General features: G+C 39.0%; 1 protein-coding gene, 2 long non-coding RNA genes and 2 pseudogenes across 6 annotated transcripts; 3 read left to right on the forward strand and 2 right to left on the reverse strand.

Annotated features, from left to right (window-relative positions):
• Positions 1-17,457: 17,457 nt before the first annotated feature.
• On the forward strand, positions 17,458-32,550 carry LOC112816242 (uncharacterized). Its single transcript, XR_003206156.2, has 7 exons — positions 17,458-17,555; positions 18,279-18,411; positions 20,135-20,305; positions 20,411-20,598; positions 21,629-21,711; positions 23,367-26,788; positions 29,789-32,550. It is a non-coding gene; the product is annotated as an uncharacterized lncRNA (long non-coding RNA).
• On the reverse strand, positions 26,512-81,472 carry VSIG4 (V-set and immunoglobulin domain containing 4). 4 transcript variants are annotated; one of them, XM_025862598.2, is made up of 8 exons: positions 81,284-81,471; positions 75,981-76,337; positions 74,919-75,200; positions 34,956-35,018; positions 34,345-34,422; positions 29,806-29,910; positions 27,599-27,620; positions 26,512-27,258 (listed from the first exon to the last, which is right to left on the reverse strand). In XM_025862598.2, the coding sequence occupies exons 1-8, from the start codon at positions 81,336-81,338 to the stop codon at positions 27,021-27,023; spliced, it is 1,200 nt and encodes a 399-aa protein (XP_025718383.1). In that variant the 5' UTR covers positions 81,339-81,471; the 3' UTR covers positions 26,512-27,020. The 4 variants fall into 4 exon arrangements, with proteins under 4 accessions (XP_025718383.1, XP_073741973.1, XP_073741971.1 ...); XM_073885872.1 differs by having other exon boundaries at positions 26,512-26,783; positions 81,284-81,469; XM_073885870.1 differs by lacking the exon at positions 34,345-34,422 and having other exon boundaries at positions 81,284-81,472.
• Positions 40,578-111,263, forward strand: LOC141371301 (uncharacterized). Its single transcript, XR_012376133.1, has 3 exons — positions 40,578-40,790; positions 77,072-77,173; positions 110,928-111,263. It is a non-coding gene; the product is annotated as an uncharacterized lncRNA (long non-coding RNA).
• On the forward strand, positions 96,195-97,235 carry LOC112816960 (large ribosomal subunit protein mL52 pseudogene; annotated as a pseudogene).
• Positions 97,371-97,725, reverse strand: LOC112816903 (signal peptidase complex subunit 1-like; annotated as a pseudogene).
• Positions 111,264-144,179: the final 32,916 nt, after the last annotated feature.

Below are 144,179 nucleotides of genomic sequence, written 5' to 3' on the forward strand. Positions count from 1 at the left end.
GTTGTGTATTTGAGACCTTTCTTGTTTCTTGAGAAAGGCTTGTATTGGTATATACTTTCCTCTCAGGGCTGCCTTTGCTGCATCCCAAAGATTTTGAACAGTTGTGTTTTCATTTTCATTGGTTTCCATGAATTTTTTTAATTCTTCTTTAATTTCCTGGTTGACCCATTCATTCTTTAGTAGGATGCTCTTTAGCCTCCATGTATTTGAGTTTTTTCCGACTTTCCTCTTGTGACTGAGTTCTAGTTTCAAAGCATTGTGGCCTGAAAATATGCAGGGAATAATCCCAGTCTTTTGGTACCGGTTGAGACCTGTTTTGTGACCTAGGATGTGATCAATTCTGGAGAATGTTCCATGGGCACTAGAGAAGAATGTGTATTCCATTGCTTTGGGATGGAATGTTCTGAATATGTCTGTGAAGTCCATTTGGTCCAGTGTGTCATCTAAAGTCTTTATTTCCTTGTTGATCTTTTGCTTAGATGATCTGTCCGTTTCAGTGAGGGGGGTGTTAAAGTCCCCCACTATTATTGTATTGTTGTCAATGTGTTTCGTTGCTTTTGTTATTAATTGCCTTATATAATTGACTGCTCCCATGTTAGGGGCATAGATATTTACAATTGTTAGATCTTCTTGTTGGATAGACTCTTTAAGTAGGATATAGTGTCCTTCCTCATCTCTTATTACAGTCTTTGGTTTAAAAATCTAATTTGTCTGATATAAGGATTGCCACCCCAGCCTTCTTTTGGTGTCCAATAGCATGGTAAATGGTTTTCCACCCCCTCACTTTCAATCTGGGGGTGTCTTTGGGTCTAAAATGAGTCTCTTGCAGACAGCATATTGATGGGTCTTGTTTTTTAATCCAATCTGATAGCCTGTGTCTTTTGATTGGGGCATTGAGCCCATTTACATTCAGGGTAACTATTGAAAGGTATGAATTTAGTGCCATTGTATTACCTGTAAGGTGACTGTTACTGTATATTGTCTGTATTCCTTTCTGATCTATGCTGCTTTTAGGCTCTCTCTTTCCTTAGAGGACCCCCTTTAATATTTCTTGGAGGGCTGGTTTCGTGTTTGCAAATTCCTTTAGTTTTTGTTTGTTCTGGAAGCTTTTTATCTCTCCTATTTTCAATGACAGCCTAGCTGGATATAGTATTCTTGGCTGCATATTTTTCTCGTTTAGTGCTCTCAAGATACCTTGCCAGTCCTTTCTGGCCTGCCAGGTCTCTGTGGATAGGTCTGTTGCCAATCTAATATTTCTACCATTGTAGGTTACATATCTCTTCTCCCGAGCTGCTTTCAGGCTTTTCTGTTTGTCTCTGAGACTCATAAGTTTTAATATTAGATGTCGGGGTGTTGACCTATTTTTATTGATTTTGAGAGGGGTTCTCTGTGCCTCCTGTATTTTGATGTCTGTTTCCTTCCTCACATTAGGGAAGTTCTCTGCTATTATTTGCTCCAATATACCTTCTGCCCCTCTCTCTCTTTCTTCTTCTTCTGGGATCCCAATTATTCTAATGTTGTTTTGTCTTATCATATCACTTATCTCTCAAATTCTATCCTCGTGATCCTGTAGTTGTTTCTCTCTCTTTTTCTCAACCTCTTTATTTTCCATCATTTGGTCTTCTATATCTCTGATTCTCTCTTTTGCCTCATTTATCCTAGCAGTTAGTGCCCCCATTTTTTATTGCACCTCATCAATAGCCTTTTTGATTTTGACTTGGTTAGATTTTAGTTCTTTTATTTCTCCAGAAAGGGTTTCTCTAATAACTTCCACGCTTTTTTCAAGCCCAGCTAGTATCTTAAAATCATGATTCTGAACTCTATGTCCAACATCGTACTAATGTCCATATTGAGTAAGTCCCTGGCTGACGGTACTCTCTCTTGTTCTTTTTGCTGAGGTGATATTTTTCGTCTTGTCATTTTGTCCAGAGGAGAATAGATGAATGAGAGAACAAAATGCTAACAGGTTAACAATGTCCCCAGCAAATATACTGTATACAAATCAGAAAAGACCTGAAACTAGGGGAAAAGAAAGGGAAAGAAAGAAAAAAGAAAGAGAAAAAAAAGATAAAAACAAAAACAGAACAATACAAAAAAAGCAGAATATGATCAAATATGATCAGGCTAGTGTATAGATCAGTGCCATACACTAGATTTTGGGCGTATTTTGGTTTGTTAGGAAAAAGTGCCTCCTAAAATTTTAAAGGAAGAAAGACATATATGTACAAATTAGGGTTGATGCAATGAAGGGATGGAAGATGACTGTAAAGATGAAAATTAGAAAAGATTTTATAAAAGGAATTGATAAAAGTTGTTTGAAAAAAGAAAGAAGAAGATTTAAAAAAAAAAGAAAGAAAAAAGGGAGAGAATGTGATCAGGCAGGCGACTAGAACAAAGCCATACACTAGTGATTTAGGGTATATTTTGATCTGTTAGAGGAAACTGTATCTCAAAATTTTAAAGAGAGAACAGCTTATATATATATATGCCAAAAATAAGGGTAACTACTATGAAGGGATAAAATATGACTCTAAAAATGAAAAATAAAAGATGTTTTTTTTTAAAAAAGGGATTGATAAGATGTTGGTTGAAAAAGGGAAAAAGAAACATTAAAAAAAAACAGTTAAAAAAATTAACTTTGATGAACTAATGAATCATGGTAAAAAAAAAAGCCATGAATTCTATGTGCAGTATTCCCCTAGCGCTGGAGTTCTCCCGTTCTCCTTTATCGGTAAACTTGGTCTTGGCATGCTGGCTGTTCGTGCTGATCTTCTGGGGGAGGGGCCTGTTGCCGTGGTTTCCAAATGTCTTTGCCGGAGGCTCAATTGCCCCGCCCTTGTCGGTCCGGGCTAAGCAAGCTGCTCGGGTTTGCTCTCAGGGGCTTTTGTTCCCTGCAAGCTCTCGGTACAGCTTTGGAGGACCAGGGCGAAAATGGTGGCCTCCCAAACTCCACCCGGAGGAGCTGAGAACTCGGGGCCCCACTCCTCAGTGCGTCCCCAGAGAAAAGCAGTCACTCCTGTCTCCCTGGTCTCTGGCCGCACTCCGCGCTCACCAGGCCTGTGACCGAGCATTTCTATTTCTGGCACCCGACCCCGTGTGGAGTCTCCAAACCCAGCAGATCCCTGTGGTGCGCTCCCGCACCGCTCCTCCCGGGGGAGGGAGGGGAGTCTCCCCGGATCTGCCGTTTGTTGGGTCCCTGCTGGAGGAGCAGTGGCCCGCCTGGGCCGCGGATCACAGTTTATGGCCACTCCGAGCTGAGAGCCCGCGCCTCGGCTCCGTCTCTGTAGCCGGCTTCCCTGCTCTGATACCTGGGAGCTCTGCCGCACTCAGGCACCCCCAGTCTTTCTGTGACCCCGAGGGTCCTGAGACCACACTGTCCCGGGAGGATTCCACCCCCTGCTTAGCCACTGCAGCGACGTCCCTCAGCGGAGCCGACTTCTAAAAGTTCTGATTTTGTGCTCTGCGGCTCTATTACTTGCCAGAAACGGCCAACGGAGGCCCCCTCCCCCACTGTCTATCCTCCCGAATATCGCCTCGGATTCACTTCTCTGCACGTCCTACTTTCCAGAAAGTGGTCACTTCTCTGTTCAGAGAGTTGTTGTTACTCTCCTCTTCGATCTCCTGTTGAGTTCGTAGGTGTTCAGAAAGGTTTGATCCCTATTCAGCTGAATTCCTGAGACCAGATGAAATCTAGGTCTCCTACTCCTTCGCCATCTTGCTCCGCCCCCGGAAATGTTGAGTTCTTGAGTAGCCCCTCTCATGTCTTTTTAGGGGCATAGCTACTAAAAGTCTGAATCTCAGCTCTGCCACTTACTAAATATGTGACTTTGAGGGAAATTGTTTAATGTCTTTGAGTTTCAGTGTCCCAATTTTTGATATGGGAATGATCCTTATTCTATAAGTTTGTTGAGAAGAATAAGTGATGTAATAGATATGATAATACTTAGTATAATAAGCACTAATAAACTTTTTCCCCTCCAATTTTCCATTTCTTATTCTTCCTAAAACTGAGAATAGAGGAGCAGTACCCCTTATTGTGACAACATGTAGGGGTTTTTTTCTTTAGTCTTTTTTTTTTTTTCCTTCTTACCTTGTATTATCTAGTTTTGACAAAAAGTTCTTAGGTTTATCACTTCCCTGAAATCTCATGAGGTACCTATTTCTTTGCTCAATTTGAAATGGGGAAATGGATAGTCAGAAATATTAGTAATTTACCCAAGCCTCTACAGCTGGGAAGTGGTAAATTGGAATTCAAATCCAGGTCTTTGAACTGCACACTCAATGCTTTTGTCACTATAGCACAAGGCCTCACATGACAACCTGAAATAATTGTCACCAGGCAAGAGCCCACTTTAGTATCTTTGATATTTTTTTATGTTATGTTAATCACCATACATTACATCATTAGTTTTTAATGTAGTGTTCCATGATTCATTGTTTGCATATAACACCCAGTGCTCCATGCAGAATGTACCCTCTTTAATACCCATCACCAGGCTAACCCATCCTCCCACCCCTCTCCCCTCTAGAACCCACAGTTTGTTTCTCAGAGTCCATAGTCTCTCATGGTTTGTCTTCCCCTCTGATTTCCCCCCTTCATTCTTCCCCTCCTGCTATCTTCTTCTTCTTCTTCTTAACATATAATGTATTATTTGCTTCAGAGGTACAGATCTGTGATTCAACAGTCTTGCACAATTCCCAGCGCTCACCATAGCACATACCTTCCCCAATGTCTATCACCCAGCCACCCGGTCCCTCCTACCACCCACCACTCCAGCAACCCTCAATTTGTCTCCTGAGATTAAGAATTCCTCATATCAATGAGGTCATATGATACATGTCTTTCTCTGACTTATTTCGCTCAGCAAAATACCCTACAGTTCCATCCACATCAATGCAAATGGCAAGATTTCATTCTTTTGATGGCTGCATAATATTCCATTGTATATATTACCACTTCTTCTTTATCCATTCGTCTCTCAATGGACATCTTGGCTCTTTCCATAGTTTGGCTATTGTGGACATTGCTGCTATAAACATCAGGGTGGACATATCCCTTTGGATCCCTGCATTTGTATCTTTGGGGTAAATAGCCAGTAGTGCAATTCTGGGTCATATGGTAGCTCTATTTTCAACTTTTTGAGGAACCTCCATACTGTTTTCCAGAGTGGTTGCACCAGCTTGCATTCCCACCAAAAGTGTAGGAGGGTTCCCCTTTCTCCACATCCCCACCAACATCTGTTGGTCATTTCCTGGCTTGTTAATTTTAACTATTCTGACTGGTGTGAGGTAGTATCTCATTGAGGTTTTGATTTGGATTTCCCTGATGCCAAGCGATGTTGAACACTTTTTCATGTGTCTGTTGGCCATTTGGATGTCTTCTTTGGAAAAATGTCTGTTCATGTCTTCTGCCCATTTCTTGATTGGATTATTTGTTCTTTGGGTGTTGAGTTTAAGAAGCTCTTTATAGATTTTGGACACTAGCCCTTTATCTGATATGTCATTTGCAAATACCTTCTCTCATTCTGTTGGTTGTCTTTTGGTTTTGTTGACTGTTTCTTTTGCTGTGCAAAAGCTTTTTATCTTAATGAAGTCCCAATAGTTCATTTTTTCCCTTGCTTCCCTTGCCTTTGGCGATGTTTCTAGGAAGAAGTTGCTGCAGCTGTGGTCGAAGAGGTTGCTGTCTGTGTTCTTCATTAGGATGTTGATGGACTCCTGTCTCACATTGAGGTCTTTCAACCATTTTGAGTCTATTTTGGTGTGTGGTGTAAGGAAATGGTCCAGTTTCATTCTTCTGCATGTGGCTGTCCCATTTTCCCAACACCATTTGTTGAAGAGACTGTCTTTTTTCCATTGGACATTCTTTCCTGCTTTGTCAAAGATTGGTTGACCATAGAGTTGAGGGTCCATTTCTGGGCTCTCTATTCTGTTCCATTGATCTATGTGTCTGTTTTTGTGCCAATAGCATACTGTCCTGATTATGAGAGCTTTGTAATAGAGCTTGAAGTCCGGAATTGTGATGCCGCCAGCTTTGCTTTTCTTTTTCAAGCTTCCTCCGGCTATTCAAGGTCTTTTCTGGTTCCATACAAATTTTAGGATTATTTGTTCCATTTCTTTGAAAAAAAGTGGATAGTATTTTGATGGGGATTGCATTGAATGTGTAGATTGCTCTAGGTAGCATTGAGATCTTCACAATATTCGTTCTTCCAATCCATGAGCATGGAATGTTTTTCCATTTCTTTGTGTCTTCCTCAATTTCTTTCATGAGTATTTTATAGTTTTCTGAGTACTGATTCTTTGCCTCTTTGGTTAGATTTATTCCTAGGTATCTTATGGTTTTGGGTGCACTTGTAAAAGGGATCAAATCCTTAATTTATCTTTCTTCTGTCTTGTTGGTGTATAGGAATGCCACTGCTTTCTGTGCATTGATTTCATATCCTGCCACTTTACTGAATTCCTGTATGAGTTCTAGCAGTTTTGGGGTGGAGTCTTTTGGGCTTTCCACATAAAGTATCATATCATCTGCAAAGAGTGAGAGTTTGACTTCTTTGCCGATTTGGATGCCTTTTATTTCTTTTTGTTGTCTGATTGCTGTGGCTAGGACTTCTAATACTATGTTGAATAGCAGTGGTGATAGTAGACATCCCTGCCGTGTTTCTGACCTCAGGGGGAACGCTCTCAGTTTTTCCCCATTGAGAATGATATTTGCTGTGGGTTTTTCATAGATGGCTTTTATGATAATGAGGTTTGTACCCTCTATCCCTATACTCTGAAGAGTTTTGATCAAAAAAGGATGCTGTACTTTGTCAAATGCTTTTTCTGCACTATTGAGAGGATCATATGGGTGTTTTTCTTTCTTTTATTAATGTATTGTATCACATTGATTGATTCACGGATGTTGAACCAACCTTGCAGCCCAGGGATAAATCCCACAAGGTCGTGGTGAATAATCCTTTTAATGTAATGTTGGATCCTAATTGGCTAGTATTTTGGTGAGAATTTTTGCATCCGTGTTCATCAAGGATATTGGTCTGTAATTCTCCTTTTTGATGGGGTCTTTTTTATTTTTAAAGATTTTATTTATTTATTTGACACAGAGAGAGATAGCGAGAGAAGGAACACAAGCAGGGTGAGTGGGAGAGGTAGAGGGAGAAATAGGCTTCCCGCGGAGCAGGGAGCCCGATGCGGGGCTCGATCCAAGGACCCTGGGATCATGACCTGAGCTGAAGGCAGATGCTTAATGACTGAGCCACCCAGGCGCCCCTTTGATGGGATCTTTGTATGGTTTTGGGATCAAGGTAACGGTAGCCTCATAAAATGAGTTCAGAAGTTTCCCTTCCATTTCTATTTTTTGGAACAGTTTCAGAAGAATAGGTATTAATTCTTCTTGAAATGTTTGGTAGAATTCCCTTGGAAAGCCATCTGGCCCTGGGCTTTTTTTTTTTTTGGGGAGATTTTTGATGACTGCTTCAATTTCCTTAGTGGTTATAAGTCTGTTCAGCTTTTCTATTTCTTCCTGGTTCAGTTTTGGTAGTTGATACATCTCTAGGAATGCATCCATTTCTTCCAGATTATCTAATTTGCTGGCATATACTTGCCCATAATATGTTGTTATAATTATATTTCTTTGGTCTCTATAAGTCTCGCCAGGGGTTTATCAATCTTGTTAATTCTTTCAAAGAACCAGCTCCTACTTTCGTTGATCTGTTTTACTGTTCTTTTGGTTTCTATTTCATTGATTTCTGCTCTGATCTTTATTATTTCTCTTCTCTTGCTGGGTTTAGGCTTTATTTGCTGTTCTTTCTCCACCTCCTTTAAGTGTAGGGTTAGGTTGTGTATTTGAGACCTTTCTTGTTTCTTGAGAAAGGCTTGTATTGCTATATACTTTCCTCTTAGTACTGCCTTTGCTGCATCCCAAAGATTTTGAACAGTTGTGTTTTCATTTTCATTGGTTTACATGAAATTTTTAAATTCTTCTTTAATTTCCTGGTTGACTCATTCATTCTTTAGTGGGATGCTATTTAGCCTCCATGTATTTGAGTTCTTTCCGACTTTCCTCTTGTGACCAAGTTCTATTTTGAAAGCACTGTGGTCTGAAAATATGCAGGAAATGATCCCAATCCTTTGGTACCAGTTGAGACCTGATTTGTGACCTAGGATGTGATCTATTCTGGAGAATGTTCCATGGGCACTAGAGAAGAATGTGTATTCTGTTGCTTTGGGATGGAATGTTCTGAATATATCTGTGAAGTCCATTTGGTCCAGTGTGTCATCTAAAGTCTTTATTTCCTTGTTGATCTTTTGCTTAGATGATCTGTCCGTTTCAGTGAGGGGGGTGTTAAAGTCCCCCACTATTATTGTATTGTTGTTGATATGTCTTTTTGCTTTTGTTATTAATTGCCTTATATAATTGGCTGCTCCCATGTTAGAAGCATAGATATTTACAATTGTTAGATCTTCTTGTTGGACAGACCCTTTAAGTAGGAATATAGTGTCCTTCCTCATCTCTTATTATAGTCTTTGGTTTAAAATCTAATTTTTCTGATATAAATATCGCCACCCCAGCTTTCTTTTGGTGTCTGTTAGCATGGTAAATATTTTTTCACCCCTTCTCTTTCAATGTGGGGGTGTCTTTGGGTCTAAAATGAGTCTCTTGCAGACTGCATATCAATGGGTCTTGCTTTTTTATCAAATCTGATAGCCTGTGTCTTTTCATTGGGGCATTTAGCCCATTTACATTCAGGGTAACTATTGAAAGATATGAATTTAGTGCCATTGTATTGCCTGTAAGGTGACTGTTACTGTATATTGTCTGTGTTCCTTTCTGATTTATGCTGCTTTTAGGCTCTCTCTTTGCTTAGAGGACCCCTTTCAAGATTTCTTGTAGGGCCGGTTTCGTGTTTGCAAATTCCTTTAGTTTTTGTTTATCCTGGAAGTTTTTATCTCTCCTTCTATTTTCAATGACAGCCTACCTGGATATAGTATTCTTGGCTGCATATTTTTCTCATTTAGTGCTCTGAATATATCATGCCAGTCCTTTCTGGCCTGCCAGGTCTCTGTGTATAGGTCTGTTGCCAATCTAATGTTTCTATGATTGTAGGTTACAGATATCTTCTCCCGAGCTGCTTTCAGGATTTTCTCTTTGTCTCTGAGACTCATAAGTTTTATTATTAGATGTCGGGGTGTTGACCTATTTTTATTGATTTTTGAGAGGGATTCTCCTGGATTTTGATGCCTGTTTCCCTCCCCAGTTTAGGGAAGTTCTCTGCTATAATTTGCTCCAACATACCTTCTGCCCCCCTCTCTTTCTTCTTTTTCTGGGATCCCAGTTATTCTAATGTTGTTTCTTCTTATGGTATCCCTTATCTCTCAAATTCTGCACTCGTGATCCAGTAGTTGTTTAACTCTCTTTTCCTCAGCTTCTTTGTTTTTCATGTTGTAGTCTTCTATGTCACTAATTCTCTTTTCTGCCTCATTTATCCTAGCAGTTAGAGCACCCATTTTTTATTGCACCTCATTAATAGCTTTTTTGATTTCGACTTGGTTAGATTTTAGTTCTTTTATTTCTCCATCAAGGGTTTCTCTAATAACTTCCATGCTTTTTTTCAAGCCCAGCCAGTGTCTTTAAAATCATCATTCTGAACTCTAGTTTCGACATTGTACTAATGTCCATATTGAGTAGGTCCCTGGCAGTCGGTACTACCTTTTGTTCTTTTTGTTGAGGTGATTTTTTCCATTTTGTCATTTTGTCCAGAGGAGAATAGATGAATGAGAAAACAAAATGCTAACAAGGTAACAACGTCCCTAGAAAATATACTCTAAACAAATCAGAAAATACCTGAAACTGGCGATAAAGAACGGGAAAGAAAAAAAGAAAGAAAAAGAAAAAAAACAGAAAAAGATAAAAACAAACAAAAACAGAACAAAACAAAAATAAACAGAATATGGTCAAATAAGATCAGGCTGGTGCATAGATCAGTGCCACACACTAGAATATGAGTGTATTTTGGTCTGTTAGAATAGAGTGCCTCTCAAAATTTTAATGAAAAAAACTTATATATGTACAAAAATAAGGGTTAATACGATGAAGGGATGGAATATGGCTGTAAAGATGAAAATTATAAAGGATTTTATAAAAGGAATTGATAAGAAGTTGTTGAAAAAAGAAAGAAGAGGATTAAAAAAAAGAAAAGAAGAAATAAAAGGGAGAAAATGTGATCAGGCAGGAGACTAGAACAAAGCCATACACTAGAGATTTAGGGTATATTTTGATCTGTTTAGAAGAAACTGTATCTCAAAATTTTAAAGAGAGAACAAGTTATATATATATGCCAGAAATAAGGGTAACTACTCTGAAGGGATAGAATATTACTCTAAAAATGAAAAATAAAAATGTTTTTTAAAAAAGGGATTGATAAGACGTTGGTTGCAAAAGGGAAAAAGAAAAATTTAAAAAAGAATAAAAAGCTAAAAAAAAACCCAGTAACTTTGAAAGACTAAAGAATCATGGTAAAAAAGCCATGAATTCTATGTGCAGTATGCCCCTAGCACTGGAGTTCTGCAGTTCTCATTGATTGGTAAACTTTGTCTTAGCTGGTTGTTCTTGTTGATCTTCTGGGGGGAGGGGCCTGTTGCCATGGTTCCCAAATGTCTTTGCCGGAGGCGGAATTGCCCCGCCCTTGCTGGGTCTGGGCTAAGTAATCTGCTCGGGTTTGCTCTCAGGAGATTCTGTTCCCTGCAAGCTTTTCCTTTGGCTTCGGAGGACGAGAGTGAAAACAGCGGCCTCCCAATCTCCACCCCAGAAGAGCCAAGAACTTGGGGCCCCACTCCTCAGTGAGCCCCCAGAGAAAAGCAGTCAATCACTCCCGTCTCCCCAGTCTCTGGCCGCACTCTGTGCTCACCTGGTCTGTGACCAAGCGTTCCTTTCTCTGGCACACGACCCTGTGTGGAGTCTCCAAACCCAGCAGATCCCTGCGGTGTGCTCCTGCACCACTCCTCCCGGGGTAGTAAGGGGAGTCTCCCCGGATCTGCCGCTTGTTGGGTCCCTGCTGGAAGAGCAGTGGCCTGACTGTGCCGTGGATCATGGTTTATGGCAACCCTGAGTGAGAGCCCGCTCCTTGGCTCTGTCTCTGCAGCCGGCTTCCCCGCTCTGATACCTGGGAGCTCTGCTGCACTCAGGCACCCCTGGTCTTTTTTTTTTTTAAGATTTTATTTATCTATTTTCTGAGAGAGAGAGAGCACAAGCAGGGGGAGCACAGGCAGAGGGAGAAGCAGGCTCCCCACTGAGCAGGGAGCCCGATGTGAGACTCAATCCCAGACCCCAGGATCACGACCTGAGCCGAAGGCAGACACTTAACTGACTGAGCCACCCAGGCATCCCAGGCACCCCTGGTCTTTCTGTGACCCGGAGGGTACTGAGACCACACTGTCCCTCAAGGGTTCCACCCCCCGCTTAGCCACTGGAGAAACATCCCTCAGCAGAGCCGACTTCTAAAAGTTCTGATTTTGTGCTCCATGGCTCTATCACTTGCCAGAAGCAGTGGACAGAAGCCTCCTCCCCCACCGTCTATCCTCCCAAATATCACCTCAGATTCACTTCTCGGCACGTCCTACCTTCCAGAAAGTGGTCGCTTTTCTGTTCAGAGGGTTGTTGCTATTCTTTTCTTCGATCTTCTGTTGAGTTTGTAGGTGTTCAGAATGGTTTGATCCCTATCCAGTTGAATTCCTAGGACCAGACGAAATCCAGGTCTCCTACTCCTCCGCCATCTTGCTCCGCCCCTCTCTTTGATATTTTTTTCCCACTTAACACAGTTGTGGCACTCCTCAACAGTGAGACATTTGACCATCTACATCATAACATCTGCTTTTAGGTTAGAAAAGCTCAGTTTATACATTGGAGATTCTGAACTACCTATTGTCATACAAATTATGATGGTTGACACTCTTTAGATGAGCCTACAGAAACTGACGTATGCAAATATAGGATGAGAACATTAAGGAAAAGTGTTACGGTAACTAACCCTAGAGAGAAGTATGTAGGAATTAACTGCCCCCTAAATCAGTGCTAAACCAAGTTCTAGCATCCTAGTTCTAGAAGATGTTTAGTTGTAGAGTAAGCTCAAGGGTTTGGCCCTTTATCCTCCCCAAATGCACTATTTTTGCCCTTCCTTTTACCAGAGGATATACTAGGAAGATGGAAACAGTCTGTGTGTGTAATATCAAAGACAATAGGGGAACCCACCCCATTCTTAATCAAAGAACATATATTTTAAAGAAATGCAGCTTTGTTCCTTCCAAATATATGTGATAGTTTATCACAAGTTAATTCGTCCTTCCTCCCTTCCTTCCTTCCCCATCCATTCAAAACTGTTGCCTAAAAGTTCATTTTTGCTTTTGTTTCCCTTGCCTCTAGAGATGTGTCTTGAAAGAAGTTTCTGTGACCAATGTTGAAGAGGTTACTGCCTATGTTCTTCTTTAGGATTTTGATGGATTCTTGTCTCACATTGAGATCTTTCATACATTTTGAGTTTATCTTTGTGTATGGTGTGATAGAATGGTCTAGTTTCATTCTTCTGCATGTGACTGTCCAGTTTCCCCAGCACCATTTATTGAAGAGACTGTCTTTTTTCCACTGGATATTTTTTCCTGATTTGTTGAAGATTAATTGACCATAGAGTTGAGGGTCCATTTTTGGGGTCTCTATTGTGTTCCATTGATCTATGTGTCTGTTTCTGACTTCATCAAGATAAAAAGCTTCTGCACAGCAAAGGAAGCAGTCAACAAAACTAAAAGGCAAACCACAGAATGGGAGAAGATATTTGCAAGTGACATTTCAGATAAAGGGCTGGTATCCAAGTTGTATAAAGAACTTATCAAACTCAACACCCAAAAAACAAATAATCCAGTCAAGAAATGGGCAGAAGACATGAACAGACACTTGCCCAAAGAAGACATACAAATGGCTAACAGACTCATGAAAAAATGCTCAACATGGGCACTTTGGTGGCTCTGTCATTAAGCTTCTGCCTTTGGCTCAGGTCATGGTCCCAGGGTCCCGGGGTCCCAGGATCGAGTCCCACATCAGGATCCCTGCTCAGCGGGAAGCCTACTTTTCCCTCTCTCACTCCACCTGCTTGTGTTCCCTCTCTCGCTGTGTCTCTCTCTGTCAAATAAATAAAATCCTTTTTAAAAAGGCTCAACATCACTAGCCATCAAGGAAATACAAATCAAAACCACAATGAGATACCACCTTACACCAGTTAGAATGACTAAAATTAACAAGACAGGGAACAACAAATGTTGGCAAGGATGTGGAGAAAGGGGAACCCTCTTACATTGTTGGTGGGAACGCAAGCTGGTATAGCCACTCTGGAAAACAGTATGGAGTTTCCTCAAGATGTTAAAAATACAGCTACTCTCTGACCCAGCAATTGCACTACTAGGCATTTACCCCAAAGATACAGATGTAGTGAAAAGAAGGGGCACATGCACCCCAATGTCCATAGCAACAATATCCACAATATAGGCTAATATTTCACAAAACTGTGGAAGGAGCCAAGATGTCCTTCAACAGATGAATGGATAAAGAAGATTTGGTTCATATATACAAAGGAATATTACTCAGCCATGACAAAGAATGGATACCTACCATTTGCATCGACATGGATGGAACTGGAGGGGATTATAAGTGAAATAAGTCAAGCAGAGAAAGACAATTATCATATGGTTTCACTCCTATGTGGAACATAAGGAATAGTGCAGAGGACCATAGGGGAAGGGAGGGAAAACTGAATGGGAAGAAATCAGAGAGGGAGACAAACCATGAAAGACTCTGGACTCTGGGAAACAAACTGAGAGTTACAGAAGGGAAGGGCTGGGGGAATGGGGTAACTGAGTGATGGATATTAAGGGGGTCATGTGTTGTGATGAGCACTGGGTGTTATACACAACTAATGAATCGTTGATCACTACACCAAATACTAACGATGTACTAGTTGGCTAACTGAACATAAAAAAACAAAACAAAACTGTTGCCTATGGATTTTTCCCTTAGATGGACCATTCTAGAAAATAGATGGGGATGGTTGGCAAGGGCTCTCCAATTATTTCTGTCATAGATGGAAACTTCTGAAGGACTCTGGGAGTAAGGTACAGGGAGTTAAGAGTGGAACCAGTTTGTTTTTCTAAGTCTTTAAACAACTTTCTGGGACTCCTATCTTATTTATTTCATTTATTTTTATTTCTAAGAAGTTAAGCAAAGATCAGCTTCAGCTCAGCCTGCCTAATGATCATTTATTGGAAATTGAGTTCTTTTCTGGATAAAACTGCCCTTGTAGATTATGATGATAGCTGGTCTGAATTTCATATTTGTTAGCCAGAACCATATAATATATTTTTGTAGACCGCTTCAAAACCCCTACCCTTCATAAATTGTTGCATGGTATTTCAATCCTGCCTCTGCCATTTACTAGCTGTTTAACTTAGGCAAGTTACCACTCCTCATCTGTTAAAGGGAGATAATTATAGTATCTTCCTCATAAAGTAATTGTGATGAAATTCCATAAACTAATACATGTAAAGGCCTTGAGATAATGCCTGTTACTTAGTAAGTTCATGCAATGTGATGATGATGATGATCATACAAAATTAACCTCTTTGTAGGTCCAAGATCTTTGTCTGGTTTCTCCCAGAACACATTTAGCATGTTGGATAGGACTTTGGGCTTCTATTACTCTAGGACATCTGTAGAAACTAAAAGATATCCTTAGGCTAATATTTACTTTGTTACATAAGTCGTCCCTCCGTTCACACAAGCTCACCATGTTATTTCCCATCTCTGCATGTTTACACTTATGTTCTCTCCTCTGCCTGGAAGACTTCTCTGACTACTGATCTTATTATCCCTTATGTTGGCTAACTGAACATAATGAAAAAATTTTTAAAAAGAGTCTTATTTTTTTTACTTTGCATTTAAAATTTTATTCTTAAACATTTTTAAAAATTGAAAGTACCAAAGTCAAAGAATAGCCTGATGTTCTTGTAACCCATCCAATCATTTTATTCTTAAAAACTATTTTTCTTCCCTTACAAACTATACTGGAATTAAAACAAAAAACTTAATGAAACAATAATATGAAATCATAATGAAATAGAAAATGATGTTTAGATTGTAATATTTCTTTTGTGTGTGTGTGTTTTATTTTTTGATTTTTTAATTTTTTAATTTTATTATGTTAGGTTAGTCACCATACAATACATCATTAGTTTTTGATGTGGTGATCCACGATCCATTGTTTTCATATAACACCCAGTGCTCCATGCAGTATGTGCCCTCCTTAATACCTATCACCAGGCTAACCAATCCGCCCTCCCCCCTCCCCTCTAAAACCCTGTTTGTCTCTCTGAGTCCATAGTCTCTCATGGTTCATCTCTCCCTCCAAATCTCCCCCCTCATTTTTCCCTTCCTTCTCCTAATGTCCTCCATGCTATTCCTTATGTTCCACAAATAGGTGAAACCATATGATAATTGATTTTCTCTGCTTGACTTATTTCACTTAGCATAATCTCCTCCAGTCCCATCCATGTTGATGTAAAAGTTGGGTATTCATCCTTTCTGATGGCTGAGTAATATTCCATTGTATATATGGACCACATCTTCTTTATCCATTCATCTGTTGAAGGGCATCTGGGCTCTTTCCACAGTTTGGCTATTGCGGACATTGCTGCTATGAACATTGGGGTGCATATGGCTCTTCTTTTCACTACATCTGTGTCTTTGGGATAAATACCCAGTAGTGCAATTGCTGGGTCATAGGGTCACTCTATTTTTAAATTTTTGAGGAACGTCCACACTGTTTTCCAAAGAGGCTGTATCAACTTGCATTCCCACCAACAGTGTAAGAGGGTTCCCCTAAAAGAGTCTTTTAAAACATTGCCTCTTCTGTGAAGTTTCTTGTCCAGCTTGTTGGAATAAACTTTTCTTTTCATGGCCTAACTTTCAAAATTCCTTGTCTTGGAGATGAGAAGTCATGGCATCACCTGTACCTTCTCTGGCTATTCATGACTCATTGGATAAATTTCAAACCCTCAACATAGTATATAAGACCTTTCCCACTTTGGTCCCCTCTTACCTATCCTACTACCATTTTTTTAGTTATTCTTTCCTTTGCTCACTCAGTTCTAGGCCACATGAATCTCCTTATGTTCCTGGAATATAACACATTCTTTGCCATCATGGAGCCTTTTAAACATGCTGTTTCTTCCGCTTGGAATGGCCTTTCACCAGTTATTCATTTGGTTCACATCTTCTCATTCTGCAGATAGTCTTCAAAAGTTACTTCTTTTGAGAGGCTTCCTTGACCTATCCAAGCCTGGTGGATTATATTTCTCTTCTTATGTGTTCTCCCAGCCTTCTTTGCTTCCACCTTTTTTGTCATATTTACCCACAACTGTTTGTTTAATAACTACTTTCCACCACACTGCAAGTTTCAAGAAGGCAAGCATTGTTATGTGTCTTGTTCATCTCTGTATCCTGAGTGCCTTGCACCATGCCTGATACTTACAAAACATTCAACATATGTTTGTTGAATGAAAAAATCTAGTCCAGCCTCATTGTAAAGATGAAAATATGGAGGCCCATAGAGGGAGAGGGATTTACTCAAGGTCACACAGAGAACCAGTGGCAGAGAAAAGACTGTATCCCAGGATTTCTAACTTCTGGTGAAATTCTCTTTTCTATACATGCACCTCCACTACAGTACTTGTTACTTGTACATACTTATGTGAATTCGTTGAGGGAAGGGACCACATCTTAAACATGTGCTATCTAATTAGCTGCTAGCTACATGTGGCAATTGAACTGGAAACATGGCTAGTCCAAATTGCAATGTACTATAAGTGTAAAATGCACACTACATTTCAAAAAATGTAGAATATCTCATTAATAAATTTTTACATTGTTTATAGGTTAAGATAACATTTTGGATGCGTTGGGTTAAATAAAATATATTATGAAAATTACTTGCACCTACTTATTTTTCAAAATTTAATGTAGCTATTAGAAAATTTAGAGCTCACATTATATTCTATTGGATATATATTACTGGTCTTTTGTATAGTTTTCCCTCTTTGTACCAAACATAGAGCTTTGCAGCCAGTAAGGCTCAACACAGCCTGTTGAATAAAGTTGAGCTGTAGTTGGTAGGTTAATTGCTGCCACCTCTCTTGTCAATGTCACTGGGCTTGTGGGGAACATCACAGTAAATCTTCTATGCCCAGGCCCAGGTATACATGAAGTTTTTCCATCCTGGCCTGGAGGTGCCCTATAAATTGCATCAGCCTTTGGTTTCTTTACAGAGGAAGCCCCAGTGCAATCATATGCACAGCAATCACTGGGGTTAAGGTGGAGTGTGTAGACACTGGCCTCTTACACAGGAAGTGGCCTCAGCTTTGCGATTGTTCTTGGAGCCTTTTCTTGACAGGTTTCCAATAGAAGATGGGATTAAATGAGCAGGGAAATAAACTTGACATTAAAAGAAAGATTTCATGGAGATGAGGTAAGCCAAGGAATGTGGGGATTCCTATGAGGATTCCTTCTTTTGCTAGTGCACTGATACATTAGTTTATTCAACTTGCAGTTCTGGGGTAACTATTTCATGTATGGCCCTGTGAAGAAAAGAAGGGATCAGACATGAGTCTGACTTTGGGTAGCTCTTGGGAGAGACAAGCACATAAGTGTAGTATGAACAGGTTTTGGACACTAGAGACAAGCACAGCAGGGAGCAATTATTTTCAGTGGGAGGAGGGTGATCAGAGAAAGCTTTTCAGAGACCATGAACATCATTATTTTGTCTCTCCATCTTTTAAGATATAGCTAAAATCCTACCTTCCCAAGAACCACCTCCTTGTCCCCTGCCCTAGAACAGTCACACTCTTCTGACAGCACTTTGTATTTTTTGTCAAATTATCTTATACTGAAGAAAGACATAGTTCCTTGGGTGCATGCCTTCCCAAGAATCCTTCAATATGATGTGGTGGCTGAGGCTCAAATAGGCTGTACATGATTTTTCAAGGGCATATAGTTAATGAGTTACAGAGGTGGGTCTATAACTCAGGGGCTAAATCCTACAATGTAAGACACAATGACTCTGACTCAAAATTCAGTTGTTCTTTCCATTCCAGCACTGAGTGAATAAATGAATGTGTCTACAGTGTGGGACTCCAGCACTGCCTAACAGCTCTGTCCATCCAACTCTCTTCTCCCTCATCCCCCTTAATAGGTTTAACCAAGTCAAAAAGCATCCAAAATGAGAGAACTGTGAGTCTTTTGGTTGGACAACAGACCTAGAGGAAAGTTCCCTTTGTGCTATTGCTGCAAAGTTGGCCCTTCTCAACATGCTTTGTGCTTATGAGGTAAAGAGGAACTTCAAGGATCCCAATATCTTTGTTCTAATTCAGGTCTTCTGCATAGATGGCATGATTTTCAGGTCCTTCTGGCTCCCAAGGCTCTCTTTCATGGACATACTGTGTGGTTCAAGGTGATCACTATTAATTACTATTTTAGGTAAAAACATTGTCTCTGAAAGGCCCCTGTTAAAAAGCTAGTAGATTAACTGATAGGTGAAAAAAAAAAAGGAGTGGGCAGCTGAAATTACTCAATCTCTGTGAAGTAAGTAGAAAGGAGGGAGTCCCTCCCTAAGAAAGTGCCCACAGGACAATCCTGACTCCACCCCAAGCTTTTAGTCAGAAACGAAAAATAAAAAGGAACTGAATCTTTCTAGAAGCCATATCTGGGGAAACTGGTCTCAAGGACAAAGCCAATAAATTATATTCTGGTAGAAGGAAGTTTCTGCAGAGTAGTGTAACTGCAAGTGAATCTCTATCCCAAGCTGTCCCTAGTCTCTAGACCCTGCAACCACAAGGAAGCCCACAGTGCGGGAGGGGCAGGGATAGAGCAATTTATAAAGAAACCAAGGAATATTTGAGTTGGAGAGGCCACTAAGATCATCTAGTTGAGCTTCTGTTGATTAAATGGAAAACCAAAGCTAAGGGAGGAAACAGACCTAACAGGTCTAGGACTGGGGCACCAGACTCCTGGCTCCCAGCATATAGTCTTTTCTCTTGAACCTTAATTTATAAGACTGTATGTAGCTTGGATAGATTGATTATTCACCAGGGTTTGAGCACTGCATAGGGTCCTACTTCTGTTATGTAGATTAAGGACTGGGACTTGAGCACTGCAATCATTGAAAGCAATCACAAGTATACCCTAAAATCATTGAAAAATTGCCTCTCCCTTCTGCCATGTTATCAGGATTCATGATGTAGAGCACTGCCTAATGGGAATCCAATGTCTTCCAGACTGTGAATGGGGACTGCCCAAGGATTGCAAACATGTGGCACTAGGAAGTCACTCTCTTTCTTCTCACACTTTTCATGAAGGCTGAATCTCACAGTTGAACTTAAAATGGTCTGGCACCATATTTTCCTTCTCAAGGTCAACTATTTCTTCTCTCCTTGTAGCCATTGTGGGAGAGTAGAAAACACTTAACATTTGGAGTCAAAAAGACCTGAATGCAAATTCTGTCTTCTCCATTTATTCTTAGTTTTGTGTTTATAGGCAAGTCATTTTACTTCTATGTGCCTCAGTTTCTTCATCCTCTCATAGGGATGGTAATACCATAACAGAGTTGATGATTAAATGAGATAATACATGTAAAGCACATAATCTTATTATTGATGTGAATTTCCTTCTTTCCTTCTTTCTGTAAGTGGCTGGATGCCAAAATGTGATCTGTGGCCAGAGCTGTGCCAGCAAGGGCCCGCTTCATAGGCATGTGACCTGTAAAGTTTCCCAAGTCTCCATGCTTAGGAAGACCTCACACAATATGGGTTAATGTTCTGCTGTCACCATCTTGAAATTCTTATTTTTTTTTAATAAGAGGCCCCTCATTTACGTTTTGCACTAGGTCCTGCAAATTATGCAGCTGTGCCAGATGAGAAGCCATGTCAAAGGGAAGTAAAAAGGGTATTTCAGGACCAGGAGGCATTCTGACAATGAAAGAACCCATGCTTTGGAGTTGATAGAAGTGGATTTATATTCCAGCTATGCCACTAATTTGTTTTTTGATATCAGGAATTTTCTTTCGTCTCTCAGAAGGTCTGTTTCTCAATTTTGACAATGTGGATTTTCAATTGATAATGTCTCAGCTGTGACATCCCAGGATTCCCTCATTAACATTGGGAAAAGTGTTAATGCAGCATGGAGCTCCCTCATTGCAGCCTGGAGAACCAGTATCTGTTGGAGGTCAGCTATGAGTGGGCAGGGGGTGGGGTGGTGCATGGCAGTGGGAACTGTTGCTGCAGTAGCGAACCCTTTCACAACAGCACTGTTTTGTCATTTTGCACCCAGATTTCCGTTGGCTAACCTCAGCCTTATCTTCCTCATTTCTGTTTCCTCTTGAAGACACCAAAGGCCCTTCAAAACACACGACCTTCCTGCTCCAGGCAAAAAGCCCAGTTACCTCTGGCCCCTGCAGTTTGGCTCATCACCAGGAAACTTTTGCCTCCTTTGAGACCAAGAGACCACTCCAGTAACAGGTATAATATCTATTTGTCCTCTCTGCTTGGATTCCCAAGCTGGGGCAGTGTCCATGGCTACCAAACATGGCTTGGACCTGCCTTTCCCATTCTCCTTATACTCTCCTCAGGGATCCTGGGTCAAGGGTGGGTGAGAAGAATGTTCCCAGTGGTCTTCTATCCTGAAACTTCTAATAGTGAGAAAGGAGGATGACATTTCTTCTTCAAACAGGCTTTTTAAGAGATAGCCACATGGAAGTGGAATGTTCTCTGGACTCAGGGGTCAGGAAATTTGAGTAGCAGCCCTGATTTTGCCATTTACCTAAAGACTCTTTTTGTTTTTATATCCCTTATTTTGATGGTTGTCAACTCTCAGTTGAGAAAGGACATAAGAGTGATGCTGAGTAAATATCTCTGGGTGGGGCTGAATGGGGGGATGAACCATGCCTAAAAAATTTCCATACTGCCTCCAGTATGTATGAGGAGGCCCAACTGGATCAGGTGCAGGGCAACTCCTGCTTTTTGTTGTGTTAACCCTGCAAGGGTAGGTCAGGAGACAAATGATGTTGTTTTGTCTAGTATGACAGAACCAAGAGAAGAGCTTTCAGAGTTCCTTAATATCTCTATGTAGCTATTCACATCTTCTTCCTATGGGTCTGACCAGCCTTTCTCAACTGAACTTACTTTTCTTATATATACTTTTTTGGAGAGGCATGGACTAGAACATCAAGAGTGGAAATAAAACCTATTTGGTCTCAGCTTAGCCACTGACTCTTTCCATTAATACTGGGGTGACATGGTCTCTAAGGCTCTTCAACTTTGAGTGTATTAAGAAGAAATCTTTAGCCATTTTATATTTCTATCTCTTTTTTTATGAAGTTAGCAAGGGCTTTCAGGAGGCTGCAGACATCTTCAGTTTATCCAGGTCCTCACTGGAGCTGGTAGCCAATAAGGGTAATGATAGAAAAAGGCATCAGTCCAGTTCTCTCTGTCTTGCCATCCTGAACTCAAACTCTATTAATCAGCTTTCTTGGCTGGCCTCCACCCACAGCTCCAGGGACTGAGCCAAGGTGCCTGTGACCACCTATATGGGAAACTCTGGAAAACTCACCACTTTCCTAACAATTCTGCCAGGTAAGTCTTGTCCCCATTTCCAGAGAAGACAACTAAAGCTCAAAGAAAGACTTGCCCAATGCCATGATTGGTTAGTTGGTACCTAAGGCAGTGTTAGAATCCAAGTTTGTATGATTCTTTGCACTATACCATATATGGTGACCAAGATTGTTGCTTTGGCTGAAAGAACCACAATTCTGGGTGTCTTGAGGTGGATTGAATAGATAAGGGAAGTGAGGGGATGGGAAAAACTCTTTATAGACTTATATTTGAAGTCACTCCTAGATCTCAAACTGGAGAAGCATGTCACCCTCTCACTAACATACGTTAAACTAAAAGAATTGAGGTTTTGTTTTGTTTTTAAAAACTACTTTTTGTTGTTGTTGTTCCTGAAAGACAAGTCCCTCTGCCTTGTCTTAGCTGGGACAGGGCATTCTGACCTCATGGGGCAGTTTTCTATTCCTGAAAATCTTGCAATGTTTGCCACTTTACGAAAAGTGGCCAGTATTTAATATAGGCCAGCTACTTTCTCACAGATCAATTGCCACAGTAGGGAGGGTGAGACATTTGACACAGACAACCTGGAATTTTTATCAACAGAATCTGGGTGTTACCAAGGGAATTTCCCTAGAAGTTCCAGACCTGACCATGCTGCTGGCCGCTTCCTCATTTCCCTAATGGCTGTGGGTGGAAAGATCCCAGTGCCTAACTGCCAAGCCTACTGCTTGTCTTTTGCCATCCTTGTGGATGTGTCTCCCTTTTCTCAGAGAGATATTCATAACAAGGTGGTAAAAGAACCAATGAGGAAACCTGAAAGGCACAATGGGGTGATAGAGCACAGCCCAAACTGTACTGCTTGTATAAATTTTAGCAACTCTCTTCCTCAGTATGAACCTTTGTTTCCTCATTTATAATATGAGTGGGTAAGACTAGATGCTGATCATTTTATAGCTGCCATTCTTGAGTCCTGATGGGACAAGGGAGACCATGTTAGGAAAGGCTGAGGCCATAAAGCATTCCTGTTTCATCTGTCCTGACCCTGTTAAATCAATTGTCAATGGCTCTTGCTTTCCTTCTGGTAGCACAAACACCATTTTTTGAACATTTTTTTATGTATCAAATACTGAACTAAAAGCTTTATATACATTACCTCATGCCATTTTCAGAATAACTGATTAGGTAGGTACTCATACCCATTTTGTGGATGTGGAAAACAAGCTCAGAGAGATGAATAATTTATCTGAGGTTTCTTAGCTACTTAGTGACAGAGCCAAAATTCAAGCCTATGTTTAACCTCAAAGTCTATGTTCATAACCACAAGACTGTGGGAGGGTAAGGAAGGGCGGGCATGGACACTGACTCTGGGACCTAGTCCTTTCCTGAGGTCAGAGAGGTAGGACAATAACCAAATTCTTTCCCTACTGCATATAGGAGTCCACTGAAGCTTGGAACCCTAAGAAATGCCAGAGCTATAGTACTCAGGCCTGAGGACCCCAACTTGAACACTGGGACCTCATCTGTGATCTCAACTGGGCCTTCCCTTAGGATCCATCTTCTGGTTGGGAGCCTTATCCTTATTTTGTTCACTTCCCTATTCTGGTGTTTCAGCTAGTCCTTGTCCTCAGCAGTTTCTCTGGGGTTCAGGGTGTGACTCATTTTTCTTTCTTTCCCTCCAGGGCCACATCTCCCAGGAAGATCTTGCCTCCCCACTGAAGCCCCTGGCCTGGCCTCCTGCAGTGCCACGCTCCGTGTATTTGACAAGCTGAGTTGGACACTCCATGTGGTAGAGTGTCAGTTTGTCAAATACCCCAAGTGCGGCACATGCCTAACAGCTCCAGGCCAGGGCAGTTGGGATACAACAAATAAACTGCCAGCTGGATACACAATCACTTGCCAAACATGAACTAATCTGTCACAAGTTATTTTCAGTGACTCTGAGGGAGCTGAAGCATTGTATCTGAAGTTGCCAGGGGAAAAGTGAGGCAACTCCTGAAGCTATAGCCCTGTATTGTTTCTATATTGGCAGAGCCTGAGGGGGGCAAATGGTCTACCCTGAAAAGTATATAGGGCCCAGGGATGGAAGTGCTCTTTGATTCATATTTCCTTTCTTCACATTCCGCTACAGAGTCTACCAGTAAGGACACCAGAATTTTCACACAAGCTTCATGACAGGGCTTAGAAACCCACTTTCCTGATACTCAGCCTTGACATCGAAATGCATTTTGACCTTATCTATATTTTTTCTTCTTCATGTCTTTTTTCCTCTGGTTATACTTTCTCCATTTTTTTTCCTGCCTATTCAATTATTTCTCATACTTCTGGTCCAGCCAAAATCTAGTGTCTCCAAAGACTTGTGAAAGTTAACTTACACTTTTTTTCTTCTTCATTTGAACACTCCTTGCCTTGGTCCTTATATGTACCCCTTTCTTCTCCTATCGCCTAATAGCACCTCTTGAACTGTTAGTAAACTTTTCTAGGGGATATTTTTGAATTCCCCACTAAATTGTGAGGACAACACTATGTTTCCTTGATTGCTGTCTCTCCTTTCCATCCCTACCCAAGCAGGCAGATCAGTACTCTAGTTACAGAAAATAATAAATGTTTACTGATTGATTGACTTTGTACTAGACCATTATCCTTGGTTTTGGATCAAAATGCCATCCAGGAATTTTGTGAAAAAAATTAAACTGTGGTCATCATAATGCTATAGGATATGTGAGGGGTTTTCCTCCTGAGAAATAGAGTCAGGGCTGGAGGAGGAAGGCAAAAAAAGTAGACTCAGAGGACAAATATGTTTTGGAATTATTTGGTAACTCAAAGTTGTATAGGTGCTTTATTTCAGAACTTTCAGAGTCTTTAATATTCTAATGTTGCATTGGAAATCTCCAATAGGGAGCTATAGAATGAAACATTTCTCATGCCTATCTAATCATGGAATTTTTTTTCTGTAGGCCATCTCTTGGACAAAACTTGGAAAACTGTCCTAGAGGGACTTCGTATCTTCTCTCTCTTTTGGGAATCTTTTTCAGTCTTCCAGCTTTCCCTGACTAGCCATCTGCTTAAAACAATTATATATTATCATCCCATGTTTATTTAGCTTACCTTGCAGGTTTGGGCTAGCCCTATACCCAGGACTCTCTTACTGGCTTGTCTTGTATGGAAAAAAAAAGTATTAGTTTTTGGGCAAAGGTGATATCCAGAAGCTTTCTACTGCAATGAATATGCTCCTAGGAGTTCACAGACCTGTTTTCTGATCTCTGTTGTGTCATTGACTTGATGTGTGTGACTTTAGACTGTTACTGTTCCTCTCTAGGCTTTATTTCCTCACCTGTAATAAGGGAGAATTAAAATCAATGATCTCTAAGCTTTTTAAGGCAAGAGACTCTGAAATATCCCTGGGAGTCCATAGCTTCTATGGGGGTAACAGGGGAGTGTCCCTGGGTTTGGGGCTCCTTTTATTAATGGACATATGGTTAGGAGTCTCTTCTTTTTTTTTTTTTAAATTAGGTTGTCTTTTTACTAGGATTGCAAATAGCTTCTATGTTTTTTTTTTAAAGATTTTATTAATTTATTTGAGAGAGAGAGAATGAGAGCCAGAGAGCACGAGAGGGAAGAGGGTCAGAGGGAGAAGCAGACTCCCTGCTGAGCAGGGAGCCCGATGTGGGACTCGATCCCGGGACTCCAGGATCATGACCTGAGCCGAAGGCAGTTGCTTAACCAACTGAGCCACCCAGGCGCCCTTGGATTCTCTTCTTAACCCCAGTCATTCCTTTCTCCAAGGGTAGTAGGAAGAGATAATTGTTTTTCCTGAGGCTGTGGCGTCTGGACACAGCTGTTTTGTGAAGGCAGCTGAGGTTTCCCCTGGGTGGGTCCTTGTTTCAGAGGCTTGTAAGCATGATGGGGAAGAATAAGTTGCTCCTTTCACCAGCTACGTGAATCTAGCATATTGGGGAAAACACTGAGGTTTTGATCATGGACTTGGTGGGTAGATGGTGGTGAAGCAGAGGATTCTTTCTTGTTCATTTCTTTGTAGTATTTTGACTTCTGTAATCATCCAAAGAGAAGCTCTTGGTGAAACCTGAGCTGACCTTAGGACTGCACTGGAATCAAAAGCAGCAAAAACAGGTTCCATGAAGAGCAAGAGGTTGATTTGACATGAATTATATGCGGGAAAGGAAGTAGTGTTGAGCCAGCCTAGAACAGGTCCTCACAGAGGAGACTGAAATAAAGCTGTATGCATGTGTGCATACACACAAATGGACAAACACACACACACACACACACACACACACACACACACACACACACACCTACACTCTTATTTCCCATTTATGCTTGATGAAAAAGACTTCCTTGCTTTGACCCTCACTCTACATTGTAAGAAGATGCCAGGGGATAGAGATAACTTATGATGAATACAACTACTGCAAAGATTTTAGGATTCTAGGAGGTAGAAATCTTTGAGGGTGGTATATCCATACTTTGGAAAGAAAGGAGCCCTTTATCTCTGCATCCACAGTCCCCTGAAACAGAAGAAGGGATCCTTCATTTTCAGGTTTCCAACTGACTTAAGAGAGTCATCCAGGTGGAGTTGGCAGGGTTACAGAGAAAGGGATGGAAGACAGTTGGGTACTAACTTGCCAAACATTCATTGTATCCCAGATGGGTCCACCTCTGAAGTAAGGTAAAGATGGCATGGGTGGGAAAGAGAAAGACCAAAAAAGAAAAGGTGCTATTTTTAATTCCAAGTCCCCAAACACCTCAACTAGTCTCACTTTAATCACTTGGTAGGTACTTGAGAGAAGACCAATACAACCAAGGTTGCTATCATGATTAGATATTTATTGAGCATCAAAAGAATACCAGAGCACTAGACTCACAGTTCAGGAGCAAAACTGAATCCTAACCTGTTAGTTACAAATCTTATTTAAAAGCTATCTGGCCCTTAAAGAAAAGGGAAGTGATCCTGGAAACAACTGGTCCCCTGAGCTGGCAAAGCTGAGTTTCCCTCCGGTCTTCTGGTGGCAAGAGGCCAAAGTTGCGTGGTATCTGGAGGCATGATGACCAAGTCTTAATGCTATGGGAACTTCCCTCTGGTGTTCGAAGAGAAGCAGTAGAAGAAAGGAAAACAGAAGGGTCTAAGACCTTACCCAGTAGCAGTGCATATGGTAACTTCTTAGGTAAAACCAATCACTCTTAGGAACCTCAGTGTTGGACAGGGAAGACATGTTGGGTCATCCAGGAAGAGAGGTAGCAGGGAAGGTGGCTATGCAGAAAACAGGGGCTTAATAGGCAATTATATCAGCAGGCCCTGGCTTAGCAGGGCATTTTTAGCAGACGTCCTTGTCCTTGGTGTCCAAAAGCTCATAGTCTGGAGGAACTGTATGCAGCAGGTGAGCATAGTCATTGTTAATCTGGGCGATGATCTGGTACTCCTGGCCCAGGCAGGGATCCTCGGAGTAGTCATTGCCTGGGGTCTGGGAAGATGGCTCTTCGCTGGAGCAGCCACTTGTGAAAATGGCCACTCTCCAGGTTTCACCAGAATTGCTGGCCTCCCTGGCATGTGCCCTGTGGCCCAAGATCCCACCATCCGTAAAGAAGGAATTGAGGCTGGGATTCTAGTTTCCCACACTTCTGTCCCAATTCTTGCCAACTGACCCTTAGGTTCTTGCTTTATCAAGGGATTCTCGGAATAGTAGGTTGATGGACCTGGATTATCCTGTGTGATCAGTGAGCCAAGAAAAAACCTCAGGAGGTGCTTCAGAGAGGGAAGAAAGCAGTGTCCTGACCCTGAAGGTCTCTGAGCTTAGAACTGGGTTTGTGCCAACCTCTTTTTCCTCCATGCCAGTGACTAACAGAATGAGGGCAGGGAAGGGTTCAGAAGATGGAAGAGAAGAGGCAGTCTTACCTGGCCACTTCGTAGGCATGCTCTAGAAAAGAAGGAAGAATCAAATCAGAAGTCTCCATAGGGAGGGGACAAGGGTTAAAAGTGGACACTGGTTACCAGTCAAAGGGTAAGGGAAGCGGAGAGAGAAGGGGGGATTGGGAGGTATTGGGAAGGTAAACTGAAGCACAAGGATACAGATTTCTCAGAGAAAGGAAGAGGAAGCACACTTGGTTACTATCCTCTTTGGCATACTCTTGACTCAGGACATTGGGCTGGAACAGTTGTTTGGTGTGGTGGGGGAGGGACATTGGAACTGGACCCACTCCCCACCCAGGAATCTTGCCAAAGATTCCAGGGAGTTTTTGTGGCAACTTGGTGGCCAGGCCAGAGCCCAGGCAGAAGGGTCTGAATTAATCTGTCAGGGACCATGACCAAAGCCAAAATGCATTCACCTCCACGGTGCACCCAGGATAGGTCTTTAAATAGAACACCACTGCTCCCTAGTGTCTGTGGAGGAGAACTATCTACATTCCGTGAAGGCTTAAAGGCTCTAATAACCTGGTACAAAGATAGATGTCTCTTGGTACTGCCCTCTAGGAGTTTATAATCTTACAGGAATACAACTGGGAATGCATGCATTAAACCACAACAAAGCAAACAGAGCATGTCATACACCCTCTACTTTGTGATACAGCCATGTGTTTCCATGTCTTACCTCCCCCATTGGCCTGGTAGTTCCCATAACAGAGGGATTGTCTTTTTCATTATTATATACCCACTGCCTGGCACATAGTAGGCAATCAGTAACTACATATTACATTGAACTGATGGCCCAAGGCTATCTCTCTCTTATAGAGAGGTAAATAATAGAAATTTTGGGAAGGCAATCTAGATGGGAAAAAAACATAAGACCATGAGGTGTATGGCCTATCCTCCTTTGACTCCAGTGATTGGAAATGAAAATAAGGAGTGGTGGGGGTCAAGAGGATAGGCTACATCAGAGAGGACCTTAAATGGAATACAACATTTTGACTTCTATCCCCTGGGCCCTGAGAAGCCCTGGAAGGTTTTTGAGAGGGAAACAATCAAATATGGTTACAGTTTATACCTAGTCTCATTGAGACCATGATGACTATTTTTCCTTTAGTATTCCTGGGATTTGTGGCTACTTGAGATATCTCTACTTTCAAGTTCAGCCTCATGAGTCATAGCTATGCTAACTGGCCAAGACCAGAGTTTATACTTAAGACCCAGGAGAAGGAAATACTCAAGGCTCCTTTCTCCCCTTTGGCTGGAGAAAATCATGGTGGAGACCAGGCTACTTGGGAATAGGAGCTACTACAGAGAAAAAGACACTAATGTTAGGCAAAATGGCCAATGCAGCATGTATTGAGGTGTAGCTAGGTTTTACTTAGAAATCAACATCCAAACTCTCTTTTTCCTCTTCTGTTGGCTCACAGTTGTTAAATGGTCCTGACAACTGCACCTTCATAATGTCACTCCTTTGCTTAAAAAAAAACATTGTTGACTTTGAGTTCCTTTGCAAGGCCTAGAGAAAAATTTCCAAGTTCCTTAGGCTCTTATGTAAGACACTCCATAATCAGGAGTAAACTTTTCTTTTCCCCTGCATTTACCCATGTATTTTCTACATTGATGACCCCACTCACAGTCATCTTTTAAACATTTGCACCTTTACTCTTATAGTTCCTCCTTTCTGGAATGCTGCCTTCTAATTTGTTTTCATCCTCCAAGGCCTGGTTAATCACTTCTAATTTGTTTTCATCCTCCAAGCCCTTGTTAATCACTTCAGCCCTGACTCTCTTCTCTGAAAACCTTTAGCATTGATTGTTTTCTCCAGGTTTTGAGTCTATAGCCTATATTGCTATGTATGGATATTGATAAATTCCATGTTTCTACTTTGAATCTTCTAAATAAATTCTAAGCAGCCAAAGATTGTGACTTCTCTTTCTCTTACATCCTCGTTAGACAATCCATTACAGAGATGGCTTGTACTAGGCTTGGTACTAAGGATTTGTGAATTAACTTCAATAAATCATATTGCCATTGTTGGCTTGCATGTCTGCCTCCATGCACCCCTACCCTCAATCCCAAACTGTGCTAAGAGCACTTTGAAGTGCCCAGCACAGTGGCTGACACAGAATTTATGCTTAACTATACTCTCAGAATGAATTAATGAGCAAAGTCACTCAGTCATACTCATCACTCACCTTGCTGGGATGTCTTCCGGCAGAGCATAATATAAGCCATGATGAAGACCACCATACAGCACAGGGAAATTATGAGAACAATGGAAAAGACAGGCAGGCCCTTTCCTAGGAGGCAAAACAAGACAAAGAGATATATGGTTGAAAATGAGTTCAGAAACAGAGATTCCAAGGATCAGCCCAGACTAGCCCATAACTCTTTTTTTTTCCATTTTTAATTTTCTCCTAGTTTTATTAGCTAATCAGAGAGACAAACAAGACCCCAGACCTATGAAAAAGACTGGAAAGAGGCTAGAGACTCCATGTATAAACACATTCTTCCAAACCCACTAATTGATGGCTGATTGGCCTGGGTATTTGAATTAGTACTCCACGTTTTCCATGGGGCCAAGACTAGAGATTTTCACCTACTCCTTTTTTTTTTTTTTTTCACCTACTCTTAAGAGAAAATAGTACCTTGACTTCCCACTTCACAAAAATGCTGCCTTATTGATATTCTGGTCAATTACTTCTAGCCAAAACTTTTTTTTTCTTTCCCTTGGGAAACCATCTTACACTGTGGGAATGCAAACTGGTGCAACCACTCTGGAAAATATCATGGAGGTTCCTCAAAAAGTTAAAGATAGAACTACCCTACAACCCAGCAACTGCACTTCTAGGTATTTATCCAAAGGTTACAAACATAGTGATTCGAAGGGGCACATGCACCCTAATGTTTATAGCAGCAATGTCCACAATAGCCAAAATGTGGAAAGAGCTCAGATGTCCATTGACAGATGAATGGAAAAAGAAGATGTAGTATATGTATATATACAATGGAATATTACCCAGCCATCAAAAAGAATGAAATCTTGCCATCTGCAATGATGTGGGTGGAACTAGCAGGTATTATGCCAAGTGAAATAAGTCACTCAGAGAAAAACAAATACCATATGATTTCATTCATATGTGTAATTTAAGAAACAAAAAAGATGAGCATAAGGACACCTGGGTGACTCAGTTGATTAAGCGTCTGCCTTTGGCACAGGTCATGATCCCAGGATCCCGGGATTGAGTCCCACATCAGGCTCCATGCTCAGCGGAGAGCCCACTTCTCCCTCTGCTTGTTCTGCCTGCTCTGCCTGCCACTCCCCCTGTTTGTGCTCTCTCTCTCTCTGACAAATAACTAATAAAATCTTTTTAAAAAAGATGAGCATAGGGGAAGATAAAGAAAAATAAAATAAGATAAAAACAGAGAGGGAAGCAAACCATAAGAGACTCTTAACTTAGGAAACAAACTGAGGGTTGCTGGAGGGGATATGGGTGGAGGGATGACATAATTGGGTGACGGGCATTAAGGAGGACACATTCTGTAATGAGCACTGAGCATTATATGCAACTGATAAATCACTAAATCCTACCCCTGAAACTAATAATACACTATATGTTAACTAAATTGAAATTAAATTTTTAAAAAATTAAGAAAGTAATTCTTTATTCACACTCTCTGAGCAAGTGCTCAGGTTTCTTTTTCTTCAAAAATGTGTCCACTGAGTCTCCTGAGTTAGCTATCCCAATTGTGCCTACAAACTCAAGGAAACCACTGGACTGGGCTTCTAGTCCTGGATCTGTTATTTACTTGTATGACTGTGGCAGACAGAATAATGGTTATCCAAAGATGTTCACATCCAAATCCCCGGGATCTGTGAGTATTTTAGTTTAAATTATAAGGAGGAATTAAGGTTGCAGATATATTTAAGTTTGCTAATTAACTGACCATGAGATGGGGAGATTATCTTGATTACCTGGGCAGGCTCAATGTAATCAAAAGAGTGATTTAAAAGTGGAAGAGGGAAACAAAGGAGATCAGAGTTAGAGAGAGACTTGAGGATGCTACATTGCTAGTTTTGAAAATGGTGGAAGGGGGCCAAGAACCAAGGAACGTGAGTAGCTTCTAGAAGCTGGAAAAAAACAAAGAACCTGATTCTTCCTCAGAGCCTCCAGAAAAAACAGCCCTGCTAATACCTTGATCTTAGCTCAAAGTGTCAGATGTCTGATCTCTAGGAATGTATGATAATACATTTGTGTTATTTTAAGGCACTAAGTTTAAGGCACTAATTTTTATAGCCCTCAGAGAAAAATAAATAGTGACTACTCAAATTATTGAGTAGGATTTAGTTTTCCCATAAGTTCAATGAAAAGATTGTATAATGTCTAATGCACTTGTAGCTACAGTATTCTGAATCTAGGGGGTGAGATCAGGGGATAGAGAGGGGTAGGAATCCCACTGCCCTTAGGATTTGTTGCTGCAACTGGCTTTATTTTTACCATACCCTAAAATACTTTGTCTTAGAAATCTGGAATATTACTCAGTCATACAAAATAATGCGATTTTTGTCATTTGCAAAAACATGGATGAATCTAGAAGGTATCATGCTAAGTGAAAGAAGTCAGAGAGAGACAAATACCATATGACCTTACTCATATGTGAAATTTAAGAACCAAAGCAAATGAACAAAGAAAACATGAAAACAACAACAACAACAACAACAACAAAACAGACTCTTAAATATAGAGAACTGGTGATTGCCATCAGGGAGGTGGATGGGGGGATGGGTGAAATAGGTGAAGGGGATTAAGAGTACACTTATCATGATGAGTGCTAAGCAATGTATAGAATTGTTGAATCATTACATTATATACCTGAAACTAATATAGCACTGTGTGTTAATTATACTTGAATTAAAAAAATAAATTAAAAAAATCTGATATTTGTGATCCTCAGAACTATGGTTGGAGCTGAGAGAACCCAAGCTACATTTCTTCTTTGATTTCCTGATTGACCTATTCATTGTTTAGTAGCATGTTGTTTCACATCCATGTATTTGTGGTTTTTCCAAATTTTTTTTTCATGTGGTTGACTTCAAGTTTCATAGTGTTGTGGTCAGAAAATATGCCTGGGGCGCCTGAGTGGCTCAGTTGGTTAAGCGACTGCCCTCGGCTCAGGTCATGATCCTGGAGTCCCGGGATCGGGTCCCGCATCAGGCTCCCTGCTCGGCGGGGAGTCTGCTTCTCCCTCTGACCCTCTCCCCTCTCATGCTCTCTCTCTATCTCATTCTCTCTCTCAAATAAATAAATAAAATCTTTAAAAAAAAACAAAACAGAAAATATGCCTGGTATGATCTCAATCTTTTTGTACATTCTGAGGCCTTATTTCTGACCTAGGTTGTAATCTATTCTGGAGAATGACCCATGTGCACTTGGAAAAGAATGTGTATTCTGCTGCTTTGGATGGAATGAGAGAACCCAAGCTATAAACTGATGGAGATTAAAGGAAGGATCCCCCTTAGAGGGAGCCAAGTAGTGAACAAAACAAAACAAAACAAAACAAAACAAAACAAAAACGGTTGGAGGATGCTGGGCACACACAAAATATCTGAGAATTTCCATTCCCCTTGGGTTATCTTCTCATTTTCTCAAACCAACTCTCCAAAAATTATCTTCTAATCTCCCTTGTTTCATTGGATGTTGCTCTGCAAGAGGCATGGAATTATAGAAGCCTTTAAGTCAAAGGTGGCAACCCAAAAGTAGCCCACAAAACAGGTTTGAACTATACCTAAAGATAGACAAAAAGCTGTGCAACCAGCAGGGGAGAAGTACATGGGCATTAAGAAATCCACAATTATTGAACATAATAAAACAAACAAATAAATAAAGGTCTTATCTCTTCCCCCAAAATAAAATAAAATAAAATAGTTAAGAAATCCACCATTAATGATACACAATTAAAGGATGAAACCGGTCATGATAGCCATCACTATTTAGCATCAACTAATTGAAACAGATGCTTACTGTAAACCTGGAGTCTCAGAAGCCCCCTGCTATACTAGGCATCGACACTTTTGTTGCAGGACCATGTGTTGTCTGGAGAGCTCTAAGGGATAAGGCAGACCAGCTCAGGTGATGATAGGTTGTTCAGTGACTAAGGAAAGCATCTAATTATCAACTACTATAACATTTTTTTCACTATTTTAACCATCAATGCAGTCATATCAGGGTATACAAGCTGACTATAAGCTCCAGGTAAAACACAAAAAAGCTTCTCTTTGGGGTTTGGATCTTTGAGATCATGACTTAGGGATCCTTGAAACTTTGGAGAAATCAGAAATCAGCTGCAAGCTGCTTGGTGAGCCCTGGTTAAGAGCTCAAGTAATGAGGCCCTGAAAATACCCTTATGTAGTCCAATGCCCATCTCCCTAGGAGAGTTGGCTGAGGTCATGATCCCATTCTTCTTGCTTAGAGTATCTGGGAGGTGTATTACTATGACAACAGAGAACTAGCTAAGAACACATCTACCACTTAACCCCATTTTGACTTTGCTCATTACTGAATTTGTATCTCTCCCTCTCCATACCACCAACCCTGCTCATCTCCAGGGCCTTTGAGCTTTGTGTGGCAAAGTTTTGAAGAATTAAATTCCACAGAACAGTGTGTATTGTGGAAAGTTTCAGTTGCAAAGTTCAGAGCCAAGAAGGAAGGATAGAAATCCTGACTTTTCCTTACCTGGCTCAGCACTGGTCTTCCCAAGGTAGCCATCCACTTCAGTGGTCCAGTTCCAAATCGGGTTCACTGTAGAGGTTGCTATGAGAACAAAGTACTAGGCTCAGAGGCCTCTCTTCCAGCCAAGAACTATGAGGTAGAGCATGACTGCAAAGTTTGGGTACCTTCATCGGACATCAATGCTGAGCTTTCCAGAATTCCTGGCCATGTATTGATCATTAGTACTATGAGATGAGGTATCTTAATTCCTTATTGTTAGTGGTGGGAAGAGGCCCTTGGAGGGGGTGGTGCAACATATCCAAAATCCCACAGAAAGTCAAATTAGGAGCAAAACAAAAGTCAGAGCTTTCTCTTTTCTCACATGAGTATTCCAACTCTCTCTTACTTTTGCCTCAGAAGTTTTCACAAAGAAGAGTATACATATTTATGTTTCCACTTTTTTGCAACTGTTTAATCATTGCTACCTTTCTTTTATTTCCATTCTGTTATTGTCATGTTTTCTCTGAGGAACCCAGTGACCTCTTGTTACCCATAAAATGGCATGGAGTCTCCTCCTTTGGCTGCCATGGCATCATTTCAGGACTCTATTGCACCCGAACCATAGTGAAACTCACCTTCTAAGGGAGATTTCATGGTTGTAGGTGCTTCAGTCTTAGGCTTGAGTGGCTTTGAGGAATCTGCAAGGAAAAGAGAGCCCAGTCAAGGGCCCTGGCACCCTTGAGTGAACAGTTGAATGCCCTGGAGAAATTAGTAAATGAGTAAGAAAGCTAACTAAGAGGAAGTAAGTAAAGCCAGTCAGGTCTATACCTGAATCTCTCTCAACACTTTTCTCATGATGCTGGAAAGTTGGGTATTACCTGTTCATCCTTCACATCATTTCAAGGTAGGATTAAACTAGGGTTCATAGACCCCCAAGGAATGTGTAACTAGAGTCTAAAGGGTCTTTCAACATGAATTGGAAAGACATTTTGTTTTTACTACCTTCTGAAATTTAGCTACTAATTTTCTTGAGAGGGACTTAGAAAATAATACAAAGAAGTTGGCTGTGGGTGATGTCAATGGGAATAGTAGAGTTATGACTTCTGGATATTTGTTTCTTCATAGAAGCAATACAATAACTGACAAAATTTTTCAAAATCAACATTTTTTTCCCAAAATTATAAAGAAAATAGCCAAAGGTTTGCATCATCAATCCAGGGAACATTTTTTAGAAAACAAAACAAAACAAAACAAAACACTTCACTGTTGTTAATAACAGCAATTTGGTGCCATTTGAATTTCCATAACCCTATTACTCCTCCCCAGGCCAATAGTAGCTTTGACTGAGCAGAACAGATCAATTCCCAAATAACTGTCATTATTGACCTGTGCAGTGGATTTCCTGACTCAAAAGGCTTGTTTTTATTAGTTATCCAGTGCTACAACTCTCCCTTGAGAGAGGGGTATATGTGTCACATAGCTGCCTGAGACAATGGATAACAGTTGAGGGAAACAAGAGACTGACCAAAAAACTTAAAAAGAAAAACTGAAGAATGAAATAAAAGCTTTGAAAATCTCTGACACATTCCTAAGAATCTAGAAGGTCACTGCCAAGTATAGTGCTGTGTGCATGTTCAGGAAAGACATGAGAAGATCATAAGGTTTTCCCTCTGGCTAGCCTTGAGACTCCATGTAAGCAAGGAGTAAAGGTTATGACACAGTTATAAGCTGCCTGGGTGAGTGCTCAAGACATATTTCAACAGGCAACAGAGACCTTTAAAAAAGATTTATTAGTTTTAGGTATTTAAGGAAATCTCTATTCAATCATTAGCTGACCACTAAGCTAATATAGTAGAGACTTCACTGGCCATCTATGACAAAGAATACAAAAAACTATACTGGATTAATTCAGAAAAGTCAATAAACAAACAAACAGCAAATAACACAACAAACAATGTCAACAAGAAGCCCTGGAGAAAGTGAAAATCAGACTTCAATAATTGTCACATTATGTTATTTAAAAACTTGTTTTCAACAAAAATATGAGATACTCCAAAAAACTAGAAAGCTCATAAACAGGTAAAAAAATCAATAAATGGAAACTGTTTCTGAGGAAGCACAGGTATTAGACTTGCTAAACAAAGATTTTGAATAAAATATTTTAAATATGTTATAAAAATCTAAAGGAAACCATGCCTAAAGAACTGAAAAAAATGAAACTGATTCAAACCATATAGAGAATATTAATAAAGAGACATACATTATAAGAGAAGAACCATCTAGAAATACTGGAGTTAAAAAGTAAAATCACCAAAAAGAAAAAAAAATCACGAGGGGGAGAAAAATTTACTAGAGTTGATTAAAATGGCAAAAGAAAGAATCCATAAACTTGAAAAGATGACAATTGAAATTAGCCACAAAGACAGAGAAGAAAAAGAATGAGGAAAAATGAGCAGTACCTCAGAGACTTGTGGGACACCATCAAGTGTACCAATGTACACATAATAAAAGTCCTAGAAATACAGGATAGAAAAGGACAGAATATTATTTTTAAATAATGTCAAAAAAAGTCCCAATTTGATGAAAAGCATTATTCTGCAAATATGAGAAGCTCAGTGAACTCTAAGTAGGAAAATTAAAAAAAATCTATACCTAGACACATAATTAAAAGCCAAAGCCATGAAACAATATTGAAAGCAGCAAGAGAGAAGCATATCATCATGTATAAGAGATTCTCAATAAGATTTATGACTGATTTCTCACTATGTAAAACAGGAAGGAGGTTCCTCAAAAAGTTAAAAATAGAACTACCTTATGACCCAGCATTTGCACAACTAGGCAGTAATCTAAGGGAAAAGAAAATAGTGATTTTAAGAGGCACATGGACCCCAATGTTTATAGCAGCACTATCTATAATAGCTAAAACATGGAAAGAGCCCAAATGTTCATCAACTGATGAATGGATAAATAAGATGTAATTTTATTTTTATTTTATTTTATTCCATTATATATATATATATATATAATGGGATATTAGTCATCAAAAAGAATCAAATTTTGCATTTGTGATGATGTGGATGGAACTGGAGTGTATTATGCTAAGCAAAAGTAGTCAGTCAGAGAAAGACAAATACCATATGATTTCACTCATATGTGGAATTTAAGAAACAAAACAAAACAAAACAAAACAAAACAGATGAACATGGGGGAAAGGGAGGAAAAACAAAATAAGATAAAGCTAGTGAGTGAGGCAAACCATAAGAGACTCTTAACTATAGGGAACAAACTGAGGGTTGCTGGAAGGGAGGTGGGGGAAGATGGGGTAATTGGGTATTAGGGAGGGCACTTGATGTAATGAACACTGGGTGTTACATGCAACTGATGAGTGACTAAACTCTACCCCTGAAACTAATATTACACTATGTGTGAGCTAACTTGAATTTAAATAAAATCTTTAAAGAAAAAAAAAAGATTTACAGCTGATTTCTTACTGGAAGCAATGGAAGTTTTGACACACTGAGATGACATTCAAAGCTCTAAAACAAACATCCCATCAATCAAGAATTCTATATTTAGCAAAACTGTCCTTCAAAAACAAAGGAGAAATTGAAGCATTCCAAGATAAACAATAACTGGGAGAGTTTGTCACCAACCAAATTGTCCTATGAAGAATCCTAAAAAGAGTTCCTCAAACTCAAATAAAAGGACACTAGGTAGTAACTTGAATCAACATGAAGAAATAAAGCATCGGTGAAGATAACTACATAAGTAAATATAAAGAAGGTATAAATGTTTTTTGTTAGTAACTCTTTTTTCTTCTATCTGATTTAAAGACAACTACATAGTCTCCAGATAGCTGAGTAGTAGGGGGACCCTATGGTTGCTTTGTCCCTCAAACACAGCCATATAAATTTCAAATCATTCTGAACACCCAAGAAATTGATCTGAAGACTGAGAGAACAAACTGCACATCTAGAACCAGAAAAATGGCTACACTGTGGAAGGTACTGCAGAGACTTGATTTGGAGGAGGAAAAAATTGTGGGTGCTGCAGAGGTGAGGGACCCCTGATCAGAGAGAGGAGTGAGATAGAAAGAGAGAGTGAAAGAATGAAAACAGTGTGCAGGGGACTGAACAAAAACAACAAAAACTCTTCCCCAAACCATTGTTTGGGAAAAGGAGTGGGGTTGACTATCACAAGTTTTTATAAGCAGGGGAGCTCAAAGTCTGAAGTTTTAGAAGTCCGTACCATCAACAGTGTTGTGCCTGGTGTGTTTAGCAGTGCTTCTGTGGGGAAGGAGGGCAGAGGTCCAAGAGCAGATAGTGTGGGCTTAGGATCCCCTGGGTTGCATGTGGAGAAACAGTTCCCCTTCTTGGAGTACATTTGGGAGAGGTGGTACTGCCTCTCAGGGAACAAAAGAGAAGGTGGGAGCTATTGGTGGTCCCATTAATTAGCAGAGCAGCAGAGGCAACTGTTGAAGGCAACTAACCTGGAAGCCAGTTTTTGGCTGTTCTTTACTGTAAACTCCTAGCCCCACATGGTCATGGGACTGTGTTTCTAGGACAAAACAGCAGTAGCCACAGCATGGTGAGCCCCCCCCCCCAGAGGATCAGTGCAGGTCTGGTCTATGCCAGGTCCCCCAAATTTGGAGCTTTGAAACTCAGCCACATGCCTGAGATAGACACAGTAGTACAGTGCCACCAGGTAGGCAGATGGCTCAACGAGAGGGAACAGAAGAGGGGAGATTGTTCACTCTTCTGTGAGGGCTTCCTAAACAGCAACAGGTGCAAACTCCCCTTTCTGGGGTTGAGAGAGTGGAGTGACACCATTTTCCCCCTGCCCACCAGAAGGGACAGACTTCAGTGAGCAACACAGTACTCCCAATGGAGGCTGGAACAACTTACACCAAGCCCCACCCTACTGCACACTGCAGGTACATCTATACAAGGACAAGTAGCCTGAGAACCAGTGCAGCAGACCCCTGCCCCAGAAGACCAGCCCAACACCCTTGCATGTGCCAAGTCTACTGATCATAGAGTGCTGCAAAGCTTCAGTTCTAGGGGAAATAGGACCTAGCCTTTTCTAACAGGCACACTGAAACACACCTCGTTAAAAGTTGCCACACACTGGACCAGGTCCAAACACTCCACACTGCAAGCAAGAAGAAACTCTGCAAAGGACTGATCAGAAGGAAAGAGCAGTCAAAGCACAAGAGTGGAGTGCACACAGCATACACCAAAAAACCTTCCTAAAGCACCATGCTCTGGACAGTATATGACCTCTTCTTAATATAGCCATTACTCTCAAGAGCAGGAAACATAACAGCTTTTCCTAACACACAGTAAACAAAGGTCTAGGCCAAATGCCAAGATGGAGGAATTCATTCCAAAAGAAAGAACTGGAAGACATCATGTCCAGGGATCTAATCAAAACAAATATAAGTAGGGAGTGGGGGATGAAGCGTTAAGATGGTGGAGGAGTGGGGACCCTAAGTTTGTCTGGACCATGGAATTCAGTTAAATAGTTATCACATCATTCCAAACACCTAAAAAATCAGAGATCCGACATAAGAAATGTTGCAATTCTACTAATAGGAAAGTGATGACTCTTTGGAAGGTAGGATGTCCAGAGACTTGAATCCAGGGTGATATATCTGAGGATATGGTGGAGGGGAGGGAGCCGGCTTAAGGAGGTTACCACAAAGGATGATAAACAGCCGAGCACAAAATAAGAACTTTTAGAAGTCTGCTTCAGTGGGGGACATTCCTGGCTTACAGGTGCTCAAGTGGCAAATCAGAGCAGAATCCCAGGTGGAACAGTATGGTCTCAGGATTCCTGGGGTCACAAGAAGAACAGGGGTGCCTGAGTATGGCAGAGTTCCCAGGCATAAAAGTGAAGAAGCCAGATGAAAAGAGTGAGTCTAGGTGCCGACTTTCTGTGCTGTGTTGCCATAAACTGCAAACCGCTGCATGGTCATGCCACCATTCTTCTGTCAGGGGCCCAGCAAAACGCAGAGGTGTGGCAAGATACCCCCCCCACCCTTCTACTGGGAGGAAGAACATGATCTGTGCTTCAGGAGTCTCTAAAAATTGTAGTCTTGAAACTCAGTTGCGTGCTTCAGATAAAAACACTCAATCACAGGCTGGGTGAACACGGAGTTCAGACAGAAAACAGGGAGACAACGGTGATTGACTGCTTCTCTGTGAGGGATCACTGAAGAGTGGGAGGTGTGAACCTTCGCTCCAGGGCTAGAGAGTGGAGTGCTGCCATTTTCATCCCTCCCATAGGTCCTGAAAGCCTTCAGGGAGCAAAACAGCGCCATATAGTGGAATCTGAAGCCACTTACACTGACCCCGGCTCCCTGGCAAGGAAGGCACATTTCCACAACTTCAAGGGCACCTGAGAATCAGCTCAACAGGCGCCTCCTGCAGAAGACCACCAGGAACAACTGACTAGCACAAAGTTTACAGGTAATAGAGAACTGCAAAACTTCAGCTCCTGGGGAAAAGAGAATATGGCATTTGTGGGTTTCTTTAAACTCTTTAGTCCTTCAGTATTATTTTCAGCTATTTTCTTATTTCAATTCTTTTTTACATTTTTATTTTATATAAATGTTTTATATATATACATATTATTTTTATTTTCTTTCATTGTAATTTATATATGTGTATATATATATATATGTTTTTCTTTTCTTCCTTTCCTATTTTGGGATCTAGTTTATTTTAACAAGCAGACTGAAACACACTGAGGATCTAGTTTTCTGTATTCTGTTTTGTTTCTTGTTTGATTCTTTTTTTGTTGTTTGGTTTCTGTTTTTTTCCTCTGTTGTTCTTGTTATTACTGTCTTTTCTTTTTCTTCTACTTTTTTCTAGGTAAAATGACAAGATGAAGAAATTCACCCCAAAAGAAAGAACAGGAGGTAGTACTGACTGCCAGGGATTTAATCAATATATATACAAGGGAGATGTCTGAACTAGAATTTAAAACAATGATTATAAAGATACTAGCTGGGCTTGAGAAAAGCATAGAGGACACTAGAGAATCCCTTACAGTAGAAATAAAAGAACTAAAATCTTGGGGCACCTGGGTGGCTCAGTCAGTTAAGCATCTGTCTTCGGCTCAGGTCATGATTTCAGGGTCCTGGGTTGAGCCCTGCATTGGGCTCCTTGTTCAGCAGGAAGCCTGCTTCTCCCTCCCCCACTCCCTCTGTTTGTGTTCCCTCTCTCGCTGTGTCTCTCTCTGTCAAATAAATAAATAAATAAATAAATAAATAAATAAATAAAATCTTTAATAAAAAAGAACTGAAATCTATTCAGGCCAAAATTAAAAATATTATTAACGAGATGCAGTCACAAATGGAGGCTTTAATAGCAAGGATAAATGAGGCAGAAGAGAGAGTCAGTGATATAGCAGATAAAATGATGAGGAATAAGGAAGCTGAAAAGAAGAGAGAAAGAGAAATTCTGGATCACAAAGGGAGACTTTCTAGAGAACTCAGTGATTCCATAAAGCAAACTACTATCCAGATAATAGGGGTCCCAGAAGATGAAGAGAGAGACAGAGGGGCAGAAGGCTTATTTGAACAAATTATAGCTGTGAACTTAGCTAATTTGGGAAAGGAAACAAGCATTCAAATCCAGGAGGCACAGAGAACCCCCCTCAAAATTAAAAAAAAATAGGTCAACACCTTGACATAAGATAGAGAAGCTTGCAAATTTCAAAGATAAAGAGAAAATTCTGAAATCAGCTTGGGACAAGAGGTCCTTAACCTACAAGGGAGGGTAGAAGCATAAAGCTGGCAACAGACCCATCCACAGAGACCTGGCAGGCCAGAAAGGACTGGCATGATATATTCAAGGTGCTAAATGGGAAAAATATGCAGCCAAGAATACTTTATCCAGCAAGGCTGTCATTCAGAATAGAAGGAGAGATAAAGAATTTCCAGGAAAAAACAGAAACTAAAGGAATTTCTGAACACTTAATCAGCCTTGCAACAAATATTAAAGGGGATCCTTTGAGTGAAGAGAGAGTCAAAAAGTAACAAAAAACAGAAAGGAACAGACAGAATCTACAGGAACGGCAACTTCACAGGTAATACAATGACACTAAATTCGTATTTTTCAATAATTACTCTGAAAGTAAATGGACTCAATACTCCAACCAAAAGACATATGGTATCAGATTGGATTTAAAAAATAAATAAGGAAGGCCCACCAATATGCTGGCTACAAGAGACTCATTTTAGACCCAAATAAATCTCTAGATTGAAAGTGAGGGGGTGGAGAACAATTTACATGCTAATGGACATAAAAAAACTAGAGTAGCAATCCTTATGTCAGTAGAACTAGATTTTAAACCAAAGGCAGTAATAAGAGATGAAGAAGGACACCATATCATAAGGAAAGGGCCTAGCCAACAAGATCTAACAATTGTAAATATTTATGACCCCAAATTGGAAGCAGCCAAATATATAAATCAATTAAGAACAAAATTAAAGAAACTCATTGATAATAATACAATAAGAGTAAGGGATGTTAACACCTCATTCACAGCAATGGACCGATCATCCAAGCAGATCATCAAGGAAACAAGAGCTTTGAATGACATACTAGACCAGATGGACTTAACAGATATTTTCAGAGCATTTCATCCTAAAGCAGCAGAATACACATTCTTTTCAAGTGCACATAGAGCATTCTCCAAAAAAATCACATATAGGGTCACAAATCAGGTCCCAACGAGTACCAAAAGACTGAGATTATACCATGCATATTTTCAGACCACAATGCTTTGAAACTTGAAGTCAATCACAAGATGTATTTGGAAGGAACACAAATAAAAAGAGGTTAAAGAGCATCCTAATAAAGAATGAATGGGTAAACCAAGAAATTAAAGAAGAACAAAAAAAAAAATGGAAGCAAATGAAACTGAAAACACGACATTTCAAACCTTTGGGAAGAAGAAAAGGTGGTCCTACAAGGGAAGTATATAGCAATACAGGCCTTTCTCAAGAAACAAGAAAAGTCTCAAATACACAGCCTAACCTTACACTTAAAGGAACAGTAAATAAAGCATAAATCCAGGCAGGAGAAGAGAAATAATAAGAACTCAATGATATAGAAATTAAAAAATAGAACAGATCAACAAAACTAGGAGCTGGGCCTTGAAAGAATTATTTAGATCAATTAACGCCTAGCCAGACTTAACAACAAGAAAAGAGAAAGGAATAAATAAATAAATAATAAATAAGATCAAATAAATAAAACCATGAATGAAAGAGAAGAGATCACAACCAACACTGAAGAAATACAAACAAATAAAAAAGAATAGTATGAGCAATAGTATGAGCAAATTAGGCTATCTGGAAGATATGGATGCATTCCTAGAAGCATATAAACTACCAAAACTGAAAGAGGAAGAAAGAGAAAACCTAAACAGACCCATAACCAGCAAAACATTTGAATCAGTAATGAATAATCTCCCCAAAACAGGAGTCCAGTGTTTTATGGCCTCCCAGAGGAATTTGGCCAAACCTTTAAAGAAGAATTAATAACTATTCTTATGAAACTGCTTCAAAAAAATAGAAAAGGAAGGAAAACTTCCAAACTCCAATGAGGCTAGCATTACTTTGATCCCCACACCAGACAAATACCCCACCAAAAAGAAGAATTACAGACCAATATCCCTGATGGGCATGGATGCAAGAATTCTCAACATGATACTAACTGATAGGATTCAAAAGTACATTAAAAAGATTTTTCACCATGACCAAATGAGATTTATTCCTGGGCTTCAACGGTGATTCACCATCAACAAATCAATGTGGTACACCACATTAATAAAAGAAATGACAAAAAACATATGATCCTCTCAATAGATGCAGAAAAAGCATTTGACACAATACAGTATCCTATCTTGATGAAAACTCTCCACAGTGTAGGGATAGAAGGAATATACCTCATATCATAAAAGCCATATGGGAAAAACCCACAGCAAATATCATTCTGAATAGAAAAAACTGAGAGCTTTTCCCCGAAGGTCAGGAACATGACTGAGCTGTCAACTGTTGTTCAACATAGTACTGGAAGCCCTAGCCTCAGCAGACAACTAAAAGAAATAAAAAGCATCCATATTGGCAAGGAAGAATTCAAACTTTCACTCTTCACAGATGACATGATACTCTATGTTGAAAAACCAAAAGACTACCAAAACTTGCTAAAACTGACACAGGAATTCAGCAAAGTTGTGGGACATAAAATAAATGCACAGGAGTCACTTGTATTTCTGTACACTAAAAATGAGGTGGAAAAAAGAAAAATCAAGGAATTGGTCCATTTACAATTACACCAAAACCATAAGATTAGCAGGAATAAACCTAACTAAAGAGGTAATACATCTGTACTCTGAAAAATGTAGAACACTTATGAATGACATTGAGAGACACAAAAAATGGGAAAACATTCAATGTTCATGGATTGGAAGAACAAATATTGTTAAATTGTCTATGCTACCTAAAGCAATCTACACATTCAATGATATTGCTATCACAATACTATCATTTTTCACAGAGGTGGAACAATCTAAAATTTGTATGGGACAAGTAAAGACCCCAAATAGCCAAAGAATGTTAAAAAAGAAAACCAAAGCTGGAGGTATTACAATTCCAGACTTCAAACTGTATTACAAAGCTGTAATCATCAAGACAGTATGGTAATTGCACAAAACCAGATACATGGATCAAGGGACAGAATACAGGACCCAGAAGTGGACCCTTCGCTCTATGTTCAACTAATCTTTGACAAAGCAGGAAAGAATATCTAATGGAAAAAAGACAGTCTCTTCAACAAATTGTGCTGGGAAAACTGGACAGCCACATGCAGAACAAAACTGGATCACTTTCTTACACCATACACAAAAATAAACTCAACATGGATGAAAGACCTAAACATGAGACAGGAAAACATCAAAATCATACAAGAGAACACAGGCAGCAACCTCTTTGTCTGTAGCAACTTCTTGCTAGAGACGTCTCCAAAGGCAAGAGAGGAAAAAAAAAAAAAGCAAAAATGAACTATTGGGACTCATCAAGATAAAATCTTTTGGACAGTGAAGGAAACAGTCAACAAAAAATAAAAGGCAACTTACGGAATGGGCGAAGATATTTACAAATGTCTTATCAGATAAAAGACTAGTATCCAAAATCTATAAAGAACGTATCAAACTCAATATCCCAGAAACAAAATATCCAGTCAAGAAATGGGCAGAAGACATGAACAGACATTTATCCAAAGAAGATAGACAAATGGCAGACACATGAAAAAATGTTCAACATCCCTGGGCATCAGGGAAATACAAAAGAAAACCAAAATGAGATTCCACTTCACACTGATGAGAATGGCAAAAATCAACAATTCAGGAAAAAATAGATGTTGGTGAGTGCACAGAGAAAGGAGCCCTCTTATGCTCTTGGTCAGAATGCAAACTGGTATAGCCACTGTGGTAAACAATATGGAGGTCCCTCAGAAAGTTAAAAATAGAGCTACCCTATGACCCAGCAATTGTACTTCTTGATATTCATCCAAAAGATACAATTGTAGTGATTCAAAGGGGCACATGCACACCAATATTTATAGCAGCAATGTTCACAATAGCCAAACTGTAGAAAAAACTCAGACGTCCATTGACAGATGAATGGATAAAGAAGAGGTGATATATCTCTATCTATCTATCTATCTATCTATCTATCTATCTATCTATCTATCTATTATCTATCTATCTATCTATCTATCTATCTGTCATCTATCTATATCTATATATAGTGTAATATTACTCAGCCATCAAAAAGAATCACATCTTGCCATTTGCAATGACATGGAGCTAGAAGGTATTATGAAAAGTGAAATAAGTCAGTCAGAGAAAGACAAATACATATGACTTCACTCATGTGTGGAATTTATAAACAAAACAGATGAACATAAGGGAAGGGAAGGAAAAATAAAATAAGATGAAAATTGAGAGGGAAGCAAATTATAAGAGAAGCTGAACTCTAGGAAACAAACTGAGGGTTGCTGTAGGGGAGGTGGTTGGGGAAAAGGGATAACTGGGTGATGGGCATTAAGGAGGGCACTTGATGTAATGAGCACTGGTGTTGTATGCAATTGATGGATCACTAAATTCTACTCTGAAACTAATATAAAAGACATAAATAAGTAATATGTTTGAAGCAGAATTTTAAAAAAATCATAAACATGCTAACTGGGCTTGAAAAAAGTATACAAGAAACCAGAGATATCCTTACCCAGAGATAAAAGACTTATAAACTAATCAGGCTGAAATAAAAAAAAAATGCTATACCCACAGTGCAAACCGACTGGACGTTTTGACAACAAGGATGGATAAAGGAAAGGAACAAGTCAGTGAAATAGAAGATAAAATTATGGAAAATAATGAAACTGAAAAGAAGAGGGAAAAATAATGGATCACAAATGTAGACTTGGGGAACTCAGTGACTCCACAAAGCATAATAACATTTGAATCATTGGAGTCCCAGAAGAAGAAAGGGGAAAAGGGACAGATGGTTTATTTGTGCAAATTATAGCTGAAAACTTCCCTAAACTGGGGAAGGAAGCAGACATCAAAATCCAAGACACATAAAGACCTCCCATCAAAATCAATAAAAAGCCAGCCAACACCAACACATATCATAGACAAGTACACAAAATACACAGACAAGGAAAAAATCCTGAGAGCTGTAAGGAGAAAAATCTCTTAACCTAAGGCAAATCAGGTTCACAACAAATCTCTCCACAGAAAATTGGCAGAGTAGAAAAAAAGTGGCATGATATATTCAGTGTGCTGAATTGGAAAAAAAAATATGCAGCCAAAAATACTTTATCCAGAAAGGCTGTCATTCAAAATACAAGGAGAGATAAAGAGTTTCCCACACAAACAAAAAGTAAAAGAGTTCATAGCTACTAAACCAGCCATCCAAGAAATATTAAACAGGACTCTGTGAGTGGAAAAGATAGACCAAAAGCAACAAAGACTAGAAAGGAACAGAGAACATCAACAGAAACACCAATTTTACTAACATAATTGAACTAAATTCATATTTATCTATAATCACTCTGAATATAAATGGACTAAATTCTCCAATCAAAAGACATATCAGAATGGAAAAACAACCAACCAACCAAACAAACAAGACCTATCTATATGGTGACCACAAGAGACTCATTTTAGACCTAAGACACCTGCAGATTGAAAGGGAGGGGATGAAGAACCATCTACCATCTATCACTCTAATGGATATCAAAGGAAAGCTGGCGTAGCCATACTTATATCAGACAAGCTAGACTTTAAACAAAAGACTGTAGCAATAGATGAAGAAAGGCACTATATCATAATTAAGGAGTCTATCAATCAAGAAGATCTAACAATTGCAAATATTTATGTCCCCAACTTGGGGAGCATTCAAATATATAAATCAATTAATAACAAACATAAAGAAACTCATTGATAATAATACAATGAGAGTAGGGAACTTTAACACCCCATTTACAGCAATGGACAGATCATCTAAGCAGAAAATCAACAAGGGAACAATGAGATTGAATGACACTGAACTAGATAGACATAACAGATAAATTCAGAATATTTCATCCTTAAACAGCAGAATACACATTCTTTTGAAGTGCACATGGAACATTCTCCAAAATAGATCACATACTGGGTCATAAATCAAGCCTCAGCAAGTACAAATCGACTGAGATCATACCATGCATATTTTCAGACCATAGTGTTATGAAACTTGAAATCAACTACAAGAAAAAATTTGTAAAGATCACAAATACATGGAGGTTAAAAAACATTCTAAGAGGGTGCCTGGGTGGCTCAGTCGGTTAAGCGACTGCCTTCGGCTCAGGTCATGATCCTGGAGTCCCGGGATCGAGTCCCACATCGGGCTCCCTGCTCGGCGGGGAGTCTGCTTCTCCCTCTGACCCTCTTCCCTCTCGTGCTATCTCTCATTCTCTCTCTCTCAAATAAATAAATAAAAAATCTTTAAAAAAAAAAAGAACATTCTAAGAGGGAAGTATATAGCAGTACATGTCTATCTCAAAAGGCAAGACAAATATCAGATACACAATCTAACCTTACACCTAAAGGAGCAAGAAAAGGAACAGAAAATAAAGCCTAAAGCCAACAGAAGATGGGAAATAATAAGGATTAGAACAGAAAGAAACGTTACAGAAACAAAAAACAGTAGAATAGATCAATGAAACCAGGAACTACTTCCTTGAAGAAAATGATAAAATTGATAAACCTCTAGCCAGACTTATCAAAAAGAAAAGAGAAAGGACACAAATAAATAAAATCATGAATGAGAGAGGAGAGATCACAACCAACACCACAGAAAAAACTATCATAAGAGAATATTATGAAAAATCACATTTCAACAAACTGAGCAATCTGGAAGAAATGAAAAATTCCTAGAAACATAGAAACTACCAAAACTGAAACAGGAAGAAATAGAAAATTTGAACAGACACATAACCAGCAAAGAAATTGAATCAGTAATCAGGTTTGATTCCAAAACCAGACAAAGACTCTACTAAAAACAAGAATTACAGGCCAATATCCCGGATGCAAAAAATGTATGCAAAAATTGATGCAAAAATTTGCAACAAGATACTAGCATATGGATCCAAAAGTACATTAAAAGAATTATTCACCACGATCAAGTGGGATTTATTCCTTGAGCTACAGGGTGGTTCAATAGTCACAAATCAATTAATGTGATATACCACATTAATAAAAGAAAGGGTACAAACTATAGTATCCCCTCAATAGATGCAGAAAAAGCATTTCGCAAAATACGACATCCATTTTTGATAAAAACCCTCAACAAAGTAAGGATAGAGGGAATATACTGCAACATCATAAAGGCTATATACAAAAGACCCACAACTAATATCAACCTGAATGGGGAAAAACTGAAAGCTTTTCCTCTATGATCAGGAACAAGACAGGTATGTCCACCCTCACCATTATTATTTAACATAGTACTAGAAAACCTAGCCTCACCAATCAGACAAAAAAAAGAAATAAGAGGCATCCAAAATGGCAAAGAAGAAGTCAAACTTTCACTGTTTGTAGATGACATGATATTCTATGTAGAAAACCTGAAAAACACCAAAAAATTGCTAGAATTAATACATGAATTGAACAAAGTCACAGGATATAAAATCAACATACAGAAATCTGTTGCATTTCTATACACCAATAATGAAACAGCAGAAAGAAAAATCAAGGAATTGATGCCATTTACCATTGCACCAAAACCCGTAAAATACTTAGGAATAAACCTAACCAAAGAAGTAAAAGATCTGCACTCTGAAGCCTACAAAACACTTATGAATGAAATTGAATAGGACACAAAGAAATAGAAAAACATTCCATGCTTATGGATTGAAAGAACAAACATTTTAAAAATGCCTGTATTACCAAAGGCAATCTACACATTTAATGCAATCCTTATCAAAATACCAACAGCATTTTTTCACAGAGCTAGAATTTCCCTAAAATTTGTATGGAACCACAAAAGACTCTGAATAGCCAAAGCAATCCCGAAACAAAACAAAGCTGGAGAAACCACGATTCCAGACTTCAAGCTATCTTACAAAGCTGTAGTCATCAAAACAATATGGTAGTGACACACAAACAGACACATAGATCAATGGAATAGAATAGAAACCCCAGAAAATGACCCAGAATAATATGGTCAATTAATCTCTGAGAAAGCAGGAAAGAATATCCAATGGCAAAAAGACAGTCTTTTCAACAAATGGTGTTGGGAAAACTGGACAGCAACATGCAGAAAAATGAACCTGGACCACTTCCTTACACTATACACAAAAATAAATCCAAATGGATGAAAGACCTAAATCTGAGACAAGAAACTATCAAAATCCTAAAAGAGAACACAGGCAGCAACCTCTTTGACCTCAGCCATAGCAACTTCTTAGTAGACATGTCTCTGGAGGCAACACTGAGATACCACCTTACACCAGTTAGAATGGCAAAAAATTGACATGGCAAGAAACAACAAATGTTGGAGAGGTTGTGGAGAAAGGGGAACTCTCTTACACTGTGGTGGGAATGCAAGTTGGTACAGCCACTTTGGAAAACAGTGTGGAAGTTCCTCAAAAAATTAAAAATAGAGCTACCCTATGACCCAGCAATTGCACTACTGGGTATTTACCTCAAAGAGACAGATGTAGTGAAAAGAAGGGCCACATGCACCCCAACGTTCATAGCAGCAATGTCCACAATAGCCAAACTGTGGAAAGAGCCGAGATGCCTTTCAACAGATGAATGGATAAAGAAGATGTGGTCCATATATACAATGGAATATTAGCCATCAGAAAGAATGAATACCCAACTTTTACATCAACATGGATGGGACTGGAGGAGATTATGCTAAGTGAAATAAGTCAAGCAGAGAAAGTCGATTATCATATGGTTTCACTTATTTGTGGAACATAAGGAATAGCATGGAGGACATTAGGAGAAGGAAGGGAAAAATGAAGGGGCGGAAATCAGAGCAGGAGATGAACCATGAGAGACTATGGACTCTGAGAAACAAACTGAAGGTTTTAGAGGGGAGGGGGTTGGGGCGATAGGTTAGCCTGGTGATGGTTATTAAGGAGGGCACGTACTGCATGGAGCACTGGGTGTCATATGAAAACAGTGAATCATGGATCACCACATTAAAAACTACTGATGTATTGTATGGTGACTAACATAACATAATAAAATAAAATTTAAAAAAAAGATAAAACGCTTCTGCACAGCAAAAGAAACAATCCACAGAACTAAAATATAGCCTATGGAATAAGAGAAGATATTTGACAATGACGTATCAGATAAAGAGTTACTATCCAAAATCATAAATAACATATTTCACTCAACACCTGAAAAACAAATAGTCCAGTTAAGAAATGGACAGAAGATATTAATAGACGTTTTTCCAAAGAAGACATCCATATACCTAACACACATGAAAAGATGCTCAACATCACTCATCATGAAGGAAATACAAATTAAAACCACGTTGAGATACCGCCTCACACCTGTCAGAACAGCTTAAAAAATAACGCACGAGAAACAGCAGATGTTAGCAAGGATGAGGAAAAAGGGGAAACCTGTTACACTGGTGATGGGAATGCAAATGGTGAAGACACTCTGGAAAGTAGTATGGAGCTTCTTGTATGAGTTAAAAATATAAGTACCTTATGATCCAGCAATTGCAGTACTAGGTATCTACTCAAAAGATACTAAAATACAGATTTAAAAGGGTATATACATCCCAATGTTCATAGCAGCATTATCAACTACAGCCAAACCATGGAAAGAGCCCAAGTGTCCACTGACTGATGAATGGATAAAGAATATATATATATATATATATATATATATATATATATATTACAGAACTATCAAGACATCAAAAGAATGAAATATTGCCATTTTCAATGATGTGGATGGGGCAATAGTGTATTGTGCTAAATGAAATGTCAGTCATAGAAAGACAAATAATCTATGATTTCACTCATATCTGGAATTTAAGAAAGAAAACGGATGAACATATAGGAAGGCCAAAATAAGAGAGAGGGAAGCAAACCATAAGAGAGTCTTAACTATCAAGAACAAACTGAGGATTGATGGAGGGAGTTTCGAGGGGGCTTGGCTAAATGGGTAATGGGTATTAAGGAGGGTACTTTTTGTGCTGAGCACTGAGTGTTAGATGGATGTGATGAATCATTAAATTCTACACCTGAAACCAAACCAATTTTACCATATACGTTAACTAACTTTAATTTAAATAAAAAATGAAAAGAAAAAAATAAATGACAACTACATAAAACAGTAATGTTGATGTGATTATTATATATAAAGATGTGATTTATTACAATAATAGCATAAAGGATGGGAAATGGAGTTATATAGAAACAAAGTTTTTATATATTATTGAAATTAAAGTGGTATGAATCCAAACTAGATTGTAGCAAATTAAGGATTAATGATATTCCCCAGGCAACTATCTAGAAAATAACTAAAAATATATATTGGTACAAACAACATGGGAATTACATGGTACACTAGATAATATCTATTTAATGCCAAAGTCAGCAATAATAAAGCAATAGAGGAATAAGAAAAATATATATATAAAACAAACTCTTAACCATAGAGAACTAACTGATGGTTACCAGAAGGGAGGTGGGTGGGGGCATGGATTAAATAGGTGTTGGGGATTAATGAGTGCACTTGTCATGAGCACCAGGTGTTTTATGGAAGTGTCGAATCACTATTTTGTATACCTGAACCTAATATTATACTGTATGTTCACTGACTGGAATTTAAATTAAAATTTTTAAAAATAAAATAAAAAAGAAGATATATATAAAAGAAATAACAAAATGGCAGACATAAATCTATTTTGTCAGCAATTACATTAAATATGAATAGATTAAATGATCAAATTTAAAGGCAGAGATTAACAAAGTGAATAAGAAAACATAATTATGTGGAATCTAAAAACCAACACAAATGAACAAATAAACAAAAAACAGAAGCAGACGTATACATACAGAGAACAAACTGATGGTTGCCAAAGGGAAGGGGAGTTGGGGGAAGGGCAAAATGGGTGAAAGGCAGTGGGAGATATAGGCTTCCAATTATGGAATGAATGTCATGGGAATAAAAGATACAATATAGGGAATATAGTCAATGATATTTCAGTGGCATTGTATGTTGGCAGATGATAGGTACACTTGAGGTGAGCATAGCATAACATACAGAGATGTTAGATCATATCGCTGTACACCTGAAGCTAATGTAATATTATGTGTCAATGGTAACCAAATTAAAAAACAAAGTTTAAAAAGACAACTTGAATAAAAAAGAAAACAATCTAACTGCATGCTATGTATATTTAGGATTCAAACACATAAATAGTTTGAAAGTAAAAGAATGGAAAAATATATACCATGCAAACAGTAACTAAAATAAAGCTGGAGTAGCTATATGACTATCAAACAAAATAGACTTAATGAAAAAATTATTAGAGATAAAGAAGGACATTTTATAATTTAAAGAATAAATCCATCAAGAAGATGTTACAATTATAAACATATGCTTCTAATAAAAGAGCACCAAAATACATGAAGCAAAACTGACAGAATTTTAGGGAGAAATCAATAATTCAACAATAATAGTTTGAGGCTTCAGTACTCTAGTTTCAATTATGGGTAGAACAACCAGACCAAAAATCAACAAGGAAATCGAAGACTTGAGCAATACTGTTAACTAAATGGACCTAAACAACATATACAGTACACCCCACAGAACAGCATAATAAACACGCTTCTCAAGTGCATATGGAACGTTATCCAGAATAGACCATATGTTGGGCCACAAAATAAGGCTGAATAAATCTGAAACAATTAAAATAATGCAGAGTATTTTCTCCAACCACAGTGAAACAAAATTAAAAATAATTAACAGATAAAAATTAGAGAAATTCACAAATATGTGGAAATTAAATGACACATTACCAGTTAACCAGTGGGTAAAATAAAAAAAAAAGTCATTAGAAAATTATTAAACACTTTGAGATGATCAAAAATGAAAACAGCATATTGAAACTTATTGGAAGCAGTGAAAGCATTACTCAAAGGAAAAAAAATAGCTGTAAATACCTACATCAAAAAATAAGGAAGCACTCAAGTCAATAATCTAATCTTCCAACTTAGAAAGAAAACTAGAAAGAGAAAAGCAAACTAAACAGAAAACAAGCAGAAGGAAGAAAATAAAGATTTAGCAGAGATAAATGAAATAGTAAATAGAAACTAATAGAGAAAATCAACAAAACCAAAATTTAGTTATTAGAAATTATCAACATAATTAGCAAGCCTTTGGCTAGACCAACCTATAAAAAAAGAAAGAAAACTCAAATTGCTAAAATCTTTAATAAAAGAAGGGACATTACTATTAACTTTGTAGAAGTAAAAAATAATTATAAGGGAATACAACAGTAAGAAAATGAAATAGTGGATATAGGAGACACATTCCTAGAAATTTACAAATTACTGAAACACTAAAGAAGAGATAGAAAACCTGAATGGGCTGAACATTAACAAGTAAAAAGATTGGATCTCTAATCAAATACCTTCCCTCAAAGTAAAAGCTAGGCCCAGGTGGCTTCACTGGTGAATTCTACCAAAGATTTCAAAAAAATTAATGCCTATTCTTCACCAATTATTTCAAAGAATGGGTGAGGTAACACTTCCCAAATTCATATTTTTTAAGATTTTATTTATTTATTTGATAGAGAGAGACAACGAGAGAGGGAACACAAGCAGGGAGAGTGAGAGAGGGAGAAGCAGGCCTCCCGCTGAGCAGGGAGCCCGATGCGGTGCTCGATCCCAGGACCCTGGGATCATGACCTGAGCCAAAGGCAGACGCTTAACGACTGAGCCACCCAGGCGCCCCTCCCAAATTCATATTTGAGACCAGTATTACCCTGATACAAAAGCAGAAAAAGACATGAAAAGAAAAGAAAACTAAGAACAAATATTCCTTATGAATATAGATGTAAAACTACTTAATAAAATACAAGCATATCAAATCCAGCAGCATATTAAAAGGAGTATGCACTATGACCATTAGAGCTAATCCCAGGAAGGCAAGATTGGTTCAACATATGAAAACAAGTCAATGCAATACACTCTATTAATAGAATAAAGGACACACAATCATCTTAATAGACACAGAAAATGCACTTGACATAATCTGATGCTCTTTAATTATAAAAAAAAATCAACAAACTAGGAATAGAAGCAACTTTTGCAATATAAGAATATTTACAAAAAACACTCAGCTAGAACTCAGGGGGATGGAGGCAAGATGGTGGAAGAGTAGGGGACCTCATTTCATCTGGTCCCTTGAATTTAGCTGGATAACTATCAAATAATTCTGAACACCCATTAATTCAACCTGAGATGTAAGAAAATATATCTGGAACTCTACAAATAGAAAAGCAACTGCTTTTTGCAAGGTAAGAGGTGTGGAGACGTGAATCTGAGGGGAGATATCAGAAGATAAAAGGAGAGGGGAGGGAGCATCCATAAGCCAGCTACCAGAAAGTGATATAGCCCTGGAGGACAAAATTGGAACCCTTAATAATCTAATCTAATAACAGACATCCCTGTCTGAAAGGGGCTCAGACAATGAAAAGGGCAGAATTCTAGATGGGTCAGTGTGGTCTCAGGATCTCAGGAGTCACAGAACTAATGGGGGTGCCTGAGCCAGTAGAGTGCCCAAGCAGTGGATCAGGGAAACTAGTTATGGTCAGTCAGCTCAGGAGGGGACTCTCAGCTTGGGTCACCATAAGCTATAAGCTAGGCTAGTCGAGGGACCACTCTCAGCATGAGCACCCTGAAAAGGACTGGAATGTATGGACCGTTTGCCCATGGATGGAATGCATGGACCCTCCCCGGCCCCTCCATGACTGGAAAACAGCTCTCAGGGTGGTAGCTCTACAAATAGAAGGACAGTAGGGTGACACTCAGACATCCCCTGGGAGTGGCAGAGCCCTCGACCGCTTATCAGCTCCAGGGCACATAAAGGGCATTAAAGCAGGTCCCTTGGAATAACCTCAGGAGGATTGCTTTGGACATGCACCACAGGAGTCTGTGGAGTCTGGCACACACAAAAGTGAAGACTGTTTGTCCCAGAGGATATACTAAAGGGGGGAGGTGCTAATCTTCTGGCTCTGGGGCTGGGGATTGGGGCACAGCCATTTTTATTCTGGTCCAATAAAGAGGCATGGAAAGCCTTCAGGGAGCAAAAGCCACACAGAGGACCAGCTTACATTGAGCCCAGCCTCCTGGCAAGGGGCGGTGCAACTCCACCCAGGCAAAGACACCTGAGAAGCAGTACAGCAGACCTCTCCCCCAGAAGACAAACTGGAAGAACAATGTGTATTTTGCTTGGTCATGGTTGATATTTTTGATCTGCTCACTTGCTCACCCATCCTTCTCTGGGTAGAATGAATAGAAGGAGGAATTCACAACAAAAGAAAGAACCAGAGGTGATGTTTTCTGCCAGAGATCTAATAGGGATATAAGTAAGATGTCAGATATGGAATTCAGGATAGCAACTATAAAGTTAATAGCTGGGTTTGAAACAAGCACAAAAGACTGTAGAGAATCTCTGAGTGCAGAAATGAGATCTAATCAGGCCAAATGTAAAAATTTAATAACTGAGATGAGGTCTAAATAGGATGCTCTAACACCTAGGGTGAATGAGGCAGAAGAGAGAGTAAGTGATCTAGAAGACAGGCTGATGGAAAGGAAGGAAGTTGAAGAAAAGAGAGAAAGAGCAAACAGCCTAACAGCCCATGAAGAAAGGCTTCAGGATATTAATGATGCCCTGAAATGAACCAATGTCAGAATTATTGGGGTGCCTGAAGGTGAAGAGAGAGAGGGGGCCAGAAGGTATATTTGAGCAAATCATAGCTGAGAACTTCCCTAATCTGGGAAAGGAAACAAGTATTCATGTCCAAGAGACAGAGAGGACCCTTCCCAAAATCAGTAAAAATAGATCAACACCTTGACATACAATAGTGAAGCTTGCAAATTTTAGGGAAAAAGTGAATCCTGAGAGCAACCTGGGACAAGGGGCTCCTTACCTACAGAGGAACATCAGACTACATCAGACCTATCTACCGAAACCCAGCAGGCCAGAAAACGTTGGCATGCTATATTAAGGGTACTAAATGGAAGAACATGCAGCCAAGAATACTTTATTCAGGGGTGCCTGGGTGGCTCAGTCATTAAGCATCTGCCTTCGGCTCAAGTCATCATCCTGGGATCAGGCCCTGCATCAAGCCTGCTTCTCCCTCTCCCACTCCCCCTGCTTGTGTCCCCTATCTCACTGTGTCTCTCTCTGTCAAATAAATAAATAAAATCTTTAAAAAAAGAGAGTACTTTATCCAGCAAGGCTGTCATTCAGAATGGAAGGAGAGATAAAGAGACAAACAGAAACAAAAAAGAATTTGTTAACACTAAACCAGCCCTGCAAGAAATATTAAGGGGGATTCTGTAAGTGAAGCAAAACTCCAAGAGTAACATAGACCAGAAAGAAACAGAGACAATCTACAGAAATGGGGACTTTACAGGCAATACAATGGCATTAAATTCATACCTATCAATAGTTACTCTGAATGTAAATGGGCTAAATGCTGCAATCAGACAGGGTATCAGATTGGATAAAAAAGCAAGACCCAACCATATGCTGTCTACAAGAGACTCATTTTAAACCTAGAGAAACCTCCAGACTGAAAGTGAAGGGGTGGAGAACAATTTACCATGCTAATGGACCTCAAAAGAAAGCTGGGGGTATCAATCTTCATATCAGACAAATTAGATTTTAAACCAAATACTGTAGTAAGAGATGAAGATAGACACTATATCATACTTAAAGGGTCTATCTAACAAGAACACCTAACAATCGTAAACATGGGAGCTCCCAACATGGGAGCACTATTTATATAAACCAATTAATAACCGAAGTAAAGAAAGACATTGATAGCAATACATTAATAGGGGATTTCAACACCCCACTCACAGCAATGGACAGATCATCTAAACAGAAGATCAACAAAAAACAAGGGCTTTGAATGACAAACTGGACCAGATGGACTTCACAGATATATACAGAACACTCCATCCTAAAACAACAGAATACTCATTCTTCTTGAGTGCACGTGGAACTTTCTCCAGAATACATCTCATACTGGGTCACAAATCAGGTCTCAACCGATACCAAAAGACTGGGATTTTTCCCCACATATTTTCAGACCACAATGCTGTGAAACTTGAACTCAATCACAAGAGGAAATTTGGAAGGAACTCAAACACTTGTAGGTTAAAGAGTATCCTGCTAAAGATGGGTCAACCAGGAAATTAAAGAAGAATTTAAAAAATTCAAGGAAAGTAATGACAATGGAAACATATCTGTTCAAAACCTTTGGGATACAGCAAAGGCAAGAGGGAAGTAAATTGCAATATAAGCTTCTCTCAAAAAAATTAGAAAAATCTCAAATTCACAAGCCAAACCTACACCTAAAAGAGCTGGAAAAAGAACAACAAATAAAGCCTAAACCAAAAAAGGGAAGAGAAATCATAAAGATTAGAGCAGAAATCAATGAAATAGAAACCAGATCAGTAGAACAGATCTACTAGAAAGCTGGCTCTTTGAAATAATTAATCAGATCGACAAACTCTAGCCCGACTTATACAAAAGAAAAGAGAAAGGACCCAAATTAATAAAATCATGAATGAAAGGGGATTGATCATGACCAACACCAAGGAAATACAATTTTTAAGAACAACCTATTAGCACCTATATGCCAACAAATTAGGCAATCTGGAAAAAAAAAATAGATGCATTCCTGAAAACTTATAAACTACCTGAACTGAAGCAGGAAGAAATAGAAAATCTTAACAGACCCATAACCAGCAAGGAAATTGAAGCAGTAATCAAAACCTCCCAAAAAACAAGAGTCCTTGGCCAGATGGCTTCCCAGAGGAATTCTACCAAACATTTAAAGAAGAAATAATATCTATTCTACTGAAGCTGTTTCAAAAAATAGAAATGGAAGGAAAACTTCCAAACTCATCCTATGAGGCCAGCATTACCTTGATCCAAAAATCAGACAAAGACCCCATCAAAAAGGAGAATTACAGACTAATATCCCTGATGAACATGGATGCCAAAATACTCACCAAGATACTAGCCAATAGGATCCAACAGTACATGAGAAGGATTATTCACTACAACCAAGTGGGATTTATTCCTGGGATGCAAGTGTGGTTCAACATTCACAAATCAATCAACGTGATACATCACATTAATAAAAGAAAGGACAAGAACCATATGATCCTCTCAATTGATGCAGAAAAAGCATTTGACAAAATACAGCATCTTTTCTTGATTAAAACTCTTCAAAGTGTAGAGATAGAGGGAACATATCTCAATATCATAAAAGCCATCTATGGAAACCCCAAGCGAATATCATTCTCAATGTAAAAACTGAGAAATTTCCCTTAAGGTCAGAATTATGACAGAAATGCCCATTCTCACCACTGTTGTTCAGTATAATACTAGAAGTCCTAGACTCACATTTCAGAGAACAAAAAGAAATAAATGGCATTCAAATTGGCAAAGAAGAAATCAAACTCTGTCTTTGCAGATGACATGATAGTTTATGTGAAAAACCCAAAAAGCTCCACCCCCAAATTGCTACAACTCATACAGCAATTCAACAAGGTGGCAGGATACAATATCAATGCACAGAAATCAGTTGCATTTCTATACACTAACAATGTGACTGAAGATACAGATTTAGGGAATCGATTCCATTTACAATTGTACCCAAAACCATAAGATACCTAGGAATAAACCTAATGAAAGTGGTAAATGATCTGTACTCTAAATACTACAGAACACTTATGAAAGAAATTGAGGAAGACACAAAGAGATGGAAAAACAGCCCATGCTCCTGGATTGGAAGAATAAATATTGTTAAAATGTTTGTGTTGCCCAGAGGAATCTACACATTCAACGCAATCCTTATCAAAATACCATGGGCATTTTTTTTCACAGAGCTGGAACAAACAATCCTAAAATTTGTATGGAACCAGAAAAGACCCTGAATCACCAGGGGAATGTTGAAAAGAAAACCAAAGCTGGGGGCATCACAATGCCTGACTTCAACCTCTATTACAAAGCTGTGATCATTAAGACAGCATGGTACCAACACAAAAACAGACCCATGGATCAATGCAACAGAACAGAGACCCCAGAAAAGGACCCTCAACTCTATGGTCAACTAATAATCGACAAAGCAGAAAAGAATATCCAATGGAAAAAAGAGAGTCATTTCAATAAATGGTGCTAGGAATATTGGACCACTACCTGAAGAAGAATGAAGCTGGACCTACACCATACACTCAAAATGGGCGAAAGACCTACATGTGGGACAGGAATTCATCAAAATCCTAGGGGAGAACACAAGCAGTAACCTCTTTGACCTTGGCTGCAGCAACCTCTTGTAAGACACATCTCTAAATCAAGGGAAACAAAAGCAAAAATGAACTTCTGGGACTTCATCAAGTTAAAAAGCCTCTGCACAACAGAGGAAACAGTCAACAAAACTAAGAGGCAACCCATGGAATGGGAGAAGATATTTTCAAATAACATATCAGATAAAGGGCTGATATCCAAGATCTATAAAAACTTCTCAAACTCAACACCCAAAAAACAAATAATCCAGTCAAGAAATGGGCAGAAGACATGAAAAAACAGTTCTCCAAAGAAGACATATAAATGGCCAACAGACACATGAAAAACTGCTCCACATCACTAGCCATCAAGGAAATACAAATCAAAACCACAATGAGATAACACTTTACACCAGTTAGAATGGCTAAAATTAACACGACAGGGAACAACAAATGTTGGTGAAGATGTGTAGAAAGGGGAACCCTCTTACAATGTTGGTGGGAATGCAAGTTGGTACAGCCACTCTGGAAAACAGTATGGAGGTTCCTCATGACGTTAAAAATAGAGCTACCCTAGGATCCAGCAATTGCACTAAGTATTTTCCCCCAAAATACAGATGTAGTGAAAAGAAAGGGCACATGCACCCTAATGTTCATAGCAGCAATGTCCCCAATAGCCAAACTGTGGAAGAAACTGAGATGCCCTTCAACAGATGAATGGATAAAGAAGATGTAGTTCATACCCACAATGACATATTACTCAGCCATGAGAAAGGATGAATATCTACCATTTACATTGACATGGCTGGAACTGGAGGGGATTATGCCAAGTGAAATAAGTCAGGCAGAGAAAGACACTTATCATATGGTTTCACTCATATGTGGAATATAAGAAATAGTGCAGAGGATCATAGCGGAAGGGAGGTAAAACTGAATGGGAAGAAATCAGAAGGGGTGACAAACCATGAGAGACTCTTGACTCTGGGAAACAAATTGAGGATTCTGGAAGGGGAGGTGGGTGGGGCAATGGGGTAACTGGGCGTTGGGCCTTAAGGAGGGCAAATGATGTGATGAGCACTGGATGTTATATGCAACTGATGAATCCTTGAACACTACATCTCAAAATAATGATGTACTCTATGTTGGCTAATTGAATTTAAATTAAAAATCACACAACGAATAGTATACTTAATGGTAAAAGACTGAATGCTTTTCGTGTAAGATCCAAAACAAGACAATTATGTCCACTATCACCATCCTTATTTACAATTGTACTGTAGGTACTTGCCAGGGAAATTATATGAGAAATAACAAACATCCATATTGAAGAAGAAGAATACAAATATTTATATTTTCAGATTACATAATCATATATAGAAAATCCTAAAGAATTCATAAAACGATGATTAGAGCTAATAAATAAGTTTAGCAAGGTTGAAGGATTTAGGAACAATATACAAATATTAGTTGTACTTCTGTACACAAGAAACAAACTGTCCAAAAATTATGTTAAGAAAACAATTCTATTATACTAGCATCAAAAATAATAAATTACTAAGAAACAAATTTAATATACTGAAAACTACAAGACACTGTTGAGTGAAGATTCAGATAACTGGAAAAACATCTCATGTTCATGGATGAAAAGATTTAATATTGTTAAGGTGGTAACACTGTCCAAATCTGCAGAATCAATTCAATCATATGAAAATCTCAATTACCTATTTGCAGAAAGGAAAAGCTGATCCTGAATGGATCAGTATAGACCCATATGTAATTGCCACAAATCCTAAATAGCCAAAACAATCTTGAAAAAGAAAAACAAAATTTGAAGACTCAACAATTTCAAAATTTACTACAAAGCTATGGAAATCAAGCAATGTGGTACTGGTATAAATATAGATACATAGATCATGTAAAGCAATTGAGAGTCCAGAAATAAATCTGTATATCTCTGGTCATTGATATTTGAAAAGGCTCCCATTCAGTGGGAAAGCATAGTTCCTTCAAATAATAATGCTGGGACAACCAGACAATAAAATAATGGAAATGGGCCCCTATCTCATGCTATATACAAAAAATTAATTCAAAATGAATCAAATACCTAAACATATGAGCTAAAACTATAAAACTCTTTAAAGAAAGCATAGGAGTATATATGTATGACCTGGAGTTTGGTAATGGATTCTTAGATATGACACCAAAAGCACAAGCATAAAAAGAAAAAAAAATAGATCAGTTGGACGTCATCAAAATTAAAAACTTTTGTGCATCCAAGGACACTATCAAGAAAGTGAAAGGCAACCTACTGAATGGGATAAAATATTTGCAAACAATATATATGAAAAGAATCTAGCATTCAGAATATATAACAAACTCTTACAACTCAACATTTACAAAGGTAAACAATCAAATTTTAAAATGAGCAAACTTCCAATTATAAAATAAGAATGGGTATACAATGTACAACATGGGAGATATAGTTAATAACATGCAATAATATGCAACAACTTTGTATGGTAACAGATGATAGCTAGACTTATCATGGCGATCACTTCATAATGTTTATAGATGTTGAATTACCATGTTGTACACCCAAAACTAATATTGTATGTCAACTACACTTCAATAAAAAATAATGTGCAAAATATTTGAATAATACTTCTTCTCTGAAGAAGGCATACAAATGGCCACTAAGCACATGATAAGATACTCAACATCATTAGTCATTAGGGACATGCAAACTGCAACCACAATGTGATACTACTTCACACCCACTTAGTTTACTATAATTTAATAAATAAAATAGAAAGTAAATTGATGAGAGTGGGGAGAAATTGCAACCCTTACACATTGCTGATAAGAATGTAAAATAATGCAGCCACTTTGGAGAAGAGTTTGGCAGTTACTCAAATAGTTAAACATAGAGTGACTGTATGACCCAGCAATTCCATTCTTAGTCATGTACCTAAGAGAATTGGAAAAAAAATTCACATGAAAAAATTTACATGATTGTTAACAGCAGCATTATTCATAATAGCTAAAAAGTAGATATAATTCAAATTCCCATCAACTGATGAATGAATGATAACATGTGTTATATCCATGCAATGGAATATTATTTGGCAATAAAAAGAATGAAATGCTGATGCATGCTACAGCATGGATGAACTTTAAAAACATTATGCTAAATAAAACAACCACATACAAGAAGTCACATATTGTATGGTTCAATTAATTTCAAACACCCACAATAGATAAATCCAGAGACAGAAAGTAGATTAGTGATTCCTAGAGGCTGCAGGAATGGGGGATGAGAATGACTGCTTAATAGACATGGGTTTTACTTTTGTTTTTGTTTTTTTATTTTATTATTTTATTTTATTTTATTTTATTTTATTTTATTTTATTTTATTTTATTTTATTTTATGTTATGTTAGTCACCATACAGTACATCATTAGTTTTTGATGTAGTGTTCCATGATTCATTGTTTTCGTATAATACCCAGTGTTCCATGCAGTATGTGCTCTCCTTAATACACATCACTGGGCTAACCCATCCCCCCACCTACCTCCCCTCTAAAAACCTCAGTTTGTTTCTCAGAGTCCATAGTGTCTCATGGTTTGTTTCCCCCTCTGATTTCTCCCCCTTCATTTTCCCTTCCTTCTCCTAATGTCCTCCATGCTATTCCTTATGTTCCACAAATAAGTGAAACCATATGATAATCAACTTTCTCTGCTTGACTTATTTCACTTAGCATAATCTCCTCCAGTCCCGTCCATGTTGATATAAAAGTTGGGTATTCATCCTTTTGATGGCTGAGTAATATTGTGTATATGGACCACATCTTCTTTATCCATTCATCTGTTGAAGGGCATCTTGGCTCTTTCCACAGTTGGCTATTGCAGACATTGCTGTTATGAACATTGGGGTGTATATGGCCCTTCTTTTCACTACATCTGTGTCTTTGGGTAAATACCCAGGTAAATACCAGAAGAATTTTGCAATTGCTGGGTCATAGGGTAGCTCTATTTTTAATTTTTTGAGGCATCTCCACACTGTTTTCCAAAGTGGCTGTACCAACTTGCATTCCTACCAACAGTGTAAGAGGGTTCCCCTTTCTCCACAACCGCTCCAACATTTGTTGTTTCTTGCCTTGTCAATTTTTGCCATTCTAACTGGGATAAGGTGGTATCTCAATGTGGTTTTGATTTGAATTTCCCTGATGGCTAATGATGATGAACATTTTTCATGTGTCTGTTAGCCATTTGTATGTCTTCTTTGGAGAAGTGTCTGTTCATGTCTTCTGCCCATTTTTTGACTTGATTATTTGTGGTTAGAATGCTCTGGAATTAGATAATGGTGATGGTTGCACAACCAACCTAACCACTGAATTATATATATTAAAATGTTGAATTTTATATTATTGAAAGTATATCTCATTTAAAAAAAGATGTCAATGAAAAGTTTATATAATTTCTTTAGGCTAAGAAAGAGGAAGAACATTGCAGGCAGGGAGAACAGCATTTTATGTTACAGATGTGGAGATATAAAGATAGATAGGTAGGTTGAGGACACACTAAGGGAGTTTAGGCATTGTTTTTTGGTAGAAAAATCCATGGGGAGTAACAGAAGTTTTCTGAAGAAGAAATAAAAATTGCCCAATCTAAGTTTTGGGAAAATAATTCTGACAAGTGTGGTGAGGTTTTTGAAGGGGAGGGAGTGACATATTTTGTCCATTCACTTACAAATATTCATTGAGTGCATCCTATGTGCCAAGTACTTTTCAAGACCACCAAGAACCAGTGATGGATTTTATAACTTGTGACATAAAATAGATACTTAATAAATGTTCAATAAGTTGATGGTTTGGTGAGGATGGATGGACACAGAGAAGTCATTTAAAAAGCTATTGAAATTGTTCAGCAAAAAAGATAATGGAACTTTGAGGGTATGGGAAAATAAAGACAGAGCTTAATAAGAGCTTGATTTAGTAGTTGAATTCACAGCACTTGGTGATATTGATGATTATGTGAGAGGTAAAGTGGGGGGGGGAGTCTTAGATATTGCCAAATCTTCAAACTAAGTCTTTGACACTTATGATCAAGAGATAAATTAGGGAAAAGCCAGCAAAGAGGCCTGAGAAGGATCAGTCAGATAGGTCTTAGGAAAACCAAGAGAGAATGCTGGTGTTGATAGTGTAAATTGAAAGAGCTTTGAGGAGGAAGGGATGTCAACTGTTACCTTGATGTTAAGGAAGATGGGTGTGAATGAAGGGGTCTTGGGCTTTGGTAATTTGGAGGTCAGTGATGACTCCAGTTTATAAAGTTATGTTATAGTGAATCAAGAGGGACATCTGGTGGACACTCTTTTTCAGAAGGTTGGTAGTGGTCATAGGAGAGAGATGGAGTGGCAGATGTTATTTACAGATATGTATATTAGATTTAAACACATACATATTATAATACATGCATACATACATATTAGGCTTAGCCATAGAATAATAGGTGGGTCAGGGAATTAGATTAGCTGAAGTTAAAAGCAAAGGTGGAGGGTTTGCTGTGGAGAGAAGAAAGGCACATCTTACTCTGAGGCAAGAAGGAATAGGTACAGAAATGTCAAGGCAGAGAGGGTAGTTGATAGACTTCACAACTGAAGGGGCTCTGGATGTTCTCAAAGAAGGAGGAGATTGACCTCATGTTCTGAGAGCAGGTGTGGAGGCCTAAAATAAAGTGAAAGTGTTCTGAACAGCTGCTATCAGGAATGGGACAAAAATAAGCAAGTTGGTAAGCAGCATGAAGATAATCAGTTGACATCACAGAGCATGAAACTAAATTGAGACCAAAACATCGCTGCTGTTTGTTTTTGTTTGTTTTATGAAAACTTAGCAGTCCAAGAGTGTGAAAAAGGGCAAAGCATACAGGGCCATCCCAGAACTGAGGAACAGCATAGAGGGTAAGGCAAAAGGATGACAGTTGAGAGCTATGTAGGTCAGAGATGAAACAGGGAACCAGAATCATGGAACCAGGTTGAGATAACAGAAGGAAGAGAAGGCTCAGAGAGCAGGGAAGGGTACAAAGCTGAGAGTAACTTCTCTGAGCCTGTTTCCTTTTTCATCAGTAAGGGGCAATGGTAAGCACTGCCTAACAGCTTTGTTGCCTGTAAACTTAAATTTTGATAAGGAATAGACAGGTTGATTGGTTGTAAGCAAGGTCTTTCCCAGATGGGCTAAGAACCAATTCACAGAAAGGTGAGAATGTTCAACTTACGTCTTTATAAAGTATACATTCTTGAACTTTCTGGCCATGCTATATCCCCTCTGCCTGACCATATTGTCAACTCACAGAGAACTGAACCATATAATTCTCTAAGAGTGAGATTGCCCTTGTTCCCTTAACAACTAGCAGACCAGAACCTACAGCACACATATACTCATTACAGCTCAGCTTTGGGAAACAAATGCTTCCAGGCAAACACAGGAGTCTCAAAACAACATTAACCTCCTAATCCAAATAGTGAGAGCCAGTTTGCTCATTTTCCTTATACAGCACTATATTCTGAGGATAGTAATTTTCAGGTGGCTCTGAGGATAAGTCCCTAAAAGCAGTTAGTTCCCAACATGTTTTGGGCAATGGTGACCTTGTTGGAATAAGTGTCTTCCCTTCCAAGGAAATCTCTTGGAAGGCAACAAGATTCACTTAGGTTTTTTTTTTTTTAAAGATTTTATTTATTTGACAGGGAGAGACACAGCGAGAGAGAAAACACAAGCTCGGAGAGTGAAAGAGGGAGAAGCAGGCTTCCTGCTGAGCAGGGAGCCCGATATGGGGCTCGAACCCAGGACCCTGGGATCATGACCTGAGCTGAAGGCAGATGCTTAACGACTGAGCCACCCAGGCTCCCCAACAAGATTCACTTAGATGTATCACTGTTGGGCTGTTCATTAAAACCCCAGCCTGCAGTCTTCATGTACATAGTTTGTAGTGCTCCCAGGATAATGCTGTAAGAAACAGCCAGACCTTGATTAACCAGAGTCAATCTTCATTGACACCTCAACGAGAACTTGCATTTGACTTTAGGAACAAGATTGGGGGTGGTATTTAAAGAAACTATGTAGATATCTGAGCTTTATTTCATGAAACAAAACCAAACACAAACAATAAAATAACAGTAAAAAATCCTCGCTGAACAAAACAAAACAGACAAAAAGAGCAATGAGATATCACCTTACACCTGTCAGAATGGCTAAAATAAAAAATACAAGATGTAATAAGTGTTGGTGAATATGTGGAGAAAAAGGTACCCTCATAGATTATTGGTGAAAATGTAAACTGGTACAGCCACTGTGGAAAACAGTATGGAGGTTTTTCAAAAAAATTAAAAATAGAAATACTATATGATCCAATAATTCTGCTATTGGGAATTTACTTATAGAAAATGAAAACATGATGGGGATCCCACACTGCCAGTGAGTGACAGCCTCGCTCGCTGGGGACGGGGCACAGACTCGCAGACCAGTAGCGGCGGGGAAAGACTTTAGGGCAGCCCCCAGGGCAGAAACCCAGAGTGGTGGGGTCACACGTGTGAACTGGGAATGGCTGGAGGTTTTAGAATCACAAAGGGCAGAGACGTGCCCGATCTGGAGGCAAGACTGGGAGCACTGTGGAGGGGCGCACAACCCAGGACGCTAGAGTTTATAGCAGCACAGACAGAAACGGAGACAGTGTGGCCTGGAGAGCTCACTGAAGAACAGACTGTGAACTCTCTGCTCTGAGGCAGAGAGTTGGAAACGTTCTCTTCTGCTCTGACTCTCGGAAGAGACGTGGAAAGCCGCCAGAGAACAAAAACCCACAAAACTGATACCCACTAAGCCCATCCCCCATCACAGGGGGGCAGGGCAACTCTGGCCAAACAGGGTTGCCTGAGTAACAGCGCGGCAGGCCCGTCCCCCAGAAGACAGGCTGAGAAAACAAGAGGCCAGCAATCCTAAGGTCCCTAGAAACAGGTGCATCTTGCTTGGGTTCTGGTCTATAATTTGGACTCTATACATTCCTTCAACCACCAATCAACAGAATGACTAGGAGGAGGAACCCCCCAAATAGAAAAGACTCAGTGATTATGACTTATGCTGCAGATTTACAAATGGATGAAGATATAACCAAGTGTCAGAGATGGAATTCAGGCTAGCAATTGTGAAGACAATAGCTAGAATGGAGAAATCAATTAATGGCAACATAGAGTCTCTAAGGGCAGAAATGAAAGCTGAATTGGCAGAACTTAAAAATGCTATCAATGAGATCCAATCCAATCTAGATAATCTAACAGCTAGGGTAAGTGAGGCAGAAGAACGAATAAGCGACCTGGAAGACAATATAATAGATAAAAAGGGAAAAGAGGAGGCCATGGGAAAACAACTCAGAATCCAAGAAAACAGAATCAGAGAAATAGGTGACACCATGAAGCATTCCAATGTCAGAATGATTGAAATCCTGGAGGGAAGGGAGAGAGAGAGAGGACTAGATATATTTGAGCAAATTGTAGCTGAGAACTTCCCTAATCTGGGGAATGAAACAAACATTTGCATCCTAGAGGCAGAGAGGAACCCTCCCAAGATCAAGGAAAACAGACCAATGCCCTGGCATGTAATAGTAAAACTTGCAAATCTTAGAATCAAGGAAACCATCTTAAGGGCAGTTAGGGGGAAGAGATTCCTTACGTACAGAGGAAAGAACATCAAAATAACATCAGACCTATCCACAGAGACCTGGCAAGACATATTCAGGGTACTAAATGAGAAGAACATGGAGCCGAGAATACTTTATCCAGCAAGGCTGTCATTTAGAATGGATGGAGAGATGCCGAGCTTCCACGACTGGCAGAAACTGAAAGAATATGTGACCACTAAGCCGGCCCTGCAAGAAATATTAAGGAGTTTTTCTTAAGAGGAGAAAGACCCCAAAAGTGATATACAACAGAAATTTACAAGGACAATCTATAAAAACAACATCTTCACAGGCAACATGATGACAAATAATTCATATCTTTCAGCAATCACTCTCAACGTGAATGGCCTAAATGCTCCCATAAAATGGCACAGGGTTGCAGATTGGATAAAAAGACAGGACTCATCCATATGCTGCCTACAAGAGACTCATTTTGAACCTAAGGATACATCCATACTGAAAGTTAAAGGGTGGAGAGCCATCTTCCATGCCAACGGACCTCAAAAGAAAGCTGGGGTAGCAATTCTTATATCAGACAAATTAGATTTTAAATAAAAGTCTGTAATTAGAGACACAGAAGGACCCTATATCATTCTTAAAGGGTCTATCCAACAAGAAGATCTAACAATTGTAAATATCTATGCCCCCCAACATGGGAGCAGCCATCTACATAGGCCAACTGTTCACCAAAATAGAGTCATATTGATAACAATACATTAACTGTTGGAGACCTCAATACTCCACTCTCAGCAATAGATGAATCATCTAAGCAGAAAATCAACAAAGAAACAAGAGCTTTGAATGACACACTGGACCAGATGGACCTCATAGATATATACAGAACATTCCACCCTAAAACAGAATACTCATTCTTCTTGAGCACACATGAACTTTCTCCAGAATAGACCACATACTGGGTCACAAATCAGGTATTAACCGATACCAAAAGAACGAGATTGTTCCCTGCATATTCTTAGACCATAATGCTTTAAAACTGGAACTCAATCACCAGAAAAAATTTGGAAGAAATTCAAACACTTGGAAGCTAAAGACCACTCTGCTTAAGAATGTTTGGGTCAACCAGGAAATCAAAGAAGAAATTAAACAATTCAGGGAAACCAATGAGAAAAACATATTGGTCCAAATCCTATGGGATACTGCAAAGGTGTTCCTAAGGGGGAAAAATAAAACTATCCATGCATCATTAAAAAAAAAAATAGACAAATTCCGAATTCACCAACTAACCTTACACATTAAAGAATTGGAGAAAAACAAAAAATGATGCCTAAGCCACACATTAGAAGAGAAATAATTAAAATTAGAGCAGAGATCAATTAATTAGAAACCAGAAACACAGTAGATTAGATCAACGAAACTAGAAGTTGGTTCTTTGAAAGAATTAATAAGATCGATAAACCACTGGCCAGACTTATCCAAAAGAAAAGAGAAAGGACCCAAATTAATAAAATTATGAATGAAAGGGGAGAGTTCATTACTAACACCAAGGAAATAGAAACAATTATTAGAAATTATTATCAAAAACTATATGCCAATAAACAGCTATCTGGATGAAATGGAGGCCTTCCTGGAAACCTATAAGCTGCCAAGACTGAAACAGGAGGAAATTGACAACCTGAATAGGCCAATAACCAGTAACAAGATCGAAGCAGTGACCAAAAACCTCCAAAAAACAAGAGTCCAGGGCCTGATGGATTCCCTGGGGAATTCTAACCAATATTCAAAGAAGGAATAATGCCTATTCTCCTGAAGCTGTTTCAAAAAATAGAAACAGAAAGAAAACTTCCAAACTCATTCTATAAGGCCAGCATTACTTTAATCCCCAAAGCAGGCAAAGACCCAATCAAAAAGGAGAATTTCAGACTGATATCCCTGATGAATATGGATTCCAAAATCCTCAACAAAATCCTAGCTAATAGGATCCAACAATACATTAAAAGGATCATCCACCATGACCAAGTGGGATTTATCCCTGGGATGTAAGGGTGGTTCAACTTTTGCAAATCAATCATTAATAAGAGGTGGGAGAAACATGGTCCTCTCGATTGATGCAGAAAAAGCATTTGAGAAAATACAACATCTTTTCCTGGTTAAAACTCTTCAGAGTATAGGGATAGAGGGAACATTCCTCAAGTTCATAAAATCCATCTGTGAAATACCCACAGCGAATATCATCCTCAATGGGAAAAAGCTGAAAGCCTTTCCCTTCAGATCAGGAACACGTCAAGGATGCCCACTCTCGCCACTATTGTTCAACATAGTACTAGAAGTCCTAGCAATCAGAGAACAAAAAGAAATAAAAGATATTCAAATTGGCAAAGAAGAATTCAAACTCTCTCTTTTCACAGACAACATAATTCTTTATGTGGAAAACCCAAAAGACTCCACCCCCAAATTTCTAGAACTCATACAGCAATTCAGTAATGTGGCAGGATACAAAATCAATGCAAAAGAATCAGTTGCTTTCTTATACACTAACAACACAACTGTAGAAAGAGAAATTAGAGAAATGATTCCATTTACAATAGCACCAAAAACCATAAGATACCTCGGAATAAACCTAACCAAAGAGGTAAAGGATCTATACTCTAGGAACTACAGAACACTCATGAAAGAAATTGAGGAAGACACAAAAAGATGGAAAAATATTCCATGCTCATGGATCAGAAGAATAAACATCATTAAAATGTCTATGCTACCCAGAGTAATCTATACCTTCAACGCCATCCCGATCAAGATTCCAATGACATTTTTCAAAGTGCAGGAACAAACAATCTAAAATTTGTATGGAATCAGAAAAGACCCCAAATCGCCAAGGAAATGTTGAAAAAGGAAAGCAAAGCTGGGGACATCATGTTGCCCAATTTCAAGCTATATTACAAAGCTGTGATCACCAAGACAGCATGGTACTGGCACAAAAACAGACATATAGACCAATGGAACAGAATAGAGAACCCAGATATGGACCCTCAACTCTATGGTCAAATAATCTTTGACAAAGCAGGAAAAAACATGCAATGGAAAAAAAGACAGTCTCTTCGATAAATGGTGCTGGGAAAATTGGACAGCCACATACAGAAGAATGAAACTCGACCATTCTCTAACACCATACACAAAGATAAACTCAAAATGGATGAACGACCTCAATGTGAGACAGGAATCCATCAAAATCCTAGAGAAGAACATAGGCAGTAACCTCTTGGACATTGCCCACAGCAACTTCTTTCAAGATACATCTCCAAAAGCTAGTGAAACAAAAGTAAAATTGAACTTTTGGGACTTCATCAAGATAAAAAGCTTCTGTACAGCAAAGGAAACAGTCAAAAAAACAAAGAGGCAACCCACAGAATGGGAGAAGATATTTGCAAATGATACTACAGATAAAGGGCTGGTATCCAAGATCTATAACGTTCTCAAACTCAACACCCAAAAACACAAATAATCAAGTCAAAAAATGGGAAGAAGGTATGTAAAGACACTTCTCCGAAGAAGGCATACAGATGGCTAACAGACACATGAAAAAATGTTCATCATCATTAGCCATCAGGGAAATTCAAATCAAAACCACATTGAGATACCACCTTACACCAGTTAGAATTGCAAAAATGGACAGGGAAAGAAACAACAAATGTTGGAGAGGTTGTGGAGAAAGGGGAACACTCTTACACTGGTGGTGGGAATGCAAGTTGGTACAGCCACTTTGGAAAACAGTGTGGAGGTGCCTCAAAAAGTTAAAAATTGAGCTACCCTATGACCCAGCAATTGCACTACTGGGTATTTACCCCAATGACACAGATGTAGTGAAGAGAAGGGCCATATGCACCCCAATATTGCAATGTCTGCAATAGCCAAACTGTGGAAAGAGCCGAGATTCCCTTCAACAGGTAAATGGATCAAGAAGATGTGGTCCATATATTCAATGGAATATTACTCAGCCATCAGGAAGGGCGGATACACTACTTTTACATCAACATGGATGGGACTGGAGGAGATTATGCTAAGTGAAATAAGTCAAGCAGAAAAAGTCAATTATCATATGGTTTCACTTATTTGTGGAACATAAGGAATAGCATGGAGGACATTAGGAGAAGGAAGGGAAAAATGAAGGGGGGAAAATCGGAGGGAGAGATGAACTATGAGGGACTATGGACTCTGAGCAACAAACAGGGTTTTAGAGGGGAGGGAGGAGGGGGGATAGGTTAGCCTGGTGATGGGTATTAAGGAGGGCATGTATTACATGGAGCACTGGGTGTTATATGAAAACAGTGGATGGTGGATCACTCCATCAAAAACTAATGATGTATTGTATGGTGACTAACACAACTTAATAAAATTAAAAAAAAATGAAAACACTAATTTAAAAAGATATATGCATCCCTATGTTTATTGCAGCATTGTTTACAGTAGTCAAGATGTGGAAGCAACCTAAGTGTCCATCAATAGACAAATGGATAAGAATATGTGATTATATATATATATATATATATATATATATATATATATATACACACACACACACACACACACATATACACACACACACAATGGAGTATTACACAGCCATACAGGAGTAAAAAATCATGCCATTTGAGAAAACATGGATAGACCTAGAGGGCATTATGTTAAGTGATATATGTCAGACTAAGAAAGACAAATATTGTGACACCTGGGTGGCTCAGTTGGTTGAGTGTCTGACTTCGGCTCAGATCATGGTCTTGGGGTCCTGGGATCAAGCCCCAAGTCAGACTCCCCATTTAGCAGGGAATCTGTTTGTCCCTCTGCCTCTGTCCCCGCACCCCCCGGGTTGTGCTTTCTTGTTCTTTCTCTCAAATAAATAAATAAATAAATAAATAAATAAATAGTAATAAATAAAGTCAAATACCATGTGATTCCACTCCTATGTGGGACCTAAGTAAATGAATAAACAAAAAGTAGAATCAGACCTATAAATTCAAAGAACAAACTGATGGGGAGGAGAGTGGGGATATGGGCAAAATATGTATGGAGATGTGTGAGATATAGGTTTCTAGTTAGGGAATAAAAGGGGATAAAAGGCACAGTAAAAAAAGAGTATAGTCAATGATATTATAATAGTGATATAATGGTAGCTACACTTGTGGTGAACATAGCATAATGTATAAACTTGTCAAATCACTATGTGGTGTACCTGAAACTAATGTAACATTGTGTGTCAACTATACTCAAAAAATAACAAAAAAGATTCCAAATGGTATCCAGGAGCTAATAAAGATTCAATCATAGAGGCAATCAGACATAATGGAAAGAGTATGTGATCTGTGTGCAAGTTCCAACTTGAACTTCCTAACTGTTAACCCCTGGGCAAAAAAAACCTTCCCTTTCTGATTTTCAGTTTCTTCTTCTGTAAAATGAGGGTAATGATAGCTATCTCATGAGTTAAATGTGGGTTTCAATTACAGACTGTGTGTTGAGTTCTTGTGAATTGTATCTGGCAAATATGATTTGCTTAGTGAATGTCACTTTCCCCTTTACCATCTTTATCTTCTTAACCTATAACATGACAGGTATTGTCTCCAGCCTTATTACAATCAGTCTGGAATTTTTCTTTGTGATATTACAACCCAGGACACCCCCTCTCTCCACACACACAAACTCTCTTCTCTGGAATAAAGGCACTACTTTACTGAGTTATCTCCAGTACAAGGTGGTCCATTGCTAGGATCACCAAGAGAAAGGGTTGCTTACCTTTGACCACAAACTTCACAATGTTGCTTTGCTGCTCAGAGCCTACCCGGCCCTTGGCAGTACAGAAATAGGAGCCTGAGTCAGCCACCATGGCAGGCTTGAAGAGTAAGGTACTCAAGACTGCTACTTTGATGGGTTCTTGATTGTTGGTCTGTTCCTTGTACCAAACATAACTGATGGGAGGAGAACCCCAAGCCTGGCATTGAAGGCTAATCCTCATTCCCTGGGGTACTGTGAAGCCATAGCCACTGCCAGTTGTCACCGTGGGCTTGGAAACAGAGACTGCAAAGGGAAGACAAGAGAGGAGGCTCTGGGAAGTTACAAGAATATGTGAAGACAAGGCTGAGTCATCCTTGCTGTGTATAGTGATAATTATATATCTGCAAAGGGAACTAAAAGGGGCTCCTGACTTGGGAGGGGTAAGAAATAGGATAATGTAAATAAAAATAGCTTCCTTTGGAAGATTAGGTACTGTTTTGTGTTATCTAAAGTTTTGGATTATCTGGATTTACAAATCAACTGATTTTAAAATATATATATATATATATATAGAGAGAGAGAGAGAGAGAGATTATTTTAGGCTTTAGTAGATAGAGATTTTGGATTATCTGCAGTTTTGGATTACCAGGGCCAGGTTTTCACAAAATTGTCAAGTCAGCAAAATGTATCTTGGCTAACCCCCATATCTCTTTCCCCAGATCTTCTCTGTCAGTATCTATTTACTCTCCAATACCCTGATAAGATGGATATACTTATTTTTATGAGTTTTAAGACCCATAGCCCAAGGAGGGCAACCACAGTGTGGATGCTAGAATTTCTGGGATGCTTGAAGGGTAGAGATTTGAAGGCCAGGAACCCTTCCCAACATTTCTTAAATTATACTGTAAGAGTGATGACCTTGAGGATCCTCTGCCTGTCCACTTCCCCTGATTAACACATATGACTGAAGAAAGCCTGTGTACAAGTAAATAAAATTCTCTGGATTTCTAAAGCTTTTCTAGTATTATAGTCCTCTATTTGTTCTTTGTCACTCAGTGCTTTCCTATCATCACAGTCACTCACGTTTCTGGACACGGAGCTCAATGATCTTATCTCTCACCACTTGGTTGCCATTAGGGGTCTGCCAAGTGACTTCACATGTGTAGTGGCTCCTGTCATCCATCTCCAGGGTATTCAGTTGGAGGGACACATCTCCTGGAACCTCATGGTTCACTTGCAGACGGCCCCGGTACTTTGCTTGCTGGATATGGTCTCCAGAGGAATCATGTAGGAAGATGGTGACTGGGTCCAAGCCACGTTGTACCAGCCACTTTACCAAGACTTGAGTGTAGCCTTGCAGAGGACCATAGGTGCAGGGTATATTCACATCTCCTTTCCAAGGCCCTGTCACACTCTCAGGTGCTTCCAGGATGGGATGGCCTGAAAAGGAGGAAGAAAGTGGACATAGATAGCACACCCACTTGGGAGCTAGGATGGCAGTGGCAGACCTCAAGAGACTTCTGAGAAACACCTCTCAAATTTCCTTCCATCATACTTTTGGATTCCATGTGCCCTTTTGTTCTCTGCCAGCCTTCCCATCAATCAGAACCAGTCCTCAGAAGGAAAACTCTTAATACTGTTTGGCTCTTGTCTGTTTCAAGTTCCTTTCCTGTCACTGCCTTGCTGTAAGATGACCCTGGATAAGTCACTTTCTACCATGAGGACCCATTTTCTTCATCTATATGTAGAGAGTTTGAATGGAATGATCTCTAGGGATTCTTTAAATTCTGAAGTTCTGTAAGTCTATGAAAAAGATCTTCTTTCAGTATTTTCCAAAAGAAGTGTAGGAGCAAATGCTGAACAGTTGTGTCTAGGCTATTTTATTATGTAATTATATACCTGGAGAAATGTGGGGGCTGCAGGGCTAGGAAAGAAAGGGCCATATTCCTCACTTATTCCTTATTGCTCCCTCAGAAAGTCTCAGTATTTGGGTCCCTGACCCTAAGACCTTCTCTGGAAGGGAGGAAGGACACAGGGCAATTCTGAGGGTGGAAACTTGTGTGAAATGTACTCCTGTTTAACAAAATCATTAGTTATTAAGTTTGAAATCTGCACTTTGTAAACCTGAACTTTTTTTTCTGATTTATCTTTATTTCCCTTTTGGTTTCTCTTAGATTTCACCAAAGGTACCTTGGAAAATTCCATCTTGAGGAGGAATGGAGAGGAAAATGTCTGGAAAGGAAAAGGGTCTGAATAAAATCCTAAAGCTGTCTGTGGTAAGAATGGTAGTAGGACCAAAAAGAGATTGTTCCTTGGTGTGCTGGGGAGGGAAACATGGTGGAGAGGAATTGGGAGTGTTGAGAGAGGCATCACTTCCTATTAGAAATTTTCATTCAGGGTGCCTGGGTGGCTCAGTCAGTTAAGTGTCTGCCTTCATCTCAGGTCATGATCCTGGGGTCCTGGGTTTGAGCCCTGTGTCGGGTTCCCTGCTCAGCAAGGAGCGTGCTTCTCCCTTTCCCTCTGCCCCTCTCCCTTCTCATGCTCTCTCTTTCTTTCTGAAATAAAAAAAATCTTAAAAAAAGAAATTTTCATTCATAAGTTCATATTTTGAGGATTTTGTGTTTTATTTAACTCCAGCCAGGAGTGAGGGATTCTATGTAGACAATTTATTTATGTCTGTCCTAGAAGAAGGAGGTTCAAAATGTGAGATATCACTGAATAAAAGCCTGTTATGTAGCCCAGGATTCTCAGGCTTCAATCAAACAGATGGTAGGGAGGGAGTATGCCTTCTAGCTCCCAGAATTTATTGCCAAGTACCAAGTACCAGGGCTTCTATCAGTGGGGAGACTAAAGTCAGGCCTCTAGCCTGTGCCCTCACTAGGGATTCTTAGAACATCAGAACATCACTAGCACATTTGGCCTTGACTAGAAAAGAATAAATAAACATGAGCCTGTGTTGCTAAATCCGCCACATAGTCTCTGGAGAGTTTCAGATCAGGCAGGGAGCAGAACTCAGACCCATGAATGGGAGTGCAATAGGGGCAGATTTTGGTTTGCCCTAACAATGAACTTTATAATTAATTAGAGCTGTTTATTGATGAACTAAGCAGTCTGGGAGAAGTTCTGAACTTTGTTTAAGTCTTGGACAGCATTACTCCTTAAGATCCCCTCCAATCCTAGATGATTCAATGCTAATAGGCTATAATGGAAATGGAAGTTAAATAATTACATTTTCTAGCTGGTGGTGAACTTTCACCAGATGGTGATGAGTGTCACTGTACTATTGCTAGTTCAGGCCTCCATATGCATGCAGATGCAGCTTATCATCATCATGAACATGCATGTGTCACTTACAAGCACACACATACCAGCCTTAAGCCCCATGAAAACCATCTGAACCTTTCAGTTTAATGTGCTCTTTCCCATTAATCTTCTTCCAGCTCTCACAAATCTCCTGCCCCTCCTCTGAAAAGCATTCTCATATACTTTTCCTAACAACAAACAGCATTCTGCTGTGAGGACATCTGGAAGAGCTGAAAATGCCTTTGTCTATGTGTATGTATGTCTTCCCTCTGGCCTTGGGGGAACTGCAAAGCTTGGTTTGCATTACCCTCTCTGGGAACTTCCTGGGGATTCTCACATAGCCCACTCTGGTCTGTCAATTATGTGAATAGCCAGTCTCAATTTCTCAATCTTGAAAGTCACTTCTAAAAGTATGTCAGGCTTGATTCCTCCATTCCAGAATAGGGGCATGGGACAGAGTTAGTAACCAGACTTCAAAGAATTACATGTTTTTGCCCCCTTTACTTCCCCCCTTCCTTCTTCTTTCCTTCCTTCAGCATATCCTTCCATCTAATTTCTATTCTTCTTCCTTCTTGTTTTCTCCTCTTTCTCCTCCTGCTTCATTAGTATCACAAAGAGACAGTTTATGGTAGGCACGAGGCATCACACACATAAAAAAGACATTGTATATTCTGTACTCTGATTTCCAAAGTGAAGGTAACCTCAATAGAATTGACTTATACCTTCCAACTATCCTTGTGGTTCTCAGAGAGCCTAGGGAAACACTGAATAGAAGCACCTAGTGAGATCAGGAGAATAGTGAAGGAGCACATGGTGTAGTAAAAAGAATTAACACCAATCCAAGTCCAAGGTCTGTCTTAACACATGACCTGTGTCACCATGCCTTTATGTGACCCTGAGTAAATTGCTAAACCTGTCTGAGCTTTAGGCCATTACCAATAAAATGGAGGTAATAATATACCTTCCATGGAGGGTTATTTTGAAGATCAAATGAGCTTATAGGTGTGAAAGCACCTAGAATAATGGCTGGCATTCAGTAGGTGCTGGATAGATTAGCTTAGATGATAAATGTTAATAAAATATTTGTAATGTTTATAAAATAAAAATGTTTAGGATTTATTTTATTATGATTATTTCAACATGTGCTTTGACCTAGCAGCTGATTCTGGCCCCTAGAAGCTTTTTAGAAGTGAAGCTACAGTCCTACAGAGCTGTCCAGCTGGCGGGGCCATTTGAGGCCAGCCAAGTTGATCTCCTCACTGTACAAATAGGCTGGAGACACTGAGATCCAGGGAGAGGGAATGTGTCATTGGCCATTCAGTATGTCCTGAGCTTCAGGTCTATAGTGTTAAACACTCCACACAAAAGGAAGACCTGTTTCCAGGTCTAGGGGAACTCACAGGCTGAGGATGGAACAATATACATGAGAGTACTCATATGTACACATACACAATTTAGCTTTGACATGTACAGCATGTTATCCTGAGCCCCAGTCCTGCCTCTGTAAATATCAGCTCAAACCAACAGATTTGGAGAAGATAGAAAGGGACACTCTATAACATATTAGAGAATGAAAATATTGTATTTGTAAAACAAACAAACAAACAAACTCTATTATTTAGTAGTATTAACTCTGCCACTAATGCTCTGTGGCCTGGAGAACATTCTTTTCCCTCTCAGGTGACTTATTTAGTATCCCTTTTAGCTTTGAGGCTCTAGAATTTGATTGGTCACAGAGCCCCAGGAGCAGCATAATTTGAGTAAGCTATGAAAAGCTGTAGCATAATTTGAGTAAGCTATGAAATGGCTTAATTTGAGTAAGCTATGAAAAGCTGAGTTCTTTATGACCACATAAGGAACATAATTTGAGTAAGCTATGAAAAGCTGAGTTCTTTATGACCACATAAGGAACACCAAGCTAACATATATCTGGCATCTCCCTCTAAAGATATGGAACAAGTATATATGCAGCAAGAATCCCTTTGCTGTATCTTGGGTCTCACTTAGTTATTACTTAGGCTTAGTTACCTAAAAGTCTATCTCAATTCTCAGGGATATAAAAGAGGATGGAAGAATACTCAAGGAAATAATGCTTCTATGGGACAGTAAGACCTCTTTTCGGATACGTATTCAGCATTAATTTCCCACACGTAGCCTGGACAAACTGGGCCATGTTCACAGGAAACTGAGTTATCCCAGGAGATGGTAAGAAACAAGTGACACATAGAACATATCTACTCCCTTGATGCTGTGACAGCCCTTTAGAGTTCTGAGGGCAGACATCATGTCCTCTTGATTCATCTCTTCTCCAAGTTAAACAAACCCTAACTCCTTTACCTGGTTTAGCTCCTTCACCTGGTTTAGGGCTTGTTTAACTTGGAGAAGAGATGAATCAAGAGGACATGATGTCTGCCCTCAGAACTCTAAAGGGCTGTCACAGCATCAAGGGAGTAGATATGTTCTATGTGTCTCTAAGAAAAAGAGCTAGGGCCTTAGGATGGAAGCCACAAGGAAGTGTATTTAGTTCAACACAAGGAAGAACATCTTAACATTTGTAGCTACCCCTGGATAGACTAGATACTCTGGAAATGTCATCAACTCTCAGTCACTGGAAGTTATGTGAACAGATATTTTGAGCACTGTTCATAACAGCAAAGGTTTAGGTTACTTTTAAGGTCCCATCTAGCTTTTAGACAGCATTCCTTCTTTGAAGGTTATATATATTAACAGGGATCAAGACCTGGAGACAGAGGGGTTAATGTATAATGGTAGAATTTCAAATGAAATAAGATGGAGGAGGAATTTGAATGGCATTGGACCCTTAATGTCTCTGAGATATGACAAGTACTAGAAAATCATGTGGATGTTTTTCAAGAGAGGATCTTTTTTAATTTCCATCCAAACTTACCTCCTGGCTTCTTCAGCAGGCTTCAACTACCCAAAGCTTAGAGAGTCTGCAGCACAGTCTGAGAACATTCACCTATTCAGCAGGAATAGGCTTTCCCCAGTAGCCATTCAATCCCAAACCCCCAGCCTTTTGCTGGTGTCAGCGGTGGAAACCAGGCCCCCATTTGCTGCCTTACCATAGGTGACCACTGTTAGGTGGCCTAGGAGCAGGAGGCCCAGTAAGAGCCCCATTGTAGCCAGAACCACTTCTGTCCTTTCTTCTCGCCTCCTGTTGTCAAAGAGGCTTGAACTTCTGATGGCTGCCAGCGTCTGTGCTTGCTCACTTCCCTTCCTTCTCTATATCTCTCACTTGGATTCCCAGCCCCATCTCACATTCTCCTTCCTTCCCTATTTCAGCACAAGTCACGTGAGTACCCCCTCCCTCCCCTGCCTGGGATTGGACATTCAGTGTGAGTGAAGCAATCCCCCCCACCCCACGGTGTTGACTTGACTTTCCATGGAGCCAGTAGGGTTCTCTGGTCTTTGATATCCCAAGCTGTGTTTATTTTAGGCTTCTTCCACAAGACTCAGAGGTAGGAGGGTGACCTTTGGAATGAGTTGTCTCACTCCAGTATGGTGGTATTTTCCTTTCTGGTGGGCCTAGGGAGAAGAGATCAACATTGCTGACCTGTGCAATATTCAGCAGTCATACTGCTAACTCCTGCCTGATACACTTTTGCAAATGAACAGAGTGATGGGAGTGCGTGTCTGTGGGCTTCAGAGTATAAGAGATTAAGTGTATGAAAGAGCTATCTACAAATCAAAGCTTAAATAATTGGCAAACCCATGGATGAAGTTGTTATGGGGATATATATTCCCATATCTCATATCTTTGAATCACTTTCTCCAATAGCTCCACCTCTTTGGTGGAGAGTGTTCCCATTAGTGCTCATTTGGGGTCTATTATTTTTTTTCTTAAAGGGAAAATTAAGTTTAACATCCAGTGTACTTGCCTATTGACCAGGTAGTGGTATGTCTATTAGGTTAACTTTTCAATGACTTTTAATTGGTACATATCTGTGATCAGCAAGAGAGAGGCATTAGGCTTACTAAGAAGCTTAATTGCATCACTTCACAAGCCCCAGAGTGACCGTAAGTTCACCAGCAGTCTACCCCTAGGTTTGGCACTGCTCACAGTCTACTAAACATTGAAAATATAAACACCTCCAAAAGGAGAAATACATCCAACAAATTCATACCAAACTGTAAGTAAAGTCTAAGCTTGGCTTCTTTTTTTAATTGGACGGATAAGAGAGGCCTTGGTCAGGGGAGGGGTGAGCTGTGTAGAAAGGGGTAGTGAGACCCAAGGACAGACAGTATCTCCTCCACATGCTTGCCAAGGGGTAGTTATATACAGATGAATTGGGACTAGAAAAAGGTTAAGCAAAGACTACAGCATCTCAGGCCCTGACATTGTTACATGGAATTCTGTCAAGCACCTCTGCTTCCCAGATTCAATCCCTCTTGTCTGGTTGTCCTTGATTTTTGGTTATTTCATTCAGTCCACCTCATTTGAATTTCTAGTCATTGTTTTCCATTGGGTTCCTCACACAGAGAACCCTGAGCTTTGGAGAGCCCCCCCTTTTTTTGTATTTTACAACTAAACCCCTAACAGACACAGACACAGACACACACAGACACACACACACATGCACACCTCCCCTTTATGGTCTTTCCTAATGAAAAGCTGAAAACCCATACCTCATTGGACTAGTGTCAATTTCTGTCTGACCTGGTGACTGTATTTTTGAACTGCCTCTGGCCTCTTGTTAAGACCTTCTAGATGTGAAGATAAGTGTCCCAGAAAACATGCACAACATTTCTTTGGGGCAGAATTCCAATCCTGCTGTGGGATCAGTAGCACTGAGAAGAATATTGAAGAGGAAGTCAGGAAACAGAGAAGGGCCTAGCTCTGCATCTACTTCATTCTGAGAATTTGAGCAAGTTAAATCTGAACTTCAGCTTCCCCAATTGTAACATGAGCACTGTTAGATTTGATGTTTACATCATTTAAGATTTTTAAAAATCAAACTACACTATACATACAATAACTATAAAAATGATAGTCACTATCTCTTGATCTTTTACTCTTCCATGCACTGCACTAAGCACTTTTCATGGATTAATTCATTTGGTACTTACAATCTTTCATGGTGAGTATTGTACTCTTTCTTTTTTTGCAGTTTTTATTTTAATTCCAATTAGTTAACATATAGTGTTATATTAGTTTCAGGTACATAATAAGGTTATTCAACATTTCCATACAAACCTGGTGCTCATCACAGCAAGTACATTCCTTAATCTTCATCACATATTTAACCCTGACCCACCCAACTCCCTTCTAGTAACCATCAGTTTGTTCTTTATAATTAAGAGTCTACTTTTGACTTCTATCTCTCACTGTCTCTCTTCCTTTTGCTCACTTATTTTGTTTCTTAAATTCCACATACAAGCAAATCATATTATATTTGTCTTTCTTTGACTGATTTATTTCATTTAGCATTATACTCTCTAGCTCCAGCCATGTCGTTGCAAATGGCAAGATTTCATTCTTTTTTATGGCTGAATATGGTTAAATATGTAATATTTATATATTAGATATTTATATATAATCCTCTTAATCATTCTTCAATCAGTGAACACTTAGGCTGCTTCTATATCTTGGCTATTGTAAATAATGCTGCTATAAACATAGGGGTGCATGTATCCCTTCAAATTAGTGTTTTAATATTCTTTGGGTAAATACCTAGTAGTGCAATTACTGGATCATAGGGTTGTTCTATTCCTAACTTTTTAAATATTATCACTTTTTTTAAGTTGTTGTTTTAATTCCAGTTAGCTAACTTACAATGTTACATTAGTTTCAGGTGTACACTATACTAATTCAACAGTTCTATACATCACCCTGTGATCATCATGACAAGTGGACTCCTTAATCCCCATCACTTACTTAATGCATCCTCTCACTCACCTCTCATCTGGTAAATCAATTTGCTCTCTATAGTTAAGAGTCTGTTTCTTGGTTTGCCGATCTTTCTTTTCTTCCCTTATGTTCATCTGTTTTGTTTCTTAAATTCCACATATGAGAGAAATCATATGGTATTATCTTTCTCTGACTGACTTATTTCACTGAGCATAATAGTCTCTAGCTCCATCCACATCACTGTAACTGGCAAGATTTCATTATTTTTTATGGCTGAATAGTATTCCACTGTATGTAAATACCACATCTTCTTTTACCTATTAATCAGTTGATGGACACAGGCTGATTCCATATCTTGGTTATTGTAAATGATACTCTAGAAAAATAAGAGTGCATGTATCTGTTTGAATTAGTGTTTTGGTATTATTTGGCTAAATACCTAGTAGTGCAATAGTTGGATCATAGGGTAGTTCTATTTTTAACTTTTTGAGGGACCTCCATACTGTTTTCTAGAATGGCTGCACCAGTTTGCACTCCCACCAAAAATGCAAGAGGATTGCATTTTTGCAATCCTACTTCCTCCACATCCTCACCAACAGCTGTTGTTGATTTTAGCCATTCTCAAAGGTGTGAGGTGGTAGCTTATTGTAGTTTTGATTTGAATTTCCCTGATGATGAGTGCTTTTGAGCATCTTTTCATGTGTCTGATAGTCATCTGTACATATTTGAAAAAATGTCTATTCAGGTCTTCTGCCCATTTTTTTTATAGGATTGTTTTTTGGGAATTTAATTTTTTTAGAGGGTGTTGAGCTTTATAAGTTTTATATATATTTAAAATGTTATGTTAGTCACCATATCGTACATCATTAGTTTTTGATGTAGTGTTCCATGATTCATTGTTTGTGTATAACACCCAGTGCTCCATGCAATATTTGCCCTCCTTAATACCCATCACTGGGCTAACCCATCCCCCCACTCCCCTCCCCTCTAAAACCCTCAGTTTGTTACTCGGAGTCCACAGTCTCTCATGGTTCATCTCCCACTCCGATTTCCCCCCCTTCATTTTTCCCTTCCTTCTCCTAATGTCCTCCATGCTATTCCTTATGTTCCACAAATAAGTGAAACCATATGATAATTGACTTTCTCTGCTTGACTTATTTAACTTAGCATAATCTCCTCCAGTCCCATCCATGTTGATGTAAAAGTTGGGTATTCATCTTTTCTGATGACTGAGTAATATTCCATCGTATATATGGACCACATCTTCTTTATCCATTCATCTGTTGAAGGGCATCTTCGCTCTTTCCACAGTTTGGCTATTGTGGACATTGCTGCTATGAACATTGGGGTGCATATGGTCCTTCTTTTCACTACATCTGTGTCTTTGGGGTAAATACCCAGGAGTGCAATTGCTGGGTCATAGGAGAGCTCTATTTTTAATTTTTTGAGACACCTCCACACTGTTTTCCAAAGTGGCTGTACCAACTTGCATTCCCACCAACAGTGTAAGAGGGCTCCCCTTTCTCCACAATGTCTCCAACATTTGTTGTTTCTTGCCTTGTCCATTTTTTGCATTCTAACTGGTGTAAGGTGGTATCTCAATGTAGTTTTGATATGAATTTCCCTGATAGTTAATGATGATGAACATGTTTTCTTGTGTCTGTTATCCATTTGTATGTCTTCTTTAGAGAAGTGTCTGTTCATGTCTTCTGCCCATTTTTTGACTTGATTATTTGTTTTTTGGGTGTTGAGTTTGAGAAGTTCTTTATAGATCTTGGATATCAGCCCTTTGTCTGTAGTGCCATTTTCTCTTTCCTGTATAAAGAACAGTTTGTAAAGAAAACTACAATCTTTAGAAAATTAAGTAAATGAAAATACTCTTCTGTCAATTTTGTTAATCTCTCAAGAGATAGGTTTTTACTCAAAGTATTTAACTAAACTCTAAGAATGATTGGCTGATAAAGACACTAGTACTCTTGGGGCCCCTAGGTGACTCAATCAGTTGAGCAGCCAACTCTTGGTTTTGGCTCAGGTCATGAGATCAAGCCCTACATCAGTCTCTGTGCTCAGCATGGAGTCTGTTTGAGATTCTTCCCCCCTCTCCTGCCCTCCCCCTCTGTTCCTCCCCATGCTCGTGCATACTCTCTTTCTCTTTCTTTTGAAAATAAATACATAAAATATTTAAAAAATATACCAGTGCTCTCTCTTTCTACCAAGAGTACAAATTTAATTAAAAAAATTAATAATGAGAGGTAAATCCACTTGAAGTTGATGGGAAAAAAGGAATGAAAGCATACTTCCAGAAGAATCAGAACACTTACCATCTTAGTCCTAGCCACACCACTTACTACCTAGTTAATTGACAAGGCAATTAAACTCTTTGAATCTGAGTTCACTTATATGTAACCTAAGGATAATAATAACTGCTTTTCTTGCTTCATGAGTTATTGTGAATATCAAATGAGATAATATATATGAAGAGTCCTGAAAACTGTTACATAAACTTGAGAGAATATATTATGATGTCTCTGATTTTAAGACAAAAATCATGAAAAAATTACCAAAGGGATGTGTTATAATAAATTCGGGTTTGCACATGGCATTCAAATAAGTTCTTTCTTAGAAAGAACCTCCTTTGTTGCTTACTGAGACTAGTCTTCCACAGTCTGCCTTAGATTTTATGAGAAGTGGGTCCTGCAGAGATCTATGCCATAGTGTTTAGCTCTATTCCAAAATCAGTGGATGTTGATGTGATTACATGAAAGATCTTTTTTTATTTTTTTACATGAAAAATCTTTATTATTCTTTTGTGGAAATAAGAAGATTGAAATAGTGGCTATATTAAGGAAGGCTGATGTTAGCTTCTCAGACCAGAGATGAATACATTATTCATTGTTGAGATACTCTTCCAGGAGACATTTTGTAGAGTGTGACTCAGAAGAGTGATAGAAAAACCCTAATCCTGTGTCCTGATACATTTAGAAGTGTAGGACTTTTTAAATATAATTTCTCTTGAACTCCTTTTTCTTCCACATCATATATAAAAAACATCCCTCTACATACAAGAAGATGGTACAGTACACGAAAATTCCCCTGCATTTCCTGTTTGATGAGGTGCCGATAAGTGACTTTGGAGAAAGATAACAAGATTCCAATGACCTAATTTGGAAGATCTGAAGAACCCATTCAATGTTTTACCAAATTTAAATGACCATGATTATATAGGCTTGAATGGTCCTTCTCCACCAGAATATGTCGCAAATCTTAACGAAATGTTTGAACCCCAGATATCTGCAGAAATCACTGGGCAGTACAAGCTATTCCCTTTGTTGTTTCTCAACACTGTGTCCAATTTTACTGAAGATTGTGCTAAAATTGAGATTTCCACTTGAATTTATTTTTGTATTCCCCCTCAATCCAGCCTCCTGCTGGAAAATAGACAGGGATCCCACTACCTTTGGCTGTCTGATGAATTTCCTTCTGTCTGTTAAATGCCATAACTTAAAAATGTGGCTTAAATTGTTACTTCCTAGTGCCTAAGCAAGATGTTTTTAAATTTTTTATTGTTATGTTAATCACCATACATTACATCATTAGTTCTTGATGTAGTGTTCCATGATTCATTGTTTGTGCATAACACCCAGTGCTCCACGCAGACTGTGCCCTCTTTAATACCCATCACCAGGCTAACCCATCCACCCACCCTCCTCCCCTCTAGAACCCTCAGTTTGTTTTTCAGAGTTCATCGTCTCTCATGGTTCGTTTCCCCCTCCAAATTACTACCCTTCATTCTTCCCCTCCTGGTATCTTCTTCTTTTTCCTTTTTCTTAATATATGTTGCATTATTTGTTTCAGAAGTACAGATCTGTGATTCACCAGTCTTGCACAATTCACAGCGCTCACAATAGCACATACCCTCCCCAATGTCTATCGCCCAGCCACCTCATCCCTCCCACCCCCCACCACTCCAGCAACACTCAGTTTGTTTCCTGAGATTAAGAATTTCTCATATCAGTGAGGTCATATGATACATGTCTTTCTCTGATTGACTTATTTCACTCAGCATAATACCCTCCAGTTCCATCCACGTCGTTGCAAATGGCATGATCTCATTCCTTTTGATGGCTGCATAATATTCCATTGTGTATATATACCACTTCTTCTTTATCCATTCATCTGTCGATAGACATCTTGGCTCTTTCCACAGTTTGGCTATTGTGGATATTGCTGCTATAAACATTGGGGTGCACGTACCCCTTCGGATCCCTACATTTGTATCTTTGGGGTAAATACCCAGTAGTGCAATTGCTGGATCGTATGGTAGCTCTATTTTCAAATTTTGAGGAACCTCCATACTGTTTTCCAGAGGGGTTGCACCAGCTTGCATTCCCACCAACAGTGTAGGAGGGTTCCCCTTTCTCCCCATCCCCACCAACATCTGTCGTTTCCTGACTTGTTAATTTTAGCCATTCTGACGGGTGTGAGGTGATATCTCATTGAGGTTTTGATTTGGATTTCCCTGATGCCGAGCGATGTTGAGCACTTTTTCACGTGTCTGTTGGCCATTTGGATGTCTTCTTTGGAAAAATGTCTGTTCATGTCTTCTGCCCATTTCTTGATTGGATTATTTTTTCTTTGGGTGTTGAGTTTGATAAGTTTTTATAGATTTTGGACACTAGCCCTTTATCTGATATGTCAAATATGCAAATATTTTCTCCCATTCTGTCGGTTGTCTTTTGGTTTTGTGGACTGTTTCTTTTGCTGTGCAAAAGCTTTTTATCTTGATGATATCCCAATAGTTCATTTTTGCTCTTGCTTCCCTTGCCTTTGGCGATGTTTCTAGGAAGAAGTTGTGGCGGCTGAGGTCAAAGAGGTTGCTGCCTGTGTTCTCCTTTAGGATTTTGATGGACTCCTGTCTCACGTTTAGGCCTTTCAACCATTTGGAGTCTATTTTTGTGTGTGGTGTAAGGAAATGGTCCAGTTTCATTTTTCTGCATGTGGCTGTCCAAATTTCCCAACACCATTTGTTGAAGAGACTGTCTTCTTTCCATTGGACATTCTTTCCTGCTTTGTCAAAGATGAGTTGACCATAGAGTTGAGGGTCCATTTCTGGGCTCTCTATTCTGTTCCATTGATCTATGTGTCTGTTTTTGTGCCAGTACCATACTGTCTTGATGATGACAGCTTTGTAATAGAGCTGGAAGTCCGGAATTGTGATGCCGCCAGCTTTGCTTTTCTTTCTCAATATTCCTCTGGCTGTTCGGGGTCTCTTCTGGTTCCATACAAATTTTAAGATTATTTGTTCCATTTCTTTGAAAAAAGTGGATGGTATTTTGATGGGGATTGCATTGAATGTGTCGATTGCTCTAGGTAGCATTGACGTCTTCACAATGTTTGTTCTTCCAATCCATGAGCATGGAATGTTTTTCCATTTCTTTGTGTCTTCCTCAATTTCTTTCATGAGTATTTTATAGTTTTCTGAGTACAGATCCTTTGCCTCTTTGGTTAAATTTATTCTTAGGTATCTTATGGGTTTGGGTGCAATTGTAAATGGGATCGACTCCTTGATTTGTCTCTCTTCAGTCTTGTTGTTAGTGTATAGGAATGCCACTGCTTTCTGGGCATTGATTTTATATCCTGCTACTTTACTGAATTCCTGTATGAGTTCTAGCAGTTTCGGGGTGGAGTATTTTGGGTTTTCCACATACAGTATCATATCATCTGCAAAGAGTGAGAGTTTGACTTCCTCTTTGGCGATTTGGATGCCTTTGATTATTTTTGTTGTCTGATTGCTGTGGCTAGGACTTCTAATACTATGTTGAATAGCAGTGGTGAGAGTGGACATCCCTGCTGCGTTCCTGACCTTAGGGGAAAAGCTCTCAGCTTTTCCCCATTGAGAATGATATTCGCTGTAGGTTTTTCATAGATGGCTTTTATGATACTGAGATATGTACCCTCTATCCCTATACTCTGAAGAGTTTTGATCAAGAAAGGATGCTGTACTTTGTCAAATGCTTTTTCTGCATCTACTGAGAGGATCATATGATTCTTGTTCTTTCTTTTGTTAATGTATTTTATCACGTTGATTGATTTGTAGATGTTGAACCAGCCTTGCAGCCCAGGGATAAATCCCACTTGGTCATGGTGAATAATCCTTTTAATGTACTGTTGGATCCTATTGGCTAGTATTTTGGTGAGAATTTTTGCATCTGTGTTCATCAAGGATATTGGCCTGTAATTCTCCTTTTTGATGGGGTCTTTGTCTGGTTTTGGGATCAAGGTAATGGTGTCCTCATGAAGTGAGTTTGGAAGTTTTCCTTCCATTTCTATTTTTTGGAACAGTTTCAGAAGAATAGGTATTAATTCTTCTTGAAATGTCTGATAGAATTCCCCTGGGAAGCCATCTGGCCCTGGGCTTTTGTTTCTTGGGAGATTTTTGATGACTGCTTCAATTTTCTTAGTGGTTATAGGTCGGTTCACGTTTTCTATTTCTTCCGGGTTTAATTTTGGTAGTTGATACATCTCTAGGAATGCTTCCATTTCTTCCAGGTTATCTAATTTGCTGGCATAGAGTTGCTCATAATATGTTCTTATAATTGTTTGTATTTCTTTGGGGTTGGTTGTGATCTCTCCTCTTTCATTCATGATTTTGTTGATTTGGGTCATTTCTCTTTTCTTTTTGATAAGTCTGGCCAAGGGTTTATCAATCTTGTTAATTTTTTCAAAGAACCAGCTCCTAGTTTCATTGATCTGTTCTACTGTTCTTTTAGTTTCTAGTTCATTGATTTCTGCCCTGATCTCTATTATTTCTCTTCTCCTGCTGGGTTTAGGCTTTATTTGCTGTTCTTTCTCCACCTCCTTTAGGTGTAGGGTTAGGTTGTGTATTTGAGACCTTTCTTGTTTCTTGAGAAAGGCTTGTATTGGTATATACTTTCCTCTCAGGAATGCCTTTGCTGTATCCCAAAGATTATGAACAGTTGTGTTTTCATTTTCATTGGTTTCCATGACTTTTTTAAATTCTTCTTTAATTTCCTGGTTGACCCATTCATTCTTTAGTAGGATGCTCTTTAGCTTCCATGTATTTGAGTTCTTTCCGACTTTCCTCTTGTGATTGAGTTCTAGGTTCAAAACATTGTGGTCTGAAAACATGTAGGGAATAATCCCAATCTTTTGTTACCAGTTGAGACCTGATTTGTGACCTAGAATGTGATCTATTCTGGAGAATGTTCCATGGGCACTAGAGAAGAATGTGTATTGTGTTGCTTTGGGATGGAATGTTCTGAATATGTCTGTGAAGTCCATTTGGTCCAGTGTGTCATTTAAAGTCTTTATTTCCTTGTTGATCTTTTGCTTAGATGATCTGTCCATTTCAGTCAGGGGGTTGTTAAAGTCCCCCACTATTATTGTATTGTTGTCAATGTGTTTCTTCACTTTTGTTATTAATTGCCTTATATAATTGGTTGCTCCATGTTAGGGGCATAGATATTTACAATTGTTAGAACTTCTTGTTGGATAGACCCTTTAAGTAGGATATAATGTCCTTCCTCATCTCTTATTACAGTCTTTCTTTAAAAATCTAATTTGTCTGATATAAGGATTGCCACCCCAGCTTTCTTTTGGTGTCCATTAGTATGGTAAATGGTTTTCCACCCCCTCACTTTCAATCTGGGGGTGTCTTTGGGTCTAAAATGAGTCTCTTGCAGACAGCATATTGATGGGTCTTGTTTTTTAATCCAATCTGATAGCCTGTGTCTTTTGATTGGGGCATTTAGCCCATTTACATTCAGGGTAACTATTGAAAGGTATGAATTTAGTGCCATTGTATTGCCTGTAAGGTGACTGTTACTCTATATTGTCTGTGTTCCTTTCTGATCTATGCTGCTTTTAGGTTCTCTCTTTGCTTAGAGGACCCCTATCAAGATTTCTTGGAGGGCTGCTTTCGTGTTTGCAAATTCCTTTCGTTTTTGTTTGTCCTGGAAGCTTTTTATCTCTCCTTCAGTTTTCAATGAGAGCCTAGCTGGATATAATATTCTTGGCTGCATATTTTTCTCGTTTAGTGCTCTGAAGATATCATGCCAGTCTTTTCTGGCCTCCCAGGTCTCTGTGGATAGGTTTGTTGGCAATCTAATATTTCTACCATTGTAGGTTACATATCTCTTCTCCCGAGCTGCTTTCAGGATTTTCTCTTTGTCTCTGAGACTCGTAAGTTTTACTATTAAATGTTGGGGTGTTGACCTATTTTTATTGATTTTGAGAGGGGTTCTCTGTGCCTCCTGGATTTTGATGCCTGTTTCCTTCCTCACATTAGGGAATTTCTCTGCTATTATTTGCTCCAATATACCTTCTGCCCCTCTCTCTCTTTCTTCTTCTTCTGGGATCCCAATTATTCTAATGTTGTTTCATCTTATCGTATCACTTATCTCTCGAATTCTGCCCTTGTGATGCTGTAGTTGTTTATCTCTCTTTTTCTCAGTCTCTTTATTTTCCATCATTTGGTCTTCTATATCGCTGATTCTCTCTTCTGCCTCATTTATCCTAGCAGTTAGTACCCCCATTTTTGATTGCACCTGATTAATAGCCTTTTTGATTTTTACTTGGTTAGATTTTAGTTCTTTTATTTCTCCAGAAATGGTTTCTCTGATAACTTCCATGCTTTTTTCAAGCCCAGCTAGTATCTTTTAAAGTCATGATTCTGAACTGTAGGTCCGACATCGTACTAATGTCCGTATTGAGTAGGTCCCTGGGTGATGGTACTCTCTCTTGTTCTTTTTGCTGAGGTGATTTTTTTCGTCTTGTCATTTTGTCCAGAGGAGAATAGATGAATGAGAGAACAAAATGCTAACAGGTCAACAATGTCTCCAGCAATTATACTCTACACAAATCAGAAAAGACCTGAAACCAGGCGAAAAGAAAGGGAAAGAATGAATAAAGAAAGAGAAAAGAAAGAAAAAAAAACAAAAAGAAAAGATAAAAACAAAAACAGAACAATACATAAAAAACCAGAATATGATCAAATATGATCAGGCTAGTGCATAGATCAGTGCCAAACACTAGATTTTGGGCATATTTTGGTGTGTTAGAAAAAAGTGCCTCCCAAAATTTTAAAGGAAGAAAGACTTATATATGTACAAAATAAGGGTTGATACAATGAAGGGATGGAAGATGATTGTAAAGATGAAAATTATAAAAGATTTTATAAAAGGAATTGATAAGATAAAAGTTGTTTGAAAAAAGAAAGAAGATTTAAAAATAAAGAAAAAGAAAAAAAAGGGAGAGAATGTGATTAGGCAGGAGACTAGAACAAAGCTATACACTAGTGATTTAGGGTATATTTTGATTCGTTAGAAGAAACTGTATCTCAAAATTTTAAAGAGAGAACATTATATATATATATATATATGCCAAAAATAAGGGTAACTACTATGAAGGGATAAAATATGACTCTAAAAATGAAAAATAAAAAATGTGTTTTTTAAAAAAGGGATTGATAAGAGTTTGGTTGAAAAAGGGAAAAAGAAAAATTAAAAAAACAGTTAAAAAGTTAACTTTGAAAAACTAATGAATCATGGTAAAAAAAAGCCATGAATTCTATATGCAGTATTCCCCTAGCACTGGAGTTCTCCCATTCTCCTTGATCGGTAAACCTGGTCTTGGCTTGCTGGCTGTTCGTGCTGATCTTCTGGGGGAGGGGCCTGTTGCCGTGGTTCCCAAATGTCTGTGCTGGAGGCAGAATTGCCCCACCCTTGTGGGTCCGGGCTAAGTAAGCTGCTGGGTTTGCTCTCAGGGGCTTTTTTTCCCTGCAAGCTCTGGTACAGCTTTGGAGGACCAGGGTGAAAATGGTGCCTTCCCAGTCTCCACTCGGAGGAGCTGAGAACTTGGGGCCCTGCTCCTCAGTGCGCCCCCAGAGAAAAGCAGTCACTCCCGTCTCCCTGGTCTCCTGCCGCACTGCGTGCTCACCCGGCCTGTGACCGAGCATTTCTATCTCTGGCACTCGACCCCGTGTGGAGTCTCCAAACCCAGCAGATCCCTGTGGTGTGCTCCCGCTCCAGTCCTCCCAGGGGAGGGGGGGGAGTCTCCCTGGATCTGCTGCTTGTTGGGTCCCTGCTGGAGGAGCAGTGGCCCGACTGTGTCATCGATCACAGTTTATGGCAACCCCGAGCTGAGAGCCTGCGCCTCGTCTCCGTCTCTGCAGCTGGCTTCCTTGCTCTGATACCTGGGAGCTCTCCTGCACTCAGGTACCCCCGGTCTTTCTGTGACCCTGAGGGTCCTGAGACCACACTGTCCCGCGAGGGTTCCACCCCCAGCTTAGCCACTGGAATGACGTCTCTCAGCAGACCCTGGTTTCTAAAAGTTCCGATTTTGTGTTCCAGGGCTCTATCACTTGCCAGAAGCAGCCGACGGAGGCCCCCTCCCCCACCGTCTATCCTCCCAAATATTGCCTCAGATTCACTTCTCCGGACGTCCTACCTTCCAGTAAGTGGTCGCTTCTCTGTTCAGAGAGTTGTTGCTACTCTCTTCTTCGGTCTCCTGTTGAGTTCGTAGGTGTTCAGAATGGTTTGATCCCTATTCATCTGAATTCCTGAGACCAGACAAAATCCAGGTCTCCTACTCCTCCGCCATCTTGCTCCGCACCCCCCAAGCAAGATTTAATATCTAGGAGACAATTAAGACCACACAAAAAGAATGGGGAATACATCAAATTTGGAGGGAATAAAAAAGGTTTTTTTTAAAGTTCTAAACAATATTCTAAGACCTTAATAATGTCTAGAACAGGAATTTGTGTTAAACACCAAAAGTGTGGCAGTTTTCTAAATAATTTGCAATTGCATGTACATTCTACATACAACAAATGACTTCTATTATCTCAGGGTTTTCTGAAACTGATCAGTTTTTGAAAAGCAGGAATTTTTGTTAGTATTTAAAATATGGGACTAAAGTTTTTCCTAGATTTTCATGTACATTTATTTTACAATTTTATAAATAAATAAACTGAAATTAAATCTAATTTTATTATTTATAAAATTTGTAACTCCTGTGGAGTTCAAAATTTTCAACATAAAATATTTTTTCATTCAAGATTTTATTTAAAATCAAATTAGTTAACATATAGTGTAGTATTAGTTTCAAGGGTAGAATTTAGTGATTCATCACTTGCATATAACACCCAGTGCTCATTATAACAAATGCCCTCCTTAATGCCCAACACCCATTTACTCCATCCCCCACCCCCGCCCACCCAGCAATCTTCTGTTTGTTCCCAATATTTAAAGAGTCTTATGATTTGCCTCCCTCTCTGTTTTTATCTTATTTTTCCTTCCCTTCCCCTATGTTTATCTGTTTTGTTTATTAAATTCTACATATGAGTAAAATCATACAGTATTTGTCATTCTCTGACTGACTTACTTTGCTTAGCATAATACACTAATTCCATCCATGTCATTGCAAATGGCAAAATTTCATCTTTTGATGACTAAATAATATTCAATTGTATATATACCACATCTTCTTTATCCACTCACCATTCGATGGACATTTGGGCTCTTTCCTCGTTTTAGCTATTGTGCATAGTGCTGCTATAAACATTGGGGTTCATATGCCCTTCAAATCACTATGTTTGTATCCTTTGGATAAATACCTAGCAACGCAATTCCTGGGTCATAGGGTAGTTTTATTTTAACTTTTTTTTTTTGCTTGCATTGAGTTTTAATTGAAAATATTAAAACAATTTAACCACTCCTAATGAATTACAAATCTTTGACAGTTAAATTGTACTATCATTTATGAGGCATTTATTCATCATTAGGTTTGTAAACCTGAAAGAAACTTTGCATACTTGTGTTTTCTGTTCTCATCTCAGAGGAAGATTATGAAGAGAAAGTCTAAAATATTTATAAATCAAGGGCATTTTTTCCCAGTTTGGGGACTGGATCGTCAGAAGATAGAAGCTGCATGTTGGAATGAATGGGATTTGGAGTTATCATAATGGAAGCAAAATACGTGAAGGAAAAATAGTTACCTTTTTATCAGCGTATTGCACCTGACTACTAGTTGCAAGTGGTTTTCATTACCTAAGAAAATTTGTGATGTAAATGAAAAATTACCTTTTAGACTCATTGTTTGTAAATATGCTTCGCCTAAGAGCTATTTGTCCCTTCTCCTGGAGAGTGTTTCAATTTCGAACCTGCAGCTGTAAACCACTAATTAGCCAGATGATTACGTGTACAGATGAAGAGCAAGTTGAAAAAAACAAAGCCATACTTTCAGAAAAGCAAGTGGAATGTGCATTTAATATACTTTGGCAGTTTCAAAAGCAGAAGACCAGCTTTTTAAAAATGTTGAATGTATCAGAGACCATCCCCAATTTCTTACTCTTCATAATTTAGCTACAAGTCAAATGGAATCATGAATGATGATACTCTGGTGAATGTCTTGTACATCACACAACAGTGTACTACTGAAGCCCATGACCTGGTTGCAGCGCTAGTTACAGAAGCATGGAGAAGACTGGAAAGAGAGAGACACAGCGAGAGAGGGAACTCAAGCAGGGAGAGTGGGAGAGGGAGAAGCAGGCTTCCCATGGAGCAGAGAGCCCGATGCGGGGCTCAATCCCAGGACACTGGGATCATCACCTGAGCTGAGGGCAGATGCTTAACGACTGAGCCACCCAGGCGCCCCTCTATAATTATTTTAAACATAAATGGACTGATGCCCACTTCTGGCTCTGTGGCCTCAGCATGGTTGCTTTAGGTGTCCCGAGGCTGCACAGCAGTGTGGTGGCTCAGGTGGGCAACCAGTGACAATTGCAGTGAGTACCAGTCTGGGGAGAAATGGGGGACAGAAGCTGGGCTGAATCCTCACCGAACTGTTTTTCTCCACCCAGGCAGGGCCTGGCTGCCAACTCCTCTGCTAAGGGTCTCTTACAGAGTTCCCAAACTGGTCTTACACAGATGGCTGTCCTGCACTCCAGTGAAAGGCTAGCTTCAAAGAAAAGCCCAAAGGGAGAAGTTTTGAAGATGAGTTATACTGCTGTCAGAGGAAATGGATACTAGATTACAGGCATGGCAGCTTAGGCAGCAGGAGAAGTTGCAGAAAGAAGAAAGGAAGCAGAAAAAAATGCCCTTAAACCTGAAGGGGCTCTACTGCAGAATGCACTACCAAGTCAATAAAAAGCAATTCCTGTCTCCCTTCAAAAAAAAAAAAAGCCAACTGAGTTAGAAGTGAAATATAAAGGGAACAAAATCTACACAACTGTGCTGAAAGAGCAGAGGTGGGTTTTAGCTCATGTTTTGACCTCATCTCACACAAAACAAAAGCAGATGCAATAGTAAAGCTAAATCATGAAAACCCTAATTAGTTATTTTTAGCATGCCTCTTAATTTTTCTTTCCCCTGGTTTCTTGTCTTCTGAGCCTGAGTCTTGAACAGGTAACCACTTGATGGGATGTCAACGATAAATAGGCCATGGAGGAAGTGTCAACAAACATGAAAAAGCAAATCCTGTCATAACTATATAGATAGTCCACCCCAACTGTTGAGCCACGTACCCATAGATAAATCGAACTATTGCAGGAAAAAGAATAATTCCCTGAAACATCTGTTCAAGCTTCTGGCCCTTGTAATCCATTTGTGTGGGCATCAAGCTCAGATGATCTAGCATGACTGGCTGAGAAGGCTGACAGTGGCACAAGGGCAGCCAGGACTCAGAGATTGGTGGTGTCTGTTTCTGGTACCAGGTGCAGCTCAGCGGCCTGCTGAGGCTGGGAATGTGATGGCCACAGCCCCGGAAGCAGATGTCTCCCTATTTTTAATTTTTTGAGGAACCTTCATACTGTTTTCTAGAATGACTTCACCAGCTTGCTTTCTCACCAACAGTGCAGTAGGGTTCCCCTTTTCTCCACATCTTCACTAACATCTGTTGTTTCCTGAGTTGTTAATTTTAGTCATTCTGATGGTGTGAGGTGGTATTTCATTGTGGTTTTGATTTGTATTTCCCTGACGATGAGTGATGTTGAGCATCTTTTTGTGTGTTTGTTAGACATTTGTATGCCTTCTTTTGGGAAATATTTGTTCATGTCTTCTGTCCATTTCTTGACTGGATTTTTTTTTTATTTTTGGAGAGTTAAGTTTGATAACTTCTTTATACATTTTGGATACTAGCCCTTTATCTGATATGTCATTTGCAAATATCTTCTTTCATTCCATTGGTTGTGTGTTAGTTTTCTTGTTTCCTTTACTGTGCAGAAGCTTTTTATCTTGATGAAGATAATAGCTCATTTTTGCTTTTCTTTCCCTTGCCTCTGGAGACCTGTCTAGTAAGAACTTGTGGTGGTCAAGGTCAAAGAGGTTTCTGCCTGTGATCTCTCCTAGGTTTTTGCTGGAATGTTGTCTCACATTTAGGTCTTTCATTCATGTGGAATTTACTTTTGTGCATGGTGTAAGAAAGTGGTCCAGTTTGATTCTTCTGCATGTGACTATCCAATTTTCCCAACACCATTTGAAGAGACTGTCTTTTTTCCATTGGATATTCTTCCCTGCTTTGTCAAGGATTAGTTGACCACATAGTCATGGGTATATTTCTGTGTTCTCTATTTTGTTTCATTGATCTGTGTGTCTGTTTTTGTGCCAGTACCATGCTAACCTTGATGATTACAGCTTTGTAATACAGCTTGAGGTCCAGAACTGTGATGCCTCCAGCTTTGGTTTTCCTTTTGAACATTACTTTGGCTATTCTGGGTCTTTACTGGTTCCATACAAATTTAATTCTTTGTTCCACCTCTGAAAAATGCTGGTGTTATTTTGGTAAGAATTGCATTGAATATGTAGATATTTTTGGGTAAGTATAGACATTTTATCAATATTTGTTCTTCCAATCCATGAGCATGGAATGTTTTTCCATCCTCTAAATCTTCCTCAATTTCTTTCATAAGTGTTCTATAGTTTTCAAAGTATGGATCCTTTACCTCTTTGGGTAGATTTATTCCTAGGTATCTTATGGTTTTGGGTACAATTGTAAATGCGATTGATTCCTTGATTTCTCTTTCTGCTGATTCATTTTTGGTGCATAGAAATGCAACAGATTTCTGTGCATTCATTTTATATCCTGTAACTTGGCTGAATTCTTCTATCAGTTCTATCAATTTTTTGATGGACTCTTTTGTTTTTTCTACATTGAGAATCATGTTGTCCATGAAGAGTAAAAATCTGACTTTTTCCTTGCCTATTTGGATGCAGTTTATTTCTTTTGTTGTCTGATTACTGAGGTTAGGACTTCCAGTACTATGTTGAACAACAGTGGTGAGAGTGGACATCATAGTCATATTCCTGACCTTAGAGGGAAAACTCTCAGTTTTTTCCCATTGAGGATATTAGCTGTGTGTCTTGTTTTTAATCCCCATAAATCATCTTATATTTTTTTCTATTTTTTTATTTTATTATGTTATGTTAGTCACCATACACTGCATTATTAATTTTTGATGTAGTGTTCCATGGTTCATTGTTTGTGTATAACACCCAGTGCTTCATGCAAAATTTGCCCTCCTTAATACCTATCACTGGGCTAACCCATCCCCCCCACTCCCCTCCCCCTAAAACCTTCAGTTTGTTACTCAGAGTCCATAGTCTTTCATAGTTCGTCTCCCCAGCCACCCAATTTCCCTCCCTTCATTTTTTCCCTTCCTTCTCCTAATGTCCTCCATGCGATTCCTTATGTTCCACAAATAAGTGAAACCATATGATAATTGACTTTCTCTGCTTGACTTATTTCACTTAACATAATCTCCTCCAGTCCCATCCATGTTGATGTAAAAGTTGGGTATTCATCCTTTCGGCTGGCTGAGTAATATTCCATTGTATATATGGACCACATCTTCTTTATCCATTCATCTGTTGAAGTGTATCTCAGCTCTTTCCACAGTTTGGCTATTGTGGAATTGCTGCTATGAACATTGGGGTGCATATGGTCCTTCTTTTCACTACATCTGTGTCTTTGGGGTAAATGGCCAGTAGTGCAATTCCTGGGTCATAAGGTAGCTCTATTTTTAATTTTTTGAGGCACCTCCACACTGTTTTCCAAAGTGGCTGTACCAAATTGCATTCCCACCAACAGTGTAAGAGGGTTCCCTTTCTCCACAAGCTCTCTAACATTTGTTGTTTCTTGCCTTGTCAATTTTTACCATTCTAACTGGTGGAAGGTGGTATCTCAATGTGGTTTTGATTTGAATTTCCCTGATGGCTAATGATGATGAACATGTTTTCATGTGTCTGTTAGCCATTTGTATGTCTTCTTTGGAGAAGTGTCTGTTCATGTCTTCTCATATTTTGACTTGATTATTTGTTTTTTTGGGTGTTGAGTTTGAGAAGTTCTTTATAGAACTTTGATAGCAGCCCTTTGTCTGAAATGTCATTTGCAAAAATCTTCTCCCATTCCGTGGGTTACCTCTTTGTTTTGTTGACTGTTTCCTTTGCTGTGCGGAAGCTTTTTATCTTGATGAAGTCCACAAAGTTCATTTTCATTTTTTGTTTCCTTGGCCTTTGGAAATGTGTCTTGAAAAAGTTGTTGTGGCTGATGTCAAAGATGTCACTGATTATGTTCTCCTCTAGGATTTTGATGGATTCCTGCCTCACAATGAGGTCTTCCATCCATCGTGAGTTTATCTTTGTGTATGGTGTTAGAGAGGGGTCGAGTTTCATTCTTCTGTATATAACTGTCCAATTTTCTGAGCAACATTTATTGAAGAGACTGTCTTTTTTCCATTGCATATTTTTTCCTACTTTGTTGAAGATTATTTGATCATAGAGTTGATGGCCCATATCTGGGCTTTCTATTTTTTTCTATTGGTCTATGTGTCTGTTTTTGTGCCAGTACCATGCAGTCTTGGTGATCATGGCTTTGCAATATAGCTTGAAATCAGGCAACATGATGCCCCCAGCTTTGTTTTTCTTTTTCAACATTTCCTTGGTGATTCGGGGTCTTTTCTGATTCCATACAAATTTTAGGATTGTTTGTTCCAGCACTTTGAAAAATGCCATTGGTAGTTTGATTGGGATGGTGCTGAAAGTGCACATTGCTCTGGGCAGCATAGACATTTTAACAACGTTTATTCTTCCAATCCGTGAGCATGGAATATTTTTCCATCTTTTTGTGTCTTCTTCAATTTCTTTCATGAGTGTTGTGTAGTTCTTAGAGTATAGATCCTTTACCTCTTTGGTTAGGTTTATTCCAAGTTATCTTATGGTTTTTGGTGCCAGTGTAAATGGAATCGATTCCCTAATTTCTCTTTGTACAGTTACATTGTTAGTGTAAAAGAAAGCAACTGATTTCTGTGCATTAATTTTGTATCTTGCCACATTACTGAATTGCTGTATGAGTTCTAGAATTTTGGGGGTGGAGTCTTTTGGGTTTTCCACATAAAGTATCATGTCATCTGTGAAGAGAGTTTTACTTCTTCTTTGCTAATTTAAATACATTTTATTTCTTTTTGTTGTCTGATTGCTGTTGCTAGGACTTCTACTACCATTTTGAACAATAGTGGCGAGAGAGGGCATCCTTATCATGTTACTGATCTTAAGGGAAAGGCTCTCAGCTTTTCCTCATTGAGAATAATATTCGATGTGGGTTTTTCATAGATGGATTTTATGAAATTGAGGAATATTCACTCCATCCCTATAATCTGAAGAGTTTTAATCAGGAAAGGATGTTGTATTTTGTCAAATGCTTTTTCTGCATCAATTGAGAGGACCATATCGTTCTTCTCCCTCTTCTTATTAACGTGATCTTTCATGTTGACTGATTTTCAAATATTGAACCACCCTTGCATCCCGGGGATAAATTCCACTTGGTTGTGGTGGATGATCCTTTTAATGTATTGTTGGATCCTATTAGCTAGGCTTTTTTTGAGAATTTTGCATCCATATTCATCAGGGATATCTGTCTGAAATTCTCCTTTTTGATGGGGTCTTTGCCTGCTTTGGGAATCAAGGTAATGTTGGCCTCATAGAATGAGTCTGGAAGCTTTCCTTCTGTTTCTATTTTTTGAAACAGCTTCAGGAAAATAGGTATTATTTCTTCTTTGAAATTTTAGTAGAATTCCCCAGGAAGTCCATCAGGCCCTGGACTCTTGTTTTTTTGGGACGTTTTTGATCACTGCTTCAATCTCACTCCTGGTTATTGGCCTATTCAGGTTGTCAATTTCTTCCTGTTTCAGTCTTGGTAGTTTATAGGTTTCCAGGAAGGCATCCATTTCTTCCACGTTGCTTAATTTATTGGCATGTAGTTGTTGATAATAATTTCTTTCTTTTTTTTAAGCTTTTATTTATTTATTTGACACAGAGATAGAGTGCACAGATAGTGAGAGTGGCAGGCAGAGGGAGAAGCAGGCTCTCCACTGAGCAGGGAGCCCGATTCAGGGCTCAATCCCAGGGCCTGGGATCATGACCTGAGCTGAAGGCAGATGCTTAACCGAATGAGCCACTCAGGCACCCCTGTAATTTCTAATAATTGTTTCTATTTCCTTGGTGTTAGTCGTGATCTCTTCCCTTTGGTTCATAATTTTATTAATTTGGGTCCTTTCTCTTTTCTTTTAGAGAAGTCTGGCCAGTGGTTTATCAGTCTTATTAATTCTTTCAGTGAATCAGCTTCTAGTTTTGTTGATCTGATCTACTGTGTTTCTGGTTTCTAATTTATTGATCTGTGCTCTAATCTTAATTATTTCTGTTCCAATGTGTGGCTTAGGCATCATTTTTTGTTTTTCTCCAATTCTTTAATGCGTAACGTAAGTTGGTGAATTCGGAATTTGTCTATGTTTTTTTTTTTTTTTTGAGTGATGCATGGATAGCTTTATTTTTCCCCCTTAGGAACACCTTTGCAGTATCCCATAGGATTTGGACCAATATGTTGTTCTCATTGGTTTCCCTGAATCGTTTAATTTCTTCTTTGATTTCTTGGTTGACCCAAACATTCTTAAGCAGAGTGGTCTTTAGCTTCCAAGTGTTTGAATTTCTTCCACTTTTTTTCTTGTGATTGAGTTCCAGTTTTAAAGCATTATGGTCTGAGAATATGCAGGGAACAATCTCAATCTTTTGGTATCAGTTAATACCTGATTGTGACCCAGTATGTGACTATTCTGGAGAAAGTTTCATGTGCTCTCGAGAATGAGTATTCTGTTGTTTTAGGGTGGAATGTTCTGTATATATCTATGAGGTCCATCTGGTCTAGTGTGTCATTCAAAGCTCTTGTTTCTTTGTTGATTTTCTGCTTAGATGTTCTATCTATTGCTGAGAGTGGAGTATTGAGGTCTCCTACAATTAACTTATTTTTATCAATATGACTTTTTATTTTCGTTAACAGTTGGCTTATGGAGTTGGCTGCTCCCAAGTTGGGGGCATAGATATTTACAGTTGTTAGATCCTCTTGTTGGATAGACCCTTTAAGAATGATATAGTGTCCTTCTCTGTCTCTAACTACAGTGTTTAGCTTAAAATCTAATTTGTATGATATGAGAATTGCTACCCCAGCTTTCTTTTGTGGTCTGTTGGCATGGGGAAGATGGATCTCCATCCCTTCACTTTCAGTCTGGATATATCTTTAGGTTCAAAATGAGTCTCTTGTAGATAGCATATGGATGGGTCCTGTATTTTTATCCAATCTGCAACCCTATGCCATTTTATGGGAGCATTTAGGCTGTTCACGTTGAGAGTGATTATTGAAATATAAATTTATTGTCATCATGTTGCCTTGTTTCTATAGATTGTCCCTGTAAATTTCTGTTGTATATCACTCTTGGGGTCTTTCTCTTTTTAAAGAACCCCCCTTAATATTTCTTGAAGGGCCAGCTTAGTTGTCACATATTCTTTCAGTTTCTGCTGGTCTTGGAAGCTCTGCATTGCTCCATCCATTCTAAATGACAGCCTTGCCATATAAAATATTCTTGGCTGCATGTTCTTCTCATTTAGTACCCTGAATATGTCTTTCCAGCCCTTTCTGGCTTACTAGGTCTCTGTGGATAGGTCCTACATTATGCTGATGTTCCTCCCTCTGTTTTTAAGTAATCTCTTCCCCCTAACTGCCCTTAAGATGGTTTCCTTGGTTCTAAGATTTACGAGTTTTACTATTACATGCTGGGGCATTGGCTTGTTTTTCTTGATCTTGGGAGGGGTCTTCTCTGCCTCTAGGACATGAATGTTTGTTTCATTCCCCAGATTAGGGACGTTCTCAGCTATGATTTGCTCAAATATATCTTCTGGTCCTCCCTCTCTCTCTCCACCCCCTCAGGGATCCCAATAATTATGACATTGGAATGTTTCATGGCTTCACTTATTTCTCTCATTCTGTTTTCATGGATTTTAATCTGTTTCTCCCAGGCCTCCTCATTTTCCTTCTTTCTTATCAGTTTGTCTTCTAGATCATTAATTCGTTATTCTCCCTCGTTTACCCTAGCTGTTGTGTATCTAGATTAGATTGGATCTCATTGATAGCATTTTAAAATTCTGCCAGATCACCTCTCATTTCTGCCCTCGAGACTGTAGTTTGCCTTAATCAATTTCTCCATCCTAGCTATTTTCTTCATAATTGTTACCCTGAAGTCTATTTCTGACATCTTGTTTATGTCTATATCCATTTGTAAATCTGTGCAGAAGTCACAGTCTGAGTCTTTCCTATTTGGGGGGTTCCTCCTCTTAGTGATTCTGTTGAGGGGTGGTTGAGGGTATGTACAGAGTCCAAATTATTGACCACAACCCAAGCAAGATGCACCTCTGTTATAGAGACCTTAGGGTTGTCGGCCTCTTGTTCTTCCAGCCTGTCTTCTGGGGAAGGGGCATGCCGCACCGTTACTCAGACAACCCTGGTTGGGCAGAGTTGCCTTGCCCCCTGTGGGTGGTTTGGGCTCAGTGAGAACAATTTTTGGGGGGCTTTTGTTCTCTGGTGGCTTTCCCTGTTGGTTTTCCACGTCTCTTCTGAGAGTCAGAGCAGAAGTGACCATTTCTAACCTTCCTCTTCAGAACAGAGAGATGGCATTTTTTCAGTGAGCTCTTTAGGCCATACTGTCTCCGTTTCTGTCTGTGCAGCGTTCTGGGTTGTGTGCCCCACAGCAGCACTCCCAGCTCTCACTTCCAGGTCCAGGCACCTATCTGCCCTTTGTGCTTCTAAAACCACCAGCCACCCCCAGTTCACACGCATGCCCCCACAGCTCCGGGTTTCAGTCTGGGGGGCTGCCCTAAATTCCCGTCCCCACTGCTACCATTTTGTGAGTCTATGCTGGGTCCCCATCATGTGAGGCTTCGAGCTCTGTTGGTGCAGGATCCCAGAGGCTCTCTCCCCCTTCTGTTTATCTTCTGTTATCTGCTCAGGGAATCACAGCTCCCCGCTTCACACCTCAAAACCAACCACTGGCAATATTCTCAATTTCCATGGAAGCATCAAACTTTCACTGTGAAGTTCCATGCTAGGGAAACTCAGAAAAACCTTCTCTAGCCTCGCTGGTACTGAGCTCGGCAGAGAAGGCATAGGGGCCATGGAGCTGTGACTGTATCCTCCAGTCATCTCGCCTAGCGCTATATTGCAGGCCGCTCCTCCCTCACTGGCTCAGACCCCTCCCACCCACCGGGGCCACCCAGTTTTCTTTTCCGACTGAATGGAAAGTGAATCTCAGTGAGAGGAGGGCTGTGCTGGGGCCTTTGAGTCGGGAGGAGGAGCCGCTGTGAGTCTTTTGTATATGGCCTTTATAATATTCAGGTATGTTCCATCTATCCCTACTTTGTGGAGGGTTTTTATCAAGAAAGGATGCTGTATTTTGTCAAATGCTTTTTCTGTTTTTATTGAGAAGATCATATGGTTCTTATCTTTTCTTTTATTAATGTGGTATATCAGCTTGATTGATTTGCAGATGTTGAACCACTCCTGAAGCCCAGGAATAAATGGTCATGGTGAATAATCCTTTTAATGCACTGTTGGATTTGATTTGCTTATGTTTTATTGAGAATTTTTACATACATGTTATTGGGGATGTTGGTTTATAATTCTCCTTTTTGGTGGGGTCTTTGGTTTTGTGATCAAAGTAATTTTGGCCTCATAAAATGAGTTTTGAAGTTTCCCTTCCAAATATTTTCAGAGGAATAGGTATTAATTTTTCTTTAAATGTTTGGTACAATTCCCCTGGGAATTGATTGGCCCTGACCTCTTGTTTGTTGAAGATTTTTTATTACTGATTCAATTTCTTGGCTGATTATGGGTCTGTTCAGATTTTCTATTTCTTCCTGTTTCAGTTTTGGTAGTCTATATGTATCTAGAAATTTATCCATTTCTTCCAGATTGCCTAATTTCTTGGCATATATTTGCTCATAATATTCTTTTATAATTGTTTGTATTTCTGTGATGTTCATTGTGATCTGTCCTCTTTCATTCATTATTTTTTTTTATTTGGGTCCTTTCATTTTTTTTTTGATAAGTCTGACTAGAGGTTTATAAATTTTGTTAATACTTTCAGAGAACCAGCTCCTAGTTTCACTGATCTGTTCTACTGTTTTTTTTTTATTTTTGTTCCAATATCATTGATTTCTACTCTAATCTTTATGATTTTCCCCTGCTGAATTTAGGCTTTTTTGTTGTTCTTTTTCCAGCTCGTTTAGGTGTAAGGTTAGCTTGTGTGTTTGACACTTTTTGTGCTTCTTTAGGAAAGCATGCATTGCTATATACTTCCTTCTTGGGGCTGCCTTTGTTATGTCTGAAAGGTTTTGGACTGTTATGTTTTCATTTTCATTGCTTCCATGTACTTTCTAAAAAAATATTCTTTAATTTCCTGGTTAACCCATGCATTCTTTAATAAGATGTTCTTTAACCTTCATGTATTTGTGGTTCTTCCAAATTTTTTCTTGTGGTTGCCTTCAAGTTTCATAGTATTGTGGTCTGAAATTTTGCATGGTTGATCTCAATCTTTTTGTAACAGTTGAAGCCTGATTTGTAACCCAGTATTTGATCCATTCTGGAGAATTTCCCATGTGCACTCAGAAAGAATGTGCCTTCTGGTGTTCCTGGGAGGCTCAGTTGGTTAAGCGTCTGCCTTAGGTTCAGGTCATGATCCCAGGATCCTGGGATTGAGTATGGCATCAGGCTCTTTGCTCAACTGGGAACCTGCTTCTTCTCTCTCTGCCTGTTGCTCCTCTGCTTGTGCTCTCTCGCATGCATTCTCTCTCTCTGTCAAATAAATAAATAAATAAATATATATATATATATATATTTAAAAAAGAATGTACATTCTGCTGCTTTAGGATGAATATATTTACTAAGTTCATCTGGTCCAGTGTGTCCTTCCAAGCCCTTGTTTCCTTATTGATTTTCTGTCCATTGTTTTTAGGAGGGTGTTAACATCCCCTACTATTATTGTATTATTGTCACTGAGTTTCTTTGTTTGTTATTGATTTATGTATTTGGCTGATCCCAAGTTAAGGGCATAAATATTTACGATTGTTAGATCTTCTTGTTAGATAGACTCCTTTGTTATGATATAGTGTCCTTCTTCATCTCTGATAACAGTCTTTGGTTTAAAATCTAATTTGCCTGGTATAAGGATGGATTCTCCAGCTTTTTTTAATGTCCATTAGCATGATAAATGGTTCTTCACCCCTTCACTTTCAATCTCGATGTGTCTTTGTGTCTAAAATGAGCAGCATATTGATGGGTCTTGCTCTTTTATCCATTCTGATACCTTATGCCTTTTAAAAAAGATTTATTTGATTATTTTAGAGAAAGAGAGAGATTGCTTGAGTGGGGGGAGGGGCAGAGTGAGAGGGAGAAAGAGAATCTCCAGCAGACTCCCTGCTGAGCACAGAGCCCAACACAGGGCTTCATCTCATAACACTGAAATCATGACCTGAGCCAAAACCAAGAGTTGGATGCTTAATGAACTGAGCCACCCAGGCAGCCCTCTGATACTGTATGCCTTTTTATTGGAGCATTTAGTCCACTTATATTCAGAGTGATTATTTATAGATATCAATTTAGTGCCATTGTATTACCTGTAAAGTCAATGTTCCTGTAGATTGCCTCTGTTCCTTTCTATTCTTTGTTGCTTTGGTCTCTCTTTTGCAATCAAAGCGTCCCTTTTAATATTTCTTGTAGAGGTGGTTTAGTGTTCATGAACTCCTTTGGTTTTTGTTTGTCTGGGAAACTTTTTATCTCTCCTCTTCTGAATTACAGCCTTGCTGGATAAAGTATTCTTGACTGCATATTTTTCCCATTTAGCATGATGAATATTTCCTGCCACTCTCTTCTGGCTTGTCACGTTTCAGTGGACTGGTTTCTTGCTAAACTTTTTTGTCTACCATTGTAGGTTAAGGAACATTCGTCCCTATTTGCTTTCAGAATTCTTTATCTTTGCATTTTGCAAGTTTCACTCTGATACATTATGGAGTTAGCCTGTTTTTGTTGATTTTGAGGGGAGTTCTCTGTGCCTCTTAGGAATTGAATGCCTGTTTCCTTCCCCAGATTAGGGAAGTTTTCAGTTATAATTTGTTCAAATAAACCTTCTGCCCCCTTTTACTTCTCTCATTCTTCTGGGACTCCTATGACACAGATATTAATTCACTTTATGGAATCATTGGGTTCCCTAAATCTACCTTCTTGATCTAGTAGTTTTCTTTCCCTCTTCTCTACAACTTCATTATTTTCCATAATTTTATCTTCTTTATCACCTTTTGTCTCCTCTGCTTTTTCAGTCCTCGTGTTTATATCCCATCAGTTTTTCTTCTCAGTTATAACTTTTGCTATTTCAGCCTGACTAGTTTTTAGGTTTTTTTGTCACTGAAGCCAGGGTTTCTCTGGTGTCTTCTATTTTTATTTTCAAGTCCAGCTAGTAGTCTTATGACTGCTAAATATTGTTCAGATATATTGCTTATATCCGTTTTCAGCAAGTCCCTGGCTGTGGTATCTTCCTGACCTTTCTTTTGGGGAGATTTCCTCCATCTTGTTATTTTGTCTAAATTTCTGTCTTCTGCGTGTTTTGAAAGTTTGTTATTGTTTCCTGCACCTGAGAGTAATGCTGTATTAAAAAGGGGTCATACACTGTCAAAGCCTGGCACTTCAGGAAATGTTTCTGGTGTATGCTGTGTGTATTCTGCTGTTGTGTTTTGGCTGCTCTTTCCCACTGTCTATCCTTTGTGGAGTTCTTCCTTCCTTGCAGTGAGGAGTGCTTGGACCTTTAGCTAGGTGTGCTTTGGTGTGTTTGTTAAAATAAACCTGGAACAAAAAGGGGGGGAGAGCCTGATCCAAAAGGGGGAGAGAGAGAGAAAAGGAAATGAAAAAACAAGGTAACAAACAGAAAACTATAAGCTTGATTCCAAAGGGGGGGAAGTAAAGCCTTGTGGTGCATGCAGGGTGCTGCCTGTGCTGGTCTTCTAGGGGAGAGGCCCACTGCATTGGCTCAGAGTGAGACCTGCACAAGTAAAAATGCATTTACCAGGCACAGCAGGGTGGGGTGAGTTTAGGTGTAAGCCATAAGTCATTCCTGCCTCCACTGGGGGCTGCTGTGTTGTTCTCTGAAGTCTGTCTGTGGTGGTGGCTTGGGGTAAAATGTCACTACCCCACTATCTCAACCCCAGACAGGGGATCTCACACTTCTTGCTGTTCAGGAAACTCACAGAATAGCAAGGGCCATCAGTGCACCCAGTTCCACAGTTGTCCTGCATTTTATCTTTGGTGTAGGGTTAAGATTCAAAACTCCAAATTTTAAAGGACCCAGAACCATGTGGACCTGCTCCCCTCCTCTGGAGTAGAGCCTGCCCTGCTGTGTCTGGTGTCCTTTCTCCAAGTAAAACAGTCCCACACTTGTCCAATGTGCAGAATCTGTGGTGTAGCACAGGGAAAAGAAGCAACCAGGTTATCCACCCTTTTTTGTGTACCTCTGTCCCCTGCTGATGAAAGGCCTTTTGCTGGTGCCTGCAGGGTCTTTTGTCCTTAGAAAGGCAATATACCCTCTTCCAAATGCACTTTACAAAGGGCAACATTCTCTTCCAGTGCGACCCAGGAACTCCCTACACCATGTTATATGCTCCTGGGCCTGTGCCCCCATTATCCCTAGGAGCTCACACCAGAGCGCCAGTCTGGCAAAAGTTGCACACTTCCAAAACTCCAGAGTTTGAGCTCCACACACTGTTTGCAAAAAATCTGTGACACTCAGTAACTCTCGCTCCCCAGTCCATGGTCTAGAATGGTTTTCTTCTTGTGCAAACCCAACACAGCACTGTCTCTACCCCTCTCTTTTGCTCTCCCTTTTCTCTTCCCAAAGAAAGGGCTCCCTCCTCTCTGCAGCATTACAGTTTTTCTCCCCCCCATTCACTTCCATGCACCTAACACCTGCCACACTGTCTCCCTCCAACCATTGAGATCCTTCTTCCAATCCTCCAGTTGATTTCTTAGGTGTTCCAAGTGATCTGACCTCAGTACAGCTGTGTTCAAGGGTTGAGGAAATCCCAGGGTCCCCCTACTTCTTTAACATCTTAATTCCTCCTAAAATCTTATTATTATAAACCAGTGATCATCTGTTGCTCCAGAGTTTTCTCTTTAATCAATGCCTTAAATCCCACCTAAACTTTGTGTAAAATCAAGAGTCATACTCTTGCTAAGTTCTTCCCTGAGATAAAAGGAAATTTGAGAACAAGTGACTTATTATGTTTTATAGAACACATACACAGTCAATCATTTCTCAACTATAGCTCCCATCTCCCTAGTCTTTCTAGTTGCTTCAAGTACACTCTGAGATATATACAATTCTTTCAGAATTAAGTATGTTTCAGAAACATTTCCAAAGGCTAGTGAAACAAAAGCAAAAATGAACTTTTGGGACTTCATCAAATTTTCTTTATTCACAGCAAAGGAAACAGTCAACAAAACAAAGAGGCAACCTACAGAATGGGAGAAGATATTTGCAAATGATACTACAGATAAAGGGCTGGTATCCAAGATCTATAAAGAACTTCTCAAATTCAATACACCAAAAACAAATAATCAAGTCAAAAAATGGGCAGAAGACATGAACAGACACTTCTCCAAAGAAGACATACAAATGGCTAACAGACACATGAAAACATGTTCATCATCATTAGCCATCAGGGGAATTCAAATCAAAACCACATTGAGATACCACCTTACACCAGTTAGAATGGCAAAAATTGACAAGGCAAGAAACAACAAATGTTAGAGAGGTTGTGGAGAAAGGGGAACCTTCTTATACTGTTGGTGGGAATGCAAGTTGGTACAGCCACTTTGGAAAACAGTGTGGAGGTGCCTCAAAAAATTAATAATAGAGCTACCTTTTGACCCAGCAATTGCACTACTGGGTATTTACCACAAAGACACAGATGCAGTGAAAAGAAGGGCCATATGCACCCCAATGTTCATAGCAACAATATCCACAATAGCCAAACTGTGGAAAGAGCCAAGATGCCCTTCAACAGATGAATGGATAAAGAAAATGTGGTCCATATATACAATGGAATATTACTCAGCCAGCAGAAAGGATGAATACACAACTTTTACATCAACATGGATGGGACTGGAGGAGATTATGCTAAGTGAAATAAGTCAAGCAGAGAAAGTCAATTATCATATGTTTTCCCTTATTTGTGGAACATAAGGAATCGCATGGAGGACATTAGGAGAAAGAAGGGAAAAATGAAGGGGGGGAAATTGGAGGGAGAGATGAACCATGAGAGACTGTGGACTCTGAGAAAAAATCTGAGGGCTTTAGAAGGGAAGGTGATGGGTATTAAGGAGGGCACATGGTGTTATACATGGAGCACTGGGTGTTATACAAAAACAATGAATCATGGATCACTACATCAAAAACTAATGATGTATTGTGACTAACATAACATAATAAAATAAAATAAAATAAATAAAAAGTAACATCATGGTGTTTATTAACCTGAAACAGTATTTATATAAGCTTTTCCTGCAGCAGCATTCATATTTGTCCAATCAGTGGGCACTACCACACTTAGAATTTAGATAATCTATTTGATAAATGGAGCATTTAAAATATTTTAGCTTTACAATATGAATATGAAAACTTCAAGCTAATTTTTTTAAGAAATATGTTAGTACCACTTTCTTACTCCTTTGTTCCCATCTATTTTCCCCTTATTTTTTAAAGATTTTTTAAAGATTTTATTTATTTATTTGAGAGAGAGAAAGAGAGTATAGAGGGAGAGTGAGAAGAAGAAACAGACTCCCGGCTGAGCAGAGAGCCCAATGTGGGGCTCATTTTACTTTGTCTGTGTTCAGGGCATTGTCCTTCAGGAATCAGAACTGGTAGATCTGGGGTGCCTGGGTGGCTCAGTTGGTTAAGTGGCTGCCTCCAGCTCAGATCATGATCCCAGGGTCCTATGATTGAGCCCAAAGTCGGGCTTCTTGCCCAGGAGGGAGCCTGCTTGTGCTTCTCCCCCTGATTGTGCTCTCTCTCTGTGTCAAATAAATAAATAACATCTTAAAAGAAAGAACTGGTAGATCTGATTTTAGAACAATGGAGGAAGATCTCAGTTCCCTATTCTCAAGTGCCTCCTCAAGACACAAGATATTTAGGCAAAGATAAGTCTTTGCTGACTATTTAACTATTGTGCTACTGACAAAGAGTAGAAAGAACAAAGTATGAAACTCATCAATTAAAAAGGTGATAAATCGGGTGCCTGGGTGGCTTAGTTGGTTAAGCGACTGCCTTCAGCTCAGGTCATGATCCTGGAGTCCTGGGATCGAGTCCCACATCGGGCTCACTGCTCAGCGGGGAGTTTGCTTCTCCCTCTGACCCTCTTCCCTTTCGTGCTCTCTGTCTCTCATTCTCTCTTTCTCAAATAAATAAATAAAATCTTTAATAAAAAAAGGTGATAAATCACCACCAGTTTTTTATTGTTATGGGTCCTCTCATTTAATAAATATTTATTGATTGCCTACTCTGTGTCAAGAACTGGAAATACAAAGGTCAGTAAGAGAGGGCCCCAGCCCTCATGGAGTTTAGTGTATTTTAAGGGAGTCCTATTAATCAAACAAAGAACTATCTCTACAACCAGTGACATTTTTAAAGGGAATGCTTAGTCTGGATCATTTCACTTATAGCCGACAAATATGCCTGGGAAACTGCTTGAAATAAAGCAAGAGGACATTCTACTTTTTATGGAGAGCCTGAACCTACCTGTTTCATTGTGGAAGCTGTCCACATATGGGGCAAAAAATCTTACCTTTGTTTTGTGATTGAAATGCTATTAGCCATTTCATGTTTTTTTTTCTTTTTTTCTACCTCCAAATACTCATTTATTTCTTTAAATATTTGTTTATATTTATCCCACACTATTGTGATGACCTTCAAAAATGAGGGCTTAATCTGAATACTCCCAGAAGGTTCCTATTCTAATATTTTTTATCTTAGCATGATAAGTACAGCTATTGCATGTTTTATTACATATATATGCCAGCAAAGTTGACTAGGAAGTGAATTTCTTAAAATCAAATTTTAAGTAGCATTGGTTTCCATTAAAGAAAGAAATCACAGAAGGAAATCATAGGGTAGGAAACTTACCAAAGAATTGATTAGTATGGTTGTATCCCTTTACATACAGGAGAGTATTAAATGATAGTAATACTAAGGTCTCATGAGATGAAAGGGTATTTGGCTTCTGTTATCTAATTCCAGAATCTCCCCGTATCCTTTATTCTATTTATGCACTTTCCCAAATCATAAGAATTCTTCCCTTGCCTAGTGAGCAACTGACTCTACACTTTAATCATATGCTCACCAATGATAGCATTTAGTCTAATTTCCCAGGATGGTATTTCTTATGTATGTTCATATCAAAAGGGAGAAAAAAAGAAGTTGTAATTCCTGGAAATCTTGTTAATTGTATCTGTCATCACAGTAATTAAAATTACACTTGGGTTTATACAGTGATTAATGCAGTGGTTCTCAACCTTGGCCGCACATTGGAATCTGCTGGGGAGGTTTGCCAAACACTGATGTCTGGGATCTACTCCTAAATATTCCAATTTAATTTTTTTTGAAGTAATATCTGGGCATTGGGACTTTAAAAATTCCTCCAGATGATTCTAAAATGTAAGCAATAGTGAGAAATACTGCTTTATATATCTGATTAATTTGACACCATTCAACAGATGTGATAATAATGACTTTCTGAATCCATAAAGTTAAGAACTTACCCTGAAGTAATTGGAACCAAACCAACTTTTGAAGCGCCTTCTAACCAGTGCCCCAAGATAGCATGAGAAGTACACATTTCTCCCTCATACTATCAAGCCTTTGGAAAAATAAAACACTCTTGAAAATGCCTTTTTTATTTTATTTTTTTTTATATTTTCAGTGATGTATAACTCTCACTTTGAGAGATTATAAGGGAGACAAATAGACGTATCATTAACTGCAAGACTCTGAGATATTTCCTTGCAATAGCTTCCAAAGTGGAGATGGGCAACAGCTGTGTTTGAGTTGTTACATGGTCCATGTAGCAGCATCTACTGTTCAACACTTTGTGTCCCCTCATATGACACAGCACCAGTACAGTTCCATTGAGCCAGTTTTGTTATAAGTATCTGGGCCTTTAGATCTATCTGTACATGACTCATCTTAAATAGTGCCAGCCAGGAGCATCTGTGGTACTATTGTGGCAAAGTAGCACAGTAATAAATTTAATATCATCACTCTTCATCTAGGTGACGGTGACCAAGCCAATCAAGAAAAGTATGAGTCGTGGTCACCTCTGAAACTTTAAGAATTCTGGTGACTCCTTTTAAGTCTGTCTTTGTTGTTTCTCTCACCTGCTCTCTGTTTCCGAACTTTACCCTATTGCTGCACCATCCTAGTTGCTCCATGCTCTAGGGAAGTGGAGGGCTGATTATAATTTTAGATCATCAACAGCATTTTTTCCATCTCAGTCAGCACACCCTCTGAGAATCCTTTAATTTCCCAACTTCCAGTCATGGGGTTGACTACCACGGCTTACTAGACTAGTTACCAGGAAGAAAACCTAGAAAGGGCTCTCAAAAATTGCTCAAAGTCGTACGACCATGTCCTGTGAAGCAAGGCTAATGGAACTGAAATTATGTATTATAGAGAAAAAAGGCTAGGAGAAGGACGATTAAAGGAAGGGGGCATCCTTGTTAACAGTCATGGAAGCTATGTTAAACAATATCTGAATGTTTTTTCTAATACTTTAATGGGCTGAAGCTGCCAAAGGAAAGATATTGTATATTGGGATTTAAAGACAATATTATAGGTGATATTAAAGGACAGAAATATAAGTGATCTGTCCCCTTTCCACTTCTGGATTATTTGGTATATATAACATGGTACTTATTATATGTAGCCTAAAAGTCTAATTAGTTTTATATCTATGCCCAACTCTAGATTCTGGATTTCCTTAAAGCAGGGGTATTTTGTACTTATTTTTGTACTCTGGCAGTTGAGGTTCAGGCACATAGTAGGTTCTCAACAACTGAATGAAGACTACATGAACAAAAGAACAAACTCTAGCAGTAAGTAGCTTTATACAATGGAAAGGTTTTTTGAGAAAAACTGTAGATTCTTATTCATTAGGATATATGGCTTCTAAGGTTTAAGAGCAGGTTAATTTCCTATTTAAGCACTAGAGAGGAAGAGAATAAACTATATGATCTTAGAATGTTCATAAATTCACTCATTCATTCATTCAACAAATATTTATTGACCCCCATTAGTTTTCAAGCACTGTTCTAGGCACTTGAAACATAGCAGCAAACATAATACACAAAATCCCTCCCCCATGGAGCTTACATTCTAGCAGAAAATAAATTAGAAGGGAGTTATATTTGTGTTCCCCACTTCTACCTGCTCTCTGTTAGAGTATTTGGGATATCTAAGTTCAGAGGAGGAGTTGGTGAAGTTTTGAGAACTGAGAAAAGATGGCCAACATGGAGCCTTTGGTGTAAATTAAAATTAAATTTGATATAGCTAGGTCCATGAAGAAAAGCTTTTAATAGTCCAGCTATGACACAGAAATTTAATGAGAAATTTGACTATAAGGATAAAGAAGAGAGAGCAGCACACTGAGACACCTAAAAGAAGGGATAAATGGAAAAAGAAGAGTACCTAGTCCTTTTAAGATTAGGGATGAGATAGGAAATGTACAAGCATAAGGAGCAGAATTAAGTTTCAAATATTTATATTCGTTGTGTTCATAAGGGCATGTTTTTGTCTCCATTTCAACTTTCCTGTTTCATCTGGGCTTTGTCAGCTTTTGTCACTTCTGCTTTGTTCCCAGACCAGTGAAATAGAAGAATCTGGTTTACTCAAGTGTTCTCAAACTCTGTGGTCAGTGAAAGCCCATGAACTAGCAGGACACATAGCTACTCTTGGCTCAGTCCGGAAATACCCCAGAACAGAACATGAGGGGTTCCACTTCCACTTTCTAGTCCCTAAAGCAAAACAAAACAAAACAAAACAAAACAAAAAAACAGTCTGGGGGTGAAAGGTGATCGCTGTGCAAGGGACTAAGGGGATGTACCAGGGAAAGTCTATTCACTCTCTACTTGAATTAATCTGGACAGTGTTGTGCAATATGAAAGAACACAAACTTAGAATAACACAGAACAGGGTAAGATTTCTGGTTCCACTATGTGTGACCATGAGCAAGTTACTTAACTTTAGAGCCTCTGTTTCATCTATAAAGTGATGATAACTGACAGAGTTGGGATGATATGTAAAAAAAATATTTAGTTTTCAATAATCTTTAAGATCAGAGGTCTAAGGCTTTTCCCATCTAGGGAGCTCCTTTTCAGGTTACCACTCTGCTCCCCATAGGAAAGTTTCAGACAACTTCTCCTGCCCTTGCTTGTTACTCTGACAGTTGTCAAACCATTATCTAAATGTGGATTGTTTATTTTTTCTTTACCATTTTTCCTGATTTCAGAAACAACGCATGAAAATTATTAAAGATTAGAACACTACAAAGCAGAATAAGTGGTACTTATTGAGCATTTACATGCATTTTCCATTTCATCTTCAAAAAAGAAAACCTTATGAGATGTGTATATTTTTAACTCTGTTACATATGAGAAAACTGAATTTAGAGAGATGAAATAACTTATATAAAGTCCCACGCCTTAGTAAGTAGCAGGTCTAGGATTAAAATTCAATCCTCCTCTTTTGTAGAAAGTCCCCCATTAACTGACTCCATAGATTACAGTTTGTCATTTTCCCTGCACAGAACTGCCCTATGTATATATTAACCTATTATTTACATAAATTCATTATACATTCTTTTTATAAATTTTCTTTCTTCAATTAAGAATATGTTGTAGACATCTTTTTGTATCTGAACATACAGTATAGATGTATTCCATTCTTTTAAACAGCTTCATGGTATTCTTCATTATATTCATAAACTATAATTTATTTAAACAATTCTAAATTATAGTTCATATCTATGGACATGATCACTTCCATATTGATAGACATTTAAGGTGCTTCTGATTTTACCTCTTATAACCAATGATAAAATAAGGATCTTTGTTTGTATTTCACTTTACACTTGTCTAAAGGTTTCTATAGAATAATATCCTAAAACTTCAATATCTCAGTAAATATGCTTTTCCTAAATCTTGATAGATATTGCCAAAGTGTCTTCCAAAATGGTGGCACCAGTCAACACTCTGGCCATCTCTGTGGAAGAGTGCCTCTCCCCCCATACCTCCACCAATAATGAGCAGTATCAACTGTTTTTCTCTTTTGTCTATTGCAAATGAGTTTTAGCATATTCCCACGTGTTCATTAGCTAAATGCATTACTTCTTGTGCAAGTTATTTCCTAATGATTGCTCATTTTTTCATTGGTTCATTTAAATTATTTTTATTTATTTGTAGATGTTATAATATGCAATGGATATTTTATGATATTTTCAATGCTTTAGTTTTGTCTGATTATTAAAGTAATGCATTTTAACTATAAAAACCTGGAAAATAATGAAAAGTAACAAGGATAAAAATTTATTTTAAGCCCACCAATTAAAAACAAGTATTTGATGCTTATTTTCCACATGTAAAAAAATTCTTTTAAAAATATGATCATTAGGAAAAATGAAAACTGAAAAGAAAAAAATTAAAAATATATGTAAATCCATCATATTTTTCAGATTATGGCCTATATAGAGTTTCATAATCTGCTTTATTGTTTCACATTGCATTATAAACATTTTCCCAGGCCATTAAAAATATTTCCAAAGCTATAATGAAATTTTCAATAGCTTTATTGAGACATAATTTGCAGACCATGAAGTTCACTATTTAAAGTGTACAGTTCAACGGTTTTTAGTATATTCACAGAGCAGTGCAACAATCATCATAATTGATTTTAGATTATTTTAAAAATCTCAAAAAGAAACCTTGTACCCATTAGTAGTTACTCCTCAGTACCCCCTTGTCTCCCAGCCCTAGGCAATGACTGATCCATTCTCTGATTCTATAAACTTGTCTATTTTTTAAATAAAGATTTTATTTATTTATTTGACAGAGAGAGAGAACACAGGCAGGAGTAGCAGCAGGCAGAGGGAGAGGGAGAAGCAGACTCCCTACTGAGTAAGGAGCCCAATGCGGGGCTCAATCCCAGGACCCTGGGATCATGGCCTGAGCAGAAGGCAGCCACTTAACTGACTGAGCCACCCAGGTGCCCCAAATTTGTCTATTTTTTAATGAATTTTTAATGTTGGCTTATTTGTTTATACCTACCAATATGGGCACAGACACCTTCTTGAAATTTTTCAGATGGCATATGTCAGGTAATGCAAACTTCTACTTAACACGGTGGAAATTTTATTTCATGGTGTGCAATTATATAGCTTTGTGTATACCCTAGGTCAAATCTTTTCCTAAGGCAAACAGCTGCTCAAGTCTGGAGGCTGAAGTCTAACATATTAATCAAGGATAGAAGTGCTGAAGAGAAAGTCATCCATCCACACAAAAGTGGTTCTGCTTCACCTTGAACTTCACTTTGAGCGCCCCCCTTATTTTCCTCCAATTCTTCCTATAGAAGACCTACCAAGTCAGGGCACCTGGGTGGCTCAGTCGTTAAGTGTCTGACTTAGACTCAGGTCATGATCCCAGGGTCCTGGAATCGGGTCCCGCATCAGGCTCCCTGCTCCGCAGGGAGCCTGCTTCTCTCTCTCCCACTCACTCTTCTTGTGTTCCTTCTCTAGCTATCTCTCCCTCTCTGTCAAATAAATAAATTAATAAATCTTAAAAGAAAAGAAGACCTACCAAGTCTTCAAAATCTATTTCAAATGCTACCTCAAACCCTTTCCCGACTCTTTCAGGGTAGTTTTATATTACTTTAAACTACCAGTTACAACATCGTTCACATTCAATTTGGTTAAACTTAACAGATACTAAGTACCTGGTATATACCAGGCCCTTGGCTGGGCCCAGAATTACAGAAGTTAAACTCATAGTACAAGATACAATATTGGATAATGGTAGCCAGATCATGAATTCTGGCTACAAAGTGCATAGGTTCAATTCTGAGCTCTGCTTCAAATTAGCAATGGAGACTAATGAAAGTTATCTACTTTCCCAAAGCTGTCATCTGTAAAATGTGAATAAAATTAGTACTTTCATCATAGCATTGCTGTAAGGGTTAAATAAAGGAGACAGTCCATATAAAATACCTAACACAAACTTGACAACAAGTCAGTAATCAAACTTTTGGTGAAATAAATTGGAATTAAACTGAAAGTCCACTCAGAAGGGTCTGGGGGAAAGACTGGAAGACACACCCTGTCACTGATCTTCCTAAGCATTGGGATATGAGTGTCTATTGCTCAACTTTCCAAGTCAGTGGGTAGTGTGGGTGGGAGTAGGAAACTCATGAAATTTGGACAGTGTGTTTATATCACATCCACCCACTCACAGTCACCACAATTGTTTCACTTCCTTTTTTCTGTCACTTAAGAACCAGAACTCAAGAAATTTTGGGTTTTATTGTTCGGTCAAAAAAGAACTGGTGGCATTTGCTTGTTTCATTTTTTTTCCTGTAATGTGTATATGCATGTAACCAATGGATCCAGACTTGATTTTCAAGAACATTCTTGGTTATTCCAGGAGACTTATCAATTCTAGTGGCTCTAAAGGATGAGGCAAGCTCAAGTTCTCCCTACTACTTGCTATCTTAACTCCACACCCCCATTGGCTTTATACTTTAGAGAGAGAAACTGGAGCCCAATAAGAACAAAGTAGTTCTACTCTGACAAGTCTAGAAGGGGCTTCTCCCAAATACATTTCTGAGGGTGATTTAACAAAACCTTCAGAATTAGGGGATGTAGCAGCATGTGTGGCAGTATCATGCAGTTAAAAGCAGTCTGAGTTCTAATCCTGCCTCTGACACTGATTTCACTGTGTAGCCTTGAACAAATTCCATTCTCTTTCTAGGCTTCAGTTTTCCCCACCTGTACAGTTGAGGCAAAATAAGACCCATGGTGCTCTCACAGGATTCTCTAAGCTCTGACTTTCTGTGATTCTAAGTATGGGTCTGGAAATGGTGGCAAAGGAGGGAGTTGGATGTACTATAGGACTTCTTGGTTCACCATCCTTGGGTAAACTCCCATGGTGTCGCCATCATCTGTCTGTAAATGATTTGTGAAAGATCTCCCTCTAGCCATGACCTCTTATCCTGCCATATTCTCCCTAGGAGAACTTCTCAAAGCAGGAGTCACGTCACTCTATTTCCACATGACTAGTCTCAAACTATCTTCGCTAAAAATTGCAGAGTTCTATTTGTGGCCCTATTGTTGCCCAGGACATCTGGATCTACTACATGAGCTGTATCTATGCTTTCCATTTAACCATGATTCACTCTGACACAGCCAAATCCTAGCCACTCTTCTTTCCCCAGTCTCTGGCATCCACTCTTTTTACTCTGATTTCACTGCCACCATCCTACGTTTGCTTAGTTGTTGCATAATCATCCAGACTTGTCTCACTGTTTTTATCCCTGCCCCTCTAGAGTCTACCATGGAGAAGTCAGGGAAACGTGTTTTAAAAAAACACAAAACAGATCATGTCACTTCAAACATGTTCAGATTCCTCCAATAATTCCTTATCTTAGAACAAAAGCTAAGATCCTTTAAATGACCTACAAGATCCTTCATGATCTATTCCCCCTCAAACATCCCCATTTCCACATATCCTCTATCAGTTTTCCCCTTTACTCAGTCCGCTCTAACCACAATTACTTGAACATTCCAGGCATGCTTCCTCCTCAGGATCTTTCCATTTATAGTCCTCCATTCCTGGAATTATTTTTCTTCAGATATCTGCCAAGCCTGATCCCTCACTTTATCAAATCTCTGCTCAAATGTCACTTTCTCAGGAAATACATGCCACCTTATTAATCTCTGTATTAGTTTTATATTACTGCCATAAAAATTTACCACAAATTCAGTGTCTTAAAACAACACAGATTTACTATCTTACAGTTCTAGAGGCCAAAATTCTGCCATGGATATTATTGAGCTAAAATCAAAACATCAGCAGGTCCACATTCCTCTATGGAAACTCTAGGGGATAACCTATTTCAGCTTTGTCCTTCTCAGCTTTTAAAGGCCACCCACGCTCTTTAGCTAATGGCTTCCTTCTATCTTCAAAGCCAGAAATGTTGTACCTCCCTGTGCTTTTTATCCATAGTAACATTTTCACCTAACTCTGACTCTTCTGCCTCCCTCTTCCACTTTTAAAGACCTTAGTGATTGCATTGACACCACCTGGATAATCCATAATAATCTCAATGTTGATTGAACTGTTGATTAACAACCTTTACTCCATCTGTAAATGTAATTCTCCCTTGCCATGTAATTTAACATATGCACAAATTATGGGAATTACTGGACATTTTGGGGGGTCCAGTATTCTGCCTACCACACTCTCTTTCTCATGCCACTTCTTTATTTTAACTTCATGGTACTCATCACCACTTGTCACATTATATTCGATACTCATACTTTCTAGTTAAATATTCATATAATCAAAATAATCAAATAGTTATACAATGCTTTCTAAAACATTTTCCCTTTTTCAGAGACATTTATTTTTAACTCTCTTAACTAATCTTTTGGGGGTTTTGACTTTATAACTCTAAATAATGTTCTTATATTGCTATTCCTTCTTTCATTTTTTATAAACAGTGAGAATCTAACTCTCATTCACTCTCTTACTTCCATCCATGCCAATCCTGTACATACACACTCATGCATATTTTCTATTTTCCCGTCCTCCCAATAAATGTATAGATGATTTTGGTGGTGAAAACAAAATTCAGCGTTAATGTTCCTGGGACTTCATGGCTAAGCCATATTGTATATTTTACTTTTAATTTTCATATTTTTGATTGTTTGTTTAATATAATTTCTTCCCATTAAACACTAAGCTCTATCTCTGTTTGGTTCACTGTTACATTCCCAGTAGCTGGTACAGAATCAGAAGCATTGAAGGTACATAATAAACATTTGTTCAGTATCTACTATGTGCCTAGTCTCATGCATGGATTCTTGTACCAGACCTTGTAAAGCCTGCCCTAGCAGGGCCTTTAATGACAAATTAGGTCTGTGATGTCCCTACTTTTCTATGTATACAACAAGCTAAAGTCTAATTTTCTTCCTCTTTACCAGAATTCTTCTTATCCTTGCTACCACTGGGGTTTGGTTCTCTCTTTCCTTTCTTCTTACCTGGAATTCCTTCCCCTTTTTCTTTGCCTCCTTAATGCTAACTAAATTTCAGATCCCAGCTCACATTCCAGCTTCTCTAGGGAGGCTTATTAGATCATTTAAGTCCAGGGGGTTTGTTATCCCATTATGCAAATGAGATTCTGTTATTCCCTTGTTCCTTAGTATGTGAGATCTGCTATTGTTAGTTTGCTTTTAAACAACTCTGCTGATCTTTTTATGTATCTTTGGGTTAATGTTTATATGTGTGTATCTGTGTGTTTACATGAGTGTTTATATGCTTATATGCATGTGCTGTCTGATTATGTTCTGCTTGGGTGTATAGATCTGTATTTCAGTGCTTTTTGGGTGTCTGTGCATGGCTGTGTATATTTGTGTATCTGTGTGACTGTTTTGTGTGTCCGTGTGCTATGTATCTCTGCATGTATATTTTGTGTGTTTTGTGTAAATGTGCTAATATTTTATGTCTACGGACATTTTCTGTGTGTGTGTGTGTGTGTGTGTGTGTGTGTGTTTCTGTGCATCTTTGTTTGTATGTGCACACGCATACAGGAAGGGACACAACTAATGTTTGCATACTGATAAATTATTCTAATCTGTCTTTTCAACATTTTTCCAAGAAAGTAAGCTATGAAGGTACAAGTAGGCACAGAGTCACAATGACCTCTGAATACTGGGCCTCAAAGGATATGGGCCATTTTACCTGCTGCTTACCCACAGTCTGTGAGCTCCTACCATAAATGCATACTATCATCTCAGGAAGCACTGAGTTTGAAGATAAGGAAAAGGTGAACTCCCTAGATTAAGGTAAATATGCATCTTCCCCTCTGCTTCTTGTCAACCACCTCATCATTCTTGGCTCAGTTCAAGTATAGCCCTAGGGAATGGAAGAGTAAGACACAGACTTTGGAAAAAGACTAACATGAGTGACACTTAACAGCTGTGTTACTATGGGAAGGTCCCTTGGTGTCTCTAGACCTCAGTTATCTCAACTAAAAAAAAGGGATTCATAATGTTTTTTCTTGCAAGGTATAGCTTAAGTTACAGTCCACAGATAATGTGCCCAACCCAGAACAGAAGTTCTAAAAATGGTTTTCATATTACTTCCTCTGGAAAGTCTTTACACATTGTTTACTGGATGCTGTCTAAGCCACAAGGTTTAAAGCTCAATTAATAATCCACCATGTATCACCGTGTACGTGTGTGTGTGTGTTCATTGGTGTGCCCATATATATGTATCTTGACTCTATCTATACTAAAATCTCACTAATTCAGGGTTCATGTCTAAAATTTCTTCTCTCTCCCTTACAATATCCAGAGAAGGTCTGGAAATACTTCATAAATGGTCACTGAAGGCAGGAAAGGAACAGAATAGGTTGATGCTTAACATATCATTTTTGGAGCACAAAGAAATGTGTTGGGATCTTGTCTAGGCAGCTTCTATATAGGTAAGTGGTTTCATGATTCTGGGCCTCATTTTCATTTGTGAAATGGTGATTTATTCAACTAATTCATTAAAAATAGTGTCTATTTGTGTCTATGACTGTCTATTATATGCCAGGCACTGTTCTAGGCACTGGGGATGTAGCAGTGAACATGCGATACAAAATTTCTTCTTTTCATGATATTTATATTCTAGAATGGGAAACAGAAAACAAACAAGTAAACCAGGAAATATACAATATGCCAAGTAGTGATGAATTTTATAAAGAAAAAGGAAAACAATGTAAGAGTGTAAAGAGTAACAGAAGAAGAATACACAGCTGCACTGAAAGGAAAAGTGACTCAGACACAATAGCAGGGAGTAGGCAACACATAGAATACTCTCCTGAAGAACCAGGTTCTGGTGAACAAGGGACATGGCACAGCAGGGCACTCTAGGTCCTCTTCTTCATAAAATCACTACTTTCAAGAACAGAAGACAGAGCCGACTTTCTTAATGCAGAGAAATACAGAGAAGTAGGCAAAATGAGGAGACAGAGAGATTTATTCCAAATTAAAGAGCAGGACAAGGCAATGGCCAGAGATCTAAGAAAAACAGATATGCCTAACATGCCTCATGGAAAATTTAGAGCAATAATCATAAAGATACTCACTGGACTTGAGAAGAGTGGAAGACATGAATGAGACCCTTAACACAGAGATAAGGAATAACATAGCAGAGAAAAAGGGTTAAATAAGTGAAATGAACAAAACAAGTAATTAAATGAACCACAGTATACAAGAAGAGGGATGAATTAGTGATCTAGAAGACAGAGTAATGGAAATTAATCAAGCTGAACAAAAGAGAGGAAAATGAATTACTCAAAATGAGAATAGACTGAGGGAATTCAGTGACACGATCAAATATAATAACATTTATATTATAGGAGTTCCAGGAGAAGAAAAGGGGACAGAAAATTTATCTGAAGAAAAAATAGATGATAACTTCCCTATGTGGGGAAGGAAACAGATATCCAGATCGAGGAGGCACAGAGAACCTCCATCAAAATCAACAAAAACAGATCCACACCAAGACATACTGTAACTAAATTGGCAAAATATAGTGATAAAGAAAAAAGAAATTGAAAAGCAGCAACAAAAAAGAAGACAGCAACTTACAAGGGAAAACCCATAAGACCAGGAGGGGACTTTTCAGTACAACTTTACAAGCCAGAGGAAAGTGGCATGATATATCCAAAGTGCTGAATGGGAAAAATTTGCAGCCAAGAATACTCCATCCAGCATGGATATCATTCAGAATAAGATAAAGAGTTTCCCAGACAAACAAAAACTAAAGGAGTTCATGACCACTAAACCAGCTAAACCTTAAATAAGGTCCTTTAAATACAGTAACTTAAATACTGGGGCGCCTGGGTGGCTCAGTTGGTTAAGTGACTGCCTTTGGCTCAGATCACGATCCCGGAGTCCCGGGATCGAGGCCCACATCGGGCTCCCTGCTCAGCAGGGAGTCTGCTTCTCCCTCTGACCTTCCCCCCTCTCATGTACTCTCTCTCTCTCATTCTCTCTCTCAAATAAATAAATAAAATCTTTAAAAAAATAACTTAAATACTAAAACTTTGGTTATCATGGGGAAAAAAGATTTTACACGATAGTGAAGAATAATATGACAAGAAGAGGAACTTTAGATACATGAAAACTTATTATTAAAGCATCACAATTCTACTTGATGGCTACTTTAATATTGACTGTTTTTAAGTAACTACAGCAAGTAGAAACACCACATAATAGCCAAAAGAATGTGATATTACTATGGGGAAGAGAAGCTATAATAACATCTTTTCCAGTTCAGAAAACCACGACATAAATACCACATACACCAGATTGGTGAAAAAGCCAAGGTAGGAATTCAAATATCCTTGAATTACCAGGCCTATTATCCTGTGTCAGTTGTCACATATCGTTTTCTTTCTTTTCCTTTTATTGAATAACCTGCATAATTGTATTAAATTCTCAAAAATGAATTCACAGGCTTACTTCACTGACATGATCAGTCACATGCATTTTCTTCCTAGACAGCAATGACTTTTGCTCCACTAAATTAGCTTCATTGCATTGCTTGCACATTTTATCCCATAAGTGACAAATGGAGGGATTGGTAGTCAATAAGAGATTACAAGAAATGAAATTGAATTGGTAATCAAAAACTACCAAAACAGGGCGCCCGGGTGGCTCAGTTGGTTAAGCGACTGCCTTCGGCTCAGGTCATGATCCTGGAGTCCCGGGATTGAGTCCCACATCGGGCTCCCTGCTCAGCAGGGAGTCTGCTTCTCCCTCTGACCCTCTTCCCTCTCGTGCTCTCTATCTCTCATTCTCTCTCTCTCAATAAATAAAATCTTTAAAAAAAAGTAAGTTCTGCTGCCGAACATGATGGAAAAATGTCAGTGTGTCAGAAGACATACAACCCTGGGACTAATACCAGAATCAGTCTTTTAGAAAATGATCCAAAGGTAATAAATTTCACAGATCGGCAGATTCTCAACCAAAAAAAAAAAAAACAAACCATATAGCATTTCCCACTTATAGATGTTTTGCTTTCAGACAATAAAGTCTATTGTTATTCATAAGATTTTAGTAGATAATCCACTGGTTGTAATTCAGCCACAGTGACCCTCTTTCAAGTAACATACCAGAATTTATAACATGAAAAGACCCAGAAAAGAATAGAAGAGAAAACACATGAGTCCAGTTTAGTCTAATAAGATTTTAGGAATCCTGAATAGGCAGCACTCTTCAACCCAGGAAAACTCTCAGTTCAAAGAATGCCTTTTTGCTCATGTAGTGTCAGGTAAAGACAATAAATCAGAATAGAATGAGGTGGGATGTACTACAACAATGTAACTGGCTAACCCAAACGACCTCTAGGGTATTCTTATCTATGAGATTCTACACACAGACAATTTAGGCTTTGGAATGACTGTATTCTTCCCAGTGAACAATATTCAGTCTGAATTTCATCAATAGATAAGAGCCTCATATTTGAAAGGAGGGAGACATATCAACTGTCATTGAGCAAAAATGTTGCATATTCTGATTTTAGCCTGTGGCATTGCTATTGACTTCATTTTATGGTGCCATTCATTAAGAAAATCAGATGCTCTGGAAACCATTTGTGGTATTACTGTCAACTATTCCTGTTTAATCTGATTTCAAGAAGCCCAGATGCTACAAGAATCTTATACCCAACTAACACAGGAAGTGTTTGGTCTTCCCTATAGCATTCTCAATCTAGCAAAACTTCAACTCAGCTTCAGGGACCAACTTAGTTATTTAGTGTTAAAGCTACCCAGAATTGATCAGTTGAGTTGCTATGACCAGTAAGTTCTGAGGAGCTTCAGTGCCCTGAAAGATGAAGATTATTTCATTGTCTAGATTAGTTCCCCTTGGTATAGGTCCAAGGGTATATGTTCTGCAGTAAAGTTTGGGATCTTAGAACTTAGAAAGTTCACAAGGCCCCTTTTTGAGTATTTCTCAGGAAACTATGTGTCAAGATCTATCAAGGCCCACACTTGATCTTTTTCTCTTTGGGGATGGACAATAAAAGAAGGTTGGTAGCAGAAAATAGTGTAAACATAAAATAATAAATCATATAAACAAACAATTGTAAGCATTCCTGATGAAGGTGAAACTTAGGCAGACACCCCTCCTCCACATGCTACTCAGGGTTTTTATGGGTAGAGATTTGCTGACAATAGTGCCTTCATGACTCCAATTTAGTAGTATTTCTGCTGAAGCAAACACAACCTTCTAGTTTCAGGAAATGAAGACATCTTTTTTTCCCCCCTACAGTTCTGTGTCAGGAAGGAGATTTCACACTACTTTAAAAATGTACTTTTAGATATAAGATGGAGGATGGATTTTACACCATGGATGTCTGGCTCTCATTTTCAGAAGACTACAGAGGGGGGAAAATCAAAGAGTGTATCTGTGATATATGAGAAACAATGATAATATTTGGGAGTGGAGATACAAGGGAAATGTTTCCTTGATCACATCTTGCTCCCATCACTATAATATTACCCTTTGATCTACCAGTGATTTTCTAACCCCCAAAAAATATGTATCTACAAATCAACATACAGAGATCCTCAGAAACATAAGGCATATATTGGAGCTAAGTCCTAGTATAAGGTGTTGAAAATAATTTAGTTTTACCCTAAAAAAAAGTCTGATTAGTAAATGTTTTGATGTGAATGTAGATTCAGTATTCAACTGTGTAACCATAAATATAGGATAAAATTATGCTACCTTTTAGCTAGAGGGAGTCACTAGCTATAGACTTGAATTTCCAAGTCCCTATCCCTATTCCAAATAATGTTCCAGGGCTTCTCAGAAAGGAAAGGGAATGACTGGACAAAGGTACTCCTCAAAGGCTCTATAAGTTGTTGATATATTTCTACCTTTTCTAAGCCCTATACCAAGTAATTTCAGGACTAGGAAAACATTTTTTAAATTCACATTATCCTCAAAAACAGGATCCTATTGAAAGGATCATATGGTTCTTATCTTTCTTTTATTAATGTGGTGTATCACACTGATTTGTGAATATTGAACCAACCTTGAAAACCAGGAATAAATCCCACTTGATTGTGGTGAATGATTTTTTTTAATGTATTGTTGGATTAGGTTTGCTAGTATTTTATTGAGAATTTTTGCATCCATGATTATCAGGAATATTGGTCTTTTTAAATGGAGTTTACATGGTTTGGTATCAAGGTAATGCTGGCCTCATTGAATGAGTTTGAAAGTTTGTATTTTTTGGAATAGTTTGATTCTTTAAAAGTTTCAACAGTGGGTGTTACACGAAAACAATGAATCGTGGATCACTACATCAAAATCTAATGATGTATTGTATGGTGACTAACATAAAATAAAATTTAAAAAAGGAAACTCCCAATCATCACAAGTTTTGATGTAGTATCAAAGAATGCCTTCAATTAAATGAAAAGATTATTTAAAATCCCTCCATTTTTCAACTGCATATCGGTGAAGCTGGATTTTCCTCACTTACTTCATCCAAAACAACATATACCACCAAATAAAATAAAAAAGCAAATATGAAAAAACTCCACTCATCTTCTATTAAACCAAATATTTAAGAATTTAGAAAAATGTGAAATAATGACATTCTTCTCCCTATTCTTTTTCTTTTGGAAAATATAGTTATTTATAATAAAAATATATTTTTTAATTTTTTTATTGTTATGTTAATCACCATACATTACATCATTAGTTTTTGATGTTGTGTTCCATGATTCATTGTTTGTGCATAACACCCAGTGCTCCACAGAGAACGTACTCTCTTTAATACTCATCACCAGGCTAACCCATCCCCCACCCTCCTCCCCTCTAGAACCCTCAGTTTGTTTTTCAGAGTCCATCATCTCTCATGGTTCGTCTCCCCCTCCTATTTGCCCCCCTTCATTATTCCCCTCCAGCTATCTTCTTCTTCATTTTTTTCTTAACATATATTGCATTATTTGTCTCAGAGGTACAGATCTGTAATTCGAGAGTCTTGCACAAATCATAGCGCTCACCATAGCACATGCCCTCCAATGTCTATCACCCAGCCACCCCATCCCGCCCACACCAAACCCAGTTCAGCAAACCCCAGTTTGTTCCCTGAGATTAAGAATTCCTCATATCAGTGAGGTCATATGATATATGTCTTTCTCTGATTGACATATTTCACTCAGCATAACACCCTCCAGTTCCATCCACATCGTTGCAAATGGCAAGATCTCATTCCATTTGATGGCTGCATAAGATTCCATTGTATATATATACCACCTCTTCTTTATCCATTCATCTGTCGATGGACATCTTGGCTCTTTCCACAGTTTGGCTATTGTGGACATTGCTGCTATAAACATCGGAGTACACGTACCCCTTTGATCCCTACATTTGTATCTTTGGGGTAAATACTCAATAGTGCAATTGCTGAATCATATGGTAGCTCTATTTTCAAATTTTGAGGAACCTCCATACTGTTTTCCAGAGGGGTTGCACCAGCTTGCATTCCCACCAACAGTGTAGGAGGGTTCCCATTTCTCCGCAACCCCGCCAACATCTGTCATTTCCTGACTTGTTAATTTTAGCCATTCTGACTGGTGTGAGGTGGTAATTCATTGAGGTTTTGATTTGGATTTCCCTGATGCCGAGCGATGTTGAGCACTTTTTTAAGTGTCTGTTGGCCATTTGGATGTCTTTGGAAAAATGTCTGTTCATGTCTTCTGCCCATTTCTTGATTGGATTATTTGTTCCTTGGGTGTTGAGTTTGATAAGTTTTTATAGATTTTGGATACTAGCCCATTATCTGATATGTCATTTGCAAATATCTTCTCCCATTCTGTCGGTTGTCTTTTGGTTTTGTGGACTGTTTCTTTTGCTGTGCAAAAGCTTTTTATCTTGATGAAACCCCAATAGTTCAATTTTGCCCTTGCTTCCCTTGCCTTTGGCAATGTTTCTAGGAAGAAGTTGCTGCGGCTGAGGTCGAAGAGGTTGCTGCCTGTGTTCTCCTTTAGGATGTTGATGGACTCCTGTATCACGTTTAGGTCTTTCAACCATTTGGAGTCTATTTTTGTGTGTCGTGTAAGGAAATGGTCCAGTTTCATTCTTCTGCATGTGGCTGTCCAAGTTTCCCAACACCATTTGTTGAAGAGACTGTCTTTTTTCCATTGGACATTCTTTCCTGCTTTGTCAAAGATTAGTTGACCATAGAGTTGAGGACCCATTTCTGGGCTGTCTATTCTGTTCCATTGATCGATGTGTCTCCTTATGTACCAGTACCATACTGTCTTGATGATGAGAGCTTTGAAATAGGGCTTGAAGTCTGGAATTGTGATGCCACCAGCTTTGCTTTTCTTTTTCAACATTCCTCTGGCTCTTCTGGGTCTTTCCTGGTTCCATACAAATTTTAGGATTATTTGTTCCATTTCTTTGAAAAGAGTGGATGGTATTTTGATGGGGATTGCATTGAATGTGTAGATTGCTCTAGGTAGCATTGACATCTTCACAATGTTTGTTCTTCCAATCCATGAGCATGGAAAATTTTTCCATTTCTTTGTGTCTTCCTCAGTTCCTTTCATGAAGATTTTATAGTTTTCTGAGTACAGATCCTTTGCCTCTCTGGTTAGATTTATTCCTAGGTATCTTATGGTTTTGGGTGTAATTGTAAACGGGATTGACTCCTTAATTTCTCTCTCTTCTGACTTGTTGGTGTATAGGAAGGCCACTGCTTTCTGTGCATTGATTTTATATCCTGCTACTTTACTGAATTCCTGTATGAGTTCTAGCAGTTTTGGGGTGGAGTCTTTTGGGTTTTCCACATAAAGTATCATATCATCTGCAAACAGTGAGAGTTTGGCTTCTTCTTTGCCGATTTGGATGCCTTGGATTTATTTTTGTTGTCTGATTGCTGTGGCTAGGATTTCTAATACTATGTTGAATAGCCGTGGTGATAGTGGACATTCCTGCTGCATTGCTGACCTCAGGGAGAAAGCTCTCAGTTTTTCCCCATTGAGAATGTTATTCGCTGTAGGTTTTTCAGAGATGGCTTTTATGATGTTGAGGTATGTACCCTCTATTCCTATACTCTGAAGAGTTTTGATCAAGAAAGGATGCTGTACTTTGTCAAATGCTTTTTCTGCATCTATTGAGAGGATCATGTTTCTTTTTCTTTCTTTTGTTAATGTATGGTATCACGTTGATTGATTTGTGGATGTTGAACTAACCTTGCAGCCCATGGATAAATCCCAGTTGGTCGTGGTGAATAATCTTTTTAATGTACTGTTGGATCCTATTGGCTAGTATTTGGGTGAGAATTTTTGCATCGATGTTCATCAAGGATATTGGTCTGTAATTCTCCTTTTTGATGGGGTCTTTGTCTGGTTTGGGGATCAAGGTAATGGTGGCCTCATAAAATAAGTTTGGAACTTTTCCTTCCATTTCTATTTTTTGAAACAGTTTCAGGAGAATAGGTATTAATTCTTCTTGAAATGTTTGGTAGAATTCCCCTGGAAAGCCATCTGGCCCTGGACTTTTATTTCTTGCGAGATTTTTGATGACTGTTTCAATTTCCTTAGTGGTTATAGTTCTGTTCAGGTTTTCTATTTCTTCCTGGTTCTGTTTCTGTAGTTGATACATCTCTAGGAATGCATCCATTTCTTCCAGGTTATCTAATTTGCTGGCATAGAGTTGCTCATAATATGTTCTTATAATTGTTTGTATTTCTTTGGTGTTGGTTGTGATCACTCCTCTTTCATTCATGATTTTATTTATTTGGGTTATTTCTCTTTTCTTTTTTCATAAGTCTGGCCAGGGATTTATCAATCTTGTTAATTCTTTCAAAGAACCAGCTCCAAGTTTCGTTGATCTGTTCTACTGTTCTTTTGGTTTCTAGTTCATTGATTTCTGCTCTGATTTTATTATTTCTCTTCTCCTGCTCGGTTTAAGCTTTATTTGCTGTTTTTTCTCTAGCTCGTTTAGCTTTAGGGTTAAATTGTGTATGTGAGACCTTTCTTGTTTCTTGAGAAAGGCTTGTATTGCTATATACTTTCCTCTTAGGACTGCTTTTGCTGGATCCCAAAGATTTTGAACAGTTGTGTTTTCATTTTCATTGGTTTCCATGAATTTTTTTAATTCTTCTTTAATTTCATGGTTGACTCATTCATTCTTTAGTAGGATGCTCTTTAGCCTCCATGTATTTGAGTGCTTTCCGACTTTCTTCTTGTGATTGAGTTCTAGTTTCAAAGTATTGTGGTCTGAAAATATGCAGGGAATAATCCCAATCTTTTGGTACTGGTTGAGACCTGATTTGTGACCTAGGATGTGATCTCTTCTGGAGAATGTTCCATGGGCACTAGAGAAGAATGTGTATTCCGTTGCTTTGGGATGGAATGTTCTGAATATGTCTGTGAAGTCCATTTGGTCCAGTGTGTCATTTAAAGTCTTTATTTCCTTGTTTGTCTTTTGCTTAGATGATCCGTCCATTTCAGTGAGGGGGGTGTTAACGTCCCCCACTATTATTGTATCGTTGTCAATGTGTTTCTTTGCTTTTGTTATTAATTGCCATATATAATTGGCTACTCCCATGTTAGCGGCATAGATATTTACAATTGTTAGATTTTTTTGTTGGATAGACCCTTTAAGTAGGATATAGTGTTCTTCCTCATCTCCTATCACAGATTCAATCTGGGGGTGTCTTTGGGTCTAAAATGAGTCTCTTACAGACAGCATATTGATGGGTCTTGTTTTTTAATCCAATCTGAGAGCCTGTGTCTTTTGATTGGAGCATTTAGCCCATTTACATTCAGGGTAATTATTGAAAGATATGAATTTAGTGCCATTGTATTGCCTGTAAGGTGACTGTTACTGTATATTGTCTGTGTTCTTTTCTGGTCTCTGCTGCTTTTAGGCTCTCTCTTTGCTTAGAGGACCCCTTTCAAGATTTCTTGTAGGGCTGGTTTCATGTTTGCAAATTCCTTTCGTTTTTGTTTGTCCTGGAAGCTTTTTGTCTCTCCTTCTATTTTCAATGACATCCTAGCTGGATATAGTATTCTTAGCTGCATATTTTTCTTGTTTAATGTTCTGAAGATATCATGCCAGTCCTTTCTGGGCTGCCAGGTCTCTGTGGATATGTTTGTTGCCAATCTAATGTTTCTAGCATTAGAGGTTACATATCTCTTCTCCTGAGCTGCTTTCAGGATTTTCTCTTTGTCTCTGAGACTTGTAAGTTTTACTGTTAGATTTTGCGGTGTTGACCTATTTTTATTGATTTTGAGAGGGGTTCTCTGTGCCTCCTGGATTTTGATGCCTGTTTCCTTCCCCACATTAGGGAAGTTCTCTGATATAATTTGCTCCAGTATATCTTCTGCCCCCCTCTCTCTTTCTTCTTCTTCTGGGATCCCAATTATTCTAATGTTGTTTCATCTTATGGTATCGCTTATCTCTCGAATTCTGCCCTCATGATGCAGTAGTTGTTTATCTCTCTTTTTCTCAGCTTCTTTATTTTCCATCATTTGGTCTTCTATATTGCTGATTCTCTATTTTGCCTCATTTATCCTCGCAGTTAGCACCTCCATTTTTGATTGCACCTGATTAATAGCCTTTTTGATTTTGACTTGGTTAGATTTTAGTTCTTTTATTTCTCCAGAAAGGGTTTCTCTAATAACTTCCATGCTTTTTTCAAGCCCAGCTGGTATCTTTAAAATCATGATTCTGGGGTGCCTGGGTGGCTCAGTTGGTTAAGCGACTGCCTTCGGCTCAGGTCATGATCCTGGAGTCCCGGGATCGAGTCCCGCAACGGGCTCCCTGCTCAGCGGGGGTCTGCTTCTCCCTCTGACCCTCTTCCCTCTCGTGCTCTCTATCTCTCATTCTCTCTCTCAAATAAATAAATTAAATCTTAAAAAAACTAAAATCCTGATTCTGAACTCTAAGTCTGACATCGTACTAATGTCCGTATTGAGTAGGTCCCTGGCAGACGGTACTACCTCTTGTTCTTTTTGATGAGGTGATTTTATCCATCTTGTCATTTTGTCCAGAGGAGAATAGATGAATGAGAGATTAAAATGCTAACAGGGTAACAACGTCCCCAGAGAATATACTCTAAACAAATCAGAAAAGACCTGAAACCAGGGGAATAGAAAGGGAAAGAAAGAAAAAAAAGAGAAAAAAGAAAAGTAAAAGGTAAAAACAAACAAAAACAGAATAAAAAAACAGAATATGATCAAATATGATCAGGTTGGTGCATAGATCAGTGCCACACAATAGATTTTGGGTTTATTTTGGTCTGTTAGACGAAAGTGCCTCCCAAAATTTTAAATAAAGAAAGACTTATATATGTACAAAATAAGGGTTGATACAATGAAGGGGTGGAATATGACAGTAAAGATGAAAATTATAAAAAAATGTATAAAAGGAATTGATGAGATAAGAAGTTGTTTGAAAAAAGAAAGAAGAGGATTTTAAAAAATAAGAAAGAAAGAGAAAAAAAAAGGTGGGGGGGAGAATGTGATCAGGCAGGAGACTAGAACACATCCATACACTAGAGATTTAGGGTATATTTTGATCTGTTAGAAGAAACTGTATCTCAAAATTTTAAAAAGAGAATATATATATATATATATATATATATATATATATATATATATGCCAAAAATAAGGGTAACTACTATGAGGGGATAGAATATGACTCTAAAAATGAAAAATAAAAATGTTTTCTTAAAAAGGGATTGATAAAATGTTGGTTGAAAAAGGGAAAAAGAAAAATTCAAATATAAAAAGTTTAAAAAAATTAACTTTGAAAGACTAAAGGATCATGGTAAAAAAGCCATGAATTCTATGTGCTGTATTCCCCTAGCACTGGAGTTCTGCTGTTCTCATTGATTGGTAAACTTGGTCTTGGCTGGCTGTTCTTGCTGATCTTCTGGGGGAGGGGCCTGTTGCTGTGCTTCCCAAATGTCTTTGCCGGAGGTGGAATTCCCCCGCCCTTGTCCGTCTAGGCTAAGTAATCTGCTCGGGTTTTCTCTCAGTAGCTTTTGTTCCCTGCAAGCTTTCGGTACAGCTTTGGAGTACGAGTGTGAGAATGGCGGCCTCCCAATCTCCACCCTGGAGGAGCGACAACTCAGGCCTCCATTCCTCAGTGCGCCCCCAGAGAAAAGCAGTCAATCACTCCAGTCTCCCTGTTCTCCGGTCGCACTCCGTGCTCACCCGGCCTATGACTGAGCGTTTCTGTCTCTGGCACCAGACTCGGTGTGGACTCTCCAAACACAGCAGATCCCTGTGGTGTGCTCCCGTGCTGCTCCTCCCAGGGGAGGAAGGGGAGTCTCCCTGGATCTGCCACTTATTGTGTCCCTGGTGGAGGAGCAGTAGCCCGACTGTGTCATCGATCACAGTTTATGGCAACCCCGAGCTGAGAGCCAGCGCCTCGGCTCCGTCTCTGCAGCTGGCTTACCCGCTCCGATACCCAGGAGCTCTGCTGCACTCAGGCACCCCCGATCTTTCTGTGACCCCTAGGGTCCTGAGACCACACTGTCCCATGAGGATTCCACCCCTCACTTAGCCACTGGAGTGATGTTCCTCAGCAGAGCCGACTTCTAAAAGTTCCGATTTTTGCTCCACTGCTCTATCACTTGCCTGAAGCAGCCCACGGAGGCCCCGTCCCCCACCATTTATCCTCCCAAATATCGCCTCGGATTCACTTCTCTGCACAGCCTACCTTCCATAAAGTGGTCAGTTTTCTGTTCAGAGTTTTTGTATTTTTTCTTCGATCTCCTGTGAGTTCGTAGGTGTTCAGAATGGTTTGATCCCTATCCAGCTGAATTCCTGAGACTGGACGAAATCCAGGTCTCCTACTCCTCTGCCATCTTGCTCCGCCCCCTATCATAAAAAATATATTATCAGAAAAAAAAAAAAGAATTCACCTGTGAAGCCATCTGGCCCTGGACTTTTTTTGTTGGGAGTTTTGTAATTACTGATTCAATTCCTTTGCTGGTTATTAGTCTGTTCAAGTTTTCTATTTCTTCCTGTTTTAGTTTCCAAAGTTTGTATGTTTCTAGAAATTTATCCATTTCTTTTAGGTTGTCCAATTTGCTAGCATATAGTTTTTCATAAAATTCTTTCTTTTTTTAAAATTTTATTATGTTATATTAGTCACCATACAATACATCATTAGTTTTTGATATGGTGATCCACGATCCATTGTTTTTGTATAACACCCAGTGCCCCATGCAGTATGTGCCCTCCTTAATATCCATCACCAGGCTAACCAATCACCCCTCTCCCATCCCCTTTAAAACCCTGTTTGTCTCTCAGAGTCCATAGTGTTTCATGGTTCATCTCTCCCTCTGATTTCCCTCCTTTCATTTTTCCCTTTCTTCTCCTAATGTCCTCCATGCTATTCTTTATGTTCCACAAATAAATGAAACCCTATGATAATTGACTTTCTGTGCTTGACTTATTTCACTTAGCATAATCTCCTCCAGTCCCATCCATGTTGATATAAAAGTCGGGTATTCATCCTTTCTGATTGGCTGAGTAATATTCCATTGTATATATGGACCACATCTTCTTTATCCATTCATCTGTTGAAGGGCATCTCGGCTCTTTCCACAATTTGGCTATTGTAGATATTGCTGCTATGAACATTGGGGTGCATATGGTCCTTTTTTTCACTACATCTGTGTCTTTGCAGTAAATACCCAGGAGTGCAATTGCTGGGTCATAGGGTAGCTCGATTTTTAATTTTTTGAGGCACCTCCACACTGTTTTCCAAAGTGGCTGTACCAACTTGCATTCCTACCAAAAGAGTAAGAGGTTTCCCTTTCTTTCTCCACAACCTCCCCAACATTTGTTGTTTCTTGCCCTGTCCATTTTTTGCCATTCTAACTGGTATAAGGTGATATCTCAATGTGGTTTTGATTTGAATTTCCCTGATAGCTAATGATGATTAACATTTTGTTATGTGTCTGTTAGCCATTTGTATGTCTTCTTCAGAGAAGTGTCTTTTCATATCTTCTGCCCACTTTTTGACTTGATTATTTGTTTTTTGGGTGTTGAGTTTAAGTTCTTTATAGATTTTGGATACCAGCTCTTTTTCTGTAGTGTCATTTGCAAATATCTTCTCCCATTTGTGGGTTGCCTCTTTGTTTTGTTGACTGTTTCCTTTGCTGTGCAGAAGCTTATTATCTTGATGAAGTCCCAAAAGTTCATTTTTGCTTTCGTTTCACTAGCTTTCGGAGATGTATCTTGAAAGAAGTTGCTGTGGGCGATGTCCAAGAGGTTACTGCTTATGTTCTCCTCTAGGATTTTGATGGATTCCTGTCTCACATTGAGGTCTTTCATCCTCTTTGAGTTTAACATTATGAATCGTGTCAGAGAATGGTTGAGTTTCATTCTTCTGCATGTGACTGTCCAATTTTCCCAGCACCATTTATTGAAGAGACTGTCTTTTTTCCATTGCATGTTTTTTCCCTGCTTTGTCAAAGATTATTTGACCATAGAGTTGAGGGTTCATATCTGGGTTCTCTGTTCTGTTCCATTGGTCTATATGTCTGTTTTTGTGCCAGTACCATGCTGTCTTGGTGATCACAGCTTTGTAATATAGCCTGAAATCAGGCAACGTGATGCCCGCAGCTTTGTTTTTCTTTTTCAACATTTCCTTGGAGGTTCGGGGTCTTTTCTGATTCCATACAAATTTTAGGATTGTTTGTTCCAGCACTTTGAAAAATGTCATTGGAATTTTGATTGGGATGGCATTGAAGATATAGATTGCTCTGGGTAGCATAGACATTTTAACAATGTTTATTCTATGAGCATGGAATATTTTTCCATCTTTTTGTGTCTTCCTCAATTTCTTTCATGAGTGTTCTGTAGTTCCTAGAGTATAGATCCTTTACCTCTTTGGTTAGGTTTATTCTGAGGTATCTTACAGCTTTTGGTCCTATTGTAAATGGAATCGTTTCTCTAATTTCTCTTTCTACAATTGCGTTGTTAGTGTATAAGAAAGCAACTGATTTCTGTGCATTGAATTTGTATCTTGTCACAGTATTGAATTGCTGTATGAGTTCTAGTAATTTGGGGGTGGAGTCTTTTGGGTTTTCCACATAAAGTATCATGTCATCTGCGAAAGAGAGAGTTTGACTTCTTTGCCAATTTGAAGACATTTTATTTCTTTTTGTTGTCTGATTGCTGTTGCTAGGACTTCTAGTACTATGTTGAACGATAGTGGCGAGAGTGGGCATCCTTGACGTGTTCCTGACCTTAAGGGAAAGGCTCTCAGCTTTTCCCCATTGAGGATGATATTCACTGTGGGTTTTCCATAGATGGATTTTATGTCCTTGAGAAATGTTCCCTCTATCTCTATACTCTGAAGAGTTTTAATCAGGAAAGGATGTTTTATTTTCTCATATGCTTTTGCTGCATCAATCGAGAGGACCATATGGTTCTTCTCCCTCCTCTTATTAATGTGTTCTATCACATTGATTGATTTGCGAATGTTGAACCACCCTTGCATCCCGGGGATAATTTCCAGTTGGTCATGGTGGATGATCCTTTTAATGTATTGTTGGTTCCTATTAGCTAGGATTTTGTTGAGGATTTTGGAATCCATATTCATCAGGGATATCGGTCTGAAATTCTCCTTTGTGATTGGGTCTTTGCTTGCTTTGGGGATTAGGGTAATGTTGTCCTCATAGAATGAGTTTGGAAGTTTTCCTTTCTGTTTCTATTTTTTGAAACCGCTTCTGTAGAATAGGTATTATTCCCTCTTTTCATGTTTGGTAGAATTCCCCAGGTAATCCGTCAGGCCCTGGACTCCTGTGTTTTGGGAGGGTTTTGGTCACTGCTTCAATCTTGTTACTGGTGATTGGCCTATTCAGGTTGTCAATTTCTTCCTGTTTCAGTCTTGGCAGTTTATAGGTTTTCAGGAAGGCCTCCATTTCATCCAGATTACTCAGTTTATTGGTATATAGTTTTCAATAATAATTTCTAAAAATTGTTTCTATTTCCTTGGTGTTAGTCGTGATCTCTCCTCTTTCATTCATAATTTTATTTATTTGGGTCCTTTCTCTTTTCTTTTGGATAAGTCTGGCCAGTGATTTATCAATCTTATTAATTCTTTCAAAGAACCAACTTGTTTTGTTGATCTGATCTACTGTGTTTCTTGTTTCTAATTCATTGATCTCTGCTCTAACTTTAATTATTTCTCTTCTAGTGCGTGGCTTAGGCATCATTTGTTGCTTTTTCTCTAGTTCTTTAAGGTGTAGAGTTAGTTGCTGAATTCGGGATTTTTCTATTTTTTTGAGTGAGGTTTGGGTGGCTATGTATTTCCCCCTTAGGACCACCTTTGCAGTATCCCATAGGTTTTGGACTGATGTGTTTTCGTTCTCATTGATTTCCATGAATTCTTTAAGTTCTTCTTTGATTTCCTGGTTGACACAAACATTCTTGAGCAGAGTGGTCTTTAGCTTACATGGGTTTGAATTTCTGCCACATATTTTCTTGTGATTGAGTTCCAGTTTTAAAGCATTGTGGTCTGAGAATATGTAGGGAATAATCTGTCTTTTGGTATCAGTTGAGATCTGATTTGTGACCCAGTATGTGGTCTATTCTGGAGAAAGTTCCATGTGCACTTAAGAAGAATGAGTATTCTGTTGTTTTAGGGTGGAATGTTCTGTATATATCTATGAGGTCCATCTGGTCCAGTGTATCATTCGAAGCTCTTGTTTCCTTGTTTTTTTCCTGCTTAGATGATCTGTCCATTGCTGAGAGTGGAGTATTGAGGTCTCCTACAATTAACGTACTTTTATCAATATGACTGTTTATTTTGGTGAACAGTTGGTTTATGTAGATGGCTGCTCCCATGTTAGGGGCATAGATATTTACAATTGTTAGATCTTCTTGTTGGATAGACCCTTTAAGAATGATATAGTGTCCTTCTGTGTCTCTAATTACAGACTTTTATTTAAAATCTAATTTGTCTGATATAAGAATTGCTACCCCAGCTTTCTCTTTAGGTCCGTTGGCATGGACGATGGATCTCCATCCCTTCACTTTCAATCTGGTTGTATCTTTAGGTTCAAAATGAGTCTCTTGTAGATAGCATATGGATGGGTCCTGTCTTTTTATCCAATCTGTAACCCTCTGCTGTTTTATGGGAGCATTTAGGCCATTCACATTGAGATTGATTATTGAAAGATATGAATTGTCATCATGTTGCCTGTGAAGACGTTATTTTTATAGATTGTCTCTGTAAATATTTTTTGTATATCACTCTTGGGCTCTTTCTCCTTTATAGAACCCCCCTTAATAGTTCTTGAAGGGCCGGCTTAATGGTCACATATTCTCTCAGTTTCTGCCAGTCGTGGAAGCTCTGCATCTCTCCATCCATTCTAAATGACAGCCTTGCAGGATAAAGTGTTCTTGGCTGCATCATCTTCTCATTTAGTACCCTGAATATGTCTTGCCAGGTCTCTGTGGATAGGTCTGACATTATTCTGATGTCCTCCCTCTATACATAAGGAATCGCTTCCCTCTAACTGACCTTAAGATGGTTTCTTTGGTTCTAAGATTTGCAAGTTTTACTACTACATGCCAGGGCGTTGGCCTGTTTTCCTCGATCTTGGGAGGGGTCCTCTCTGCCTCTAGGACGCAAATGTTTGTTTCATTCCCCAGATTATGGAAGTTCTCAGCTACAATTTGCTCAAATACATCTTCTAGTCCTCTCTCTCCACTCCCTCTGGGATTCCAATTATTCTGACATTAGAACACTTCATGGTGTCACTTATTTCTCTGATTCTGTTTTCATGGATTCTGATTTGTTTTTCCCTGCCCTCCTCTTTTCCCTTTTTATCTATTATATTGTCTTCTAGGTCGCTTATTTGTTCTTCTACCTCACTTACCCTAGCTGTTAGATTATCTAGATTGGATTGGATCTCACTGATAGCATTTTTAAGTTCTGCCAATTCAGCTTTCATTTCTGCCCTTAGAGACTCTATGTTGCCTTTAATTGATTTCACCATTCTAGCTATTGTCTTCACTGTTGCTAGCCTGAATTCCATCTCCGACATCTTGGTTATAACTGCATCCATTTGTAAATCTGCAGCATAAATCATAATCTCTGAGTCTTTTCTATTTTGGGGGTTCCTCCTCCTAGTCATTCTGTTGATAGGTAGTTGAGGGAATGTATAGAGTCCAAATTATTGAACAGAACCCAAACAAGATGCACCTGTTTTCTAGGGATCTTGGGGTTGCTGGCCTCTTGTTTTCTCAGCCTGTTTTCTGAGGGAGGGGCCTGCCGCACTGTTACTCAGGCTACCCTGTTTGGGCGGATTTGCCTTGCCCCCCTGTGGTGGGAATCAGTTTTGGGGTTTTTTGTTCTCTGGCAGCTTTCCCTGGTGGCTTTCCACGTCTCTTCTGTGAGTCAGAGCAGAAAAGACCATTTCCATCCCTCTGCCTCAGAGCAGAGAGTTTGCAGTCTGTTCTTCAGTGAGCTCTTCAGGCCACACTCTCTCCATTTCTGTCTGTGCTGCTATAAGCTGCAGCATCCTGGGTTGTTCACCCCTTCTCAGCTCTCCCAGTCCTGCCTTCAGATCGGGGCTCATCTCTAACCTTTTTGCTTCTAATACTGCCAGCCACTCCTAGTTTGCTCGTGTGACCCGCCGTTCTGGATTTCCGTCCCAGGGGCTGCCCTAACGTCCTTTCCCCACCACTACCAGAGTGCGAGTCTGTGCCCCGTACCCAGCGAGCGAGGCTGTCACTCACCGGTGGTGTAGGATCCCCTTGGCCAGGCACCCTCCCGCTGATGTTTATCCTCCAATATCTGCCTGTGGAATCATGGCTCCCCCTTCGGACCTTGAAACCAAGCACCCGCGATATTCTGTTTGTAGAGATCCATATCATCTTACATCTCAGGCTGCTTTCATGGTTGCTCAGAGTGGTCTGGTAGATATCCAGCTCAATTCCGGGAACCAGTTGAAATAGGGTCCCCTACTCCTCCGCCATCTTTCCTTCCCCTGCCTTTCATAATATTCTCATATTTATTTGTATTTCTGTGGTGTTGGTTGTTATTTTACTCTCTCATTTGTGATTTTATTATTTCGGTCTTTTTTCTTTCATTTTGATAAGTCTGGCTAGGGGTTTTCTCATTTTTTTTTTTCAAAGAACCACCTCCTGGTTTTATTGATCTCTTTTATTGTGGTTTTAGTTTCTATATCATTATTTCTTCTCTAATCTTTATTATTTTCATCTTTCTGCTGACTTTAGGCTTCATTTGTTGTTCAACTATCTCCTTTAGGTGCAAAAATATCTTTTTTTCTTTTACTTTTTTATTGTTATGTTAATCACCATACATTACATCATTAGTTTTTGATGTAGGGTTCCATGATTCATTGTTTGTGCATAACACCCAGTGCTCCACACAGAATGTGCCCTCTTTAATACCCATCACCAGGCTAACCCATCCCCCTCCCCCCTCCCCTCTAGAACCCTCAGTTTGTTTTTCAGAGTCCATCGTCTCTCATGGTTTGTCTCCCCCTCCGACTTACTCCCCTTCATTCTTCCCCTCTTGCTATCTTCTTCTTTTTCTTTTTTCTTAACATATGTTGCATTATTTGTTTCAGAAATACAGATCTGTGATTCAACAGTCTTGCACAATTCACAGCGCTCACCATAGCACATACCCTCCCCAATGTCTATCACCCAGCCACCCCATCCCTCCCACCTCCCACCATTCCAGCAACACTCGGTTTGTTTCCTGAGATTAAGAATTCCTCATATCAGTGAGGTCATATGATACATGTCTTTCTCTGATTGACTTATTTCACTCAGCATAACACCCTCCAGTTCCATCCACGTCATTGCAGATGGCAAGATCTCATTCCTTTTTATGGCTGCATAATATTCCATTGTGTATATATACCACATCTTCTTTATCCATTCATCTGTCGATGGACATCTTGGCTTTTTCCACAGTTTGGCTATTATGGACATTGCTGTTATAAACATCGGGGTGCACATACCCCTTCGGATCCCTACATTTGTATCCTTGTGGTAAATACCCAGTAGTGCAATTGCTGGATCGTATGGTAGCTCTATTTTCAAATGTTTGAGGAACCTCCATACTGTTTTCCAGTGGTCAGGTGCAAAAATATCTTATTTGAGATTTTTTGTGCTTATTGAGGTAGGCCTGTATTGCTATATACCTCCCTTTTACTGCATCCCAAAGGTTTTGAAACATCGTGGTTTCATTTTCATTTGTTTCTAAATAATTTCTTATTTCTTTCTTGATTCCCTAGTTTACCCATTCATTGTTGAGTAGCATGTTGTTTAACCCCCATATATTTGTGGTTTTTCCAGATTTTTTCTTGTGATTGACTTCTA

The sequence above is a fragment of the Callorhinus ursinus genome, unplaced genomic scaffold (genome assembly GCF_003265705.2).
Source record: "Callorhinus ursinus isolate GAN/ISIS: 27379988/994484 unplaced genomic scaffold, GSC_fseal_2.0 scaffold66, whole genome shotgun sequence".
In the NCBI taxonomy this organism is placed as follows: Eukaryota; Metazoa; Chordata; class Mammalia; order Carnivora; family Otariidae; genus Callorhinus; species Callorhinus ursinus.

Excerpts from the sequence above, each read along its gene's own strand:
- VSIG4 (XM_025862598.2), bottom strand. The coding sequence starts at position 81,338 with ATGGGGCTCTTACTGGGCCTCCTGCTCCTAGGCCACCTAACAGTGGTC. Across the intron at positions 35,019-74,918 it reads TGTGAAGTTTGTGGTCAAAG|ATTCCTCAAAGCCACTCAAG; the intron begins GTAAGCAACCCT and ends TTTTCCTTGCAG. Across the intron at positions 34,423-34,955 it reads CATGAAATCTCCCTTAGAAG|CAACCTCTACAGTGAACCCG; the intron begins GTGAGTTTCACT and ends TTGTTCTCATAG.